The sequence below is a fragment of the Ursus americanus genome, chromosome 11, assembly GCF_024610735.1.
Source record: "Ursus americanus isolate L20-20 chromosome 11, mUrsAme1.1.p, whole genome shotgun sequence".
Lineage (NCBI taxonomy): Eukaryota > Metazoa > Chordata > Mammalia > Carnivora > Ursidae > Ursus > Ursus americanus.
The window spans coordinates 7,228,307-7,372,485 of NC_142137.1; the positions used below are offsets into that span (position 1 = coordinate 7,228,307).

Sequence of the window (144,179 nt, forward strand, 5' to 3'; positions counted from 1 at the left end):
TGCTCATCACATCTCATGCCCTCCTTAATGCCCATCACCTAGTTACCCCTTCCCCCCATCTACCTCCCCTCCAGCAACCCTCAGTTTGTTTCTATAGTTAAGAGTTGGCATAAGGATTATTTTAAACTAGTTATTATTATAAATTGATTAAGAAACAGCAGACACAGGTAAAGTTCTGAAAACTGAGTAGAAGTTACTCTTTTGTAAGAGACATTTATATTTATGAGGGAAACCTCTGTTTCTAAGGGTGTCTCCCTCTCTGTGCCAGGAAGAGGGGAATGACTCAATCTCTAGAAACTTTTATCAATGGAGAAAATAAGACTTAAATTTGCATTACAACCATACCCTGGTTTGGTGTGCTTTTCCTGGTAACCTCCCATCACTGACTCCCCCCCCCCCATCCAACATCTTCTTTTGTCTTTAGTTGAAGATGATATTTAAGGTGATGACTTTGGCCATTTGGGGGAGGTACTCAGTTTTCCAGGGTCTCTCCCATGTATACAGGAAGTATATATGAGGGAGAAAGAATTCTTGTCTGTAGAGGCTACTTTTAGGCAACAAGCTCGAGCAATGAATGGAAACCGGAGGGAGATAAAGGGGCCCACAGCAACCATGGGGCTGAATGCAAACAGGCTCATTTGGCAACCCACCTTGAAATAGCCACAGGCCCTAGCTGACCAATAAGGAACTTACAACCCGGCACAGGTACCAAAAAAGGAAAATTCCATATGTTCCCATACCTCCTCACCTTCCCTCCTTCACTATAGCCCCTCACCACTGCCTCCTGTCAGACAGTCTCTCCTTTGCTGTCCTGCCTGCTGTTCTTTTGCAGTGTATTCAATAAACTTCCATCTCCTGGGGCGCCAGGGTGGCTCAGTTGGTTAAGCGGCTGCCTTCAGCTCAGGTCAAGATCTCAGGGTCCTAGAATCGAACCCTGCAAGCCCTGAGCCCTGTTGGGCTCTCTGCTCAGCGGAGAGCCTGCCTCTCCCTCTCCCTCTGCCTCCCGCTCTGCCTACTCGTGCGTGTTCTCTCTCTATCTCTGTCAAATACATAAAACCTTTTTAAAAATTAAAAAAAAAAAAACCTTCTATCTCCTTTGTTCTGCCTTGGGTATATTCTTTCAGCACCCATGCCACCAGGCTCCACCCAATTGGGTCGCCCAACATTGTCCCCTCAAAGGTCCTTGTAACTGGACTAAGATTCAAATTGACATAAGACAGATTCATGGGAGAAAATAAAATTTAATAGGCATACCCACAGGGAATTCACATAGACAAGGAAATTCCGAAGACAGTCAGGCAAAATGAGGCATATATGTCATTCTGAACTAAGTAGAGGAAGTAGGGGTCTGGGATTTCAGAGGAGAGGAATGCACTTCACAAGGTGATAAAAAGAGCAGATACTTGGTAATTAGATGGTTGCCCTACCACAGATGGGTCACTTAGATAAAATTTACATCTGCTAATAATTCTTAGTCTGAAAGACCCCCCCAATTTAGATTCTTCTGTGTGGTTAAGGGAGGAACAAAAGTTTCTCCTGAGCCCACAAGGTCTCAAGTGCTTTCAGCTCAAAATAATCCACATGCCTGAGTTCAGGGAGGGGCCTGTCCTGAACGCCATCGTATACATGTTATTAAACTTAATTTTTCTCCTGTTAATCTGTTGTCTATCAATAATGATGAGGCCAGCCAAAAAAACTAGATGGTAAGAAGGGCCAACGTTCCACCCCTACAGTTTTGGCAAGCCAAGTGGGACCTTCACCGGCCAGATACTGCTTGCTTTAAGGCTGCTGCCACTGAGAGATTCTGGGACCTCTGACAAAAAGCTGGCAGAAGGTGAGAATTCTTATCAAATCAGTCTCCCAGATCTCTGCCTGCAGGGTTTGGTGGAAGTGAAGGTGATGAGAGTCCTTTTTTATGTTTTTATTTGTTTTGCTTTTCTGAATTTACATTAGCAGAGAAAATATTTGTGGAACTATTTCCTTGGGTATAGTGACCCTGGTAAAGATTTGTTTTGAATACTCATGGTTTTTATTGATCCTTTTCCTCCCAGAGATAGTCAATGTCTTTCTTAGTTTCTGTCCAGTGCTCGTCATAAAGAGGAAAACCGTAAGGTTTCTTAGTTTCTGTCCAGTTGTTTGTCATAAAGAGGAAAACCATAAGGTAGAATGTAGGCCTAGGCATGCTCTGTGCCTGCTGTTCAAGCCTGCCTCGGACTCGCGGTTCATGGTTCTCACCAGACCAGCATCTGTCTAGACAAACTTGACTGTAGGTTAATGCACACAGGAGGTGAAGGTTGTTGCTAAGGGGCATCTTGGAAGCCAAAGCCACTATATTGGTGGGCACAAATAGAGCACTTAAGAGCAGTTAGAGAGCTTGCCACCTAACGCAAAGACCCCCATGTTAGGATAAGTTGGTCACAGAACAGGTTAGATTGACACAAGGTCACTCACCAACCCCAAGACAATTTCTGTGCAATGAAGTCCCTCTACGGTATTAGTTTGACTCCAAGAAACCCAAGGCTTACGGTTGTTCATGTGCGTATCTGAAAAACTGGATGAGGCTTTCCTTTAGTCTTCTATGTCTTGGGAGCATGGCTTTGTGACCAGAGAGAATATTCTCACTGCCAACTGTAGGATGCATGTACATTTGGCTGACAGCCCAATAGGTTGTGGATCCAAAAAGAGAGGGAGGCATGGAAACTTCTGATTTATAGCCAGTAGGTCAGAAGTATGGGTAACAATCAGAACTTGCAACTGGCAACCACATTCTCTTTGTCCAACTGTGCCAGTTCTCAGGGGAGTTTGTTATAAGGGGTCCTGGTTCATAAGGGACCTTTGTTGTCTCAACCTCTGTTGTTTTGTTAGTGCTGGAAAAGTCCTATTCCAGTAGTGCCTGCCCAGTGTCACAGATTAGCAGGTCTGTGACTGGAGGCATCTCACATTCTTGTGGGAAACTGGATACACTGCACTACACCATTCTTACCACCTGTGCCAATGAAGTCCGACTTCTGAGGCTACCTCTGGGAGTGAGCTTTCTGAATCTTGTGAGGGCTGCATCTTTGGCACTCTCCCTTGGGGATGCCTCTTATGTCTGCAGTTAAGCTATAAAAAGGCTTGTTGGTTTGAGTCATTATTAAGATGAAAGTAAGTTCCTACTCATCAATGGTTGGATGATGGATCCTTGGAACTGGACAAATTTCTGTATCTAAATTTTTTTTTCCCCAAAGAGCTTTTATCCTAAACAATTGTCTTAGAACCTATGGAAAGACCAAATTGAAAAGTAGATACAAAGGATGATAGCTAGCCTTAGGGACTGACTCCCCTAATAAGTTGGAAGAACAGAAATTAAACATAGTACAAAAATTAGAGTCCACATCTAATGTAAGTTCCCCTTCTCCACTCTCTCATACACCCCTTTATCCCCACCTCCCTGTCCCTCACTCTTCAGAAGATCTTTTATATCTCTGGGCCCCTGGTTTAACCCCTATTTCAAAATCCAGCCTCATTGCCCCAGCAAATCCCATTACATACCAAAACTCCTCCAACTCCCCCCTACAAAATCCCTTAAATACCCACGTGCTTGGGTTTTTGTTGTTGTTGTTTTTAAGATTTTGTTTATTAATCTGAGAGAGAGAGAGAGAACTTGCCACAGGGAGAGGCAGAAGCAGACTCCCCACCGAGCAGGGAGCCCAACACCACTGCTGCCAATGGGGCTTGATCCCAGGACCCTGAGATCATGACCTGAGCTGAAGGCAGATGCCTAACCAACTGAGCCACCGAGGCACTCCCAACTGCCCTTTTTGACTTACCTTTCTCTACAAGATTTATAGAGAGCACTCTAGTCTGAGTGCTTAATGGTCCTTCACAAGCCCACTCAGAGGGACCTAGATTGGCTGCTAAAGGGTGTTCTTCATTCCCAAGATTATACTATATTTATCAGACAAGCCAGATGGCCCCCTGGGGGGAACTCCCCCCTCCCCCCACCTTACCCCCAAAGGAAACGGATGAGCAGAATCTCTTCCAGGCCCTCCTACAAATGACTGGGAAACAGCTCAGCTGGAGGCTGACAGGGGCTTGATAGGAGCAATATTAGGGAATTGGTCTGAGGTTGAGTTATGCGTTCAGAAAGAGGAGCATCCAAAGGCCTTTGATAAATGCTTTATACAGACTTTTTAAAGACATAAAACATTAAGCCCTGAAGTTCTAGAACAAAGACATCTTTTTAAATTCCCATTTTATTTGTAATGGAAGTCTTCCTGATATAAAGAAACAAATTGAAGATAATTTAATTGGTTGGGTAGATCAGCCCCTTGATACTCAGGCTGCAATCCAGTTCTTTAAGGAAGTGGAAACAACTGTCTATCTTGCAACTCTCTGCAAAACCAGAAATGTGGTTCTAGAAGCAATTCAAAGCTAACTATTCTCACCAATCCCAAAACCCCTACTCATCTCAGAATTCTTGTAGGTATTATAAAAGATCAGGAAATTGGAAACACAAATGTCTTGCACTTAAGGAAAGGAAAAATTTAAATAGTAACTAATGTAGGGGTGCGTGGCTGGCTCAGTCAGTAGAGTGCGTAATTCTTAACCTCGGGGTCATTAGTTCAACCTCCACATTGGGCAGAGAGCCTACTTAAAACGAAACAAAACAAAACAAAACAGTGATTAATGTAAACTTATGTATACCCTCAAAACTCCTACTGTGAGGCCTTGCCAGGTCTGAGGACCCGGGGCGGGGGGCAGGGGAGGGTCCTGAAGGACCAGCCAGAAGGGTCCTTGGCTATATGCAAGATAGAAATCAGACTTGAGCCAGCAGGAAGTGAGACCAGAGTTTACTGATGATACGTGAAGAGAGAGCAGGTATGATGAAGATGCTGAGAGACTCAGAAAGGAAAAGGAGAATGAATCTTGTTTTTGCTTGGGGTCTGGAGTTTTTATTGAGGATAGTCATCTGGTGGTGTACATGTCTTCTTGGGCATTCAGGAACTGGTCGAATAAGGACAAGTGTTCAGGCGTCCTCCATAAGTCACTTATGCCCTAAAGCCAGGGGTCTTGGTGTCAGGGTGTCTGTAGTCAGTGGTCTTGGAAAATGTACTTGACAACCTTGCCTGGTGACTCCTTAGATATTCTCTATTATGCAGGAAATCTAAAAAAAAAACAAAAAACAAAAACAAACCCAACATTAACTCCTTGACCTTTACAAGAAGGACATACATTAAGGCAGGGGTGCAGGTTATAGCAAGAATAGAAGAAGGAAAAGGAGCAAAGAAAAAAACAACAGCTTTTTTTCTTTGGGTCCCTTCAGTTTCCCTCTCACCATCTTGGAGAAAACTTGGATAATTTCTCTGTGCCCTTGTGGTATAGATTTTCTACTCCCCTCTTCTCTGGGAACTAAGAACCATTTTTCAAAATGCAAGCTTCAGGGAGATGTTTCTCATCAGAAGAAATATGAAGGGGGTAGGTATTTAGAAAGCGGGCTAATAAAAAGTCTTAAATGTATTCCTCACAAATATTAGTAGAAAAAGCTTTAGCCTTCGCAAGATTTATTCCATCTGCCAAAAACACAGCTTGGATCCAACTTCTCTTTTATAAACCAATAAGTTTTGCATTATGATGCCCACCTCATAGCTAAAGTTTTATTTTACTTTATTTTTTAAAGATTTTATTTATTTGTTTCTTTCTTTATTTTAGAGCAAGAATGAGAAAGAGAGCATGAGCAGTGGGAGGGGCAGAGGGAGAGGGAGAGAGGGAATCTCAAGAAGACTCCACGGACAGATGCAGGGCTGAATCTCACAATCCTGAGATCACGACGTGAGCTGAAACCAAGAGCCGATGCTTAACCACCTGAGCCACCCAGGCATCTCTCACAGCTGAAATTTTATTTTATTTTTTTTATAATGATTTTTTATTATATTATGTTAGTCACCATACAGTACATCCCCGACAGCTGAAATTTTAAAACAAAGCTTTAAGATTTCTTCGAGTCTGTATATTTATGTTCATCTATGCATGTATACACCTGTTACAGATGTGTGATATTTTTGTTGCTAAAGTTAAGTTTTAGGAGAGCTCTATTTAATTGACTTAAAAACAAATTCTTCTAAACATAATTGCTGGGAACGAATTATTTAGAGAGATGTAAGTGGGATAAGAGTTATAGATAAACTTTTCAGCAACAATTATATTTTAAGGTGTGTGTACTTAAAAACAGTTTCCCAAATCTCTTTGGTAATTTGGAAGTTCAGTTTTGCTAAATTAAAATAAATGATGAGATATTTATTGACTATCTAGATCATTTTCAAATAAGATAAAATAGTGATTATAGAAAGAAAAATTATGCCTCAGTAGAAATTATAATGTGCAGATACCAGATTTTAGTCCTATTAAGTCCAGTCACGTTAATTGTCTTTGAGGTTTTGGTATTTCCTGTAAATTGGATGGATCCTAAATTCTTCTAGTTTCCTCAGCTGGCTACAATCTCCAAACTAACTTTTCCAATTTTCTCCCATCCTTTGATTTGGAATCACTGAGAACTAAAACTGTCCTTCACCTCCAAGCCCTGCAAACTGAAACTAGACACTTGATATGAATTTCAGAAATTGGGCTTGGGTGGCTCAATCCATTAAGCATCTGACTCCTGGGTTTGGCTCAGTTAGTGACCTCAGGGTCATGAGATCGAGCCCCAAGTCAGGTTCCATGTTCAGCTCGGAGTCAGCTTGACTTTCTCCCTCTCCCTCTTGCTCTTCCCCATCCCTGCTCCCATGCTCTCTCTCTCAAATAAATAAATCTTTTTAAAAATTCAGAAAAATTGCCACAATAGCTCATATTTAGACAATCTTCTTCACGCTTCTTGTATGGTCCTCTCAGAAATTTTATTGGTACACAGATGATATAATCAGAGCCATTCAAACTGGAAACCAGGAAAATCTCTCAGATTGTCATTGCATCCCCTCACTCCATCTGAAGGTTCTTCAACCCTGACAACTAGAAATCTTGACTGGCTGTCTCCTGGGCTCAGAAACTGATTTATAATTTGTTCCAATCATTAACCTTTGCTTTTCTTTTGTTTCCACAGAAATGGTTCTTGTTAATTACCTGATTGCTTACACAATATAGGCCTAACTTTGGGATCCCACCTAGACTGCCTTCTGAAATGAGACATGAGTGTGTAACTGAACTGACCAATTGTCAGGACTAAGAGACAGCTTCTGTGAGATGGAGCAACTCAAGCTTCTTGATTGTGAAATTTCTTTTTTTTTTTTTTTTAAAGATTTTATCTATTTATTTGACAGAGATAGAGACAGCCAGCGAGAGAGGGAACACAAGCAGGGGGAGTGGGAGAGGAAGAAGCAGGCTCATAGCGGAGGAGCCTGATGTGGGGCTCGATCCCATAATGCCGGGATCACGCCCTGAGCCGAAGGCAGACGCCAAACCGCTGTGCCACCCAGGCGCCCCGATTGTGAAATTTCTTATTTAAAGTTTCAAAGGTGGGACTAAAGGGCAGCAGAATTTGTTACCCCAAAATGTGTCTCTTAGCCTGAGGATTATATTAAACTGGTTATTTTTAAGAAACAGCAGACACGGGTAAGCTCTGAGAACTGAGTAGAAGTTACTCTTTTGTAAGAGACATTTATATTTACAAGGGAAATCTCCATTTGTAAGGGCGTCTCCCTCCTTCACTGTGTGTGGAAGAAGGGGATGATTCAATCTCTAGAAACTCATGTCCACAGACAAGACCAGAACTTAAATCTGCGTAACCACCATGCCCTGGCTTACAGTTTCCCGTGTCTGTTCCATGTAAACCACCATGCCCTGGCTTACAGTTTCCCATGTCTGTTCCATGTAAACCACCATGCCCTGGCTTACAGTTTCCCGTGTCTGTTCCATGTAAACCACCATGCTCTGGCTTACAGTTTCCCGTGTCTGTTCCATGTATACAGGAGGTACACATGTTATTAAACTTTGCTTTCTCCTGTTAATCTGTTTTATAGCAATTTAATCACTAGAACCTAGAAGGGAAGAAAGGAAAATTATGATCCTTCATGCCACAGAAGTAATACTCTCTGATAGATTTTCAATGAAGTAAATGAGATACAGTGATTAAAACAGAAATATAAGAAAAGAAAGGTACTTTCTACTTTTTTCTCTTTGCTTCTTTGGAGAGGTACTGTGAACTAACTCAAGGATTCTCTACAGAAACGGTGCATACTACTCTCATGCTTCCAAGATTTTATCTTGCTTTATTTAGTGATTATTTTCACCTTGGTTAATTTGTACGTTTGAATAATTGAGGCTGTATTAAAAGCATTTCCTTAAGGGATTGTTCCTCTTTCTCATTCACATGTGGCTTTTCCTCCTGGGGAAAGAAAAAAAGTTATCAAAATAGGCAATAAAAATATCCCTCCTCATTTAATTACCTGTCCATCTTCTTTCTGGGACAACTCAAGGACTAAAATTAATCCTCCTAAATGTGGGTCCTGTGTCCCGGTGCCTTTGGAATAATTTCAGCATGTGGAACAGCACCTGCCTCGTGTTTTCATCTTATTTGACTCCTTTCACTGTTCCTCTCCAGAAAAATGTCTTCCTTGTCAAAGGGTGGTACGTTTTTAACCGATGCCAATAGAGCTTCAAACCCATGCTCCTTCTTTGTGTCTGTGGGCACGGCAGTGGTTCCCAGACTCCGGGGATACTTTCTACCGGACCGAGCCCCAGATAGACTCTAGCCCTCATCTCCGAGTTCCCCGAGGCGGCCTGTCCGGGGCCGGCGGCCCAGCTCTTTGAAAGAGAGCAGGTTGAGCCTACCAGACAGTAAGCAGCAGTGCCCGCGCCGCGGCCTCGGCAGGACAGACTGGAGCATCCCCTCCCGGTCGGTTTCCGGAGGCCCAGCGCCCCGCCGCGCCCTGTCGAGGCTCCAGCATTTCTGGGCCGGGAGGCCCCTGGCGCCCACGGCTCCCGGGCCAGGAGACACAGCCGCCCTATGGACTTGATCTGCAGCGCTAGGTGGGAAAGCCGCCTTGGCCAACGCTACGTTGCTAGCGCGCGGGCGGCGGCGGCGGAGGCGGCCCCAGGACCGAGGACGCAAGCGCTCCCGCGGCTGCCGGGCTAGCGAGCTTGGACCACGGTCTGCGGAGCCAAGTCTGGCCTCCGCCGACTGGAGACCGCATACAGGGTTAGCGGAGCAGAGCGGAGCGAGCTTTAGTCCGGCTCTAGTCCTGTGGACCTTCTCGGCCGCGGGTGCCCAGGGAGAGAGCCGGGGAAGGCAGAAACAGCCGCTCCAGAGAGCGGCACGCTGTCTCTGCCATCTCCCGACCTTGCGCTGTTTCCCCGCCTGTTGGGGTGGGGGCCCGACTGCTGTGGCTCTCTGCGCCCGGGGTCGGAAGGACCTGCCCAGCCTCAACCCTCAGCGAACCGTTTTCCGCAAACACCGCGTTCGCTGCATCCCTGGCACGGCCCTCTGGTTCTGTTAGCAGGCACAACCCAGCTCCCTTCCTTCCCCCTGGGCCCTGCTATTTCAAGAATTCTAGTGAAAAAATGTGCACTGGCGAGGTGCAGGTCGGGGCAGGCTGGGCAACGCGAGAAACAGGCAGGCACAGGTGGCCTGGATGCAAACACATCTGTCCGCTAAAGGTTTCCCCAGCTTTATTGATCGCAGGAGTTGGGTAGGGGTCTATTCCTGTCTCTCAGATTTACTCTGAAATTGAGCCTCTTGGGAATGGAAGTCCATATGATTATATCATGTCCATAGCAGTCACGCTGTGTCCAAAATGGGCGCAGGCATTCACTGTGCAGACATTGAGTTCCCCCAGAGAGGCAGATTCTCTTGGCCCTAGGGTTTATTCTTGTTTCTGGATGGAACAGGCCTCCGAATTCTCCCAGGAACGTCTCAGTAAGTAGGTGTGTGTGTGTGTGTGTGTGTGTGTGTGTGTGTGTGTGTGTAATGATTCCCATGAACTGACAGTTTGGTATTTAAGAACAAATGGACTTAGGTACAAACAAGTCATGAACTTGTTGATACATGTTTTCTATGGATAAGAATGAGATTTCTGAGATCTCCAGACAATGTCAACCTCAACGGAGAGTATTTCCAGTCCTTCTCATTTAATTAAAAACCTGTACTTTGTTGAGATTCTGTAGACATTCTAGTTAGCACCTCAGACTATTGTGTTCTGAGTTGAATCTACACGCATTTTCATAATAGAACACTTGTCATGTTGTAAATAATGCCTTTGCAGGTGACTCTTCATCACAACTGTAAGCTTCTTCAAGGCAGGAATAGTTTTTATTCACCTTTGATTTTCCCAAACCAAGCAGTGCATGTGCATAAATACTTAGTAAATGATGATTAAATATTACACCACTCACTCCTAGTCCTTCCATTTCCTATAGGCTCTAAAACAGAGGAACGGGGAGGTAGAGCTCAAAGATAACAGATAAAAGTTAAGGACTTAGTCGTTCATGCTGAGGGACATTTGCAAGACCTTAATAGTGCTCAGCATCAATTTGCTAATCAGGTCTCCTTGGTTTTAGGGCTCTCCTGGGCAGGAGGTGGGACTGACCTACATTCTCAGGCTATTTTTTAAAATCAGTATTTGGATATATTTCTCTTTTCATATACATTCCTTTCTTTTCTCTGTTTTTCTTTCTGTAGATTAGGTGTGGTATAAGTCATTATACTTGAAATGAAAATATACCTTGCTAACCTTTTGGTATCTATCTTTGGATTTACTGGTACATTTGGCTAATTTCATATTTCTCACTTTTTATATTTGCACCGTCATCCTAAAATCACATAAATTGGAGAAACCTGGTTTTGGATGTCTAAAATACTTCACTTGGGAAAGTGAGCTGCAAATATTAAAATCTATTAGCTGCCTTAATTGTTGCTTTTTCAGCTATCAGTGATACTTTAAAAAATATCCCCACTCCTTAGCCTTTTAATGTACTCCCCAGACTCTTCCATAAGTACATGTATGTTAATATGTAATATCAGTACACATATGTTGTACTAATATTTTAACTGATACTGTTTTTCATAAGGGGTTCAGTTGTGCCCACTCCCCTTATACATTGGCACTTAACAGATGTTGCTACCACTGATGCATTGCAAAACATTAATTCCAGACAACATATTATCTAGAATATTTTCTGTAGCTGCTAGAAATCTCTGGAAGAGGATGCTGCGCACAATAGGAAGTCTTATTTTAAATTCTTGTACTAGAAAAATATACTTCACTTGGAATGATAGTGAAAAGACTAGGTGCCTGATCAGTATCATTATTTCTGAATTTCTGTAGACCATTCAGTTTTAAGAAAGATAAGCATCTTGTCTAATTTTCTACTACTAACAAAATATTCATTTTATTTTTCTGAACATTAGGGTTAAGGACTTGACTTTTTGTTGTACCTCTTCTGTTTTGTTCAAGTGCCACATATTCATTCCTTTCAGGTAACCATATACAATATGGTGAGAATGCCATCTCTATTTGCAGCACCAGGACAAAAAATGCTGTTGAATTTATAATTCTTGGTAACCTTGTTCTTTTATTTTAGCATCAATTTTCTCTCCTCCGTTGTGATTTTAATGGAGTTCTTATTGTTTTTTTTTTTTTCTTGACCTACTTTCTTTTCAAGAGCTTTCATATAGTGTTTTCAGTGATGGTGATTTCTGTAATGTGTAGGAGAAAGTCTTAAATCACAGTGAAACAGATTAGTTGGCTATCACTTAGTCTAGAAATGTTTTCGTGGCTTAAAAATCATCTGGTTACAACGTCCACAATTTCATAGAGCTTAATCTTTCAAGCTATGCTTTTCATGAGCTCACTCGGTTTTCCAGACTGAGGATTTGAACCTCATTCTGCTCTGATCCAATTGTTATTTTTCTTTGTTGCCTCCACCCCCTAGAGATTGTGTTTCCAGGGGAGAGGCGTTCTTGGGGCTGAAGAGGAGAGCCTAGTGGGATGAGATCTGGTACCTCAAAACTAGATCCCTCCTCCCCCGCCTGGTGAGAAGTCAGAGACAATTTTGACAGTTCATAGTCCCGCTTTGGCTTTCACGCTTGCGGTCCATGGGTAGGTTTTACCTTCTCCCTTTTCCCCTGTTCTGGATTGCCTACAGGCCAACCGCATATGCAGCCATTGCCCTAGCCCACCCAGAGCTTTCTCTCGCCCATCCTCTTGGGGAACTGGGGCAAATGTCCGTAGAATACTTCGGGGACTGGGGAAAGCTACACCGGAATCGGGACACTCGAGAGGGCAGCCCCTCCCCAGGCTTTCCCCCACCCCCAGTCGCGGCGCCCACGTGACCGACAGCAGGCTTCCACCGGCCCGCCCCTTTCGGCCGCTGCAGCCCACTTCCCGCTCGGGGTAAGTAAACCGCGGTTTTCCGCACCGCCCCAACCCCGCCCTCTTCCTTTCCCCTTCCCTTCACCTCCCTCGGGCTCCCTCGCGCCACTCTCCCCACTCCCCCATCCTCCCCATCGGGCCCTTTGTACGTGCTCGGCGGCGTGCGAGCGCGCCCGGCACGTGACCCCGCCGAACGTGGCATTGTGTTATCACGTGACCCAGGTGCGTACGCGACGGAGCGGGGTGTGAAGATGGCGGACGAAGAGGCCGAGCAGGAGAGGTTGAGTCGCGGCGGAGGCGGCTGCGTCGCGGAGCTGCAGCGCCTGGGCGAGCGGCTCCAGGAGCTGGAGCGACAGTTGCGGGAGAGCCGCGTGCCGGCCGTGGAAGCGGCCACGGAGTACTGTCAGCAGCTGTGCCAGGTGAGGGCGCCCGGGGGTCCCCTCCCCCTTTTCCCCAGCCAGAGGGGGAAGAGGGCGAGCGAGCGCCTGGGGGCTGAGCGGTGGTCGTCGCTTCTTTGGCATCGTTGGCGCCGCCGCCCAGGCGGGAGCGGGGAGTACGAGGAAGGCGCCTTTGTGTGACTGCCGTTGTGGCGGTTGTTGTCGGCAGCTCCTGACTGGGGGAAGGGAGTTGTGGTCAGGGCGGAAAATCCCCCCTCCCCTTTCCTTCCCCGAACTCGGGACTGCGCGGTCCCCGAGGCCAAGGAGATGTAGACGGCCGAGGACTGGAGTCCTCTCTGCCGCAGGGAGAGGGTAAAGGAGGAATGGAGGCCAGGTCCTCTCTTTCCTCCTCCTCTTATTGTGCACTGGGGATTACCGCGCCCCCCGCCTCTGCGCCTCTGGTTTCCCACTCCGACGGGCCTCCGCCCCCACTGGTTTGATTCCTTTGCTTCCCCCTGCTTTCATCCGTCCCGCCCCCGGCCCGGTCCTCGCTGTCTCCCGGCCTTTGTTGTTCGAGTTTCGCCTTAGGACTGAAGGGGCCTTTGTTGATGTTCCGAGGAACAGTCCTCGCCGACCCCTTCTAGCCGGCCGAGACGTTCGGGGGTGGGGGCGAAGAGGTTGTCCCTTACTGCGTTTGCTTGCTGGTGCACCGCTTCCATGGTAAAGGTTGCTCTCCTCGGTAGAGGATAGGAGCTCTCCCTGTATCCCGTGGGGCGGCTTCCCAGAGTCAGCTTCTGTTTGGCTTTCACCCTTCGAGAAGTACGGTTTCCTCTGCCCTTCCTCCCCCATCTCCCCACCGCCCCTATTACTTGGAGCCTTCTCTATTTGGCCTCCTGGTGAAACGGAGAGGATTGAGGTCCTTGTGGACCTGTGCTCAGGTCAGTTTCAGACCTTTCCTTCCTTTTCTTGAATAAGGACACTGCTTTCCGGTAACTGCGCTCTAACCAGGATTTGGAATGTTAAAAGCACTGTTTGCTTGGTAGAAATCGGAGAGTTTGGGTCTACATTTGGACCTGATTACAAACCCTCCAGTTACGTTTGAAATTTCAAGCAGCTGCTGCTGGCTGTGGTGAAGATTTTGGTTAGATTGTCGTGTCGAGGAAAAAGGCAATTTATACAGGTCGCATTTAGAGTTAACTTGTCATTGTATCATTATAGAGAACTTGTTTTGGAAAGATACCCTAAGGCCGAACAATGGGTGGACTATTTTAGAATCTCGGAATAGATTACATTTTTACTTAATTTTTAGTGTTCAGAAATCTTTCCTTTAGAAGATGAGGGATTCTCGAACCCATACAAAAAATTCTCCATTAATGTATGCACGCTATTGTCACTAGTTATTTGGTAGTACTTCATTATCTTAAAAAAAAAACTTTGTGAGATCAAGTGGTGACTTGTCTAGGAGTCTGTGCAATGTGAATGCTCCCCACTTAAGGTAATAAACTTCTGATGAATACGTATGGCAAAATTGCAGATTCCATCATTCCCTTGAATCCTTGTTTTAAAGAATTGTTGAAATTTGCCATTTTGACCTACCCTGGCAGTGCCAGTTCATGGTTAATTGGTCTTTTAGATATAAAGATTTACTTTAGCTGTAAAAGAATACTTAAAGTACCCATAAAAGGAAGTGTTTCTTTTATAAGTAAAGTCCGCTCTAGCCACTGGAAAATATTAAAGTCTAGCTTTGCTGAAAGATACTTTTCAGATAGCTACATCCACTGATGGGTTTAAAGCTAATTACTGTAAATATTCTTGGCCAGCAATATTTATATGCAGGATTAATAATTCTGGGAAAGTGGAATCTCATGCAGGTTGGACTTTTTGAGTGTATGCAATATCAAAGTTATCACTTTAAAAAGTATTTTTAGTGGATGAAACATCATTGTTTTTTATCAGTATGAAAGGAATTTACTGTGTTTTAAGTGATTAGTTTTATAACAGGTAAATAGTTTTTATTGACCAGTGCTGCAGGAAACAGTAATAAAACAAATGCTGGGTTTCTGGATTTCAAGAATAATGAAATATTTCATGCATTAAAATCCCACAATAATTTAAATACATTTAAAAGTAATCTCCATTACTTGAACAGTTACAGAATGTATCTGATATTTGATCCCCTCTAGAACAAATGCAATGTTTTTTTTTTTTTTCCTCTAATAATCTGTTTTAGTGATTTGGTCAGATGGGCAGTAACTTGAAGCATAATTGTTTCTTTAAAATTGTATCCTAGCCATTATTAACATTCTGATATGAGTTGAGCAAAGCAGTGGTTAACAAAGGATTTATTGGAGCCATTTAAAAATGGTACTTGAAATGCTAGGAGCTAGAAATTAGGTCTTGTTTCGAACCTTGAGATTAGCGTTTTCTTTGTAAGCTTTTTCCGTAAAACTGATACTCACATGCTTCAGAAAGGCAAAGATGAACAAATATTTGTTAGAGTTAGTGGGCTTCAGACTTAATATCTATACCTGTTAACACTTAGTGCTTGTGTAATCCTTATTGTTGCATTTATTTTAAAAAATGAATTAGTTTTAAAAAATGAACTATGTATTTTGAATTTTTACCTCAGCAGATGAGGTTTGGAGAATATAGTGAAACCTACAAAGAAGTTGCTTATGCATATTACTAGTTTATAGATTTTCTTTCTTTTTGAATGAAGAACAATATAACAGATTTCTTGAGTTCTGAGAAGTAAAATAGAAATAAAAGACATTAAGATTTTCTTACTGTTAACAGTATTGTTTTGTTCTTTATATTGTGTTGGAAGTATGCCCCATTTTTACTTGTTTACCTGGACATTTGCTTAAAGCTTAAGTAGGAGGAGGTAAAGGTTGTAGGGGATGAGTGTAAAGGAGTGCCTGTCAAAAATCTCAAATTTCTATAAATCTTTACTAGCTAGCTTTAATCTGGGTAATGTAGTTTACTTCATTGATTTTCTTAAAATCGACTTAGAATAAGATAAGAATATAGGATAACCAGAAAAATTTCTTGCATTTATTTGTGTAAGGATCATTACATAAAAATTGATTATAATTGGAACTTCTTGGACTATTTATTGTATTAGACGGGGTCAGTATTCACTCACTCACTCAGCATTGTTATTGAATATCTACACTGTGGGCCAGACAGTCATGTTCATGGTCCCTGGCTTCAAGGAGCCTACAGTCTCTGAAGGAAGGTAGACAACTAATTGTTGTAAAATGTGATCTATCTTTTATTTAGGAGATCAGTGCAGTAGAGTGGAAGGTTTTTATTTGGGAGTTTAAACCGAAGCATGTCAATAGAAGAATTGTTCTAAAAGGATTTTAAAGTAATTATTCATTTAAAAAGTTAAGCCATTGTAATAGTTGAAGAATGATTTGTTAGGGCATAGTAGTTGTTGACAACATTATATACAAGGCTGGATGAGTGGTTGATTAATACATGAGTTGTGACTGGTTTTGGTTATTTATCTTTTGGTGGCTGATAATTGTTTTAAAAGATTGGATTGCAGTTTTGGAAATATGTTTGTATTTTGCACGAGTGCACACATGCACACAGATACTTCATACTTTAATTCATATAAGCAGTGTTTCTCAACTGCCTAGTACTTTTTCCCTTGAAGTTCTCTGTTCAGGGGCATTTGAAAATATGTGGGGTCAGTTCTGTCATTGCAATGTCTGCAGATGTGATACTGGCATTTAGTGCCCGTGGGCCATGGATACTAAATTTTCTGAGGTGATTAGGACAGTCCCACCTCATTGAAATGTATTCCTCTACCTAAATACCCACAGTGTTCTTTTGAGAAAACACTGAACAGAAAGAAAAATAATATATTAAGATTTTTTTAGTTGTTATGATCTTTTCATGTTAAGATAATATAGATATCATATTAAGAAACGTAGCTGATGTAGAACAGGTCCAGGTAAATGCTGTTCAACCATATTTAAATTCACACAGAGCTTGAGAGGTCAAGAAAATTTCTACTTCCTTAGTAGAAATTACAAGCAATTACTTAAACAATTACTAAAACAATTCAGTTTTACTGGGGTAAGAGGGTAGCAATTTCAGCATACTTAACTGTCCTGATTAAAGCACAGATTTGACCTTTTGATATAATTAAAATTCTGTACTTTTAAGAAAGCATTTAATGCAAAGACTAGATTTAGATGTTAGGGGATGTAAGATACAGAGGACTTTTGTAGTATATAAAATAATAAGAATTAAATAAAACTTCAAGATGACAGTTGAAGAGGTGTCAAAAGGCAGTGTGTCATTAACAAATTTACTTTCTATTCTATTTTTTAAATTGAAAGTGTAGTGTAGGGACTCCTGGGGGGCTCAGTCAGTTAAGCGTCTGCAGTAGGCTCTGGTCATGATCCGAGGGTCCCAGGGTTGAGTCCCATATCTGCCTGCTGCTCCCTCTGCTTGTGCACCATCTCTCTTTCTCTGGCAAATAAATAAAATCTTTAAAAAAAGAAGTTTACTGAATTTTTTTTTTTTTTTACAAATTTAAACAGAGAAAGGGCATATAACAAAAACTTGATCTTCCTATCCAGACCTCCTGTCACCCCCAACAAAGATAGTCCCTCTAATAGTTTTTTATCCCTCTTTCCAGAAATACATGTTAGCTCTTTTTAAAAAATTAAGATGAGGACATACTGTACACTGCATCTTGCTTTTATTCACCAAAAAATATATCTTTGAGATCATTCCATAGCTCCTCCTGTAAATCTGAGGCTTTTTTTTTAAAAGATTGTATTTATTTGACAGAGACAGTGCACAAGCAGGGGGAGCAGCAGGCAGAGGGAGAGGGAGAAGCTGGCTCCCCCCTGTGCAGCAGGAAGTCTGCTGCTCCTCCTACCCGTTCCTACTCTCTCACTCTCTCTCAAATAAATAAATAAAATTAAAAAAAAATAAACACTAATAATTCCAGTCTATGGCTGTCTTTAATCAGTTAATTATTAGTGGGTATTTAGAGAAATAAGTTAATTTTACATATAGTAATTTCAATAAATTGTTCAAAGTAGGAGGTAAGCATTTCTGCCTGGGGTATCAGAGAAAGTTTTACTGAGATAGGATTTGAGATGGACCTTAGTGCTTTTATTAACTGATGCCTTCTTGGAATAAGAAGCAAAAATCAAAGTAAAACTGTTAGGAGAGCTGCTGAGTATTTAAATTATGTAGTTAAAATATTTCAGAGTATATTTTTGTTTCATCTGTTTGATACAAGTTGATTCTTTTATCTCCATGTTCTGTTTAGCTTTGTTATAGTGGCAACGTTCTGAAAATGCTCACTTTCCTCAAAAACTAGACTTTTTTTTCTTTTGATTATTAGAGGATATCTTAAGTTAATTTTTAGGACACTTCAAATCAGAAGAAAGGATGGCTGCCTTGTTAATTAGTGATAATTACTTTAGGTATTGAGGGAGTAATAAGTCATTTAAACTTTAACAGCGTAGGTAATGCTCAAGGGAAGTAATTTTTAAATGTTCATAATTAGTATGATTGCATATTGGAGATATTAAATTCCACTTTCCAGAATATGCTTTATACCAGTTTTAGCAAAGGAAAACTTTACCAAATTTTGCTTGCCTCCTTCTTGACACTTATTTCCTGGTCCTAAATTGAAATGGAGGAAGATAAGATGTATTCTGCAGTTGCCCTTCATAATATTTTATATGACTAACCTGCAAAACCAAGGATTTTTGAAAATAAATGTTAACTATATGAAGCTACTGCCGTATTTATTTTCCTTGAAATTCTGTCGAAGTTGAGAAATTACCTTATTTTTTCCCAACTCCCACACATAAATCCAGTTCATAAAATTAACCAGTCACTATGGGAGGAGCTTCATTTATAAAATGGAAAGTTTGTTTTTTATCAATGGGTTTGTTACATACCCCATATAACTTTTTAACTATGTATTGTTTCCAGGAGAATCTCTTGATTCATTATTTCTTTTTTAGCATTGAGAGTTGCACAGTGCACCTCAGAAGAAAAATGTTACTTTTTCCTCCTTCACTTCACTTTACAAAAACTTAATCTGTGAGTAAGCATATTTAGCCAAGAAGATGTGTTAAAATTCAGTATTACATATATTTTTTCTTATTCATTTTTTAAAAAATGTTATTTATTTGGCAGAGAGAGCACAAGCAGGGAGATTAGCAGGAAGAGGGAGCGGGAGAAGCAGGTTCCCCCAACGAGCAGGGAGCCTGATGTGGGGCTTGATCCCAGGACTCTGGGATCATGAGCTCAGCCCAAGGCAGACGCTTAACTGACTGAGCCATCCAGGCGCCCCTTTCTTAATTTATTTTAATTAGGTAATTAAATTCCTCATGTGGGAGCACTAAGGGAACTATGGAGATCTCTGCCTTCGAAGCTCTTACAAATTTGATGCATATATTAACAGTTAAGCAATAATATTAGATGGTAAAGTGTCTAATGATAAATAATAATAAGTGGAATGTGAATTAAGAGCATTTTGAAATTAATTTAGTAAAAATTGATCAGGAAAGGAAAACTTATTTACATTGAGTCTTGAATGAATTTGGGTAACTAAACAGAAGTGGGAAGGGTGGGAATAAACACTCAGAAAAACGGAACAACCTCAAACTGGCATCGTGGAGGAAAAGGTCAGGGGTTGGGTTGAAAAATAGGATAGAAAAGGTAGATTAGAACCAGAGTAAGGGTTTAGGATCCAAATGAAGGAATTTTAATTAATCTTTTAAGTATAGATAATATATGGTTATATTGCTTAAAGACTCACCCTTCTAAATTTGGGACACTGAAACAGACGAAAAGAAGTTCACAATGCTACAACCTTAGGTGTTTGTTTTTGAAGTAGGCTCCATGTCCAGTGTGTGCTTGAACTCACACCCTGAGATTGAGAATCACACGCTCTACTGACTGAGCCAGCCAGGCACCCCCCGACTTTGGTTTTTCTCGAAGTATCCTGTATCCATTTTATTGCAGTGTAACAAACTACCCCAAAACATAGTGGCTTTAGAAGAACAGCTGGGGTTTTTGTTTGTTTTACATAAGCTCTACCCCTGATGTGGGGCTGGAACTCACTACCCCAAGATCAAGAGTTACATGCTCTACCAATAGAGCCAGCTAGGTGCTCCAGAAGAATAGCTGTTTTTATTACTGTTCTCAAGTCTGTGGGTCCATTGGGTGGTTTGCAGTCACCTGGTAGGTTGTCTGGGGCTGAATGGTCCCAAATGGTCTCACTCATTTGTCTTGTTGTCAGGTGGGTTGGTCAAGGTTCCTTAGTTGGGTTGGCTCATTTGCTGCACTCTTACCATCTAGTAAGGTAACCTGGAATTTCTTTACATGGCAAGAAGAGAACAAGTTCTGTTGCACAACTGCTTTTTAAGCTTCTGCTTGTGTCATGTTTGCCAAGGTCTTTTTGGGTACAAGTGGTCAAACCCATCTTCTTTTGGGTACAAGGAGATGTGATTCTTTTTATAACATAACAGTCTACCACATATCCCCATTCTCTTTAATCCCCACTGCAATGTCAGACACTTTTATAGGTCAGATTTCAATTTTTCCTCTCTGTAGCCCTGCCTCTGCTTTTTTCTTGTCAGTCCATATTCTCTAATCAAAGCACATCTCTTTGTTCCTTTTCTCTTAGATTGGCTAAAGGCATTTCCAGTCCCGTTTTCTAATCTCAGTCTCTAAGCAGAAGAAGGGGGCCCCCACTACATCACTCAGACTTTGGGAAATTTGTAGAACAACCTCTTTATTTACAATAGTTCTTTACCTTAATATTAAATCTGGTCTCAGCTTGGTGTTTTGTGCTGTCTGAACATTGTGCAGTCCAATAATAGCATCCTAGGTCCTAATCTTTAGCCTTCTTCTTTTTTTTTTTTTTTTTTTGTAACTGATGAACTTGCTTTTAATCTTACTTTCAATTTCTGAAAGTCCCCAGTATCCTGCGTTTTATCTTTCTACCTAATTGGCAGTCCAATACTTGTAACAGTGTTTTCTCAAGTTTGAGTTTGCAGAAACCCAAGAGAGTGAGTCTTTAGATCTTAGAGTTACAAGTTTTGACATCAGCTTATAGTAAGATGTAACTTTTTTTTTTTAACTTTACAACTTGTCACACTGAAACAAAAATATCACAAAACAGTACTTATCCTTACTAGGTATGGTGCATTCTATTTTATTATTTATTATTATTTTGCAAAGCTGCTCTTGATTTTATAGTCCATTGATAGTTATAGCCAACAGTTTGAAAACTACCTATGGGGGATCACTGTGCTCAGTTTAGTAGTAAGCATAAAGGTAAGCAGGCAGTCCTGAATTATAAGGTGGCCTTCTAGTCTAGCTGATTCAGAACATTCTTACATTTTATTTAGGAGGAGAATCAAAATTTAAATACAGTTTTAAATTTCTTACAGTGAACGCTGGAAACCCAGCATTATGACCGTGGAACCCAACTTGAGAAATACTGGTGCGTGGGATAACATACACGTTTAAGCCTCAGCCCAGGGCTCTACTTGCTCTGTTTACATTTTTTCCATCCTTTCACTGTTCAGCAGGAACTTTCTGCTCCATCGAAATTGGTCTCTTCATTCCTCACAAGTATACCTGTTTGTTTTACTTCCTTTGTGATTTTGCTTAGAGGAGAAGTGTTATGTAGTGGAAAGCCAAATGGATTTGGATATGAGCTCCTCTCTAATCTGAACAAGATCTTTAGCTCATGCTTTCTTTGAAGAAATAAGGTGGGGCGAGAATGAAGCTTGGAGTTAGAGAGAGGCTGGACTAAGATTGAAGAGGAAGAGAATTAATGTTCAAAAAGGCACTGTTAGATTCTTTACTAACAGTGAATTGTTTATTCTGAAGACCTGTGAGACCATAGGATTGAATACCGTTCCATTTGTTTAAATGTTTCACTTTATCCAAATTGCCTCCTAGGATCTCATCATTACTATGTGATAATTGTTTAGTATGACACTGAATCATCAGAAAATGTTAAATTTTTTAGGCATTTGTTTAAGAAGGCTGAGATATTTGGTTAAATGGCTAAAGTGAAGCAGTTAAAATATCTGGACAGTGTGTTAATGTGGAACATTTGACATCCTTATTAATAACTGACATAGGCAACATTATATATTAACTTCATAGCTCTCAGATATAGGTTTTATATTTAAAAAGAGGTAATCTAAATTTAAAAGTGGTAATTAATAATTGACTGGATTCCCATCCCAAACAATTTTATAGGGATATTAGAAAGTTAGCATATCAAATATTTAAATTAATTCCTGTGGTAATTTTAGCTTACCAAAGTTAATTGAAGCCGATATTTGTGATTTTTGAGAGAAAATTATTTTCGTTAAATAAGAATGATTTTACTACTACTTTTAGATGAGCCATTATCAAAATGAGGGACTTAGAATTTTATTTGTTCTAAATTAATAGCTTACATTTTGTATTTTCTGTGTAAACATTTGTACATATTCTTGATCTTTCCCTAATTTTGCAAATATGATAAATCTCCATCAATAAAAAATGTGAAACATTATGTTTAACTCAAAAGCATTATCATTTTGTCAATTTATATTCTGAAAAATACAAATTTTTATTTTAAATTTTTGAACAAAACTTTCACAAGATTATATTTCAAAAGAATAAAACATGAAGTTTAATAAAATACTAAAATTGATACTTAAGTAGTTTGATCTTTTGACTTACCACAACTTATCCAAACCATATTTGCATAAGTTTTATTTTTTTAAAGATTGATTGATTTCAGAAAAGGGGAGAGAGAGTGCGCACTCCCTTACAGCGGCAAGGGGGGTTGGGGAAGGCACGGGGGAGAGGATGAGAGTGTCTTTAAGCAGACTCTGTGCTCAGTGCAGAGCCCAGCTTGGGGCTCCATCTCATGACCTGAGCTGAAACCTAGAGTCCCACACTTAACCTGCCGCCCACGTGCCCCTGTATAACTTTATTGTAAAGCTCTATTAGGGAAATTAAAAAAAAAATGTTCCCAGCCTAAAATGGGATATTGCATGTAACAACAGATACTATGAATAAAATTATATCCTCAAACAAATTGATCGTGCACTTCATGGTCAGCATGAAGATATTTTATAGGAAGCAGTTCTGAATGCTCATGTCATAACTGCTGTTTCTTTAGTAATTAAGATTCACCCTATTATGTAAAACTGAGTATGTTGTCAAGTCATACTTAGCATATTCAATATTGTGACCTATTTATAAAATATTTCTGAAAAGGTGACCTGGTGTTGCAAACGCTGCCAAAGAGAAATTATTTTTAACACCAGAAAGACCTTTGAGGATTTACTTCTCTTGAATGAAACCATTTGTGGTGTTTGATTCCCCCCTACCCCCGCCCACCCTGAGAATCATCTTCTGTAGATCTTGTTTTACTTAATGGAAAAAACCTACTCTTTACATCCTGTCTTTCATATATACTTTGCTTGACAGTCCATTAGATACTGTGAATTAAAGTCTTGGGATTCTTAGGACACTGGTTTTAATTTTCACAAAATTGTTTATAAAGTCCCTTGGCATGCTACTTAACTTTTCTTTGCTTCTTTATCCTTGAAATAGAAATGTTACAGACCTTCGTTGTCAGAATTGATCAAAGACATAATTATTTTAAATGATTGTTATAATATAAAGCAACATTTTCATTTACACTTAGAGACTACTTTGGAAATACCTTTGATGTTTTATATATGATAATGACCTAGTTTAATTTGAAAACAATAATTCTGTCATATTCAATGCCATCTATTAACCATCACCTTGAAAAATAACAGAGTACCGATCTACCAACTTTTTTGAAGTCTGTATTTTAGAGAAGGTGGAATTTTATTTCATAATAAATTATTAAAAAATTCTTTTGACTTTGGGGGTGTGAGTGGGAGAGAGATAACTTGATGTGTGCAATGTACCAGGAGAAGATTATTAGCTTTACAGTTGAAACGTTTCCTTTCCAAATTTTAAAATTCCATAATTTTATATTGGGGATTTGAGAGGCTGGGGATAAGAGAAGGTAGTATTACATATTAAAGTACAGATTTTGAACTATGATTCAAATTACAACTCCCTTACTTCCTTATGGACTTCAGGCTTGGTTTTGTGTCTGTGTTCTCATCTACAGACTGGAGGTAATATCTGCCTTAAAGTTGTGATTAAGGCATAATGTTTGGTGAGCATTTTGCATGTTACGATGCTGGAAGTACACAGTAAATGCTAGCTGTTAATATACTTAAGAAGACTAGATCTGAAATTTTCCTTCGTAAAAGAACATTAATCTTAGTAAACTACTCCTTAGTTTATTGTCATCTAGATAGTGGTTTTAAAACTTAAAAAAGTTAAGGGAATTCTTTCCCTTGACCCCAAAGTTTTACTTGATATCTTGATGTGTAAAACAGAAAAGTTACCTCTGCAGAAAAGTTTGAGAAGTACTAATCTAGCATATACCAGTACCATTGCCAGAGGTTGTAAAGGGAGTTCAGGCATACTTTTCTGACATTATTTTCTTCTTAAACAGGTATGGGTTTTTTCCCTTATTTTTCTTCATTTTACTGCTTTCTTCTCTGTATTCTGGAGAACATAATGAATGTTCTTGTCTTAGAGACGTAATAAAGCCATCACTGAGAACTTTCATATAGTCTATTTAATTTTAAAAGAGTTTTAATTATGCTGTTTACTTTTGTTTTACCTACTAAGACACGTTAAATAAACACATTTTTTGGTACCTGATATTTAAAATACATTTATTTCTCTGGAAGCATGGCACTGACATGTATATAGTGTGAATAGAGAAATTGTACCTTATCAGAGGAACAATAAAGTTAAATAATAGTGAACCTTAAGCACACTTCCACAAATATACTCCATGCTAACATTTAATTCTTTTTGAGTTCATGGAGAAGACCTACACCATCTTACACATTCCCCCCAGTCTTCATTTCTTTTTCTCTGGATCTTTCATTTTCTTCCGTAGGTTTCCAGAGAAGTGGCTGTTCCCTGTAAAGTGGATCTCTTTATCTGTGCAGTTGATTCCCCACCCTCTCAGAGCACCTTTCCACTTTTATTGTGTCTTCGTCATTTTTCTTTTCCATCACTTCTGTCCTTGAACCTGTAGAGTGTGCATGTCTTTTTCATCTTTTTGCTTTGTTGGTCATTTATGTTCAGATTTCTTTGTTTTCTTTAAGCCCTTCACTCACATATGAGACCTTTCTTACCTTATGGGGGGGGGGTTAAACTGGTTTTCTAATCTTTATTGCCATGCTTCTTAGAAAGGTACCGTATTTATTGTCTTCATTTCTTACCTTCCATTGCAGTTTAGATTCTACCCCTCACCATACTAAAGAAAATGTTGTTTTAAAGGTCACTTGCTCAGCATATCTGTGATACTTAACATTAACTGTAGAGCCAAGTAGCAATCCACCAGCTCAGATTACTTTATGTGACTCTGTTGTTTTTAAGAAAACGTAATTGTCGAGAGTTTAAAAATTACAAACTTTTGTATTGAAATATGGATGTTTGGCTTATCTTGGAAAGTCAGAAGATCTGGCAGTATTGCACTCATTCATGGCTACGGGCTGGAGTGGATGCCTGCTCAGCCCCTATTGGAATTTAAAGTGTTTGTGATCCCATCTTAAGTTCATCTCCCTTCAGCTTATTCACACTGCTCTCCTAATCTCATACCTTTGTGACTGCTCCTTGGTCATCTGTACTGACTCTTCCTTTCACCTGCTGGAATTGCACAGTAATTATTAGCTAAAATTAATGTATTTAGAAGGACTAGATCCAAAATTGCAGGGTGTGTGTGTGACATTTCCTCAAATGTGCTTTTCTTCCTTGCATTTACGTGAATAGCCTCAACCATTTTCTCACCTTATCGTCATGTCTGAGATTGGACTCTTACCAGAAAGTGACTCATGTTGTCCTGGTTGATAATCCATGCTTTACATACTAATCTTCAGCAGTCTTTCACTCTGACAGCATCCCTTGTTACCTGGTCTGGATAGAATTTCCAGGTATCTATCCATTCTTTCAGACCTTATATTCTTCTTAGCTCTTAGGTCTTGGCTCCTGTTTCCAGCTACCTACGGAACTCTTCCTCATGGAGTTCAGTAGGTACTTCTAATTAAACATGCTTGAAATTGAACTCATCCACTCTCCCTTACATTCCTCTACTCCCCACCAAACAGAAGTCCTGTTGGTATTGGTGACGTTGCCCTCACTCACGCTTAAATTTAGGTTTTGAAACCTCGAGTCACTTTTAGTTCTAACTTCTTTCACCTCCACAATCTAGTCACCAAGTTCAGTTGATTTTATTCATGTGCTGCTTCCTGTAGTCTTCTCTGGCTGGATGACCTGGCTTCATGACCTTCATGACCTGGCTCCCAGTGCACCAGCCTCGCTGATGGGGGAGCCATATTCCTTACTTCTCTGTAGCCTTAGAGCTTCATGTTTTGTTCTTATACCACAGTTTTCATATCCTCCCTCATGTCTGTGCTTTGGCTTTAGCTTTTTCCTTTAGTGTTTCCTCCTTTTATAAACCTGATGTCTATACATATTTCTTTCCCTTAATCTGTGATAAAATTATTAGGTATTAATTTCTAAGGAGGCCTTCCTACACTCCTAAATAGATTTAATGACATTTCACATATTTATATTAGACTGTATGTTTTTCTGGCTTTTATCATAGTTTCTCTGTGTTATGATTGCATTTGTCTCCTCACCTTACCCCCAGATTGGAACTTCTTAAAAGCAGGAGACAGGGGGCACCTGGGTGATTCAGTCAGTTAAGCATATGACTCTTGGACTCTTGGTTTCAACTCAGGTCATGATCTCGGGGTCATGAGATCAAGCCCCGCCCTCAGTGTGGAGTCTGCTTGAGGTTCTCCCTCTTCCTCTGCCCTTCCCCCCCTCTTTCTCTTAAATATTTTTATTATTTAAGAGAAAGAGAGCATGAGTGGGGGGGGAAGGGCAGAGGGAGAAGCAGACTCCCCACTGAGTAGGGAGCTCAATGCGGGGCTTGATCCCAGGACCCTGAGATCATGACCTGAGCTGAAAGCAGACACTTAACCAACTGAGCCACCTGGGCACTCCTCAGAGAAAATAATAAATAAAATCTTAAAAAAAAAAAAAAAAAAAAAAAGCAGGGGCCATGCCTTATTTTACTGAATCATAGGTAATTAAATCTTGTTGGATGTTTGTCTCTTCTTTTTCCCTTGAATAGGTGGTTTTAATTATTGGAGGGGAGAGTAAATTCTGTGCTTATAAGAGGCTGTTACTTACTGAAATTAAGTTCGTTCTGACCACTCTTATTTCATCTCAGTTCTGACATTGGGTATCTGTTTTCGGCCAGGTATTGAGTTTGGTCAAATGGAGTTCTTATAAAGCAAACATGAGTACATGATCAGTGGTAGTCAATAGCTTATATTTATTAAATGCTGGCTATGTGCCAGGAACTATTGAAAGTGTGTGTGTGTGTGTGTTAGAAAGAGAGTGAGTATGTATGTTGGGGCAGGAAAGGGAGAGATTGAGAGAGAGGAACTCATTTAATCTTCAACAACCCTCTGAAATAGAGTTGCTATTCCTATTTATATATGAGATTGCTAAGGTGCAAAGCAGTACAGTAACTTGTCTAAGTCAAGTAACTAGGATTTAATGTTTAAAAAACAAGCAAGAGGGGCGCCTGATTGGCTCAGTCAGTTAAGCATCTGACTCTTGGTCTTGGCTCAGGTCTTGATCTCACTTTTGTGAGTTCAGGCCCTGCATTGGGCTCCACACTGGGTGTGGAGCCTTTAAAACAACAACAGCAAAACGAAACAAAAACAGGAAAAGCAAAACCCAAACTAAGTAAAACATTTTTTTTTTCTTTTTGGAAGGACTATGTAGGTTTGTTTGTTTGTTTGTTTGTTTGTTTTTTTAGGGTACAGAAGGAATTTACAATAGTAAACTTTAATAATTTGAAAACTAAATTTATCAGGAAAGCAGAACAATGAATATAAGCATTTTACTATTGTAGTGGAGATTACGTAATAGCCTTATTTAATAATGTGTTAATTAGGGTTCTTTGTTTAGCAGTAGTGGGAATTTTATTAGTTTTGAATTTATTTGAGTAATGTATGAGTCTTTTAAAGGTAATCATACATATTTATGAACTGTAATGGGAGCAACTTGTTGAAGAAATTGGTTTCTAATCTCCACATACAACTTTTTTCCTCCACATATAACTGAGATAATTTCTTTATTTTACTGGATTAAGAAAAAAATACCTGCATTTGTGATGTGTTTTGTTTCTTTATTTGGCAAAAAGAAGTACCTAAAACTCTTGGAGAAAAGTAGGGTCATTGTCACACCAGTGATCTTTAAGCAGCTTTTAATTGGGTATTCTACCAGTAAACATTTGAATATGAAACCTCAATATAGGAATGTCTAATTATAAGTTGTATATGTTTATAGACACAGTAGTCCCCCTCTTATCTATCCTCTGTTTCACTTTTTGTGGTTTCAGTTACCCATGGTCATTTGTGGTCCAGAGTAGATGATCTTCCTTCTAACGTATCCTTCTAACAGTCAGTAGTAGCCTAATGCTACATCATCGTGCCTATGTCATTCACCTCACTTTATCTCATGGGGTAGGCATTATATAATTTCATCCTAAGAAGAAGAAGGGTTAGTATAGCACAATAAGGTAGTTTGAGAGAGTGTGTACACACATACACACCACATATATGTACTATTGCAGCATATATAGTTATTTGAGTCTGTATACTAAATTATAAAATTTACATTTTAGATAAATTCCATAGAACAAGAAGTTTTTCCCCCTTCTATATTTCACTGTATACTCTTTCTTTGGAAACTGCTGGTTTATAGTGCTACGAGTAGCTGAGGTTTCTGAGATAAATTATTAAATAACTGCCTGACCTATTTTTCCCATTTTCAGAGTGTACTGGAGATGTGACTGCAGATTTTAATTACTGTCTTTTGGTCAAATTTAATGTAGCGGGTATTTCTGGTTTATTGTTTCTTTCATGCTTTACCCTTTATGAAGATACCTGAGTATTAAGTGTCCGGGTTATCAGAGTCCCTCTCAGCTCTAAATCAACTCAGTTACTTGCTCTGCGATATTGGAGCTTGACCCTTTAAGCATTTCTTCTTTGATTGATGTTCAGCTTTGTTAGTAGAGCATACTGAAGGGACACTACACAAGGAAGGGACTTTAGTTTCTTGCTCCTGATGCATGACTGTTAGTGGGACAGATATGGGGACATCCAGTGGTCCTCTGCCCCAGGTTGAGTGCCCATAATAAACACACTCTTGGTGAGCTCACAGCCCTAGCCCCAAGTGACCATCTAACCATAGTTCCCCCGACATGTACATTGCAAACTCCGAACATCATAAACATCATGTCTCCTTCCTGGAAAGCCAGCAGCTAATTCCCCAGTTCCCCCTGCACGTCATCTTATACCATAGAGAGTTGTTTTCCTTGGCCCTCCCTGTTTAGGCACTGCTGGGTCAGGTTCTTAACGTTTCATCTCCCTGTGTGTGCTCACTGACCAGCCTATTAGGTCCAGACAGCCCAACCTGGCAAACTTCTTTGACATCCAGTAGGCTGCAACCACATCTTCTCCTTTGTCCATAGCCTAGTTTGGACCTCTTCTATGTTTTTTTCTTGGATACTTGCACTCAGCCCTCTGGTATTCTTTAGACTTCTCTTTACACATTTATGTATGTTACTCCCCTGTTATAATTAATAATTCTTTAAGTGGAACTTTCCCTTTTCAAGTCACCATGTGGTTCCTGTTTCTTGGTTGGACCCTGATACAGTAGGCTAAAATAAAATAAATTACATACTATATCTGTAGATTAGTACCAATACTTTTTCCTTCATATACATGGCATTATTTGGGTCATCACCTAGTCCATGGAAACTTAGTTTAGTATTAAAAAATAAAATAACATGGTTGTAAAATGCAGTTGTTCATTCTAGTGGGATTATAACTGTGTAGGAATCATCCTTAAAAGTCCCTGATCCCTGGGCACCTGGGTGGCTCAGTTGGTTGAGTGTCTGACTGTTGGTTTCAACTCAGGTCATGATCTCAGGGTCCTGGAATTCAGCCCTCAGTGGGGAGTCTGCTTCCACTCTCCCTCTCCCTCTGCACCTCCCACCCCCCGCCGCTTGTGTGCGTGCTTGCATGCATGCTCTCTTTCTCTCTGAAATGAATAAATCTTAAAAAAAAGTCACTGGTCTCAAAATTGTTGAGATGAAGGAATGGAATAATTGTGTAAGTGTGTTTTCATAGTTAAATATGTCTCTAATTTAAACAGTCAAGAAACATCAAGTGAGAACTTTTTAGTCCTATTAAGTTATTAGCATATTTGATAGCTCAAAAAATTTCCACCTGGACATTTCTTTTTTAATAAATTAGCAAATGACAGTCATGTGAATTATCTTTTAAAAATTTACCCAAATAAGAGATTGGATTAAAAGAAAAGCACCCCCACGCTCCCAGAGGATGTAGGACTGGTAAGGCATGGAGACACAGAACTGCTGTTGTGACCAATTTATTAGTAGTACTGACTTGTTAAATGTTTTATTTGTAGGCATGTAAATTTGATTGTTCATCATTTTCATATTTGAATCTTGTGGTTATTTAAAATCAATACCTTTTCCAATTTTAAGATCCCCTGATATCTTTCATAACATTTAACACGTATCTGTAGTTATTTCTGTGCAGTTGATTGAAGTGTTGTGTTAACACTACCTTCATTCCCAGAAATTTTTCTCAATTCAGTGGATACTGAATTTCTGACTTATATGTTGGCGTTTGTGCACCCTAGTGCTAGTGTTTTCTTTGAAGCTGTGATACGTATTTCAAATGGAAAATGACAGTATCTCCAGAAATTGAAGAAGGAAGGAATAAAATTATAGATTATTGATTCTATAGCAAAATTTGTTAAATCTATGTCTAATAGCTTTCATACTGGTGCAGAAGTAATGAATCTGCATATTGTATTAAATTATGTTAAAGTAAAATCAATAAAATAGGATACTAGACTCTTGTTCGAGGGGTTTCCTAACTCCTGGACCTATTGCTTCAATTTCACCATTTGTGACAACTTTGGGTCAAGATACTATTGAAGATAAAACTGATGCCACTGGCTGTGTAGATGATGGTCTTCCCAGTGGAACATTTACCTAGTTAGTATTTTAAGTAAATTTTTAAAAGCAAATGATGTTTTCTGTAGAGGATCCTTTTTTTTTTTTTAAACTTAGGATATAATTACTATGTATAAAGTGAATGTTCTTGAAAAGGAAAAAGTACTTTTTTTTTGGAAAAAGTACTTTTCAGTAAAGTTACAAATAGGCGTTTTCCTCCCTTGAAATGAAAAGAATGGTATTTTATTCTGTTGTTTGACATGTGAAATTCTGTAGGAGTGTGATGTACTAGAGAAGGATAATTACAAGGAATGAATCTAATCATAATGGAAAATAGAATTCTTTGCAACAGTAAGAGTAATAGGGAAGAAAATTTATAATATACATTGTTGTCAAATACATTTTTTTCTTCCATGCTGGCCCCTGCAAGAAAATATAACATGAAATTCATATACTATATATTGTATCTTACTAAGAAGTTACTATTTTTCAAACTTTATTTAAAAAGTTTTTTTTAATTTTATTTATTTATAAAGGCTCCTTCATTTAACACAGTGTGGCAGTTTAATAGAGTTAATAATTTTAATTTTGTTGATGTACTATTTGTATTATTTTAGAACATACTTTTCTGTGTTTATTAATAGAGGTAAAACTCCCAGGCTAATCACAAGTCTTTTTTTATTTACAGTATATGCTTTTTTGCTTTCTTTAAGTTTTATTTTTTATTAGAGAGAGAGAGAGAGAGCAATGCGCACATGCATGCATGCAAGGAAGGAGGGGGCAGAGGGAGAGAGAGAGCGGAAGCAGACGCCCCACTGAGTGCAGAGCAGAGTCTGTGGTGACGTGGTCCCATGACCCCCGAGATCGTGACCTGAGCCAAGATCAAGAGTCGGGCGCTCAACCAGCTGAGCCATCCAGGCTCCCCTACAGTGCATGCTTTAATGTTATTTTGTATTCTAGGAACATTATGTCATGCAGGAAAGAAGGGTTTTCTACTATTTCTCTAAGTATTACACAAGCTTACTATCCAACTTAGAAACAAGAGGCGGGGGTGTGTGTGTGTAATTCTGTTAGGGAACATCTAGAATAATTTATGGGGATGTGTGGATGTGTCTTAAGTAGATAAGATTTCAAGTGGATAATAATGGGGAAATGTGGGTAATTTAGCGAAGGATAATTGGAATAGAAGAGTCTCCAAAGAGACAAGCTGCGTTGTTATGCTGAGTGCAGTCTTTTTTTTTTTAAGTTCCTGTACTCCTGAACCCATATTTACTCTGAAAACTTGAACTCAAAACTTTTTCCTAACTACTTAAGCAGCAAGGCTTCATGGAGTAGATAAATAGGGCAAGACTGTTGTATGTGGTTTTTTTAAGTTCAGGATTCCAATTCTGCCATCATCACTCTGGTCTTTAAGAGTTATTATGTGAGTGGATAAATTACCTTGTGTTGAATTTCTCATCCTAATAAAAATAGTGGTCAAATTTTTAGGTAAAAAGTGGCCTACATATAGCAATTTGTCATTCTTTCTGACTTAAATACATAAAAAGTATTGTGGATTATGGGTACAGGTCAATTGTGATAAGTTATCAGTGAACTTTTTTGTAAAATCATCTTGTCCAGTAACTCATTTGACTAAATATCCAAATTCCAAGGCCTGGCCACTTAGTACTGGAAAATACATATATCCATAGCCAGATCTACAGCTGAAGGGCTGTTGGATGAACTGTTCTGTGGACAAATGTTTGATATTTACTGATGACTAAATATAGTTTGGTGTTTCTGGATTAAAAACTACTGTCATTACTTAACTCTTTGTCTCTGCCAGCAGTGACAGTAAATGTCTACAAACTCCAGGAATGTAAAGTAAATGAATGACTTACGTAGGGAAAGAACAGTGAGGAACCAGCGTTCCCACCCAGATTCACTAACTGCTGGCTGCCTTCTTATTGTTGCTATGTGGGAATTCTGGCCTGGTGTTGCTAGATCTTCTGATTTCTCCAGAAGAACTAGAAATCCAGATTCTTAGTATAACATTACAATTTTGAAATATTGGCAACTAATTAAAAAATGTCTTGGGGGAAACACCCCATACACTGTATGAGCCAAACAAAACATGTCTGGGTAATTTAAATTAATTCCTGGATAATTTGAGCAATCTATTTGCCAGAAACAGGACATGAAAAACAACTCCTCCCTCAGAGTGTATTTTGGTTCTTTTTGATTCCATCACAGTCTTTGTGTTTCCATTTTTCATTTGCATCCTTGGAAATTATAGTTTCCTGAATGCATCTGGAAAGAGAGGTGTACAAATAGACAGTAAGATAAGGGGAGGGAAACAACTCAGGTTGCTTTGGTACCTAATTTGGAATAGAGAGATCACTAAGGTAAAGATTCCCATTGGCAGATAGGTAGAAACATCTTATCATCTTCCTGGTCTTCTTTTCCTACTTTAATTTATCCTGAGGCCTAACAGATTTTTAGTCAGTATTTTAACTTTCCAGAACTATTTAAACATTGCATATATCCAAGGGAGATTTTATGAATATTTCAGTGGGAGGATGGAAGAGAGCCAGTCAGATAACAATTAACATGGTTGCAACTTACATGATTACAATTTTAAATATATATTTATGTTAAAATTAGTTTATAGAATGTCAGTATTGCTTAATTTTTTGCCTTATCTGAGAAAATTCTCAAGTTTAGATTAATAATGGCCAGCTGTATTAGCTTCTGATTATTTTAGCAAGTTTAGTTCACAGTGTTGAAAGAGCCAGTATCAAGTTTGATAACTAAGTAAAAATAGCCAATATCAGGTATGAAAATGAGTATAATAATGAAGAGTTTTTAAAAATACAAATCTGGGGCACCTAAGTGCCTCAGTCGGTTAAGCATCTGCCTTTGGCTTAGGTCATGATCTCAGGGTCCTGGGATTGAGCCCCACACCGGGCTCCCTGCTCAATGGGGGAGTCTGCTTCTCCCTCTCCCCCTCCCCCTGCGCATGCTCTCCCTCTCTCTCTCAAATAAATAAAATCTTTTTAAAAAATTTAAAAAAATAAATAAAATAAAAATACAAATCTTAGGGGCCATGTGGGTGGCTCATTTGGTTAAGCATCTGCCTCTGGCTCAGGTCATGATCCTGGGGTCCTGGGATTGAGCCCCGCATTGGGCTCCCTGCTCAGTGGGGAGTCTGCTTCTCCCTCGCGCTCTCCCTGTTGCATTCTCTCTCTCTCTCTCAAGTAAATAAATAAAACCTTAAAAAAAAGTACAGATCTTAAAAATAATTATAAATACAAATCTTTTTTTTTTTTTCTTTCTCTCTCTTTTTTTTTTTTTTTTTTTTTGAGGTAGGCTCACGTGAAGCTCAATACAGTGCTGAACTCATGACCCTGAGATCAAGACCTGGGCTGAAATCAAGAGTCCGATGCTTAACCGGCTCAGCCACATGGGTGCCCCGACAAATCTTTTATTTTTTTTTTTTAATAAATTTTTTACTAAAATAGTTTTAAATTTACAGAAACATTGTGAAGACAGTACATTGAATTCCCAAATACCCTACAGCTAGTTTCCCACATCAGTCACATCTTGTATTAGTATGGTACATTCATCACAGTTAACCAATATTGATATAGTATCATTAAAATCTATTTTCAGATTTCCTTAGTTTTAAGGTTTTTTTCTGTCAGGATCCCATCCAGGATACCACATTAACTTTTAGCTGTCATATCTCTTTTGGCTCCTTTGAGCTGTGATGATTTCTCAGACTTTTCTTATTTTTGATGACTTTTAAGTTTTGAGGAGTACTGGTCAGATATTTTGTAGAATATTCCTCAATTGGAATTTGTCTAATGTTTTTCCCTTGATTAGGCTGGAGTTATGGTATTTTGGCAGGAAGACCACACAGGTAAAGTGCCATTGTCATCACAGTCATATTAAGGGTGCATATTATCAATATAACCTAACACTGTTGATGTTAACCTTGATCACCTGGCTTAGCAGTGTTTGTCAGGTTTCTCCACTGTAAGGTCGTTCTTTTTTAGCTCTTTCCATGCTGTACTCTTTGGAAACAAGTCACTGTGCACAGCCCACAATTAAGAGGTGGGAAGTTACACTCTACTTCCTTGGGAGTGGAGTGTAGGTAAATTATTGGGAATTTTTTTCTGTGGGAGGTTTGTCTCTTCTCCTGCATTTATTTATTCAGTCACTTATTTACATCAGTGTGGATTCATGGATATTTATTGTATACTTTGGGTTATAATCCAGTACTGTATTTTCTTGCCCAAATTATTCCAGCTTTGGGCATTGGGGGCTCTTTCATTTGACTCATGTATTCCTTTGACATAGCTCTTCACTCCAGTCCCTGTGTGTGTGTGTGTGTGTGTGTGTGTGTGTGTGTAGGTGTGTTTTAGCACAAGTCTTTGGTCTAGAAGAAAAATTTTAAAGTACAGGTTATGTGTTATGTACTAATTATCCCTCCATTTTTACACCCTTGCTAACCCTAAAACCCCATAATTAACAAAATTCAACTACTGTGGTTATGCCCTACTATCAGCATTCTTCATTCAAGTACTTTCAGAGGCATTGATGAACATTGTCAAGATAGAAAATCCTAAAAGATTTTGAAATTCTCAAAGCAGTGAAAAATACTCATGCTTGCTGTGGGGAAATTTACCGGGAAATGGAGTTTTCAGGCAAGTGGATATATATTTTTAAGAAGACTGAAGAAAAAATTCCTTCAAAGGAATGTTTAAATAGCTAAAAACGGGCGCCTGGGTGGCACAGCGGTTAAGCGTCTGCCTTCGGCTCAGGGCGTGATCCCAGCGTTCTGGGATCGAGCCCCACATCAGGCTCCCTGCTGGGAGCCTGCTTCTTCCTCTCTCACTCCCCCTGCTTGTGTTCCCTTTCTCGCTGGCTGGCTCTCTCTCTGTCAAATAATGAAATCTTTAAAAATTAAAAATAAAAATAAATAGCCAAAAACATCTTTGAAGCGTGGTTTACTTTACTTTTGATCAACTTTAATGGTTTTTAGTGATACAATACTCATTTCCAATCATTGGACTTTCATGTATAATCAGCTTATATAGTTTAATTTACTAGGAACCAGTGATCTCATTGGTTGGGGTGGGGGGGTCACTGATGTTAATATATTTATAGAAATGTAATTCAGTCATCAGCATCCTTTGAAAGTCAGTTCTAACAATTTTCTAGATAGTGGAAACATCTTTTGTTTGAGTATTGACAGATACAATACTTGTGATTAGTTATTCTTAACTCTCTAGTACATAGTATTAATGGCCCCTTTCCAGTTCTTTTTTCACTATTTCTTTTTAAGTTATAAAAAAAACGTTCTTGTTTTTTAAAAATCGAAGCAATACAAAAGTTATTATCTTCTCCATCCTGTTCCACCCTTTACTTCTGAAGTAACTAGTTACAAAATTGAGTATCTTTCCAGATGTTTTTCTGTGTATTCACATTAGTATAATTGATTCGTGTTTATACGTTCAAGCTTAAAAAGAGGGATCATGTATTTTGTTCTGTGCATACATTTTTTTTCACCTGATAATGTATCCTGGTCATTACATGTCAATAAATTCAAAACGACTTCATTCTTTTTATTTATTTTTTAAAATATTTTTCAGATTTTATTTATTTATTTATTTATTTATTTATTTATTTATTTTTAAAGATTTCATTTGTTTATTTGACACAGAGAGAACAAGCAGGGGGAGCAGCAGGCAGAGGGAGAGGGAGAAGCATTTCCCCCCGACAAGCAGGGAGTCCAATGTGGGGCTCAATCCCAGGACCCCGGGATCATGACCTGAGCGGAAGGCAAATGCTTAACCAACTGAGCCACCCAGGCGCCCCTTAAGATTTTATTTTTTTAAGTAATCTCTGCATCCGACATGGGGCTCTAACTTGTGACACCAAGATCAAGAGTCACACACTTCCAACTAAACCAGCCAGGCGCCCCTACTTCATTCTTTTTAAATAAAACATCATAGCGTGGACATACCATTAACTTACTAAAGTGTTTTCTATTGGTGACATTTATGTTATTTCCAATATTTTGGATTACAGGAAATGTCAAAATACCCTTATATATCTATTTTTGCATGTACGCGGCAGAATTTGTTCAGGATTATTTTGTGGAACCAGAATTTTTAGTTTTAACGGTTGTGCCCATGTAAAATGTTTGTATTGCCAACTCGACCTCCAGAAGACTGTACTAATAAACATTCTACAGCACTGGTTGTTTTTAAATTATAATTTTTGCCATTTTGCAGGGTGAAATGGTGTCTCCTGTAATCTTTTTATTTCTGACAACTGTGGAGGTTTAATTTCTTTTTCTTATATATATGCTTTGCAATGAAGAAGTCTTTCAAAAGTTTTAATTTTCCATCTCTGAATCTGGGTATTGAGGGTGTTATAGTAAAAGTAGTTTTCAGGTAATTTCTATTTTAGGAGTATTTTTTAAGTCTTTCTATCAGGTACCTCTGAATTACAGTTAATGTTATTAAAAAGGTAATGTGGATTTGAACCATTAATGTTTAAGCAGTGTTTAATATAGGTTGATTGGTATTTTCTTTTTCATTAGTGTCAAATTATTTCTATAAATTTGATTACTTATATCAGAAAATTCAGACAGCCAGGGATCTGTGTCTTAAGTGACACTAATTTGTTTTAAATTTGTCAAGTGTGGTTCCACAGAACAATCCTAAACAAACTTTCTCTATATCCTCACCAAAACTTGGTATTGTCTGTCTTTTTAATTAAAGCCATTCTAGTGGATATGTAGTGGTTTCTTGTGGTTTAATTTACATTTCCCTGATGACTAATGATGAGCATCTTTTCATGTACTTTTTAAGCCATTTGTTTTCTTTGGCAAACTGTCAATTTAAAACCTTTGCCCATTTTGAGGGGTCATTTGTCTTTTTATTATAGAGTTGTAATGATTCTTCATGTATTCTAGAGACATGGCCTTTATCAGATAATATCACTTAAAAAAACATTTTCTTCCAGGGCGCCTGGGTGGCACAGCGGTTAAGCGTCTGCCTTCGGCTCAGGGCGTGATCCTTGCGTTCTGGGATCGAGCCCCACATCAGGCTCTTCCGCTATGAGCCTGCTTCTTCCTCTCCCACTCCCCCTGCTTGTGTTCCCTCTCTCGCTGGCTGTCTCTATCTCTGTCGAATGAATAAATAAATAAAATCTTTAAACAAAACAAAATAAAACAAAACATTTTCTTCCAGCCTGTGGTGCCTCTTCGTTTTTTAATCTTTTTTAAAATGAGAAATGCTTTTACCTCCCGTTTTTTTTGAGGTATAATTGACAGATAAAATTATATATACTTAAGGTGTGCAAGATAATGATTTAATATATACATTATGAAATGATTACAGTCAAGGTAATTAAAACATCACCTCCCAGTTCCCAGTTGTGTGTGTGTGTGCCCGTGCGCGCTTGCGTGCACGTGCATTGAGAACACTTAAGATTTACTCTCTTACCAACATACTAACTCTAGTCGCCGTGCTAACATTAGATCCCCAGGATCTATTCATCTTATAACTGAAAGTTTGTACTCTTTGGTCCGCATTTCTCAATTTCCCTCACTACCACCCCCAGTCGCTGGCAACCACCACTATATATTCTCTGTTTCTGTGAGTTTGACTTTTTTTTTTTTTTTTAAAGATTCCGTGGATGAGTGACATCATACAGTATTTGACTTTCTGTGTTTGGCTTATTTCACTTAGCATAATGTCCTCTAGGTTCATATATATTGTAGCAAATAGCAGGATTTTTTTTCTTTTTTTTCTTTTTTTTTTTTTTTAGTGGCTGAATAATATTCTGTTGTGAATGTATACCACATTTTCTTTATTCATTTGTCAACAGTTAGGTTATTTCCATATATTGGCTATTGTGAGTACAATGTTGCAGTGAATATGGAAGTGCAGATATCTCTGAGATACTAATTTCATTTCCTTCAGGTTTATACCCAGAGGTGGGATTGCTAGACCATATGGTAGCCCCATTTTTAATTTTCTGAGAAACCCCATACTGTTTTCCATAATGGCTGTACCAATTTACATGCCCACCAGTAGTGTACATGGGTTCCCTTTTCTCCACATAATTGCCAAAACTTATCTCTTACTTTTCTGATATCAGGTGTGAGGTGGTATCTCGTTGTGGTTTTGATTTGCATTCCCTGATTAATGATACTGAGCACCTTTTCAGATACCTGTTGGTCATTTGTATGTCTCCTTTGGAAAAATGTTTCCAGGTCCTTTGCCCATTTTTTAACTGGATTTTTTTGTTGTCGTTAGGAAGTTGCATGAGTTCCTTGTATATTTCAGATATATATATTTCAGGTATCAACCCCCTTATCAGATACATGATTTGCAAATATTTTCTCTCATTTCATGTTTCCTTTTAATTTTGTTAATTGTTTTCTTTGCTGTACAGAAGCTTTTTATTTTATTTATTTTTTTAAAGATTTTATTTATTTGACAGAGAGAGAGACAGCCAGTGAGAGAGGGAACAGAAGCAGGGGGAGTGGGAGAGGAAGAAGCAGGCTCCCAGCAGAGGAGCCTGATGTGGGGCTCGATCCCAGAACGCTGGTATCACCCTGAGCCAAAGGCAGACACTTAACGACCGAGCCACCCAGGCGCCCCTGTACAGAAGCTTTTTATTTTGATGTAGTTCCACTTGCCTATTTTTGCTTTTGTTGCCTGTGCTTTTGGTGTCATAGCCAAAAAAAAAAAAAATCATTGCTAAGACCAATGTCATCAGGGAGTTGTTTTTTATGTTTTCTTCTAGGAATTTTATGGTTTCAGGTCTTATTTACATTTATGCCTTCAGTATATTTCAGTTTAGTTTTTGTGAGTGGTTTGAGATAGGAGTCCAGTTTCATTCTTTTTTGTGTGAATATTCAGTTTTCTCAAGACCATTTGTTGAAGAGACCATTTATTGAAGAGTCTTTCCCCCTTGTGTGTTCTTGGCCCCCTTGTCAAAAGATTAGTTGACCTACCTCCTAATACCATCATCTTGGGGGTTAGTATTTCAGCATAGGGATTTTGAGGGACACATGTATTCAGTCCATAGCCGTGGGGGTATCATATATGTGGCAATTGGTCTATGATAGATGCACCCAGTAGACTCTCTGGTACCTTTCCTGGCTAAGCCCCAGCAAGTTCAGATTGAAACTCATGCTGTTATTATTTATGCCATCTTGACTCTGCTTCTTTAAATATGGCTATGTGCAAATGGGTTTGTAGGTTCCTGAACATATTAGGGTTAAATTATGTGTAGAGGGTTGGTTGGTTTTTTTTGTTTTGTTTTTTTTCTGCAGGATTTTGGATCTCTCATGTGGCATTTAGCTATATGTTGGAATAAAGTCATCCCTCTAGACTTGAGCCATGTGCTCCCCTTTACTATGACTGTTTTACTATTGGAATCTTGATATAAAGGTACAGGTCTGCCAGACATATGCTGTCATGGTTCTCGGAATATAAATACAAAGTTAGAAATGTTATGGATATTAAACTCCATGGTCAGAATTGTCCTTTTTAGGGTGCCCTATGTACAGAAATAATTCTATAGCATTATGAGAATTAATTCATTGGATGGGATCTAAAAACATTCCTTCTCTAGGTTATGTAGTAGGCATTTTTTTGTCACTGCTTCCATTACATTGAGTTTCATAGGAATTAGTCACTTGTAAGCATTATGAATAGTTTAGTATCAAACATGTTCATATTGATCCAATATTGATACCCTCTACACTAAGAAACTGATCTGGTTGCGTGTATAAGCCTTGCTCATTGCAAAGGCTATACTGTACAAGAACTGGCCATGTGAGGGCAGGGAGTAAGAAATTGGGGATCATGGTGTTCATGCCGCCAAAGTGTTGCGAAGAAAGTAGGCCTTGGAGACTGAGAGACTCTGGAGAGCGAGGGTTTAAAGCCTCTATATTGAAGAACTTTTTTGGATTGAAAGCTATCAGAAGTTCAGTTTCTTTCTTTTTTTTTTTTTTAAAGATTTTATTTATTTTTATTTATTTGACAGAGATAGAGACAGCCAGCGAGAGAGGGAACACAAGCAGGGGGAGTGGGAGAGGAAGAAGCAGGCTCACAGCAGAGGAGCCTGATGTGGGGCTCGATCCCAGAACGCGGGGATCACGCCCTGAGCCGAAGGCAGACGCTTAACCGCTGTGCCACCCAGGCGCCCCAGAAGTTCAGTTTCTGAATGATTACCTCCTTCCCTAGAATGAGTGTATGAGAGTGTGAATTATTAATGTCATTTATAATTTATTTTCTTGGTCATAGTAAAACATTTATTTGTTAAAGTGATATAGGTTATTCAAGATTCTATAGTCTTAAATCATGGATTGTAGTGTAACATGGACAGAACGCAATGCCAGTGGAGGCTTTTTTCTTTACTTCTTTGAAAAAAATACTTGTAGGCCAGAAGAAGAAAATTTTGATTTTAAAAGGGGATGAACCATGGTCTAATGGAGCCAGTTCTGCTCACATGAGACTTCAGCTTTGGCTCCTGTGGGCAGTTTCTTATGGACACCAGTTCAACAATTAGCCTTTGTAAATTGAAACATTTTTTGAACTTTATCCGATGAAAATATCAGTGACAACTTTTTTGCAAGAGAGAGCAGGAGAGGATTGTGGTGCTCTTCAGATTAATTTCCGCCTTTCTGGAGCCTAAAGAGTTCCTCACTACTATGAAGGAGTCAGCACTATGCCCGGTTGCTGCAGAAGGTGGACACGGTGAAAGTATCTCCAAAGCCGATTCTGAGGATGGTGTTAAGAAGAAAGGGTGCTCAGCTACTGTGTATCTTCCCACCACCTTAATGGTTATAGGGACCTAGATTACTGGTTTATTATAAAAGACTCTAACTCAGGAACAGCCAGATGGAAAAGATGCACAGGGCAAGGTAGGTGGAAAGGGCGGAGAGCTTCTATGACCTCTCCAGGGATGTCACTCTCCCAGCACCTTCTTGTGTTTATCCTGGAAGCTCCCATAATTGATTTTCTTTGAAAATGCTAACGTGCTACTGAGATAGCTATGATAGTGGCCGTTTGCCAAGGATAGTAGACTAAGATGTGGAGCAGCAAGTGTCAGGACCAGAATAATGTAGAAGTAAGATGATAAAATGATCTTGAATTTCGTTTTAAGTAAGAGACTCTCCTGAATTCTCACTGTTTAGGAGAAAGGTATATAAGAGTAGCACCCTTAGAAGAAAATATGCTGATGGAAAGTTCTCAAGCCTGAGATACAGAGGCAGACTTGGGAGTTAGAAGTGATGCAGATGAACATCTGTTCTTAAAGTCAGACTTCTGACAAGCTTGGTCGTTGGAATTCTCTTGGACCTTTTATGTATGCATTGTCTGCCATAATGACATTTTTTTTTTAAAGATTTTATTTATTTATTTATTTGACAGAGAGACAGCCAGCGAGAGAGGGAACACAGGCAGAGGGAGTGGGAGAGGAAGAAGCAGGCTCATAGTGGAGGAGCCTGATGTGGGGCTTGATCCCACAACACCGGGATCAGGCCCTGAGCCGAAGCCAGACGCTTAACGACTGTGCCACCCAGGCGCCCCGCAATAATGACATTTTTATTTTTCCTTTCCAGTCTTTATTACTTTCATTTCTTTTTTGAATTGCACTGATTAGTCCTATGGTGTTGAATGGAAACAGTGGTAGCAGGCATTTTTGTTTTGTTTCTGACTTTAAAGGGAAATGATCTTAACATTTCACTTTCACTGATTCTGGTCAGAGGTACCTTTTACCCCAAAGTCTACCTGAGATTTCAGTTGATCAGAATTTTTTTTACACCGGATTAGCCATTTAGCTAATTGTTTCTATCCTTGGCCCATTTCAGTTGGATTGTGTGTTTGTCTTCCTTTTCTTTCTTTCTTTCTTTCTTTCTTTCTTTCTTTCTTTCTTTCTTTCTTTCTCTCTTTCTCTCTTTCTCTTTCTCTTTCTTTCTTTCTTTCTTTCTTTCTCTTTTTAACTGATTTCTAAGAGTTATTTTTATATTAGGAATATATTAATAAGTATTCTTTGGGAATATGGACTGCAAATATTTCTTCCCAGTTCATGGCTTTTCATTTGTTTTTTTGTGGGGTTTTGATGAACAGAAGTTTTAAATTCTAATGTTGCTGCAGTTGTCGTTATCTTCCTCTATGGTTTTGTATTTTGTGTCTTATTTAAGAAGTCCTTAATTTTCCCTTGAGATATTCTCAAAATCTTGAGATATTCTCCTCTTATGTTTTCTTCTTAAAGTTTTAAAGTATTACTTCTCAACGTTTTTTTATTCAGTCCCATATGGGATATAGTTTTGTTGTATGCTGATAATAGTTGTAACTTTTTCCCCAGGATAGCTAGTTGTTTCATCATTATTTAAGGAATAGTCTGTACTTACTCCCTGATTTCTAATGGCACATCTTTTATATCCCAAGTTCCTATGTATGCCTAGTAGTGCTGTTTTAAAGCTCTGATTCTCTTCCATCATCTATACCAATATCACATTCTCAGTTTTTCTTCAGGATAAGTTTTGCTATCTCATTAGGGCAAATACTGCCACCTGACTTTTCAGAATTGGTTTGTCCTTTTGTATGAATTTTACAATCAACTTACCAAGTTAAATGAAAAATCCTATGGGGAATTTCATTGACATCACTTTGATTTTATAGATTAAATTTGGGTCACATTGCCATCTTTATTAATTTTATCTTACTACATCCGTGAATGAGGTTATTTCCATTTATGCAGGCCTTCTTTTATGTCTTTAAGTGAAGTTTCATATTTTTTTCCTGACAAGATCTTAAAAATATTTTGTTAAATTTATTCCTAGGTATTTCGTGGGTTTAGTTATTATGAGTGGTATTTTTTTAACAATTATATTTTCTACTTATTTAGTTGTGAACAGAATTGATTTTTTGCATTGGCTTGATAACCCTGCAACTATACTGAATTCCCTTCAACTTCTTATGTATGCATTGTCTGGAGTAATGACAATTTAAAATATATATATATAGTTATTTATTAGAGTGTGTGCACGCACACCAGCAGAGGGAGAAGGGGAGAAAGAATCTTAAGCAGGCTCCATGCCCAGTGCAGAGCCCATAGTGGGGCTCAGTCTCAGGACTCTGAGATCATGACCCGAACAGAAACCAAGAGTCAGTCGCTTAACTGACTGAGCCACCCAGGCGCTCCGATAAATGACATTCTTTTTTTTCCTATCCAGCCTTTATTACTTAAACTTTATTTCTACCTACACTGATTAGCTCTACAGTGTTGAATAGAAGCAGTGATAGCAGGCATTTTTTATTTGGTTTCTGACTTTAAAGGGAAACATTTTTAACATTTCACTCATACGTATGAGATTTGCTGTGGGTTTTACTGAATACCCTCAGTTTTGTTGAGGAGCTTTCCTTTTATTCATTGTTGCAAAGAAGGTTTTTTTTTTTCCTGTACTTTGAATGGGTTGCATTTTTATACGTCATTTTTTGAGTAATTATTGAAATAATCATATAGTGTCTCCTTTAAATCTGTTATTGTAAATTAGTAAATAGATTTTTTTTCTAATTTTAAACTGTCCTTGTATTGCTCAGATAAATCCTACTGGGTCAAGAATACATTTAAAAAATACATTGTAGCCATTCTTTCCTTCCTAATAACTCAGTCCTTATCTTTGAATCCATTACGCAGGGTGGAGTAGGTAATCTGGGGATGGGAGCAGGGGTGCTGCATTGACCCAGAGTGAGTGTCAAAGCCCAGATTGGGCAAAGAGGGTATCTGCACAGAGTAGCAGCTCAGTGGGGCAGGAGTCAGAGCCCAGTTAGGATGATGAATGCTTCATAAGGAGGTGGCTCACATGGCTGTGTGTGGAGATTTAGAGTCCAGGTGTGATTGAGTAGAGAGCATCCATGAAGGAGGAAGGGAGCAGCCTGAAGCATTTCTGCAGAGGGGCATTTCTGTCAGAGCCTAAGCAGAGGGAGAAGGGTGGTTGGGGGAGGGTGGAATTACCTAGAGAGATAGCCAGTTGCGGCATGCTAATAAGTGAGAGCCCAAAAGGAGGGCAGACCCTACTTAATCAAGTGATTAAAATGAATGTCATAAAGGGACAGATTGAAATCACGTATCACTTATTACAATGAGGTACAGTGAGAAGAAATCACTATCACTAATGTGATATTCCTGCTAAAATGCATAACATGAATACAATTACAGGAAAATACCAAACCCAAATTAAGGGACATTCTACAAAATAACTGGCCCATAATCTTTGATAGTATAAGGGTCCTGAATGAGTCTTAGAAGACTGAAGGGACGTGAAAACTAAATACATTCCATTAGTCTGAACTGTATCCTTCTCTTTACAAGGAATGATCGGGATAATTGGCACACTTGAATGGTGTCTGAGAATTAAATGGCATTAACTTATCAGTATTTATTTCCTGATTTTCATGGTCATACTCTGTTTATATAAGAGGTCCTTGTTTGTAGGAAATAAAGACAAATATTTAAAGGCAATGGGGCATCAGGTTGGCAACTAACTTCCAAAAGGTTCAGGGAAAATTTTTCTCTGTACTATATTTCCAGCTTTTCTGTAACTTTGTGATTGTTTCAGGATATTTAAAAAATTTTTAAATGTTTATTGAAGATGTGGTTTAGTAATATTTAGGATTTTAAAAAGATTTTTATTTATTTATTAGAAAGAGAGAGTACAAGCAGGGGGAGCAGCAGGCAGAGGGAGAAGCAGGCTCCAATGTGGGGCTCAATCCCAGGACCCTGAGATCATTTCCTGAACCAAAGGCAGAAGCTTAATTGACTGAGCCACCCGGCACCCAATATTTAGGATTTTAAAATCTTTGTTTATAAGTGAGATTGGCCTGTGATTTTCCTTTCACATACTATGTATGCCCAGTTTTCAAGTTTATAGTAGCCTCAAACAATGAATTGGGAGAGTTTTCTTTCCCTCCATTTTCTCCTTCCTTTTTTCCAGAAGTTTCTGTAATAGATGATCCGTTTTCTGACAGATTGTTTGCTGGATTTTTCTGTAAAATCATTTGGTGATTTTTTTTTTTTAATTGGATTCAGGTTCTTTAGTGGGTTCTCTTTCTACTTCTTTTTGAGATAGTTTTAGAAACTTTTTCTAAAATACTTCCCATTCAGATTTTTAAGCTTTTTCATTAAAAATCAATTAAGTTAAATAGTAAAAAAAAAAAAAAAAAAAAAAAAAAAAGATTTTTAAGCATTTCAAATAAGGAATAAGGTTATTTAATGTATTATGTTAACAGTTAAAAAATTGTATTGCTTCTGTAGTGGTGGTCTCTTTCTCATTCCTAATTCTATGTATTTGTGCTTTATCTTTTTTTTTTTTTTGATAAATTTTGTCAAAAGATTTTTTAAGATTTTATTTATTTATTTGACAGAGAGAGACACAGTGAGAGAGGGAACACAAGCAGGGGGAGTGGGAGAGGGAGAAGCAGGTTTCCCGCTGAGCAGGGAGCCCTATGTGGGGCTCGATCCTAGGACCCTGGGATCATGACCTGAGCCGAAGGCAGACGCTTAACGACAGCCACCCAGGCGCCCCTTCTTATTTTTTAATCTTTTCAAATGACCAGTGTTTGGATTTGTTGATCCTTTCTCTTGTATCTTTATTTTCTATTTCATTTATTTCTTATACTTTTTTTACTTTTAAAAAAAATTATTGTACTTTGAGTTTATTCTGTTCGTTGTCTAAGTTAAGTTGGCTTAAGTTGGCTACTTAGTTTTCACAAAATTCTGCATAATAACCACAAAAGTCTTAGCGACATGTAACAGTAAGCATGTATTGCTCGCTCATCCAAGATCAGGAGATGGTTGGCTAGGCATTCTGTGGGTCTTGACTGGAGTCATGCATAGGTTTGAGGTTGGCTGGATGTTGACTGACAGATTGGCCTTAACAAGAGCAACCAGAGGACATCTTCTACTCATCCTCCTGATTGGGTAATCTGGATGTATCGTCTTATGTTGATAGTAGAAGCATAAGACAGGGCAAGAGCCTTAAACTTACAGCTGGCCTGCCCTTACTCCTGCCCCATTCTTTTGGTTAAAACAAGTTGCAAAGGATACGAAAATATTCTCTACCGGTATGGGAAGTATTCCAAAGTCATGTCAAAAAGAGCCTGGATGCAGGGAGTGGAGAATTCAATCCACCACACTTGCCATCGCCAGTATTTTGCTTTTCCAAACTTTATATTACAGAAAATTTACAGAATAGTACAATGGATACCTTTCACAAGATTTGCTAGTTGTTAACATTTTGCTGTATTTGCTTTGTCTCACACTTTCTTTTCTCTTTTTCCTGGATTTTTTAAGTTAGCAGGCATCATGACATTGTCCCCCTTATATTTTTGTATCCTAAGGCCAAAGACAACCATCACACTCAGGAAATTTAATATTGACACATTAATATTATCTAATTACGGTACATGTTTAGACTTCTGTATTTGTCCCAATAATATCCTCTGTGTTTTTCTTTCTTTCTTTTTTTTTTTTTTTTTAAGATTTTATTTATTTGACAGAGAGAGAGACAGCCAGCGAGAGAGGGAACACAAGCAGGGGGGAGTGGGAGAGGAAGAAGCAGGCTCCCAGTGGAGCAGGGAGCCGGATGTGGGGCTTGATCCCATCACCCTGGGATCACGCCCTGAGCCGAAGGCAGACGCTTAACGACTGAGCCACGCAGGTGCCCCATAAGTGTTTTTCATTGTATCTTTTCTAATGCAGTCAGTTTTGCTTTATCACAATGTATGTACTCCTAGCAATCACCTTGTTGTGCAAAATCATGGGGTTTATGGAGAAAATGGGGTTAGAGGCACAACACTCAAAAACTTCATGTCTCTCCCTCCTTCCCTTCCTCCCTCCTTTTCTCTCCCTCCCTCTTTTCCCTTTTTCCCTCCCTCCCTTCCTTTCCCCCTCCCCCCACAGTGAACCTTATAAAAACAGTAATATTGTTTTATATCCATTTAGTAGTTAAGACATACATAAGTACTAACATGAATGTGGTACTTAACCTCAAAAAAAACCTAAGTTTGCTTGTAGGTGTCAGAAGGGATACAGCTTGCAAGTTATTGTGAGGTGGTGGAAGGAGAGTTCTCTGACATTGGAAAGAAAGTGTAATACCATGTGTGTGTAGGTGTGGTTCAACACACCTGGTGAACTGAGATAGATGGTACATGTTTTTAGTTGTGTGTATTTTGCATATTCCTGCACAGCTCAGTTCCGCTGGGTTCAGTTTTCTACTTTCACCTGATGTTTCTCACCAAAAGAATCACACATAAGCAAGTGGGAAATTCGTGTCTTGCTCATACTGTGTTGAAACAAATGTGTGGGTTTGTTTTTTGTTTTTTTGTAAGAAAAAAACTATAGCAGAAGTTGGAGTATAAACATTTGCATGTATAAATTTCCCTTTTTAGATTGCTTTAGCTGCATCCTACAAATTTTGATATTGTGTTTTTGCTGTAGTTCAAGTCTAAGTATTATTCTCTAATTTCTATTAGGATTTCTTCCAGCCGTAATTTAGAAGTACATTTAAAGATTTTCAAGTTTGTAGTTTTCCTTATAGGGGTAGTCTTTTGATAATAGTTTCTAACTTTATTTCACTGTGTGAAGAATGAAATGTATGACATTAATTGTGTTTGGTTTTTTTTTTTTTTGTGACTGTCTAGTTTGCAGTTAATTTTTGTAAATGTTTTATTTGTGTTTGTAAAGAATGTTCATTCTCTAATTGTTTGCCATTTTCTATAGACTTACTGCCTTAGCTGAATTTTCTATGTATGTATTGCTGATTGAATCCAAACTCTTCCCTCAGTTGTGTAAATCTCCTCTCAGCTTATTCAGGCACATTAGGTAGTCTATCAAGTTCCCCTTGAAGAAATTTCTCCTAGAGTCATCTTGTTGGGTTGCAGTTATTCTTCAGGCCTGTTACACAGCTTTCTTCTTGGATCTTCATCGCCTCTCTCTTTGTTAGATTCCCTTTTTCTTGAATATCACTCTCACTTCTTCCCTGCTTTATTCTCATTTTGGCAAAATTCTCCTCCTTTGGTAGCATCTTGGAAAAATGTGCTTAGAAGGTGAAATTTTTGAGAACTTGCATGTCTGAAAATAACTATGCTGTCTTAATACTTACGATAGTTGGATGGAAATTTCCCGTCAGTTTTTAATACAGTGCTTCATTTTCCTTGGCTCCAGTGCTGCTGTTGAGAAGTCTACTATTTTCTCCTTTAAGCCTTTTTTGATCCTCTTAGTCCTTGAGCTCTGAAATTTTATGAAAAGGTACCATGGTGTAGGTCTACTTTCAGCAATTGTGATGGGCACTCTGGGTCTTTCCATTAAAATTCATGTGCTTAGGTTCTTGGAAATTCACTTGAATTAGTTCTTTGATTTCTTTCCTTCCATTTCTCTGTTTTGACTTTTTGGAATTCCTGTTGTTAACTAGAGGACCTCAAGCACTGTTCTCCAAATTTTCTTATCTTTTCTCTCCTATACCTTTTATTTTACTTACTGGAGACATTTCCTCAGCTTATCTTCTAGCTCTTTGAGGATTTAATTTCTACTATTGTTTTTAATTAAATCTTTTTTTCTAAATATGATATGGCATTTGTTCATAAGTCTAATACACTTTCTCACCTCTGAGGACATTAATAATAGTTTTTTGGATTTTGTCTTCTCCCATAATCTCAGAGTCTCTCTGCTTACTCCAGGTTTCTGTCTTGTTTGTTTGTTTGAGTTTCTGTGTGTGTGTGTGTGTGTTGTTTTTGTTTCTTACTGTTTGTTTTGATCTCTCACTATTAGATGCTCTCCTCAAATGTCTAGTTGGTCCTTGGCTGTGTGTATATTTAAAGGTATACTACTGAAAAAGGATTCAGAGCCCCACGCCCCTGAATGAGGTTTGTTGTGGTCTTCACTGTAAGGGAACCTAACTGGGGTTTTTTTTTCCCCCCTGGGAAAAGCCTGGTAGAATCTTTGGGTCTTTTCTCTTGAGTTCCCAGAGAAGGACTCCACTAAAGTTTCTGGAGATTCTGACAATGATTTTGGGAAGAGGATTTGAGAAAGGGAGCTGCCTCTGTGGTCAGTGTGTAAAGTTGACTTAATGCCTTGTTATAAAAGTAAGATACCTCCCCTCAATTGTGTACAGACACCTTTAAAAAAAAAAAGAAAGAAAGAAAACTTCTCTACAGAATAAGCTTCTGCTGGCAATAGAGAGGAATAGTTCCTAGCTTGGGTCATCTAACTGTGGAGAGGGACTAGGAAATCAGAGAGGCTTAACCACTTAAGTAGACTTTCAACCAATCTTCTTCCTAGACCCACCTTCACCCCCATTTCTAGAGGCACGTAGTGCTCCCAATTCCTGAACCCTTTGGTATTCCTGCAGTTAGTGTCTATATAAAGTCTCCTTAAGAGTCACTTTTCTTAGAGTGCCACTCTTCTATATGCTTTTTAGGGTTTAATATTTTGTTTCTCTTTCTTTCATTTGTTTTCTTAGTTTTTTGGGGCTTATGCTACTATTTTATTTTATTTTACACAGAGAGAGAGAGAGCGCACAAGCAGGGGGAGTGGCAGAGGGAGAGGGAGAAGCAGACTCCCTGCTGAGGAGGGAGCCCAACACAGGGCTCCATCGCAGGACCCTGGGATCATGACCTGAGCTGAAGGCAGATGCTTAACCAACTGAGCCACCCAGGCATTCCTGGGTTTATGCTACTTTAAAAAAATTGTTGTTTTAGTGAAATTTGGAGAGAGCAAGGTACAAAACTGTGCGTATCCAGTCCACCATTTTTACACAAAACCTTAAAATAAATTTTAATAACTTTGAAATTTAAAGAGCATTACACACCAAATGCTCAGGGGATCCAAAAGGTCAAAACTGTAAGATGTTATTTGCCTTCTTTCACTTGTGTACAGTGGAGTCTTCCAGAGGTTATATGATGTGTGATATTGCAACAGATTAAATGCAGAAATAGGCAAATCATGCTTTTTTCTAAGTCAAACACTGAAGAAATTTGAAAAATATAAAATAATGGCATTCATATTACTAATTTTTTGAAGTTTTTTTCACTAAAAATATTTTATTTCTAGTAACATGTGGTAGGTTTATTATTGTTATTTAAAATCCATTCAAAAATGTATAGTTTAAAAATCTTCATTTTCATTTCTAATATGGTGAATATCAATGGTTATAACCCACATAAAAAACAATCTTTGGTATCCTCAGTAATTTTTAAGAGAGTAAAGAGTCATGAGGTCAAAACTTTGGAGAGTTTCTACTCTAGACAATCCTAGATATAAATTGGAACTGAACATGAGTATAAGAGTATAAAGATATCCAACGCTCCACTAGTCTCAGCTTTACAAAGGACAGTAATGTGATTTAGTTCTCATGCTCATTAACTTTAACACTCCTGTGTTTTTTTTTTTTTTTCAAAATTCTTTTGTTTTCTCACCTAATAATGCTTAGAGGAACAAAAGGAAGCTGCTGGAAGTTAATCTATACTGTCTTTCTCCCTAGAGTATATATGTTCCAGTCTCTAATGACTTAGATAATGAGAAATAAGTTTAAGAGCCAAAATGTTAAAGTGTGCGTTTTTATTCCCATGGGGGTTAAAATTGGCTCTTCAAGAGAAAAACTTAGATATTATAATAGTTTGTGACCCATAAACAGGTATACATCACATCTGGGTGTTAACATCTCATTGGAGATGGGGGATGGTTAGGAAAAAAAAATCAGAAGTTTCCTTAGGAAGGGATGATAAGGAAAAAGGTTGCAAAACCCTGCATTAGCGATCCTGTTAGATCGTGATCTTTTAACCTTTCTTTTACTTATACTTCTTTCTCTTCTCTAGACTTGTTCTATATGCCACAGGGTAGAGGCTGTGACCACAAATACCTTGTAGGGGTGCAGTAGATCCCTTAAAGAGGGAGACAGCTAGGTGAGGCTTGTAGCAACCAGAGAGTTTATGCTCAAGGATTTTGGCTCATCATTCAGCACCAGCCAGTTGTTGTCACAGTGGAATATGGGCCCAAAGTTACCAAGATTCCTAAATTTTTTAAAAAGAAAAGCCAGAAACCCAAATTTTATGGAAAACTTATTTTTTAGGGGCTCCTGGGTAGCTCTTTCGGTTAAGCTTCCGACTCTTGATTTCAGCTCAGGTCATGATCTCAGGTTGTGAGATTGAGCCCACTTTGGGCTCTGTGCTGGGCATGGAGCCTGCCTGAGATTCTCTCTTTCTCTCTCCCTCTGTCCCTCCCCCTACCTTTAAAAATTTTATTTTTAAATATCAGAAGTTAATTTGAATAATTTAAAAATAATACAGCAGTGAAAACCTCTATGAAGCACTGGTTTAGGACACCCCCCCCCACACCACAGTAAGTGTAGGCTCTTCTACTGTGATAGAATGTGTCTCCAAAATATGACTGTCCTACAGCATCCTGACCTCAGTCATCTTGCTCCTGCTTGAATAACTGTGGTAGATCCTCTTGTCCCAAGAGGACAACCTGTCTTATATTGGTTAACTCTTAATTGTTTGATGGCTCTGCCTCAGAGGAAGCAGAAATATATCTCCTTCAAACTTTAACCTAGTGGTCCTGGTTTGTTTTGTGAGACCACGCAGAATAAAATTTACTCTTCTCTTACATGACAGGTCTTCACATTTGTGAATTTGTGAATAAAAAATTTCTCCAGAAATGTAGAGCATAGAACTTAAACTCTAAAGTCAACTGTTAGGGTTTGAATCTATTCTCTGCCTCTTAACTAGCTCTGTAGTGTTGGGGCTTGTTACTTTAATCCAGTTCGTCCAATTTTAATATAGTACTGTAGTTTATCTAATTGCTAATAGGTATTACATGTAAAGCTCTCAGAACAGTGCCTAACTTATAGTAAATATTCAGTAAATGTTATTATCCAGATTAAGCATCCTTAGTACCATCAATCATTCTTCATTTAACATAGTTTTATATTTTCTTGCCATACTTAATATTTTACTCATTAATGGAGGCAATCTGGTGCCCTACAGGAAAACTTTTAAGTTTCTGTCCCTAATTCTTATCTTCTATACTGTCCCCTCACACCTCTCTCAAAACCAGATCACAATGACTTTTATCTTTGTTTATGTGTATATATAAATATAAATGTGCATACATATATGCACACATACATTCACTTCTTCATTCTTGAGGGTATGTGGACATAAAAACCATTAGACAACCAAACCGTAAGACTGGCTTCTCCCTCACTTTCCTAATAGAACCCTGATTTTATTCACACAGTTTCCTTCCTCCACATGGCTTTATGCTTGAGGGAATCAGGCCCTAGCTGCAGCCTTGGAGAGTGGGTTCTGATTGGTTTAAAAGTCAACCAGGGGGTTCCATGATGGCTGGGTGATTTTTGACGAAGGTGTGTGATGCAGTTCTGGCCATTGAGACCTGAGGAGAAATCTGATGGGAATTGAGTTTGGGGTTTCTGAGAAAGGTTTCCTTGTTCCTAAATGAGATGCACATGAAGAGATAGTCTCATCTTTCTGGTTACTGCTTAGTCTGGATAAGAAACCTGTTTTACTGTTTTAGGCCTGGGGATTCTGTGGGGGCACCACCTGAGGATAGCAAAGTGAAGACATAGGTGGGTTCTTAACATAGGTGGGTTCTTGAAGACATTGTTTTTTTTTGTTTGTACTTTTCTTCTTTCAAGTTTTTGTTTAAATTCCAATTAGTTAATATACTGTGTAATATTAGTTTCAGGTAAAGGCTTTAGTGATTCATTGCTTATATACAACACCCAGTGCTCATCACAATCTTGAAGACACCGTTGACCTACTACACTAACCAATCCTGGAACCTGCCCTTCCTCTTAATTTCCTATTATATGAAAAACCTTTTTTATTGTATGCTGCTTTGAGTCTGACTTCAAACTAAAATAAGCTTTGTCAATAAAGAAGTTATTTAATTCTAGTATGTCTGGCAAATTGGATAAATAGTACCTCATCTCATAGTTATAAGGAATAATTGAAGTAATAGAGGTAAAAGGTACTTCCTAGTTACAAAGTAGCATCACAAATTTTTAGTTCTCTTACAGTACCACAACCAGTATTTGTTTGTAGTGGACAGAATATTTCACAGAGAGTGAGGGCTTTGCCAATTACCAATTCTATTAATAGTATGCAGATCACTAGACCCTTTAATTACTACTCTGTAAAACAGAATTAAATGATCTTTAAGGTCTCTTCTAATTCTGTGAAATGAACAGGGGTCTGATCATTCTGAAATTTCCACTTAAAAACCCTGTATAGATTAAGACAGTAGATATAAGTAAGTAACTCCTTTTTAATTGAAGAAAGCATAATTTATTAACCAGTTATGTTGGAGATACTTCCAGTTTCACAGTGGTTGTGCTGATCTTAGTGTCTTGAGAAACAAGGGAAGTACTACTATTAATAGACTTACTGGCTATAAATATCAACTCTCAAAGCTTTATAAGCATAGATATTTGCTTTTTAACGAGCTTTTTAACTTTCTTATATGTAATCATTATGAGTATGTCGTCACTTTTCTCATATTATCTCAATCCACTGTCATCTTTCTACCCTCTCCCTATTTACATTATTCCCAGACTATTAAATAGCCACCTGAGTGGTCTCGTTTTCACCAGAATCTGCTGCCTCTCCCTCTTTCCTCATTTCTAAAATGAGGTGAAGAGAGATAGTTTTTAAGGTATTTTCTGGTTCTAACATTCTTTGATTTGTCAGTTATTTTTCTCATCAGTTCAGACTCTATTAAACCCAAAAGAGTTAATTTTTGGTTACCTATTAGAGTTAAGTTTAAAAACTTCTTTCATCTGAGGACAGAAAAACTCTGTTCATAAAGGAAAGAAGTAATATTTTTTTTCTAAAGATTTTATTTATTTATTTGACAGAGAGACAGCCAGCGAGAGAGGGAACACAAGCAGGGGGAGTGGGAGAGGAAGAAGCAGGCTCCCAGTGGAGGAGCCTGATGTGGGACTCGATCCCAGAACGCTGGGATCACGCCCTGAGCCGAAGGCAGACGCTTAACAACTGCGCCACCCAGGCGCCCCAGGAAGGAAGTAATATTTGAGTACCCTTTGGAGAGCTAGACATATCAAGAAATGTAGGTCTTGAGGAAAATGTAGGTACAAGCATACCTTGGAGATAATGCAGAATCAATTTCAGACCACTGCAATAAAGCAAATATCACAATAAAGTGAGTTAAATGAATTTTTTGGTTTCCCAGTGCACATAAAATTACACTGTACTGCAGTCTACTAAGTGTGCAATAGCATTAGGTCTAAAAAACATGTACTTAATTAATTTTTTGAAGGATTTTATTTTTAAATAATCTCTACACTGAATGTGGGCCTTAAATTTACAACCCCAGGATCAACAGTTGTATGCTTCACTGACTAAGGCAGCCAGGTACCCCTGTACTTATCTTAATTTAAAAATACTTTATTGCTAAAACATATTAACCATCATCTGAACTTTTGGCGAGTCATAATCTTTTTGCAAGTGGAGGGTCATGCTTCGATGATGGCTGCTGACTGATCAGGTAGTAGTTGCTGAGGGTTGGAGTGGCCTGTGACATTTTCTTAAAGTAAGACAACACTTAAGTTTGTTCTGATTGACTCTTCCTTCCACCAATAATTTCTCTGTAGCATGCGATGTTGTGTGATAGCACTTTGCCCACAGTAGAACTTATTTCAGATTTGAAGTTAGTCCTCTCAGATCGTGCCGCTGCTTTATCAACTAAGTTTATGTAATATTCTGTATCCTTTGTTGTCATTTGAACAGTCTTCATAGCATCTTCACCTGGAGTAGATTCCATCTCAAGAAACCACTTTCTTTGCTCATCCCTAACGTGCAACTCCTCATCTGTTTAAGTTTTATCATGAGGTTGCAGCAATACAGTCACATCTTCAGGCTCCACTTTTAGTTTTTTATTTAATCTCTACACCGCATGTGGAACTCAAACTCACTACCTCATGCCGAGATCAAGAGTCCCATGCTCTTCTGACTGAGACCGCCAGGCACCCCTTCAGGCTCCGCTTCCTAATTCTAGTTCTCTTGCTGTTTCTTTTTCTTTTCTCTTCTCTTCTCTTCAAATTTTTATTTACTTGTCAGAGAGAGAGCACAAGCCAGGGGGAGAGGCAGAGGGAGAAGCAGGCTCCCTGCTGCCCAATGCGGGACTCGATCCCAGGGCCCCAAGATCATGACCTGAGTTGAAGGCAGATGCTTAACCGACTGAGCCACCTAGGTGTCCCTCTCTTGCTGTTTCCACCACATCTGCAGTTACTGCAGTTATTGGAAGCAGCTTCTTCCAATGTCGATATTTTGCCCTCTTCCCTTGAATCGTAAATGTCCTTAATGGCATCTAGAATGGTGAATCCTTTCCAGAATGTTTTAAACTTCCTTTGATCTGAGGACCCATCAGAAGAATCACTGTTTCGGGCAGTTGTAGCCTTATGAAAGTATTTCTTAAATAATAAGATTTGAAAGTTGAAGTCACACTTTGATCCATGGGCTCCAGAACAGAAGTTGTATTAGCAGGTATGAAAACAACATGCATCTTGTACATCTCCATCATAGCTCTTGGGTGACCAGGTGCATTGTCAGTGAGTGGTAATATTTGAAAGGAAGCTTTTCCTCAACAGTGGGCTTAAAATATTCAATAAACCATGTCGTAAACAGATGCGCTATCCCTCAAGTTTTGTCCCATTTATAGAGCTCAAGCAGAGTAGATTTAGCATAATTCTTAATGGCCCTAGTATCTTCAGCATGGGCTCTACTTAAAGTCACCAGCTGCATTAGCCCTTGACAAAAGAGTTGGCCTTTCCTTTGAAGCTTTGAAACCAAGCGTTGACTTCTCCTTTCTAGCTAAGAAAGTCCTAGGTGGCATCTTTTGCGATAGAAGGCTGTTTTGTCTACACTGAAAATCTGTTTACTGTAGCCACTTTCATTAATATCTTAGCTAGACCTTCTGGGTGACTTGCTGCTTCACCTTACACTTTTATGTTACAGAGATGGCTTCTTTTCTTAAACCTTTAACCTTTTCTTGAGCCGGCTTCTGCTAACTTCAACCTTTTCTCCTGCAACTTACTCTCTCAGCCTTCATAGATTGAAGTGAGTTAGCGTCTTGCTCTGGATTAGGCTTTGGTTTAAGGGAATCCTGTGGCTGGTTTTATTCAGACCACTAAAACTTTATATTAACAGTAAGGCTGTTTCACTTTATTAGCATGCGTGTGTTATAGGAGTAGCACTTTTCATTTCCTTCAAGAACTTTAACTTGCATTCATAACTTTGCTGTTTGGCACAGGAGGCCTAGCTTTCAGCTTGTCTGGGCTGTTGACATGCCTTCCTCATTAAGCTTAGTCATTTCTAGCTTTCGATATAAAAGTAAGAGATGTGTGACTCTTTCACTTGAATACTTAGAGGGCCATTGTGGGGTTAATTGCCCTAGTTTCAATACTGTTAGGCCTCTGAGAATAGGGAGGCCCAAGGAGAGGGAGAAGGAGAGGGATGGTCTGAAGTGCATTCAGAATACACGCACCATGCAGCATTTATAGATTAAGTTCAGTCTTAGATGGATGTGGTTTGTGGTGCCCTAAACAGTTACAGTAGTAACATCAAAGGTCACTGATCACAGATCACCATGGCAAATATAATAATAACAAAAAAGTTTGAAATATTTTAAGAATTACCAAAATGTGACGACCACAAAGTAAGCAAATGCTGTTGGAAAAATTGTGCTGATAGACTTGCTCAATGCAGGGTTGCCAAAAACCTTCAGTTTTTAAAAGACGCAAAACCTTTGAAGCACAATGAAGTGAAGTGCAACAAAATGAGGTATGCCTAGATATGTACATATATGTAGAAATGTATGACCTTTTTAAGGGTTTCGTTTGGTTAGGAGATGAAAGGAGGAAGCTTATAATTTCAAATCCATTGGGAAATTGGTATGCTATATTTTCTGTTCTTTTTCAGCAAAAGTTAAAACTCTTATAGAAATTGATTCATTACTGCTAGAGGACTAATAGGGGAAACCTAAGCATTCATTCAGTCTAATCCATGTTAGATTAGAAATATTTGCCAGGCATGAAATTTCCTAGACCTCTAAACACGTTTTTCCAGGAAAAGGAAAATAATATTTAATAACTTTGTGTAGAAAGACAGTTGCTCGCTTAAGTAAGAATTGTATGCACAGTTGGTGTTAATTCGGAAATTCTTGAAGATGTGAGGTCCTCCTCTGCCACATCACCATAAAATGCCCAAGGAACACATTAAAACCAACATTATACTCTATTTCATTCCTAGAAATAGATAGATGATTACAAACAATCCCAAAATGCAGATCTTTGCATTCAGTTGGTAGGTTTGGTTTAGATTTTGTAAGTTCTTTTTTTTTTTTTTTTAAGATTTTATTTATTTTTGAGAGAGAGCACGTGCGCATGAGTGGGGGAGGGGCAGAGGAAGAGGAAGAAGCCTCGGGGCTAGATATTTATAAGTTCTGTTGAGGAATTTTTTCTTTTTTACTGCCAACACGAAATACATGCTCTTTTCCAATGCCATTTCTCGACCTCTCCAACACCAAATAGGGAGTGTCCTGCAATTAAAATTAAATTCTGATCGTTAACTGGCTGAATTCAGACCCCAGGGGTTAAAGGGATCCGCCCCCCAAGACTGCCCTCACTTCAGATGTCAGTGGCAAGTTTGGGTCTCCAGGTTACCTGCACGTCTGTCCAACTTGGAGAGGATCAGGGTCTGTGCATATGTGACTGGTCAGAGAGTGAGTTGTTACTATGTTGCTCTTTAATTTACCAGAGTACCCTTTCTAGTCCATCCTTCCTTATTCTCTCTGATCATTAGCTACTGTTAGAGGTAGTAGAGAGGACAAGGCAGTGTTTTGAGTATTTGATAGTAGAATGTAAGTTCTTCCTTCCTCCCTCCCTAACTTTATAACTTACTTCCTACCTTTCTACCTATCTACGTATTTTTTAAAAGCTACTTCTGTGTGCCAGAGCGTATAAGCCCTCACGGAGTTTTCATTCACGATACCCTGTTTTCTGGGAGAGGGCACCTGAATTTCCACATGTGGTGAGCTGAGTCTTAAATCTTGAAGTGTGAAGAGGACCAACTATGGCAGTTTTCTATATTATAAAAACAATTGGAGTTCTTTATTTAGTATAATTATAGAACCTTTTAGATAATACTTTTTAGTTAACTCAGTATTTTAATAGTGTAGAGCCTTAAGTGTGGATGTCTTTAAATGCTGCTGCCAGTTTCTTCTACCTCTTCTATAGGATAAACAGCAGGGGGGAGTTTTTGTTTTGTGGGTTTTTTTTTACTTTTAGTAATTCTGATAAGGTATATTTGAAATATTTACTTCATTAAGGAATAAACAGTTTTTTATTTTAAAAAAATAAGTTTTTTATTTACAAAAGTTACTTGACCTTTTTCTTTAATATCTTTAATACTGATTTTACGTATGTTGATGTACTTTAGATGATTTTTTAAAGTGATAATGGTTGTTGTAAAAATTGTGATATGTGGTACTATTATTTTTTTTATTAACTGAAAAATCACATGTCTTCTCTTACTATATGCAATTTATTTATTTTAGGTGTTGAATTTTATGCTCCTTATATGAAAAATAGAAACATAAATATTTGAAATTCTTTACTGCATGTCTTCTGGTCAAGCTGGTCTGGGAATCTTCTTTTTAAAATAACTTTTAAATGTTAGAAGTTTTGAGGTGAAAGGTGGCATTTTGACTAGAGAAGGAAGAATATAATGCTTATGACACATATCCTTCATGAAATGATGCTGTTGTTGGATAATTACACTAATCTTTTCTCTGACAGAGAGCTGTTGGAAATAAGACTATGACTTTATTACTTTTAATATTTTAATCAGTGTAAGCTACTTTTTGTTTTTATAAATAAAAAATGTTATTTTTCAAAATTTCTCAGAGAAGAAAGAAAAAGTTAATTAGCCAATATGTATTTTGATTTACATTGAATACTTTTTATTATTCCTTCCAAAACAGACACTCCTTGAATATGCAGAGAAATGGAAAACTTCAGAAGATCCTTTACCTTTATTGGAGGTATACACAGTGGCTATCCAAAGTTATGTTAAAGCCCGACCTTATCTTACCTCTGAATGTGAAAATGTAGCATTGGTTCTGGAACGCTTGGCATTGTGAGTAGACCTTTGAGTAAATAAAAAATTAGATTTAGCTTTTTGTTTTAATTCTGTATCTCAGTCTTAACGGTAGTTTAATTTTAAATAGAATAGTTACGGGTGTCTACTGATAGTAGCTTTATTTGTTTTATTTTACTTTGAATTTTAATAAATATTTGTATCCTTACCAATTTTTTGTTTTTTAGAAGCTGTGTTGAACTTTTACTGTGTCTGCCTGTTGAGTTATCAGATAAACAGTGGGAACAATTTCAGACACTGGTGCAGGTGAGAATATTTATCTATTAAATTTCATATAGGTATATCTTATATCCTTTTTCTTTATTCTTAATAATTATTTGGTTACACTTTAAAACATCTATGTAATAACAAGCATTAATTGCAGCTCTTGTTTACACTAATGTCACGCATATACTAGGTGTTCAATAAATATGTGTTAAATGAAGATACATATTTAGATAGATTGGTTGAATATTGCACTGTTCTGTAGGATCAGTTAATTAGGACTTTCACAGACCAGTAAGGGAAAAAAAAAGAAAATGTCCTAATTTGTATTTAGAAACAGCTTAATTGCTGAACATCTGCAATATGCCTTATACGAATTTAACATTTAATCCCTATGAAAACTTTGTGGGGGTAGGTATATTTTTCCCATTTTAAAGGTGAGGAAACTGAGGCTCATACTTTAAAATATTTATCTACCCAGATTTATACAGCCAATATTACAGAGTAGTTACTTGAATCAAGGTTCTTTATTCCAAAGTCCATGCTTTTCTCCTATAACTGAAAACACATGCTTTGTCTCTTTTATTTAGTGCTGTTATTCTACCTTATAGAAGTACTACACAATTTAGTACTTAGTTGTCTTGGAGTGTTTTCAAGAATGTTAAATTTTGTTTCAAGCACTAGATTGTGCTGGTTATACTATAGCTTCAAGTAAGTTTTGATTAATTGATTAAAAAGAATGTTTTTGCTAGCTAGTTTCGGAAAGTATTTCTCTTTCTCTAGCCAGAGTTCATAAAGTATATTTTGGCGTGATGTTTTTTTTCTGTAGGAGATATAGTAAAGAGAATTAGTTTCAAATTTTAGAAGCATGTGAAATAAACTGTACTTAGGTAGAGAAGGCAGCTTTCGTATTTTAATATTAACCATTAAAGTCTTCATCAATTGCAAAATTCTTTAAGGTAGGATTCATATCTTAATATCATAAGATTTCACATAGTGTCTTACACATAATACTTAACTGTTGAAATGAAGGTGTCTTGTCTTGTTTGTCATGTTGCAACTAACTTTTTGATGACACAGTTTCTACTTCAGCATATCAGTAACTCATGTCTTAGATTGTTTTGCCAGCAAGTATTTATTTTTAGGCAAATAATTATTTTAGGAACTTTTCATTGTTTGGCACTCTACCCCAGAATTAAGTTGTTTATATACACATATAATACTGAATTCCTCATGCTATTTTGTCAGCATATGATAAACTTCTAAACTTTCCTTTTTGAAACCATAGCACTAGTTGATACTTTTTCATATGGGTTAATGAGAAGGAAATAACTCTTTAAATCCTTATATGGTAGCTTTCAGCAGTTGCTCGAAGAAACTTTCTTAAAGCACTGGAACTTGTTGCAGTGGGGAGACTTTATGGTTTTGAGGAATAGACTTTTTGTATAAACATAGCATGTAGCTTTAAGAATTTCCATGACAGTTTGCTCTCATATCAGAGCTTCCTTGGGGTTATTTTATACCTGCTTAACAGCATTTGTTTCATTTTGCCTTTGTTTTACTGTTTTAACCTTTCTTTACCCCACTAGAGGATAAGCTCCATAGTTGCAGGGACCAGTTGCTCTCTTCCCTAGTCCTTTGCCCATAGAAATTCCCAATAAACATTTTCTGAATTGAATAAAAACCATTGGTCTTTTGTGTCTTGAACAATATGCTAATTGCATGAACACTTGGAAACAACTAGTAAGCAAATTTTAGTGTCAGTTTTAAATAGAATATTTCCAAGGCTATGTAATGAATAAATGAAAAATCATGCATCTAGTTGTTTTCATAAGTCCCTTTTATTGGAATATGTGCATGTTGTCACTTAGGCCTTGATGCAAATCTGTCCTTTATTAATGGTAGAAGTCTTTCTGGAAAAAGTTTTTTTTTACTAACACAAAGGATATAAAATGTGTAAGGTCTTTTATGCTGTGGATATTCTGATAGTTTCCTTCAGAAGTAACTTTGCTCTTGGTTTAGATTTTGGGGGAAAATAATTTTAACTTATTTCTAGAAATACATTGTATTTAAAATTTACAATTGATACAATTCTTGAGATTCATCTTTAAGAATCAGAAGTAAAGGAATTCAGCACTTTGTAATGTGATGTGAAATTTTTAAGATAAAAGTCTTATTTTTCAAAAGTTTAGTATTATATTTAGAGCCTGATAAGCTTGCTTTTAAAAATCTGTTGTAATTCTTTGGATGTTTATTTAATATTTATAGGTAGCTCATGAAAAGCTGATGGAGAATGGCAGCTGTGAATTGCATTTTTTAGCTACTCTAGCTCAAGAGACTGGGGTGTGGAAAAACCCGGTACTGTGCACTATTCTTTCCCAGGAACCATTGGATAAGGATAAAGGTAAATTTTCTAGAGAGAGAGAAAAAAAAAGAATCATTAGACTAGAAAAAAATAAGTACTTAAAATTGTTTTGATAAATATAATTCATCTCAAGATTTCCCAAAGAAGGACCATTTAGTTAAATTTTAGCTGAGGTGCTTGAGGCCCTTCACCTTCATTTTATTTGGGGGAAGATATACTTATAGGCTATTACACAGTCTTAGAGTAACAGAAAAAGTAAAATTTTTTCCCAACATCTTTTCAAATAGAGGAATTCCCTCTGCAATATCCTGACAGGTGGCAATCTAGCTTATATTTGATAACATACTTGACAGATGGGAAACAGAAATAGGGCAGTTAAATGATTTTCCTCAAAATAGAGAAAGAAATTAAACCTAGAACTCTCAAGTCTTCTGCCTCTAAGATTAGTACTCTTTCTCAAACAGCTTATCGCTCCATCTTATTTTATTCTGTTTTGTTGTTACTGTATGAGCTTGGACAATAAAGATCCCAGTTAAACTGAAACTGGCAGATACCCTGTTGGAAGTAGATGGCCAAATCACTAATAATATGTAAACACTTAATGTTCAGAGCTCAAAAAATTATATATACCACGAAGAATAGAGCAGTTATTGTCTTTGGTATTTTCCTTGAAATTATTTAGGAAGGTGCACAGATTTCACCCGAACTTTTCCCATGGTACTTAACTGAAGAAGTAAACAAACTTCTTCTTTTGTTGATTGCTGCTTTGCTTGTTGATTGATGGCAAACTTTAGGCATTTTGCTATGTTATAGCAAATTGTGAAGGCTCTGAGAAAGGAATATTCGGTCCATTGGTTGTGAACTCTTCTGGTACATTGGTATTTACCGAAAGGCTTTCCAGCCAATCTCCAAACTTCTCTTCAAGCTGTTTTTTCCTACCTGGCTCCCCTCTTAACCATTTCTCCATGCTTTGCTTGATAGTTCTAGCGATGTTATCCATTCCTTAATTTTCACAAGCAGATTGTTTTTAGTACCCCCTTCCATTGTGGATATCCACAGATTAACTGCAGTATTCTCAAGACCTTGGAGAAATGCGGAGTGGATTCTGATTATTTAAATTAATAATAACAACATTTAAAAGTTGAGAATCTTAGATTTTTTTGCCTTTGGCCTATTAGTTATATTCCCAGTATACTAATACCACTAAGATTTTGTTCTTACAATCAAATTATCCTTTCTAATTTATTCAGCTTTTGGAAATACTGGATGTAATAGATTAATAATATCAGATTACATTGTATAGTTCCTAACAGTTTGAAATGTGCTTTTATATTCATGGTTTCAAATTTAACCTTGATGATCCTGTGAAAAAGGTAGGATCTTTATTATCCCTATTTTACAGATGAGGAAACGGAGGCTCAGGAAGATTGGTTGTCTTTTCTATATTACATTGCCAGTGTTTTGAGGCAGAGCCAGGAATTGAAGTCAGGACCTCTCTCCTTTTTTATATCATGCCCTGTTGCACCTAGCTTAATAAATTGCACCTAGCTTAAATAAAGAATTAACTCCATTTTTCTGTTGTCAATTTCTGAAGAGCTTTTTTTTTTTTTTTTTTTGCTAAACTCAACACATTACACTAAAGCAAGAAAATGGTACCTTCACCTTAGCAGAGATTTAAAATTTATTTTAAAAAAATATGTGCTCAGTTTCCTTACTTGCTTGGATGTGCCTAACATCATTTCTGTTAACAAAGTCTCTGCCCATCTCTGCTGCTTTATTTCTTGTTCTTTGCCTGACATAGCTACTGGAGTAATTTGGACTATTGAGCCAAGAGGAGTTTCTTACGATAGCAGTAGTTGTAGGTAGCCAGACTTTAATACAACTCAGTGAAGCAATCAGATGTTAAACGACAGAGTTTTTGCAGCCATAATCTTTACTTGGTCCTCACTTACTTAGAATGTCTCTTTGATGGGAGTCATTTTACAGATAATCACATAAACTTAGAAGTGTATGTTTCATAATTACGTCTTTTGAAAAAGTTGAAGGAGTTAACATTTTACACAAAAATATTAATTTATTTACATGTTCAAACTTGATGACTCAAAAGGATGGGGAACTTTAAATTTTAAATATCCAGCCTCTTAGTTTAACTTAACTACAGCAAGTTTGTAGAGAACCAGAGCTTAGAGAATAATGAATACACCTTAGGAGGCTATGCTCATTAGTTTGTTTATAGTGAAGCCTTTGGAGGTTTGATGTAATATTTGAACAGTAATCTACTTAATCCTGAACTTTTTTTTTAATTGAGTAAATTTGGATTCACTAAAACCCAGCTAACCCAAGAAATGCTCTTTGATTTGGGGAATTGAGGGTGGCTGAAAATGCTGGTTTCACTTTAAGGTTTTAGCATCTTAGAATGAAGTAACTCTAATAACTAAATCAACATAGTTCAAGTAGATGGCCTTTGAATATCACAGGAACTTTAAGCTTATATATTACTTGTACCTTTCTTTAGTCATAGTCTCAGAATTAGAAAGACAGTAACGCTTATTTTTTTACCCAATTTCAGCTCCCTTCTAAATATCACTGATAAATAAATTGGCTTTCTCTTAAACACCAATTTCTTCCCTAGAGAGGTGATTTGCTGTGTAGTTCAGTCTGTTCTTAACCTGTGATTAGAAAATCTTCACTACGAAAACTGTGAAAACAGTATTCTTAGAATTTCATCTTTTGAATCTAGTGCTACCCCTAGAGCCATGCCAAACAAAGTATAAATCCCTCTTCTCGTGCCATAGCAATTGAGATTTTTAAAGATTTTAAATCTAAATCGTGATTCCTGGTTTTTTTAGTGCATTTTGTTGTTCTCTTTAATATGTAATTCTCAGAATCTTATGTGTACCCTAAATATAATCTGGCTGACTTTGAGGCCATTGGTACTCTCATTTTTCATCCTAACAATTTATACTTTTAGTGTGACTTAAGGTGACATTAAACTTTGTGGGTAGCTATATCATTCTCACAACTCAGTGAGATTACTAAAATCACACAAAAATTTTAAAAAATAAATGCTACCCTTAAATTATCAACTGCATTTTTATACTTTGTCTTTTGGCACACAAGGCATTGCTTTTTTTTTTTTTCTTTCTGCTTAATTTCACTGTTAGATTCATTCTGTGTTTGCAACTTTTCAGTATTCTTTTCAGTCTTGATTTTGTTATCCAAGGTTTTTGTCCTTACCAGTTTCCTCTTACTAACATATATTCTGTTGGCATCCAGGTCCTTGAAAATAACCATAAAATGGTCATGTCCAGAAACCTAGCCCCTCGGATACTTACGAAATCTTCCTTCTTACCTTCAGTCCTTTAATCAATACTCTTTGATTATGGTTGTTTGATAAAATATGCCTGTTTTTCCTTTGTCTGCTCTATGGTTCTCCTTTTGTGTAAATAAGTATTTGATGAAAGACCATAACACCATAACAAGTATTTGGCTAGAGTTCTTTTAAGTAATAATGTTTAATATTGAGGTTAGTATGACCTAATTTATTATTTTTTAAAATGAACTTTTTATTTTAGAATAGTTTTAGATTTACAGAAAAATTGTGAGTTCCCCATATACCCCACTACCAGTTTTCCTTATTCTTCATATCTTACATTAGTATGATACATTTGTCACAGTTAATAAACCAGCATTTATACTTTGTTATTAATTAACTTCCATACTTTATTCAGATTTCCTTAGTTTTTACCTAATGTCCTTTTTCTGTTCCAGGATCCCATCCAGGATACCACATTACATTTAGTCGTCATGTCTTCTTAGGCTCCTCTTGGCTGTGACAGTTTTTCAGACTTTCCTTGTTTTTGATGACCTTGACAGTTTTGAGGAATACTGGTCAGGTATTTTGTAGAATATCCCTTAATTGGGAGTTGTCTGATGTTGCTCTCTTGATTAGAACTGGGCTTGTGGATTTGGGGAGGAAGATCACAGAGGTAAAGTGCCATTGTTATCACATCATATCAGGGGTACATACTATCCACATGACTTCTCATTGTTGATATTAACCTTGCTTACCTGGCTGTGGTGCTGTGTTTTGTCAGGTTTCTCCACTCTAAAGTTACTCTTTTTCTCCCTTTCCATATAGTACTCTTTGGAAGGAAGTTATCATGCAACCCACACTTAAGAGGTGGAAATTTAAGCTCCACCTCCTGGAGGGGGGAAGTATCTACACAGATTATTTGGAATTTACACAGATTTCCCCCATTTTCAGTCATTTATTTATATCAGTATAGACTAAGGGATATTCATTTTATACTTTGGTATAATCCAATACTATTATTTATTTTGTTACTCAAATTGTCCCAGCCTTGGCCATTGCGAACCCTCTCATTTAATTTCTGTGTCCCTTTGACATACCCTTGTCATTATAGATTATGTTTTTTATTTGAGTACTTTCTTGCTTTCTAGCTCTATAAGGTACTTCAGCTTATTTTCCTTATTTCCCGCCCCAGTTGTAGAATTGGCTATTTTTCCAAAGAATCCTAGTTCTTTTTTCTTGGAGAACAGTAATAGACCTGATAACTGGGTGTGTTTATTGCTACTGAAGTGACATTGCTTCTAGGGTATCATTGCTTCTAGGACCTCTCAACAGACAAAGCAAGAAAATATATGTAGGTATACTAATCTGTGTGTAGACACATCTGTAAATATTTCCATATGTAACCAGCTGTATTTATATCAAACTAAATAGAAAGGTTCATCCTAATGTCTTCCACTCTAATCCATACCACAGGGATCGTTCTTTTCTCCTCTTTTTGCTTATCTGTAACTTCTCACTTCAACAGAATGTCCTATAATTGGAATCATGCAATATTATAGTCTTTTCAGACTGACCTCCTACCATTGGCCATCTATATACTTAATCAGTGTTAGTGTACATGTATAGTGGTTTCAGAATTGATAACTTATACCTCTGTGGAAAACAACTTTACTGATTAGAATACAATGCTTATGTACGATTTCTCTTGCCATTTTTCTTATAGACTCTGTTCATCCAGAGTTAGTTAGGTGAGCACTTTATTTCCCTTCCTCTTTCAGTGAAGTTCTTTCATAACATTTATAATACACATTTTTTTTTTGCCATATTAATTTCATCCTGGGCTTCCCCAACCTCCTAAATTTTTAAAAATTTGCATACCTTAAGATTTCTTGTTTGTGCTGTAAAGTTCTATAGGCTTTGGCAAATGCATAGTACGATGTATCCACCATGGCGGTATCATACAGAATAGTTTCACTGCCATAAAAAATCAACTGTCTTCACCCACTGAAGCCTCTCGTGAACACCTGATAACTACTGATTTCTTTACCATCTCTATAGTTTTGCGTTTTCAAGATTGTCTTACAATTATAGCCTTTTGGCCTAGCTTCTTTTACTTGGCAATATGTATTTAACATTCATCTATGTCTTGTGTATCTCAACAACTCATTCCTTTTTATTGCTGAATAGTATTCCATGATAGTATGTGTTATATGAATGTACCAGTTTCTTCATTCACCTATTAAAAGACATCTTGTTTACTACCATTGCTGTTTATGAATAAAGCTACTGTAAACATTTGCATGTAAGTTTTTGGGTGGATGTAAGTTTCACACGAGTTGGGTAAATACTGGGGTAAGATTGCTAGATCATATGGTAAGACTGTGTTTTGCTTTGTAAGAAACTGCCAAACTGTTTTCTAAAGTGCCTGTACCATTCTGTATTCTCACCAGCAGTGAATGACGATTCATGTTACTCTAGACCCTCGTTGGTAATTGGGATTACCTATTTTGGTAATTGCAGCCATTCTGATAGGTGTGTCGTAATATCACATTTTTGTTTCAGTTAGCATCTCTGTGATGACATAAGACACTGAACATGTTTTCATATGCATATTTGCCATCTGTATATCTTCTTCGGTGAGGCATCCCTTTAGATTTTTTTTCTATTTTTTAATCAGGTTGTTTGTTCTCTTATTGTTAATTTTTAACAGTGCTTTGTATATTCTGGATACGAGTTCTTTATCAGACATGAGTGTTGCAAATACGTTCTTTCAGTCTGTGGCTCATCCTTTTTCTTAACAGTGTCTTTCACAGAGCAGAAATTTAAAATTTTAATGAAGTCCAACTTATGAATTTTTTCTTTTGTGGATCGTGCTTTTGGTGTTTTATCTAAAAACTCATTACCACTATGTTAACTATACTGGAATTAAAATGAAATAATATAAAATAAAAATAGCAATGCATACATACATACTCATTACCAAACCTAGAGTTCTATAGATTTCTCTCATAGAAGTTTTATAGTGTCACATTTTACATTTGGGTCTCTGATACATACTGAGATAATTTTTGTGACAGGCATAACCTAATTTATGATTAATGAATCTGTCTTGGCTCTTAATGCTCATGTATCTTCTGAACAATCACACACCATGCTTTTAATATAATTAATTTTGAGACTCTTATTCAGGATTATATCTGTTGCTCATCCCTATCTTGAAAATTACTTTTTCCCATTTATTTCCATTTGCTGCATTGTTCTGCCCTTTTAAATACAAAGCTTATTAACAGAACCACCATTAGAGGAATTCTCCTTTTTCTCCGTTATCATAAATAATGCATAGTCAAACCCAAGTGGCAATCTTTTCTCCAGAAGTTACCCACCTCTGCTAGTTTGATTGTTCTCAACATTTTTGGTGTGCTATGGGTCATCTTGGGTTCTGGCTTTAATAACATCTTGCATAGGTTCGTAACACTTGTGTGTGCATCGTTGGTCCTGAGCCTGCTTTCCATTTTGTACAGATCATTTTACAGTCTAAACTCTGAGAGAGCTCCCTATTACAGTCACACTGAGTTCCCTCAAACCTGTCCCTTATACTTCTATATTGGGATAATTTGCAGTTGCACAAATTACATTTTTGTTAGCTTGCCAGTCCTTTCTTGAATCTTAGGCCCTGCAGTCTTCTCCCCCCCACCCCGGAACCCCTTCTTTTTCAAAGGAAATTTCTTAAGCTTACCACAGTACTTATAAATCCTTAAGAATTTTGTGAGAAAATAAGTCTTTATTTCAGTAATAAACTTTGCATTTAAAAGTGAAGGTGGAAAAACTGTTCCCTGGTTTATCAGCTATTAGCATACATAAGATGTAATATTTGAAGGGAGGGGAGATGGGAGGAGAGAGCAGGTGATAACTCATACTTTCCAGGTAAATAGGATGAGGTCAGATCTGATTGCAGGCAGCTGCATTTAGTTTTGGATAGTCTCCAGTTCTTTCACCCTGATACTTCTGTTGTATTTTTCGTGTGTAGTATATATAGCTTTACATGTCTGTACAGAGAATGCCAGAAGAGGTGACTTCGAAAACTAGATTCAAATCTATTGACAGTTACTTTGTGTTAGGACATTTCTTACAGAGAGTCACTAAAAAGAGTACCTTAAAGACTATATTAAGTACTTTTAGAAATAACAGTTGGCCTAACTTGTTTCTCTTTGGTTTTGTTTCGTTTTTGTTTCCTTTTCCTTTTTCCTTTCCCTCCCTTCTTTTCTTTCCCTCCCTCCCTTCTTTTCTTTTTTCTTTTCTTTCTTTTTTCTCTTTTCTTTTCTTTTCTTTTCTTTCTTGTTGTTTGATTTCTCTTTTTTTGCCTTATGGCCTTCTCCCTTCTGTGCCCTTAATTGATCTTGTCCTGATATAAAAAGTAAGTGAATGGAACATTTTAGATTTTATTTTTAAAAATCACTTCTAAATTAGACTACCTTTTACTTATGTATAACCCTTAGATCATTGAGGACCGGTGACTGGATAGAATTAAGCTGATAGAATTTAACTGTAGTAAGCCTATAAAAGTGTTCAGTCCCATTTTAGGCTGATGACATATTTATATTTAATGTTAATTATACTCCTATATAATTAAATATAAATGTAGTGACCCCCAAATCGTCATTTTTACTAGAAATGGTTTTAAAATACACTCATTGGTTTCTTGAAGCATTCTGTTTTAGTAAGTGTATTGTATAATAAAGTTACATGGATAAATACGTCAACTTAATTACATTCAAATCTCATAGTGAAATCTTATTTCACACGAAAATTTTAGTGTTGCTTACTAACTAGGTTCATCTATGGCATGGATATTTTTTTTAGTCCTCAAAAATTCTTTTTTTTTTTTTTTTTAGATTTTATTTGAGAGAGTGTGAGTAAGAGAACAGGAGTGGGGCGTGGGGGGTGGGGAGGGGAGGCAGAAGCAGACTCCTCACTGAGCAGGGACCTGATGTGGGTAGATCAGGGACTCCAGGATCATGACCTGGGCTGAAGGCAGACACTTAAACCAACTGAGTCACCCAAGCGCCTCTAGTCTTTAAAAATTCTGTTTTATAGCAACCAAGTCAAAAAATCAGTTATGATCAAAAGGTTTTACCGTAGTCAAGTAATGACCATGAAGTTTCAGATTTAATGAAAAAGCAAGCAACATGATTTAAGAAATTCTTAAATCTTTTAAGTAAAAAATTCTATTTCTTATAAATGTAACATATTCCCTCAGGAAAGGGTGAAGGGTAGAGTGAAGATTAAGACTATCCCTAATTGGTAATTTGGACACCGAAATACAGATACCTAGAGAAGTGTTTCTCAAACCTGTCTGTGATTAAATTACCTAGAGAGTTTTTAGACATTTCAGTGCTGGAGGCCTGCCTCAGACCAGAGGCTCTGGGTCTGAGCCCCAGGCATCAGTACTTTTTAGAAGATCAACATACTTATGCAGCCATGGTTAAGAACCACTTGCCTACAGCTTGAAGTATTGTGTTTTTATTAAATTTCTAAATGTGGGGGCCCCTGGGTTGCTCAGTCGGTTAGAGTTTTAGAGTCTGCCTTCTGCTGAGATCATGATCCCAGGGTTCTGGGATCGAGCCCCACACCGGGCTCCCTGCTCAGTGGGAATTCTGCTGCTCACTCTTCCTCTGCCCCTCCGTCTGCTTGTGCTCTCTCAAATAAAAAAATAAAATCTAAAAAACAAAAATTCTGAATTTGGATATTTGTGACTAACAGTACTGCCTTGATTTTTTAAATTTATTTTTTTATTGTGGTAAAAAACAGATAACAGTGTACCATTTAATCATTTTTAATTGTATAGTTCAGTAGTGTTAGGTATATTCATATTGTTGTAAAAAACATCTCCAGGGGCGCCTGGATGGCACAGCGGTTAAGCGTCTGCCTTCGGCTCAGGGCGTGATCCTGGCGTTATGGGATCGAGCCCCACATCAGGCTCCTCTGCTATGAGCCTGCTTCTTCCTCTCCCACTCCCCCTGCTTGTGTTCCCTCTCTCGCTGGCTGTCTCTATCTCTGTCGAATAAATAAATAAAATCTTTAAAAAAAAAAAAAATCTCCAGAACTTTTCATCTTGCAAAACTAAGATTCTGTAACTTTCTTTTCTTTTTTTAAGATTTTATTTATTTAAGAGAGCGTACACGAGTGGTGGGAGGGGTGGGGGGGCCAACAGATGCCCCGTTGAGCATGGAGCCTGACTCAGGGCTCAATCTCAGGACCCCAAGATCATGAGCTGAGCTGATGTCAGATGATTAACTGACTGAGCCACCCAGGCTCCCCAACAATTTTTTTTTTTTTAATTCGGTAACAATTTAATATCAACTCCCTCTACCACACCTCTCCCAGCCCCTGGCTAACCACCATTTTATTTTTGGTTTCTATAACTTAGATTACTTTTGTTACCTTAATAAGTAGAATCATATCATATTTGCCTTTTTGTGACTGCCTTATTTCACTTAGCATAATGTTCTCAAGGGTCATCCATGTTGTAGCACATCCCAGGATTTCTTCCTTTTTAAGAGTGAATAATACTCCACTGCATGGATGTATACCACATTTTGTTTATTCATTTGTTGGTGGACATTGGGGTTGCTTCCACTTCTTAGCTTTTATGAGTAGTACTGCTGTGAACATGGGGGTGCATGTGCATATCACTTGAAGACCCTCCTTTCAGTTCTTTTGTGTACAAACCCAGAAGTGGAATAGCTGGATCATATGGTAGATAGTTCTGTTTTTAACTTCGAGGAGCTTCCAGATTGTTTTCCATAGAAGTTCCACCATTTTACAGTCCCATCAACAGTACACAAAGGTTCCAATTTCTCCACATCCTCACCAACACTTACTTTCTGAGTTTGTTGGGTTTTTTTTTTTTATAGTAATTTTTCTAATGGATTATGAGGTGATACCTCATTGTAGTTTGATTTGCATTTCTCTGATGGTTAGTTGGGTACCTTTTCATGTGTTCGTTGGACGTTTGTATGTCATCTTTGGATAAATGTCTGTTAAAGTCCTTTGCCCACTTTGTAATAGGTTTATTTGATCTTTTATTGTTGAGTTGTAAGAATTCTTTATATATTCTGGATATTAACCCCTTATCAGATATATGACTTGCAGATATTTTCTTCCATTACGTAGGTTGCCTTTTCACTTTGTTGATTCTGTCTTTTGATGCATAAAAAAAATTAGGTTTGATGTAGTTGCAGTTGGCTGTTTTTGTTTTTATTGTCTGTATCTTGGTGTCATATCCAGTAAATCCTTGCCAAGTCCAATGTCTTCAGGTGTATCTCCTTTGTTTTCTTTTAGGAGTTTTGTAGTTTTGGGTCTTACATTTAGATCTTTAATCCATTTTGAGTTAAATTTCTGTATGGTATATGGTAAGTGTCCAGCTTCATTCTTTTGCATGTAAACATGAGTTTTCCCAGCACCATTTGTTGAAGAGACTGTCCATTTCTCATTGAGTGATCTTGGCACTCTTGTTGAAGATCATTTGACCATATATATGAAGGTTTGTTTCTGGCCTTTTTGCTCTGTTGCATTGCCTATATGTCTGTCTTTATGCTAGTACCACACTGTTCCGATTACTGTAGCTTTATAAATAATTTTGAAGTAAGGAAGTGTGACACTTCAGACTTTGTTCTTTTTCAAAATTGTTTTGGCTATTGGGAGTCCCTTGAGATTTCATTTGAATTTTAGGGTAAATTTTTCTCTCTCTGCAAGAAACATTGTGATTTGACAGGAATTGTATTAAATTCTTAGATAGCTTTGATAGCTGGACATCTTAACAGTATTAAGTCTTTGAATCCACAAACACGGGGATCTCTCCATCTACTTGTGTCTTTAATTTCTTTCAGCCATGTTTTGTAGATTTCAGAGTACAAGTCTTTCACCTTAGTTAGATTTGTTCCTAAGTATTTGTTGATACTGTAAATGGAATTGTTTTCTTAATTTCCTTTTCAGGTTGTTCATTGTTAGTATATAAAAATGCAACTTATTTTTGTATTTTAATTTTTGTATCCTATAACTTGGCTAAAGTCACTTATTCTAATAGTTTTTTTGTGGCATCCTTAGGGTTTCCTACATAAAAAATCATGTCATCTGTAGTCGGATTGTTTTACTTCTTCCTTTCCAATTTGGTTGCCCTTCCTCCCTCCCTCCCTCCCTCCCTCCTTTCCTTCCTTCCTTCCTTCCTTTTCTTTCCCTCTTCCTTTCTTCCTCTTCTTTCTTTCTCTCTCTCTCTCTTTCTTTCCAAATGGTAAATTGTTTTTAAGAGAAAATACAAATTATATTTTTTAAAAAGGAATAATTGATGCAGATTCAGGTAGGCCATGGTGAAAAGTTTAGAATTTACTCATGGAAGGCAAAGGGAAAGCTTTTGAGTGTTTTAAGCTGGAGAAGATGTGATGGTGTAAGGGTGGATGCAGAAGACTAGCAGAGTGCTACAGAGTGGTCTGATGGATTAATGACGGGCTGGGAGGAGTGGGTAAATGGTAGGAGTAGAGGTGGAGAAAAGTGAATGGGATGGAGTATTTAGGCATTAGAAGTGACAGAATTAGGAGGTGAATTGGATGTGTGGGTGAAAAGAAAGCACAAGAGAGCATTTTTTAAGGCCACTGTTAGATTCCTGGCTTGAGCATGACTAAGTGAATTGAGATAATACGTACTGTGGTATAGAGATTGGTTTGCAGAGTTTGAGATGCTTGCTAAATAGCTAGTTCAGAGATGCTGCAGAGGAGATTGTGGGCAAATCTGGCCATGGAAATACATGCCCAGTAGATTAAGTTGAGGGAAATCCAGGACCTAGTTAGTCTAAGCTTTGGTGCATAGGACATGCTCATTTAATATTTGTGTAATGATTTATCACAAAATCAACTTATATATTGTAATATAGTTAAAGTTACTTATCTTTAATGTAGAAACTAGTATTTTTTAATACCGCGTAAGTGGCATTCTATGCGAAGAAGCCATTCTTTCTTACTGAGCTAGCTAAATATTATTGATTTACATTATCGTTTTACGTCGTCCAGCTCTCTTGATAGGCTCAAATGTAGTAAAATCTGCTTTTCTGTTCAAGTCCATAAATACAGAGAAAAGAGATTAAAAGGCTGCACACAGTAAAATTCAAGATATTTTTAGTTTTATGGGATGGAAGTGGAAAAAGCAGGGTAGAGAATGAGATGTGATGTGACTAGCTACTCAAGGATAAATATAAAACTTTTTTCATAAGTCTGGCAAGCCCTAAAACAGGTAGTCTTTGATGTGATATTATAATGCTGTAAGAAGAAGCATGCTCTGGATTGGAGAGAAGTAGAGAAAGATACAAAGGAATGAGAAATGGAAAAAGGCCAGGAAGAGTAAGCATTCTGCAGGTTCTGAATTGAGTATTGAGATATAATGTACTTTTGATCCATTTGAATCCTGAGCTTCGGAATACATGATTATTTTCCTTTAAAAGTTAATGCTACTTTACAGCTCTTTACTGCTATAAAGTGCCATTCTAAATAGAAGTAGACACACTTAATGTGAATTTGGTTTTCTTATCCCACCACTGTATTAAGCTGGAAGTCAGAAGACACATTATTCTGGTCCTGGTTCTGTCATTAACTGGCTTTATGACCCTAGGAAGTTACTTACTTTCTGTGAGCCTCAGTTTACTCATCTGCCAAATGATGGAGCTGGACGAAATGATCTATAAAGTCCCTTCTGCTCTAATATTCTATATTTTCTTTGGAAACAGTTTTGCCCTAAGTGTGGCAGTGGTTTCCCATCATTTTAAAAAAAAAAAATCTATGTTTTTGAAATTTTACAATATTAACATATATTCTCCTATATATTGAATTAGCACAGAAAATTATTTTGCACAATTTGTCATTCTAATTTATATGTTGCTATTTGAGATTTTTAGGGACTATTTGAGATTCTATTCAGTGTCATCAGTTTTGTTAAATACTTGCCACTTTTAAATAATTTCTTTGCCACAGTCCTCAGAATTTGTTAATTATGAGTTTTAGTGGGAGTGTTTTAAGTAATTCCCAGACTTTTTATTGTTAGATTTTCCCTTTTGAGAGAATTATTGTATTAGGAAACTAAGCTTTAGTTTTTTAAGTCTATGACTTATTTATAGCCAGAAAACTTTTAACTTTTTTTTTTTTTAAGTTTTCATTTAGAATCTTTCCTGATTTTGGTTTGGCAGTGAAATAAACGGTGAAAACATACTTGCGATATAATTGTCTGAGTGGGATCATGTGATACTAAAAAAAGTAATGCCCTGTATATGTGAGACATACAGTCAGAGGCACCACAGAGTTAGGCATTTAGTTTTATTTATCTGTGTTCAATCTTTATACTTTTTGATTTAATGTGTCAGAAGAATAGAGTTTCAGGTACAAAGGTCTAGACTTCAAGAAAAGGATGGAATTTGGGATCCTGTGTTAAAATGCTTATATGTTCATGGTTTTAATACTGAGGAGCCATGATTATACTGTTTCATAGAAGAATCTTTACACAGTGGAATACAGTGCAGTTAGATCTAAAAAATAAAAGTACTAGAGGGTAGCAAAGGATATTTAAAGAAGGAAGAACATCTCTCATTCTCCATCTTTTAACCCACAAATTACTTACTAGACATATCTTCCAGTCTGTTCATAAGTAAAAAAATTGTATGTTTTATTTAGAGTATTTAAAATTGTATTACTAAAAGCCTTCCAAAGGTTTCAGGCTAACTATCACCAAGTAAAATTTTAAACATGATTTTCTCATTCTGGTAAGGAAAAGAGGGAAGAGTTTAAATTTGTACTTGTTAAAATTTGAAGTCTCCTTCACAAATTCGAAAAATAAAAAATTTTATTTGTAGCTGAGAAGACAAGCAGTAGGAAATTTGAAGATTTGAACAGAATAGAAATGTATTATGTGTAAGTGGGTCTTAAGCAAATGTTGAGGTTTATCAGTTGATGTTTAAAAATTATAAACCTACAGAAGTTTCAGTAGACTCCCCCTACCCCTTATTTATTTTTCTGTAGATAATTCATTTGTCCTAAAACATCTATTAAAGCAAAATAGACTTCACCTTTGTAAAATAAAAAATACATCATCAGTATTGAATGCAATATTGGTTGAATCTTATCTTCTAGAATATCCAGTGGTTACCAGTATAAGTGTGTCATTCCCCAGCACTGCAGATTTCCAGGGATGCTAACTTCTGATATTCAAGAATAAATGCTGTGGGGAAAAGAATTTAGTGTAATTTTAATAGCATGGACTGTTAGAATTCAGTGCAAAATTATTATCATAAAGAAGTTAATTCACCTCATTCTAAATGGTACTCCCAGGGGTAAAAATATTTAATGCAACTTTCAGAAGTTAGCAGTGGAATTTTCTTTTGCTTATAAAGTCAAGTATTTTATAGTATCATGACAGTAATAGAAAATTGCAAAGCAAAAAAAAGAGTATTAGTTCCTGTGCTTTAAAAAAGATATTCCTTCTAAGTATTTGTATTGCAAATGAATTATTACCAAATGTTAATAATCTATTATGTCTTGTTTTTTAAAGTGAATGAATTTTTAGCTTTTGAGGGTCCCATCTTGTTGGATATGAGAATTAAACATCTAATCAAAACCAATCAGTTAAGTCAAGCAACTGCTCTAGCAAAGCTGTGTTCTGACCATCCAGAGATTGGTACAAAAGGTAGTTTTAAGCAAACTTACCTTGTTTGTCTTTGTACATCATCACCAAATGAAAAGTTAATCGAAGAGGTGAGTATGGTTTTTTTTTGTTAGTAATTATTTTTAAAAGTGAAGAAGTTAATTTTTAGTTAGAATGTCTTTGACTTCTTTTAGATAGTGAGGGACTGTTGTCAGTCTTAAATTTTAGTATGCTCTGGGGTAGTGATTCTAAGCAGCTTTCAGGGTTATATGTAAACTGATTTCATCTAACTTCTTTTTAAATTGAATCTTTTTACTGCTTTGGTTAAATTATGGAAATATGGAGGTGGCTTAAAAATTTAGTAGGATGTTTTTATTTGTTAGCGATTGGGCCTAAACTTTACTGACTTCAGGATACCTGTAGATCTAACTGGCTAATTTAAGTACCTATAGAATTTATATGACTTCCTCCTAAAAATATGTTCTCTGTTTTATACACACACACACACGCATAATGTATTCAAAAACAGAATGTATTCCTAGGGAGAAGTCATATAGATAGATAGGTATTTATATATATTAAGGTCAAATTTTTATCTGCATATTTAATGTAAAACTTTATTCTCTGTGAGACATATGATTTTTTTACTTCTAGTTTGGCATAAAGCATAGTATTCATGTATTTGTTTTATACTACAGAATTCTGAGATAGAATCATGGTCCAAATGGGAATTTGCATTTTGGAGGACTCATAATTCTAAAATGAAGTTGGAGACAGGGTAGGAAAATTAAAAGTTGTTGATCAAGAAACAGGGAATGTGTATTTAAAAATTTAGATAAAGAAAACTATAATGTGTTGAACAGTGTTGATTGAGCATTTAATGCACACAGGTGTCTTGTCTCTCTAATGTAAGTATCCTTCAACCCCAGAGCAATAGAGAGAGGAGAAGAAAATGACAGAGGACACACTTAAAGATGTAACAGGAAGAGTTGAGATACAAATCAAGACAATTAAGACAGCTTGCATGATCAGCTGATTAGACAGATACTATAATCAGTCTGGAAGAAGGATAGCTTCAGACAAAAAGCTGAATGCCCATATGAGGTTAGAAGTTGTAATTATAGTGGTAATTGTGTGATTGATTGATTGGTTTGAGAAAATAAAGAGGAAGATGGTAGGCTTGAACCAAGATTAGAAATAAGGTTGTTGTGGATGGTGAGGATAATCAGGGTACTGGGAAGAGTGATGTTTGGCAATTCCTAGGCTGGATAGACTAGAGTTCAGGGCTGTAGCTTAGGAAATTATATTATTAGTTTGGACATATAGAAGATTGAAGTTTTCTTACTAGTTCAGAATAGCTATGTAGACAGTTAACTGGCAGACATACAAAGTTTCTTGAGATAGCTTTTGAAATGTGTTTAACAGTTTTTCTAAAATTCTTAAATTATTGTGTTGCTGCTACATCTTAGATATTTTTCAGCTTCTTAGTAAAGCTTTCATTATCAGTTCATTCCTTGCCCTTATGTCAGTCTTCCATTCATCTCTCCTCCCTTCATCAAATTTTTATTAAGGGAATGATGGGTGCTAAGTAGTGGGGGGTTAAATGTGAGTTAAGGCATAAGTCTTAGCCTAAAGAAGCTTAACTTCTAATAGGAAACTAAACATAGGGTCATTAGGTTAGCTCTGAAGTCCCTGTTTGAAGTTGAAGACTATGAATTTGTAATCTGCAGGAAAAATCTGTATTTCTGACTCTCTTGAATAATCAAAAGATCTTGCAGTACTGAACTTAAGTTCCCTTTGATTTAATTTTTCAGAGTTGAGTAGCAGCAGCCTAGCTTGCTCTGGGAGATCCTCAGGAAAATTCCCTGTGAGGTCCCCAGGTATCTGTGATGTCATATAAAATGATTTTTTTTCCTTCTTACATTAAGCAGTAGAATTAAGGCTTTTCATGTTTTTAAACAGAGTTCACCAAAGTCTCACCCAGAAACAACTCTAGATCATAAAGTGCAGAACAGGACAGGATATGTGTAAGTCTACACATTCCTTGTTAAAACAAGTCCTCTTTTGCTTAGAGGTTGTTTGGTTACTCTTTTATGTTCCCATTACCAACATACAGAAATTTTTTCTTCATTGTTCCGTGTGAAGTGGGTTAAGATTGGCTGTCACCAAGGCCTGTATTATTTCTGCCCCAAGGGAAGGTAGTCACTTTGGAACAATTGCCCGGGTATTGCCCCCTTCAGATGAGGTATGCTCTCTCTCACACATTGATTTGCTTTTACCTGTCTGGTTCTTTTTTTTTTTTTTTTTTTTAAAGATTTTATTTATTTATTCGACAGAGATAGAGACAGCCAGCGAGAGAGGGAACACAAGCAGGGAGAGTGGAAGAGGAAGAAGCAGGCTCATAGCAGAGGAGCCTGATGTGGGGCTCGATCCCGTAACGCCGGGATCACGCCCTGAGCTGAAGGCAGACGCTTAACCGCTGTGCCACCCAGGCGCCCCTACCTGTCTGGTTCTTATAAGCATTTGAGTTTTTTACCCATTCCTTAGTGTATGGTAAGAATAGATATTGGAAAGACTCAACTCTGACCTGAATTCTGTGGTCCTTTTGAGGAAATCCTTGTCCAGGAAAGCCAGTAGGCAAGGAATTGAGTAGGATTTTCCCAGGATCCTTTCATTGTAATCTACCAGCTAGCCCTGGTAGATGGCTGAGGAATGGGGCTGAGAGAGATGAGTATTTATCTGGCTTCTCTGGAAGGAATAGCTTGGCCTGTATTCTTGGTATACGTATAAAACAAAGTGAACAGTGTTTTAGTATTTTAGATCTATTTAGAGCCAGTATTTCTATTGGTTTTGTCATTAAACATAAAATTTAAAAAGTAAAATCCTCTTTTTCTCTAACCATCCCTTCCCCATTTAATACTCCCCCAAGTTTAAAATTTGATACATAACCTTTCTGATATTTTTCTATGCACATACATATATTTTTATATGCTTCAAACTTATATATACACACCCTGACCTGCTCGTCACTTTTCCCCATTTATTATGGGCATCCTTCCATATCGTTCCATATAAATCGACCTCATTCTTTCTCATGGCTGCATAATTCCATAGTATGGATTTGTAATATCTTTAGTCAGATTGCGGACATTTAAATGGTTTCCTTATATATACATCCTTTCATTCTTGTCAGGGGTACACTGGTAGGGCAAATTTCTGGAAGCAGAATTGCTGGATTAAGGAGTTTACACATTTTAAATTAATAGATAGAGCCATACTACCATCCAAAAAAGATTATACCAATTGTACTCCCATAAACAGTATATCAAATTTCCTCTTCCCTAACACTGGAGATTGTCTTTTAAATGTTGGCTAACCTGAGAGTTAAAAAATAGTAGGTCATGATTTGATTTTATGTTTTCTTAGTACGGTAAATTTACCATTTAAGTTCTTCTTTATTTTTAAGGTTTATTTTAGAGGGAAAGCTAGTGGGAGGAGGGGCAGAAGGAGAGAATCTTTCAAGCAGAAGGATGGAGTGGGGGGGGGGGTAGATGGGGGAGGGGGGGGCAGAGGCTCCATCCCACGACCCAGGAGATCATTACTTGAGTCAAAACCAAGAGTTGAAACCAAGAGTCCAACACTCAACCAGCTGAGCCACACAGGCGCCTCTAAGTTCTTTTTTAGTTGGAAAGCAATTTTATGTTGATAAGCAAGACCTTTTAAAGGTACACTTGGCAATGTATGTAGAATACTGGTGAAGTGTTCTGTATTTTTTGAATACCTGGCATAAGGAGCCATATTAAAACATAAAAATCATTATTCACGTTCTTGAAATGATTTTTCTGTTTTAGAGGGAGTTAGCATAATATGTCTTTAACAAATAGATCATTCTGACTTTAAAAATTTGTTCACAGTTCTAAATTTTCTGGTGTTTAAATTTTTGCTCATTTTTCAAAGCAATAGAGAAAAGATGTCTCTAATATATTGTCATTGTTTAGGTATATACTGGTAATTCCTACTTTTGATGCCTTGGATTTAAAAAAAATAATTCTTGTTCATTAATAGCTATATTTGACTTGTATTTCACTTTCATGGTTTGAATTCAGCCATCCATTAGTTTAACTATGGTTTCATTTCCCTGCCATTCTCTTTAGTGTCCTGTTTTTCCGGGAGGACCATCTAGTGGCAAACCAGGGAAATGAAAGCTATGAAGTACACAATAAAAATTGTTTTCCTAGTATACCTATAAAAAGTGAGGTTTTCTGTATTACCAAATATGGCAAATGTTTCAGTTGATATGTTGTATATATGTGAAATAAATATATTGAGGCTATTTTACATACAAATACATATATATTTATAATTATTAAGTGTAAGCTAATAATATAGGTAATGTCATTGGGAAAATAAATTTCCTTATATATAATGTACACATTTTGTATCATTTGAGCATTCAAGAAGAGTGGCTTTGGTTTTAGAAGAACAACAGCAGAAGATCAGATTCAAAACAAATCACACTTTCAGGATATAAGATTTTTTATTAAACCTAAACATGTAAAAATCAGTATTTAGCAATAAAGGGCCTCAATTTGCTTGTGCATGGGGAATTCTGAAAGAGCACAGACTTTGAAGCTGCACCTGGGTTAAAATCTTGACTGCCGCTAATTAAGTAAGCATGTGACTTCGAGCAAATAACTTAACCTCTTTGAACCTTATCTCTAAAACGTTGGCAGTAGTATCTACCAGACAAGCTATTGTGCTGGTTAGCAGTGCTATTTCTGGAGAAGCTAGCACTAATACATAGTAGCTGCTATTATTATTACTATTATTAACATGAAAAAATATAACTTATGGGTTGACTTCTAAAATTTGTCTGCATGTGTGTACCAGGGTAATTGTTTAAAGTTAACACAGCTTACAATAAAAGATAATGTGATGGAAAAAGCGTGTTTAATGTCAGTTAGATAAAATTTGATTTGTAGCTCTACCACTTAATTAACTGTTGCAACCTGGGCAAATTACATAATTTCTTTGAACCCCACATTCATTATGTATAAAATGTTAATGATAATACCTACCTAGTAGGAAATTTATGATTAAATAATAAAATATGTCTGATAATGCACTTAACAATGTAGATATTTGAAAATATTTATTGTATGATTATATGTTGTTCAGCCCTTTTTTTATTTGTCTAAGTGGGGTCACTTAAAGGTAAAGATTTGTTAGAAAGAGTCAGACGGAGGAGTAGTGAAAAGAGCACTGCACCAGGGAATTCCAAGACTTAGGTTTCAGTCTTAACTCTGCCACTAACTTCATCATTACTGTAAGAAATCATTGTTAAATACACAGACTCAGAGTTGGGTCTTTTCTTGTTTTAGAGTTTTCTAGCCCAACTTTATAAAATGGAATGTCTCAATCTGTCCTCATGCAGCCTTTATCCTCCTCAAAGATCAACCTCCAGATAATCCTCATTTAGACACTTGTTCAGTCCTAAACACATTACATTTTACAGATACGCACGCGCACGCACACACACACACTTTTCCTGTACTCAAAAGTTGATCAGGAGAGAGAGAAGATATACAGGGAGGGGCATGGTTATCTCTGTGGTACATGGGTGCCAGTGGTCTGTATTGGTCTCTGTTTTTTTTTTGGTTTTTTGTTTTTGTTTTTTTTCCCATTTGTCAGTTATACCATGTTGGAATTAATCTTTTTATTTTGTGGAACACCAGTGATTTGTGATTCGCTATATTCTTGTCTTACAGCAAATGCTTATAGAGATCTATTTATGTATTAAATTATTGTAATGTGGTAGTAAATTTAATTTTTCAAAAAATAAGCAATAGATATACATGTGTAATTAAATGAAGAAGTTGCCTTCATCTAGGTTATACTTATGCATGCATGACTGTTGACAGGCTTTGAGATGGAATGAATTTATATGAAAAGAAAAATAATGGAGATTTATAGAACACTGAGGTGAGCTTAATTTAAAGGTGGTATAACTACATAAAATGTTTCATAGTATACTTTCTTCCCCTCAGATGAATACACACTTTATTAGTCTATATCCAGTAGAACTTTCTGTGTCTTTCTGCTGATTCTAATGCTTTTTAAATTACCAGATAAAAGGGGGAAAAAACACAGCTTTTCTTTTTCAGTATCATAGACCTGATTAATGGGTAGAGGGTAATTATAATTAGCATTAGTTATTTCAAATAAATAAATATTTGTAAAGTTCATGAAAATAGTTGGTTCTCTGACTTGAAGAACGATTATTTCTTTACTGCAGCCCAGTAATGACAAACTATGAATTGACAGTATATGAGTTAATGAGGTTTTACTTATAAAAATGATCTATAAACACTAGTGAAGATTCTAAAGTATATTACTGTATATCCTAATAATAAAACCATTTTATGGCATATTTTCTATATCCTTTTTCCCTGTAGATTTCAGAAGTTGATTGCAAAGATGCACTAGAAATGATTTGTAACTTAGAATCTGAGGGTGATGAAAAAAGTGCTCTTGTCTTATGTACTGCATTTTTATCACGTCAGCTCCAACAAGGAGATATGTACTGTGCTTGGTGAGTTGGTTTTATTTTGTAAAGAAAAGTTAAATAAGAATACAAGATAGGTTGTGAGAATTCAGAGAGCTTAAGAACATATTTTTTAATCTTTTAAAATCTTATCAAAGCAAAAAGCTTATTTTCAGTTATTACAATGTTGTGCAAACTGATTATCAAGTAATTCATATTATGACTTTAAATTTTTTCTATATTAAGGACCACACAACTCCTTAGGATACCAGTAATGATTGTATAATGATTAATAATGATCAGGAAGTTTTTAGATGTTAGAAGGTGAAAGAAAGGTTTATTTTTTCTAATGCCACAGTTTTTTCAGATATGTAAGCAATCTCTGTGATTGCTGTGAATATTTTTTTCTCTGTGCATAATACACACTTCAACTACATAACTAGCTTAGTCATTCTTGTATGGAAATCCAGTTCATTTTCCATCTGTGAGATAACATTCTACTTCACTAACTTCTTGAGTGCACATTTCTTTATATGGTACATTTTCAAGTGTGCAGAGCCTGTTATATATAATCTTTGGGAAACGTACAACTAATAGAGATGTTGACTTCAATTGACTCAAAAAATCTTAAGATCTGCTGTCTTAAATTAATGTGTTAGCTAAAACTGACAATTTATTGGCCAGTGAATAGCATTATTGGTCTTCATTGTTGTGTTGGTAGTACTGGAAACACAAAATTTAGCTTACAACATTCTGAATTTTAAGAATTTTTACCAAATGACATATGACATACAAATCCCATGAATATGGGACAGACAAGCTAAATAAATGTGTAATTAAAGAAGAATAAAGTTCACAATTATAGAGGTTTTCTGAGCAGTTGTGAGTTTGTTGTGAAGGGAAAATCATATATGCAGTACACAGAGGATTGATATGAAAGGTGGGTAGAAAGATTCTGAAGGGAGAATAAAAAAGCATGCATTTACTGAGGAGAAATAGATTTTCCATGTAACATAAATATTAGTAGTGACTAAAAAATTAACTCTTACACTGCTTTAAAAAAGTCATCAAAGTCTGGATTTTGTATCAACAAGGCAGTCTATTATAAGCTCTTAAGTAGGAGGGCAAAGTAGAAATTTATGTTTAAGAAATGCTGTTTAATACAAGTACTTGAGAATGGATTGGCGTCTGAACAGTGAGGACAGAGTTGGGGGGAAGAAGTGGCAGGACAGAGTTGAGCTAGAAAAGTGAACTAGAAAACCAGTTAACAGTACAGCTGGGAAGTTATGGAGGCTTCTTTATGGATGTAGGATGGGTTGAAAAAAATCTTGAAGGTAACAGTCTTTAGGATAATAGAAAGCAGAGGCTTATAGGGTCAGTGATAATGGTGCATTAAATTACAAAGATGAACTGGAAAGAATGTTAATCATCTTTTTCATATATTAAGTTTCAGGTTTCAGAAAAGATCAAAGTGGAGAAGTCTTACGAAGAACTAGAGAGATGAAATGAAAGTGGTCAAGACTGGAGAGACAGATTTTGAAGTCCTTAATATATAGGTTAAAATCCAGTAAATGAGCAAGTTACTCAAGTGGGTGGTGAAAGGGCAGAGCTAGGAGTGCAAACTGAGGAAATAATAATAGGAAAGGCCTGTATTGAGAATACTTTGTGGAAAAAGTTGAAGCAAGGAAGAAGATGTTTGTGAAAATTAACCATGGAGGACAAAGAGAAATAGGACGATAGGTAAAAGGGAGGAAAATTCATCATTTCAGTAGGATTATTTTCTGTGAAAAATACATCCTAATTGCATTTGAAATAAATTTCAAAGTTCATTTTTCAAAATTTCTTTTATCATTTCACCAGTTTGACAGAAATTACTTTCTTTTGAGTTCTGTGTCATCATTGATTGTTAACATTTATCTAGTAATAAATTTTAAATTTAATTGATCAATTAAATTGGTCAATTTTCAGTTTCAGGTAGAAGATAAAATTAAATGCTTTTTAAAAATACACCATTGATCTATATATGCATTTATATACACACACAGACATTTTGTACTTTATTACATAAAGTTCAAATGTGGCTCGGTTGCCATTTGTATAACTTGTTTAAATGGGACGTGCTTTACTAGTAACAGGTAGTGCTTCTCTCTGACATTAAAAAATATTTAAAAAACGATAAATCATATCCTGATTTCATTTAGTCTCTAAAAAGTTGAGATAAATTTATATTTTTATCTTGTTTAAACTTAATTTCCACATGTAGAATTGGAATCTGAAACCAGTTTTAATTTCAAATGTAATGACTGGACCAACATAGTCCCTGGTTATTATATTATTGCTCCCAACTTATTTTTTATGCTTTTTTTTTAGGGAACTCACTCTCTTTTGGAGTAAATTACAGCAAAGAGTAGAACCATCTATACAAGTGTACCTAGAGAGATGTCGGCAGCTGTCTCTGTTAACCAAGACGGTATATCACATTTTCTTCCTGATTAAAGTTATTAATTCAGAGGTAAGAATAATCAAGCTATTTTTTCTTAATTTAAAATATATTAATTATCTTCAATAAAAAATTATTTTGGCACCTCTTCCACTGACTTTTGTTATTTCGTTTAGAGTTTTGAACCTTGCTTTTCTTATTAGTCTTATAATAGACATTTGATACAGAAAAACTTAAAAATACAAATGAGAGCCAGGGAGTTGCTCTTGACCTAAAGAAAAGTAATACACATATGCTAGTATTTTATCATTCTACAATTTTTACTCCTGGGTGTTATGCTATTTTGAGAATTTGGCTTTGTAGAAATTTAGAAAGTATGAAGAAACATAGAGATAGCTTCCTATGCTGGCAGTCTGGCGATTACATTATCTAAAGATCCTCCTTCTATAAAATGCCCCAAAATACTTGACGAAATAAACATTTCTTTTGATGTATAGCATCTAAGATTGCAAGAATGTTAGGGGAAATCCATAGGCTCAAAATGAAGAGGAACTTAAAACTGGAGCAGAAAGCTTAAGCTGCTGCTTGGTTTCTCCTGGCCTGATAGGTATTGGGATATGTTACTACCTGTTTGCACATTGGGTGGGATATAGCTTTATGGGGATAAGAGATGAGATCTTGGGCCCTCTCAAGTTGGGGAGTTGGAGCTGAGCTCTCTGTCCCCCTGCCCCACCTGTGAAGTCCTATAATGTCATTGAAAAAGTAGACTAGAAAAATACTACTTTTTAATAGAGATAGGTGATAGGGAAGCTTGTGCATATGCTACTGGGCTGTGGGTCAGAGAAGGAAAAATGTTTCCCTTAAGAAGTTGTAACCATAGGTCTACCTTCACACAAATTTGGGGTCTAAATTTACCCTATTTAGATAGTCCAGAAATCCCCATGCCGAGTAAGTAACGTTTAAGAAGGTAAGAGGGGGGGCGCCTGGGTGGCACAGCGGTTAAGCGTCTGCCTTCGGCTCAGGGCGTGATCCCGTCGTTATGGGATCGAGCCCCACGTCAGGCTCCTCCGCTATGAGCCTGCTTCTTCTCCCACTCCCCCTGCTTGTGTTCCCTCTCTTGCTGGCTGTCTCTATCTCTGTCTAATAAATAAATAAAATCTTAAAAAAAAAAAAAAAAGAAAAAGAAGGTAAGAGGGAAGTACTGGGCTGGTAATACCTGGCAGAATGCAGAACTTCTTTAGAGGGACATATACTCAGTGCAGGATTCTCAGGTAAAGCCCCTCATCTTAAGATGAGTTCATGATCAAGAATTATGGAACATGAAACAGTTTGTCATGAGGGAGTTTTGGCAGAGAAAAATAACAATAGGATTAAATATACAAGGATAGACACTGTATATTTAAAGACGTAAGTAAATTTAACCATCAAGATTTATACAGCAGGGGCGCCTGAGTGCCTCAGTCTGTTAAGCAGCTGCCTTCAGCTCCAGTCATGATCCCAGAATCCTGGGATCAAGCCCCATGTCAGGTTCCCTGCTCCGCAGGGAGAGAGCCTGCTTCTCCCTCTCCCTCTGCCCTCCATCTGCTTGTGCTCTCTCTCTTGTTCTCTCTCTCAAATAAATAAATGAAATCTTAAAAAAAAAAAAAAAAAAAGATTTGTAAAGCATATGAAACAGAGAGGCATGAATGAATTTCAGTAGAGAAAAGGAATAGAATTACTTGAGTAACACTTTAAGTAACACAATTATGGAAATTCTATAAAACAGATACATTTAAAGACATAAAATAAGGAATTAAAGCATGAGAAAGAAAGATACTATCAAAATGACCAAGCAGATTTTAAAGTCAAAAAACCTTTGGAAATAAACAACATAGTCATTGAAATGAAAACACTTAATAAGTAGATTAAACAGATTAGATACAACTGAAGAGGAAAGTGATAAGCAGAGGTTGCATGTGCATTTCTAATTATCTAAATTGGAATCCACGTTTTACAGAATTAATTTTTTAAAGATTTTTTTATTCATTTGAGACGGAGACAGAGTGAGCGAGCACGAGCAGTGGGGAGAGGGAGAGGGAGAAGCAGACGACTCACTGAGCCAGGAACCCCACAGGGGGCTCGATCCTAGGACCCTGGGATCATGACCAAGCTGAAGGCAGATGCTTAACCAACTGAGGCACCCCAGAATTTATTTCCTTACAGTAACCCTTACAGTAATGCAGTTGGTTTCCATTTTAAATGTACACAGAGGACATTCTCCAGAGTTGCTACCATTGCATAGAATGGGGTGCCAAACAGTGCTTAGAAATCCTTAAGAATGGGGATGCAGCATGAAAGAAGTATTTTTTTTTAAGATTCATTTATTTATTTATTTGTGAGAGAGAGAGCACACGAGTAGGGGAGAAGGGCAGACAGAGAGGGAGAGAGAAAATCTCCATCACAGGACCTTGAGATCATGACCTGAGCCAAAATTGAGAGTTGGACTCCTAACTGACAGAGCCACCCAGAAGTCCCAAGAAGGTTTTCTTAATTCATCTGTAATTTTTTTTTTTGAAAGGAGAGACTGAAAGATACTCTCCTGTCCCCCTTTAAAGGTAACTTTTAAAATCTGTAGTTGATCAATAAATATCTCCACTTTTTCTCTTGAAATGATTTCTTTTCAGGAGAATAAAATTTCTCTTTCAGGAGTAAAGAACAGGAGGAGTGAATTCATCTGCTTTCCAGTTTTTGTCTGTCGACCTTGTTAATGCATTCTGATTTTTCATTTTATATATTACAGTACTGTAGTTAAAAATGAACTTAATAGTAAGTTTCTTAAAAAATTACTGTGCAATTTTAAAATATAGGTTGTGCCACTGCTTTGTCTAACTTGACGTGCAGTACAGCAAAGTGGAAGGAGCTTGAAACTAGAAGCCAGACAGATTGGGTATAAATCTTGACTTTCTCTTGAGCACCTGGTAACTCTAACCAGTTTGTATTTTGTTTCTTACTTAATCAAGAAGGTTAGGTAAAAGTGGCTCTCTTCCCTCAACCTTACACCCCACTCATAAGGAGATTGTGTTGGAGAGGGAAGAACTTGGACAAGAGCCACACTGTCCATTATGGTAGCCAGTAGCCACATTTTAGGTGCTCAGTAGCTGCATGTGGCTAGTGACATATTGAATAGCATAAAGAACACTTCTGTCATCACAGACAGTTCTGTTGAATAGTACCTTTCTGGAGACACTTTGGGTTCAGAAGTAAAGCCCATAAAAAAGCATAACTGATAAATCATCAGCCACCATTGGGGATTGATTCAGACCCCAGCTTTTCTCCCTTCCTTGGGGGTGGGGGTGTGGGCAAGAGCTGAAAGTTCCAATCCTCTAATCACAGGTTTGTTCCCCTATCAGCCCCCATCCGGTGGTTATCTTGGGGCTTTCCAAAAATCGCCTCATTAACACAAACTCCTTTGTGGTTAAAAGGGCCTTATAACAGCACCTGTTTCACAGTTTAAGGCTCTAGAGCTATTTCAGGAGCTGGGAATAAAAGATGCCCTTAAAGCTCTTATCACTTAGGAAATTACAAAGGTTTTAGGAGCTATTTGCTGGGAGCCCTGGATTAAAACCAAAATATATATATGTATTTCTTAAATCAGAATATCTCAAGTGGTATCAAGACAAAATGAGAGAATGGCATATTTGAGGAATTACAGTTATTTCAGTTTACTTGGAATATAGGCTGTTTGAGTAGGGCAAAAGATAAAAGATGAGTCTAGACGAGATGAGGCATAGGTAAAGATTGTAAAGGCCCTTTTGTATTCCCCCATTAAGAATATATTTAATTCTGGGTGCCTGGGTGGCTCAGTTGGTTAAGCAACTGCCTTTGGCTCAGGTCACGATCCTGGAGTCCAAGGACTGAATCCTGGGCTCCCTGCTTGGTGGGGAGTGTGCTTCTCCCTCCTTACCCTCCCCCCTCTCGTGCTCTCTCTCTTTCATTCTCTCTCAAATAAGTAAATAAATAAAATTTAAAAAAAGAATATATTTAATTCTGAGATACAGAGGTAACCATTTAAAAATTTTAAAGCAGGGTAAGACATGATGCTGTGTGTGGATGGAGAAGGGCTGAATAGGGTGTACATGGGGGAACTAATCAGTCTGTAGGCCTCTGGTAGCTTTGGGCCAAGAATACTAGGCAATTAGTGGAAAGGAACAGAAAAGTGGGGGGTACCAAAGATAAAACCTTGTATCTTTCAGAAGGTTGCTTCATGATGGATCATTGTCAGTGGAGGTGAGTCTCTATTCCTCCTCTGAATTTTTAGCACTTAACTTTCTTCTGTTCCTGTCACTCTCAGACTTAAGTTGGTGTTATCAGTAACTTTTATTAACTAATGATATGAATTAAGTAGATTTTTATAGGCTAATTGTTTAATCACATATTTTATGGGAAATTATTAATTCAAACTCATCTTTAAAAACACTTGTTACTGCCTATAAACAATTTTTAATCACACACAAAGATGAAAAACTCACAAGAATAAAAACTTTGTTGTTCATTGGCATTAAGATTTCACATTTAATTACAACATTAAGATATTTTTAAAGTAAATTTATTCAAAGCCATTTGCCCTTAATGAGTCGAAATGCACCCTTGAATCCGATAGCAGACTGTATTAGAATAGAACTGTTGAGTTTCTCTCTGAAATAATTTAAGTTGCATTTTCTAAGCAGTAAGTAGAATTTTTGAATCTGCTTTTGTTGTTTATAAAGGGATCTACAGTCACGTGACGGAATAGTTACAGTCATCTTCCTCAACACAGATGGCATCCACAAAACCTGCTTCCTGAATCCTTTCTTAAAGTCATTTCTTTCTCCATCATTTCCTGAATTTTCTAAATAAATACATCCTTTTCTAGAATTCTCGTCCTGTACATATTTACTAGTCCTTCTGGTATATGTCTTCATTATCACTTCAGATGATTTTTATGGTCGACTTGACCTTTGATTTCTCCAAGATGTCTTCTGATATGCACCTTTCCTCACCATATGCCTTTTTTTTCCTATTATGACAGAGGAGTGGCCTAATTATCCATTATTAGTAGTAGCCCCTAAGGCATGTAACAGAGGTGCAGATGTTTTACTGTAAACGTTTTCTGGCTCAGATTTATCTCAGAATAGTAGAAAATAACCATACAGGTTTGATGTAAGAGCTAGAGAAGTATGGTCCCACTTCTTTCCCTGTTGTCCTTTCCTCACTGTCACTTTTAAAAATAGGTCTCATACCTATTCTTGTCCATTTTCTTCTTGGTCTTTGTGCCCTTGCTTTTCCTAAAGTCAAGCCAATTTAGTATCCTCCCCTCACTTTCCTATTGGCCTACAAATCTAAGCTTCTGTTGTAGTAAAATATTTTATTTCCTTCTTAGCTTGTAACAATACAGACCCTATCAGGTTTTTTTTACTTACTTCTTTTCTGCCTGTGATCCTGTATAACACATACTCCATTCCCTTGAATGTGGCCACATCTTATAGCTGGCTTATTTCTTGTATTTATGTTCTCTCAGTCCTTTTAAAACCCATTTTTATCTCTTCACTACATACATCTTCAAATGACTCGTACCTTCATTACTGCTATCTTATAATGATAGTTCAAGATGCTAATTCAAAAGGAAAAATATTTATTGTGTCTTCTTGTACTTCTAATTTTTAAGGTGGTTCAACAATAAGGTATGTGATTTGGCATTCAGAGTCCCCCTATGAAGGATCAAATTACTTTATTCTGTTAAATGTGAAAATCTCCTTTCATTACTAGTAAGTTAGGAAATACGGGGACTTTCTCATGAGAGTTATGTAATTGGGTTAAGAGAGTTTTTATTTCAGAAGGATTGTAAATACAAACTTAGGAAATAAGATTTGTGATAAAGTTGACATTTATTGATCACTTCCTATGTAACCAGACATACTAAACTATATCAGATACATTAGATACATAATACTCGTTAATGCTCACAGCAGTTTTATCAAGTTTAAATGCTGTTTTGATCTGTATTTTGTAAGTGGGCTGTGAACAGTTAGAGAAGGTAATAACTTCCAAGTTTGCCTAGCTGTATTTGATGATTTTATACCCAGGTCTTCTCTTTGTTCCCAGTGTTTATCCTTTCTCTGCAGTTCTTTACAGTTCATTTCGCGTGCGCGCGCATGCACACACAGCTAAGCTACAGTGCTTTAGAAAAGGCAGCATTTCATATGCTGCTGCAAAATTTGAGAATAGTAAACGCCAGTTTTAAAATTACTAAATTCACAAATCTGTGTTGGTTAGTATAGATTAAATTAACATTTCCTATTTGCTTTTTCACAGACTGAAGGGGCTGGACTTGCCACCTGTATAGAATTATGTGTAAAAGCCCTTCGTTTGGAATCTACAGAAAATACTGAAGTGAAAATATCTATTTGCAAGACCATTTCATGCTTGTTGCCTGATGATCTGGAAGTTAAACGTGCTTGTCAACTGAGTGAATTTCTTATTGAGCCTACAGTGGATGCATACTATGCTGTGGAAATGCTGTATAACCAGCCAGACCAGAAATATGATGAAGAGAATCTTCCAATACCAAATTCTCTACGCTGTGAGCTCTTACTTGTATTGAAAACTCAGTGGCCCTTTGATCCAGAATTCTGGGATTGGAAAACGTTAAAACGGCAATGTCTTGCATTAATGGGGGAGGAAGCATCTATTGTGTCTTCAATAGATGAACTAAATGACAGTGAAGTTTATGAGAAAGTAGTGGACTACCAGGAAGAGATTAAAGAAACTTCTATGAATGGACTTTCTGGTGGAATTGGTGCTAATTCTGGCCTTCTTAAAGACATCTGTGATGAAAAGCAGAAGAAGAGAGAGATAAAACAATTAAGAGAGAGGGGATTTATTTCTGCTAGGTTTAGGAATTGGCAAGCCTACATGCAGTATTGTGTGCTATGTGACAAAGAATTCCTTGGTCACAGAATAGTACGACATGCTCAAAAACATTACAAAGATGGGATTTACAGTTGCCCTATATGTGCAAAGAACTTCAATTCTAAAGAAACTTTTGTCCCTCATGTCACATTGCATGTTAAACAGTCTAGTAAAGAGAGACTAGCAGCTATGAAACCATTAAGAAGATTGGGGAGGCCACCTAAGATCACAACTACCAATGAGAATCAGAAGACTAATGCTGTGACCAAGCAGGAACAGCGGCCTATAAAAAAGAATAGTCTTTATTCAACAGACTTCATAGTGTTTAATGACAATGATGGTTCAGATGATGAGAATGATGACAAAGATAAATCTTATGAACCAGAAGTGATCCCAGTCCAGAAACCAGTACCTGTTAATGAATTTAATTGCCCTGTAACTTTTTGTAAAAAGGGCTTTAAGTACTTTAAAAATTTAATTGCTCATGTAAAGGGGCATAAGGATAATGAAGATGCCAAGCGCTTTCTTGAAATGCAAAGCAAAAAAGTCATTTGCCAGTACTGTAGACGGCATTTTGTAAGTGTTACTCATCTTAATGATCACCTACAAATGCACTGTGGCAGTAAACCATATATCTGTATACAGATGAAATGTAAGGCTGGTTTTAATAGTTACGCAGAGCTCTTAACACACCGAAAGGAACATCAAGTCTTTAGAGCAAAGTGTATGTTTCCTAAATGCGGCAGAATTTTTTCAGAAGCTTATTTACTGTATGATCATGAAGCACAGCATTATAATACCTATACTTGTAAGTTCACAGGTTGTGGTAAAGTTTATCGTTCTCAGAGTGAGCTGGAAAAGCACCTGGACGATCACAGTACTCCTGAGAAAGTGCTGCCTCCTGAAGACCAACGTACTTCATCTGGAGATTGTGTTCAGCCTTCTAAAGTGAATCCGAACACAGAAGTGAGCATCGAGAAAGAGAGGTCTGTGCTTCCTTCAGAAAATAACATTGAAAACACCTTACCTGCAGATAGAAGTGATGCTTGGGATAAAAGCAAAACAGAATCAGCTGTGGCCAAACAAGACCAGATTTCTGCATCAGAGCTCGGGCCAGCTGATGGACCATTGTCACATGGTTTGGAGAACCCTGTGACTACTCCTCTGCTTCAGGCCAGTGAAGTAGCTGTGTCCATTAAAGTGTCCCTCAATCAGGGGATCGAGGATAACTTTGGAAAGCAAGAAAACTCAACTGTGGAAGGCACTGGTGAATCACTGGTCACAAACTTACATACACCAGTTGAAAATACTTGTAACGATTTGTGTCGTCCAGGCTTTCAAGAAAGAAAAGAACAGGATTGCTTTAATGAAGCCCAGATTACTCAGAATTCTTTAGTAAATTCAGAAACCCTCAAAATAGGTGACCTTACCCCACAAAACTTAGAAAGACAAGTGAATAACCTGATGACCTTTTCTGTGCAAAATCAGGCAGGATTTCAAAACAGTTTACCAGCTTCCAAGTTTGAATGTGGAGGTAATGTTAAAACATCATCCAGTCTTTATAATTTACCTCTTAAGACATTGGAAAGTATCACATTTGTTCCACCACAGCCCAACCCAAGTAGTTCTTTAGGAACTCCATCAGTGCCTCCAAAAGCGCCAGTTCAGAAATTCAGTTGCCAGGTTGAGGGATGTACTCGAACCTATAATTCTTCACAGAGTATTGGGAAACACATGAAGACAGCACACCCTGACCAGTATGCTGCATTTAAAATGCAACGCAAAAGTAAAAAAGGTCAGAAGTCTAACAACTTAAATACACCAAATAATGGAAAGTTTGTTTATTTTTTGCCATCACAGGTGAGCAGCTCTAACAATGCATTTTTTACACCACAGACCAAAGCCAACGGGAATCCTACTTGTTCAAATCAGTTGCAGCATGTCTCGCCTTCCGTTTTTCCAGCTCATTTAACAAGTGTGTCAACTCCACTGTTGCCCTCAGTGGAAAGTGTCATAAATCCAAATATACCTTCTCAGGATAAAAATGAACAAGGTGGTGGTATTATATGTTCCCAAATGGAAAATTTATCTGCTACTACCTTGCCAGCACAAATGGAAGATCTAACCAAAACAGTTTTGCCTTTGAATATTGACAGTGGCTCAGATCCTTTCCTTCCTCTCCCTGCAGAAAGTAGTTCAATGTCTCTCTTCCCTTCACCAGCAGATAGTGGGGCTAATTCTGTTTTTTCCCAACTGGAAAATAATACAAATCATTTTTCCTCACAGATTGAAGGAAACACTAATTCCTCCTTTCTAAAGGGAGGTAATGGTGAAAATGCAGTTTTTCCTTCACAAGTCAATGTTGCAAATGACTTTAATAGCACCAGTGCCCAACAGTCTGGACCTGAAAAAGTTAAAAAAGACCGTGGGCGGGGCCCAAATGGGAAGGAAAGAAAACCCAAGCACAACAAAAGGGCTAAATGGCCCGCAATTATCAGAGATGGGAAATTTATCTGTAGCAGGTGTTACAGGGCTTTTACTAATCCCAGATCTCTGGGTGGACACTTGTCTAAGCGATCTTACTGTAAACCACTGGATGGAGCAGAAATTGCTCAAGAACTTCTACAGAATAATGGACAGCCTTCTCTTCTTGCCAGCATGATTCTCTCCACAAATGCAGTAAATTTGCAGCAGCCTCAACAATCTGCCTTCAATCCAGAAGCATGTTTTAAAGATCCATCGTTCCTGCAACTTCTTGCTGCTGAAAATCGCTCATCAGCATTTTTACCAAATACATTTCCTCGGACTGGTGTGACTGGCTTTAGTACCAGTGTTAGTCAAGAAGGAAGTGAAATTATTAAACAGGCTTTGGAAACTGCTGGCATTCCCAGTACATTTGAGGGTGCCGAAATGCTTTCTCATGTTCCAACAGGTTGTGTTTCAGATGCAGCACAAGTAAATGCAACAGTGATGCCAAATCCACCTGTGCCTCCCCTGTTGCAAACTGTATGCCACCCAAACCCCCTGCTGACAAACCAGAATAGGACACCAAGCTCCAAAACTTCCTCCATTGAGGAATGCAGCAGTTTGCCTGTTTTCCCAACAAATGACTTACTACTGAAGACCGTTGAAAATGGTTTGTGTTCTAGTTCATTCCCTAATTCTAATGGGCCATCACAAAATTTTGCCAGTAACAGTTCACGTGTTTCAGTTATAAGTGGTCCTCAGAACACGAGGTCTAGTCATTTAAATAAAAAGGGAAACAGTGCTTCAAAGAGAAGAAAGAAAGTTGCTCCTCCCCTAATTGCACCTAATGCTTCCCAAAACTTGGTAACAAGTGACTTAACGGCAATGGGACTTATAGCAAAGAGTATTGAGATACCAACTAGTAACCTCCATTCAAATGTAATTCCAAATTGTGAGCCTCAGGGTTTGGTGGAAAACCTAACACAGAAATTAAATAATGTTGACAATCAGTTATTTATTACTGATGTGAAAGAAAACTTTAAAACCAATCTAGAGTCCCATACAGTGTTAGCTCCTTTAACATTAAAAACTGAAAATGGTGATTCCCAAATGATGGCTTTGAATTCATGCACAACTTCAATAAATTCTGATTTGCAGATTTCTGAAGACAATGTCATACAAAACTTTGAAAAGACTCTTGAAATTATTAAAAGTGCTATGAATTCTCAGATACTTGAGGTAAAAAGTGGATCTCACGGTGTTGGTGAAACATCACAGAATGCTCAAATAAATTACAACATTCAGCTTCCTTCAGTAAACACTGTACAAAATAACAAGTTACCTGATTCTTCTCAGTTTTCTTCCTTCATAGGTGTCATACCAGCAAAAAGTAACATTCCTCCATCCGAAGTATTACACAAGGAGGATCAAATACAGGAAATTTTAGAAGGCTTGCAGAAATTAAAATTAGAAAATGACCTGTCCACTCCAGCATCTCAATGTGTACTAATAAATACATCAGTGACACTGACTCCCACTCCTGTTAAACCAATTCCAAATGTCACAGTTGTTCAGCCAGTTTCTGAAATGATTAGCAACATTCAGTTTAGTGACAAAGTTAATAAACCTTTTGTGTGTCAAAACCAGGGCTGTAATTACAGTGCTATGACAAAGGATGCTTTATTTAAACACTATGGTAAGATTCATCAGTACACTCCAGAGATGATTCTTGAAATTAAGAAGAATCAGTTGAAGTTTGCTCCATTTAAATGTGTAGTACCTACCTGTACAAAAACATTTACAAGAAATTCTAATCTCCGGGCACACTGCCAATTGGTCCATCATTTTACAACAGAAGAAATGGTAAAGTTAAAAATAAAAAGGCCTTATGGAAGAAAATCTCAGAGTGAAAATTTGTCAGCCCCACGAATTACACAAGTAAAAAGACAGCTAACTATGACAGAGGAAAATAAAAGGGAATTCCAGCCTGCTTTAGACTTGGGAGCAATGAAGGAAAATGCCCTCATTAATGTAGCAGTGATCCCAGAAAAACAACTTGTAGAAAAAAAAAGTCCTGAAAAAATAGAAAGTTCCTTGCAAGGGATCACACTTACTTCAGAACAATGTAATACAAATTCTCTCACAAACATACAAACCAAAGGACGGAAAATTAGGAGACTTAAAAAAGAAAAGGAAGAGAAAAAACGCAAGAAGCCAGTTTCTCCCTCCCTTGAGTTTCCAACAAGGTACAGTCCCTACAGACCTTATCGATGTGTTCACCAGGGTTGTTTTGCTGCTTTTACTATACAGCAAAACTTAATTCTGCATTACCAGGCTGTACACAAGTCAGATCTACCTGCATTTTCTGCAGAAGTTGAAGAAGAAGGTGAAGCTGGTAAGGAAAGTGAAGAAATTGAAACTAAACAGACTGTGAAAGAATTTCGGTGTCAGGTGAGTGACTGTTCTCGAATTTTCCAAGCAATTACTGGCCTGATACAGCACTACATGAAACTTCATGAAATGACTCCTGAGGAAATTGAAAGTATGACTGCTTCTGTGGATGTTGGAAAATTTCCATGTGACCAGTTAGAGTGTAAGTCTTCATTTACCACATATTTGAACTATGTTGTTCATCTTGAGGCAGATCATGGAATTGGGATAAGGGGAAGTAAAACTGAAGAAGATGGCATATACAAGTGTGACTGTGAAGGCTGTGACCGTATATATGCAACTCGGTCAAATCTCCTCCGACACATTTTTAATAAGCATAATGACAAACATAAAGCTCATTTGATTCGGCCAAGAAGATTAACACCTGGTCAGGAAAATATATCAAGCAAAGCAAACCAAGAAAAGACAAAGTCTAAGCATCGGGGGACAAAACACAGATCTGGAAAGGAAGGAATCAAAATGCCTAAGACGAAACGAAAGAAAAAAAATAATTTAGAAAACAAGACTGCAAAAATTGTGCAGATTGAAGAAAATAAGCCTTATTCTCTGAAACGTGGAAAGCACGTATATTCTATAAAGGCTAGAAATGATGCCTTATCTGAGTGTACAAGCAGATTTGTGACCCAGTATCCATGTATGATAAAAGGGTGTACATCAGTTGTTACAAGTGAAAGCAATATAATTAGACATTATAAATGCCATAAATTATCAAAGGCATTTACATCACAACACCGTAATCTTCTCATTGTCTTCAAACGGTGTTGCAACTCACAATTAAAGGACACTTCTGAACAAGAAGGTGGTAAGAGTGATGTGAAAAATTCTGATTCATGTGTATCAGAGAGCAACGATAACTCCAGAACAGCTACAGTTCTACAGAGGGAAAGTGAAAAAAACGAAAAAGACGAAATGGATGAGCTAACAGAATTATTTATTACAAAATTAATAAATGAAGACAATGCAAGTGTGGAGACCCAAGCTCATACCTCTTCAAATGTAAGTAATGATTTTCAGGAAAATAATCCCTGCCAGTCAGAAAAACAAAAAACAAGTAATTTGAAGAGAGTTAATAAAGAAAAAAATGTCTCCCAAAATAAAAAGAGAAAAGTTGAAAAAGCAGAACCAGCATCGGCAGTTGAGTTAAGTAGTACGCATAAAGAAGAAGAGACTGCTGTTGCAATTCAAACTACAGAGGAGCATCCTGCCTCTTTTGACTGGAGCTCATTTAAACCAATGGGATTCGAAGTATCATTTCTGAAGTTTCTTGAGGAGTCTGCAGTGAAGCAGAAGAAAAATTCTGACAAAGACCATCCAAATAGTGGAAATAAGAAAGGATCCCATTCAAATTCAAGAAAAAATATTGATAAGACTGCTGTGACTAGTGGAAATCATGTATGTTCTTGTAAAGAAAGTGAAACCTTTGTACAGTTTGCCAATCCATCACAGCTTCAGTGCAGTGATAATGTAAAAATTGTTTTAGACAAGACTCTTAAAGATTGCACTGAACTTGTGTTAAAACAACTTCAGGAAATGAAACCTACCGTCAGTCTGACAAAACTTGAAGTACATTCAAATGATGCAGATGTGTCTGTTATGAAAGAAATTAGTATGGGTAAAGCCACAGGTAGAGGGCAGTACTGATCACTAATGTACTTTAAATACATTATTTACGGTTTTATTTTAAATAGGAAGCCATCAAGCATGCTAGAATTGTGAAACTTTTTCATTAATTTTTGTTGACATGAATTAACCTGGCCAAAAAAAAAAAGGAAAAAGAAAAAAAAAACATGACATTTGTCATGTAAAACTTTTTTTTTTTATCCCTATGGGACTTGAGGAACAGAATCAAAACTTCAGTTATTGTAAATAGTTGAGCTACACCTCAAATTTCTATTAGCCAGTTGCCCTTTCCATGAACTAAATTGAATTATCTGTGTGATTGATATGTTTCACCAGGTCACTGCTCATGTAGAACAGTAATCTTTGTAGATACCTTTTTTGTATATATTTATTATTGTAAATCATTTGCTGCCACCAGCAGTGTGTAAGTCTAAACTATTAAATGACACATTTATATTTGGAATTTTAATTTTTAACTAAGTGATCAAGTTTTTAAAACTGTTCTTTTATTGTTTTAAATTAAGAATTTTTTGAACTAAAAGTAGAAAGTCTGCCATAGTTCATTGATTTTTACATAAAACATTTATTTACAAGATCTCAAAATTACTTTTCACAAAGTAGGCACATTATATCAACACCTTGCTCTGCTTTGTAAATTTATCCTCCAGGATTTGGGGATGGTATTCATGTGAAATTATAGCAGATTCTTTAGCAGTTTCCTATAGCTACAGGTTTTTTCCAATGCTTCTAATTGGATATAGTTACTATGATTCCATGAAATATAATGGAAATGTGAATAAAGAATTTACTACATCAAAGATTTTAAACATTTGGTATTAAAAAAATCCTTTGTGAATGTGATAGAAACTAGTAGTGTGGAGCAGTGTAAATATTTGAGGTGGTGATTTGTGAAGTAGCCCAGTATTGCCTTAAATAAAATCACATTTCATTTCTTGTTTTATACATGTGATCTTACAAAGTTTTTTTTTTTCCATTTTCTGAGATTTATAGATTGGTGTATAGCTTTAAACTGTATAAACTTTTGTGGAAAGATTTTTTTAAACATTTTTATAAATCTTAAAATTGGTATCATCAAAGTGAGCCCATCTTGTGTTTATAAAATGCAAGAGTCTTAACATTTATAATTACATAGATGAAACACTTTCTATAAGGAAGTTGGATGTTTTGATTTTACTGTTTATAGATGTTAGATTGTACAGATTTGTATTTTCCCACCACATCTAATGATACTTTTTCATTAGATTGGTCTTCCAGAGCAGTATTAGTTGTTATAATTGATTATTTTGGTTATTCAGTATATAGTTAGCTCTTATAGTTTAGCTTTATTCACCATATTTATACTGTGGATTCATGGCAGAGACAGAGGTTATTTCAGGAGAGTTTATTACCTTCATTTGAAGTCCAACTAAAGTCAGTATGGGAAACAAAAGAAATCATCTTTTGAATTTACTTTTGTTTCTGTTTGCCATATATAGTAGCATTGATTTTTGACTTTGTGTTTGTTATAAACCAGTTGCATTCACAATATTAGCCTGAGATATTGATGATGTTGTAATAATATGAAAATGTGTATATTCCCTGTGCAACATCAGATTTGCAGGAAAAATGAAGCACTTAACTGAAATTGCTGGTACTCTGAATAAATAAGCATGGTCAAGGAGTGAATTATTTTCTTTTGGAAAGTATTTTTTTAAGTTTTATTAAAGCATTATAGTTTTATTTTTAGGACCTAATGGGTTATATTGAATAGTTGGTTTCACCTCCTTAAGGTTTATTACCAATATGCATAAAACTTGACACATTAAAATCCCTTCCCTTTGGTAAGCCCACTGTTATTTATTAAAATAAAAGTTGTTCTTATGGGTAATTAATACATGTTTTTTTCCTAAATTAACAATAACTTAACTCTGAATAATTTTAATATTAAATTTTTGTTAACAACTGAATGTTTCTGTACAGTTTTCTTGGAAGTTGACCTAGCTCTTAAAGATAGACATTTGGCAAAACTGCCCTAAATAGTGCAGTAGCAAGTAGATTTATTTCTGGTGAGTGTAGTGATGAGGCACTGTTAAGTGAAAATACCATTGTATTGGGGCTTTTCTTTTGCTCATTAGCTCAAGAAAATTGACTCCTAGACATTTCTGTAATTGTTCTCCTACATGTCAGGAGAAAGTTTGCCAACATTGAGTTAATTTTTTTATATTCCAGGTACTGTTTGCTAAAAGTAATTATGGCAGAGTGGGCTTCTTAGCATGGAACAGAAAAATCAAGTTATGGTATAAAATATGAATTTATAGAACAGCATGTTGGTAAAATTTAATATGGAATGTGATGCCTAAGTATTAAAAAAGGAATCTTAAAGTATATATTTTTCATGTATACTTTTCCTCAGTCTATTGTCTTGAGATATTTTCTTCCTACAGCCTCCGTTTGCCTAGGTTTTATCATTTAAAAATGGATTTTTTTTCCCCAAAGAATTTGAATCTACAGATCAGAACACGTTTTTTCAAAATGTATCTATCACATGAAGTGAAACGGTAACAGTTTGGGAAATTTTCAGCAATGTTAAATTTAGCATAAATTATTTTGAAGGGCTAGGCAGAGGTCAAGTTTTGGCAAGGCAATTTTTTGATCATCAGGTAAGCAAACAGTTGGCTATAGCTATTAAGACTACATAAATACTATAGCTAGAGATATCAAAGGGAATGCTCTTTTGCTGGGGGGGTGGGGGTGTTCATGAAGGTCTGTAGAAAAGGTGAGTCTTGAAAGATAAATGACTAGTCCTTAGATGGTCATAGGGGAAATGGAAATTCCAGGTATGGAGGTAGGATAAAGCAGCGTAGCACATTTGCAGTATTGCAGGTGGTCTATGTGGAAAGATACGGGGTTGGAGAAGCTGAAGAGGAAATGGGCCAGATCATGAAGGTTCTTGTATGCCATATAGTGTTCAGTTTTGATTTACTAAGTGGTGACTGAATGCATTTAAGTTCAACAGTTTGAGCAGGTGCCAATTTTAAATAATTGGTATTATATAGAGGATTGGATAAGTTGGAAGTTAAAAGCAGGGAGACTTGAGGCAAAAAATGGTGTCGGCCAGAAGAAAAGATGTTAACAGAGTTGAGAAAGAGTAGAACTGTAAGGCACCCTTTTTCAAAGCGTTTATTGTAGTGAGATACTACCAGGTTGGAACGTCTGTCACCAAAGGTTTCTAAACTGCACGTTCTAGCTTGCTCTTAAAGAATCCAGTGCATAGTAGTGTATTAGAGACTGGAAGTTCTGTGCAGAGAACACGTTAACTGTTAAATGATGGGAATTTTTCAGACTTAATTGACAATGAAAATATTTTTCTTTTTTGATGTTAATACTTAGATATATCCTACTAACTTAGTGTTCTAGGGAGCACATTTTAGGTAACACTCCTCTAAAATGACATTCATTAAACGAGGGCTGAGAATCAGCAGGTGTGTGCCCCAGTGCAGATTGTATCAGCTATTTACAAATGGCGATTTTTCTGATTGGCCAATTTGTCCATTCCAACTGATAAGTTTCACATGTCCATTTATAACAGTTTTTAATTTTATATTGTTTGTTATCTGTGCCTCCCAACACTACCTACCTCTCAGTGAACAAAATGATAGTATCTGCTTTATTTCTCTATGGGTTTGCTCATTTGAGGTGCTTCATTTCAGTGATCTGCTCTCCATAAATGGGAGCCCTACATGATCACTTCCATACTTGGAATTCAGATTCCCTTTGTCCAGCCACAAACTGCTATCCTACCTGCTTGGGATATCTCCACTAAAAAAATAATTCTACCTCATCGCAACTAGTCAGTTAATCCTACCACCTTCTCATTGTTCATCTGCTCACCATGTCTTCAACTTGTCCTACTTAAGAGACTAGTTCCCTCTGTTACATCCACTTCTTTGCAGGTATCCTCAGACCATGCCCCCTCTCTGTGTTATGATCTAGAACAATTTCAAAACCTTCTGTCTGCTCTTGAGCAGTTGAATGGGAGGAAATTGTTACAACAGGCAAGTTTATAATCTCAAAGAGACTCAAAACTGGCAGTTTTTCTGCAGTGTTATTGTAATAACTTGCTTCCACAAACTTAAATGACTTTTTTTTTTCTCCAGTTTTTCTACTCCCCTCATTAATGCCCTTTTAATCACATTTTGCTGAGAAAATAGAAAAAATGTGACAGGAATTTTCTCCACTTTTCACCACCAGATTTATGAGCCCATCTATAGATCTGCATGCTTATCAAAAAATCAGTCCTTCCTAACCTCAAAAACTTTGAATTAGGTACTCTGTCTTCATCAAACTTTCTCCTACTAGATCCTTTTCAACAGTCTATATATGTGTCCTAGTAGCTCCTGTTCTTAATAAAAGGAGGTGGGAAGGGCGATTCCATCTAACTGTAATCCCTTGTATTTGGTTCCCATCAGAGCTAATCTGAGTTGTCAAACATTCCATTTATTTTCATTTAGTCCCACTTTATATATCCCCACAACTGTTCTGAAATTGCTTTCATCAGGATCATTCTCTTCCATGCTGCCATATTTGTTCTTTTTTCTGCTCATTCACTGCTTTAGGAGCATTCCGCAGGGTTGATGACTTACTCTTGGAAATACTCTCTTGGTTATCTTCCCTTTTCTGGCTGCTGCTTCATTGAGTCCAACCCTACTTCCTCTCCCAATACCTCACCTTGGCTTATCGCGTGTGTATGTTTCCACTCTCTCTCTGGATGATTTAGTCTGTTCTCTGGCATTCAGTATGAATCTTCTGTCACACCCAAATTTATACCTCTAAGAACAAACTTTTCATAGTTCCAGGCTTGTAATTTCAACTGCCTACCTCAGTTAAACTAACACCTCCAAATCATTTCTTTCCCTACCCCATCTTCAATCTGTTCATCTTCCAGTATTCCTTGTCTGGATAAGTGAAATCACTACCTAGGTTTCTCAATCTCTGTTCTCTAACATATGGTAACCAATTCACACCCTTTCTCTATGTTTGGTCACAATTACAGGGATTTTTGTCTCAAGCAAAAAAGGAACCCACTTCTCATCCAAATCATTTCTTGCCTAGACCACTGTAACATTCTCCTTATGAGCTTTCTTCCAGAATATTCCCCACCAAACAGCTAGGTTAATTTTTTTTTTTTAATGTAATTTTAGTGGGTCTGAGGGGAGTGGGTGGAGAAAGGAAATTTTTTCTTCACATTGCCCTTTGAATAAGGTGTTTGTTTTACTATGATGCCTGCCTATCTAAATACATCTTGTTGCTCTCCTTTGCCCATTGTGTTCTAGCCACATTGCTTTCGTTTGAGTTTGTCAAACCAACCAGCCTCTTTCACATCTCAAGGCCCTTGCACTAGTTGTTCCTTCTGCTTGGAATGCTATATTTTACTGTGTACTAACTCACTCATTCTTTAGGCCTTAGACCTCAGCCTCATTAACCATTACTCCATTGCAGCACTCAACTTTCCTTGATAGCGTTTATCAGGTTATAATTGCTTTTTTATTCTGTGCCAAAGAACAATCCGCAACCTTGGACATAGTACATATTTAGTGGTAGTAAAAACAACTTGAATGCTTAAATGGGGGATAAAGAGAATTGATTCTGACTTTCCTAGAGCTCCGAGTCTACACAATTGCTATAATTATTAGTGCTAAGGGCATTGTAAGAATATATAATAGGGTAAGAATTTGATGCTATGTAGTCTGGTGAAGGAAAGCAGTTAATAAAGACTTCTCTAAAGCAGGAGATAAGGAGAGGGAAGTTAGAGAAAACTCCAGGCTGTTTTTTGAAGTTCATTTTCTGGTGAGGAAGTGGAGTGTTCCTGTGGAAAATTCAAGGAGACCAGTTAAGGAGGCTGTCCCAAGTTGTCCAGGGAAAAGCGAATACTGTCTTGAAGAGTGGTGATGGCTGAAGGAGAGAAGTGAATGGACTTGAGAGATCTAGAATAGTTGACAGGACATGATCATTATGGGTTTTGGGAAAAGAGGATAGAAATGGAGAAAATTTGCAGGTTTTTGGTTTTAGTGGGTCTGAGGGGAGTGGATGGAGAAAGGAAATTTTTTTATTTAGGTAGGGAAGGATAAAAGAGCAGTTTTGTGAATTGATGATTGCCTAAGGGAAGAATATATAGAAAAGGATCCAGGACCTAACTGAGAAACTCAGAATTTCAAAGTACATTAAAAGAGAAATAGGAAAAAATCATGAGACTTGCAGGATGGGACAATTTCAAGGTGTCATATTCTGCTGAGATAAGGGAATTGTAAAGTATCCTTTGGATTTAGCGGTGGGAAAGTAATCCATGATCTTTGCAATTACTTAGTTTGAGTGGAAGTCAGTTCGAGAAGTGTAGAGAGCAAGTGTAAACACCTATTTTGGTGTTTTATTGAAATAAAAAAAAAAAAAGAGGAATGATACAGTGGTAGCTAGAGTGTCATGGAGTCCAACCAGTTTTTTACAGTATAGGCAAATCAAGCATATTCAAGTTCCATTGAGGATTTGGTAGAGAGGGGTTAAGTTCCAATGAGAAGGATTTGGTAGGGGGGGGGTTAAGATGTGAAAAGTAGCATATGTTGTAAAATTCTTAAGTTTTGGCTTGAGTAATTGTGAATGGTGACTCTGTATGTCAAAGTAATACAGAAGGAATAGGGTTGGAAGAACGGTTAATATTGAGTTTGAGGTTCTTATAGGTCATTAAGGCAGAGAGGAATAGTGATAAGTTCTTTATAGGGGTCTGAAACTACAGTTGTGGACTTTGATCCCTTGAATACAAGTATCTTGGATTCTGTCTCACGGGCATTTTGCTTAGAAATCTGAGATAGAGTGAGCACTTACTACATTTTGCTGGAATTGGAAGAAAGAGCAAGCATGTAGGGAATGATAAATCACCAAGGAGAGAACCGTGAGGAACACCAACACTTTGCGGGCAGAGAAAAAGAAACTAGCAAAGACGACTTGGAAAGGAAGGTTTAAGTTAGGTGAGGACCAGGAATGGAGGTAAGGGTATGGGGCATTATGGAAGCTGGAGGAGAATAATGAAGGGTAGTTGGTCCTGTATTGTGCCACTGGGAGATCATTAATAAAGAGGCTACTAAAATTAATCTTTGATCTTTAAGAAGTTTTAGTGGATGTCAAGTGATGGATGTTTGTCTAGTTATATTCAATTGGTGAATGAGCTAAGGAAGTCAAGGCAATGAATTATTTAAGTGTCTTGCACAAAGGAAAAGGAAATGGGTCAGTGCTTTCCCACATTTAAAGGATTTTGAGATGAATCTTGAATATTTGTGGATTCTGGGGAGGTAGCTGTTAAAGAGATAGAAGTTTAAGTAGAGTAGTAGATGGAACCTGCTCCTAAGAACGCAGGTTAGAAATACTAGCTGTACACAATTAAAAGGACATCTCTTAGACTATTGTTTTGGGTTTTTTAAAAAAGATTTTATTTATTTATTTGACAGAGCTCAAGCGGAGGGAGAGGGAGAAGCAGGCTCCCCACTGAGCAGGGATCCCGATGTTGGTCTTGATCCCAGAACCCTGGGATCATGATCTGAGCCGAAGGCAGATGCTCAACCGATGGAGCCACCCAGGCGCCCTACTCTTAGACTGTTGTTAAATAGAAATGTTGAGCTCCTTGTCATCAAGAAAGGAAACAGAAATGTACAGAATAGCAAGCCTTGGAAGAGTAGGAAACCAAGGTTTAAATTAAAGGTTTGAGTTGAAGAGTAAGAGAAGGAGCTAAGTAGCAGATATAAAAGGATTACTGATAGCATTCAGCACAGCTGAGTTGAGAACATGATCTTGTAGTGGCACCATCTGTATGATTATGTAATATTTCCAGTACTCTTCCTCAACTTGAATGGAGGAGAAAGAGAAGAGTTTGAATAGTCCTGGCAGGAGTAAATACATCAATGAATTAGGCCCAATTAGAGAAGGAAACAAAGCCAAAAGGACTGAAGAGAAGAGAGTGGTCAAGGGACTGGAGGTCTTTGTGGCACCAAAGAGAGAGTATAATGGGAATAAAGCCAAGATTTAGGTATGAAACACCAGGGCATTGAAATTTGTGAAATTGAAATTAAGTGTTTGGAAATGGCTATAGTAGATTGCTGAATTAGAATGTAGATGAGAGTTGTTGGAGTTGAAAATTTTAAAGAATTTTTGTCTAATTTATTGAATGGACTGTGTACAGAAGATATCCCTAGTAGGAACTGGGTGTAAGGAGACAGAGTCAAGTGCTGACGTCCTTAATTAAGGTTTGTCAGGGAGAATGCTTCCAGGCTAAGTGGAACACGTAAGGAGTTTGGGAAAGTAGTTTCTTGTATCCTCTTGGCCCAGAAGTCTTACGAAATCCAGATTCAGTTAAGGTTACAGAATACAAATTTGTGAAGTGGCAAACAGTCCTAGAGATAACTCTTTAAAGAACATAATTAATAGAATTGAAAGGCTTAAGCGGAAGTCAGGGGGAAAGGAATTCGAATAGTAAGAATGGAGGTAGTAGGGAGAGGGCATTTTTAGTGACCAAGAGGAGAGAAACTTTGAATACTTCTTCAAGACCAAGGCTACAAGTCTAACAAGAACCTGCTCTTTCTAGCTCTCCAGGCCTAGGTCCCATGTATCAGATCTGCTAATGATAGTAACAGTTAATATTTCTTGGCTGCTAGTATGTGCTAGACTGTGCTTAAGAAAGTTCCTTGTATTTCCATTTATTCTAACATTAATTCTTAGGTGCTAATATTCTCATTTTAAGATGAAATTGCGTAAGATGAGGAAAGGCTAAGTATCTTGCCTAAGAGTTACACAGCTAGTATGTGGCATAGCCAAGAGTTGAAACCATGTTCCTTGACTCCGGGGCTTGTATATGCCTTTATTTGGAAAGCATAGGCAGCCAAATGAAATAACAAGTTGCTCAATGTCTTTATTTGGAATGATGTAAAAATTGTCGTGGTTGCTGAAAAGAATTCCCCCCCCAGGTGATTAGTAGATAATTTGTAAATGATATTTTTAATGTTATATACGTACATACATACATATGTATATTTGTTGTTGTTTACGGTTAATCAATATTGACTCCAAAGGGGGAAAAAAGATGAACTTCTGGAATCACATCTGCACTGTGAAGAAGGTAGCTGTGTTGTTGAAGGTAGGGAGCACAGAACAACAAAGGGCTCACTACTAGAGATCTTTGCTACAGCCGTGTACTCTTAAACCAAAGAAGCTAAGAGAAAGGGAAGTAAGCAGTTGTGGAGGGGTAGAATGGATTCTGACCAGCTCTCTTCTCACTCTATAGTCAGTGTATTGGGAGCCCTGTAATTGAAACAAGTAGTCCAATGTTTTGTTTGCTGCCATTTCAGCTTCTAGGTTCTTGTGTTCCCTCAAAGAACTATGGGCATGTCAAAAGGATATTCACTATGCAGGCTGCCCTTAAAACTGCCTTTGGTACTACCATCTCTAGATTCCCTAATAAAAATCCCTGTTACCCAGGACAGGTTGGAGAAGAGGAATGGGACGTCAGGGTGATAGTGATACCCCTCATGTGCTGTGGTCCCTCCGTAGCAGTGAAGTGTTTAAGTCCCTGGGGTTTTGAGGACAGAGTAGCTTTCAAACTATTAAGGAGCAGATCACACCAGGAAATTCTTCATTGGGAACAGGCACCTAGGAGTCACCCCTACAAGGAGAGTGACCCCTTCTCACCAAGCTAAAGTAAATCCTTTTATGTGGAGGCTTCAAGATGTTAACCAACACCTAAACACTTAAGGTTGGGAAAGGGGATGGGGTATACAAAGAATCTCTTACATATTTGAAAAAACATTTCTGTAATCAATACAGTCCAAACATTCAAGTCATTTTGGCAATTCCTGTTACCTCCAACCCTAAAACACAGCTGTAAACAAATTATTATTACATTTACTTATTTGAAAATTTCAAAACAATCCTTAAAAGTATTTACTAAACCTACTTAACAGCTTCTTAAAGCTGGAGCATTACAAGGTTTTTCTCAAGTATATGTGCTCTCAAAAGGAATTTGCTCATCCTGTGACGGCATTTGGGTGGTGGTCTCACCTTATTTAGGCAGTTTAAAATGGAATTCTCAAGCCCTGCCCCATAAGAGGAATAGAAAAAGTAGCAACCATTTTATAGATGAGGGCAGTGACATGGAGAAATGTAATGACTTGTAATAACAAACCTACAAAACAGGTCTGACCCCTCGCTTAGAATGCTTTCTTTACTGTCCGGCTGGCTGAAAAGCAGAAGGATGAATGTGGAGAGTGTCAGGATTATAGAGTGAAAATTATCATTGCAATTATGGGAGGCAGTGCAATATACTTATGAGTAAATAAGGCAAAATTTTAAGTTCTGTCACATGTCGTGGTATATGTTGATGGTCTTACACTTCAAAAATAAGGTTTCTTAACGTAATCTACATGTTACCAGTATAAAATGAGAAACTAAAGCAATTCTAGTTTCTTCCAGTAAAATCTTGATCCTACACGAGCTCCCCAGCCAAAGTTGATGAGCCAGAAGTATGAAAGGCAACAGCTGTTCTGCTAGAAGTGAAATGACCAGAATCATCCAGAATGTTCTGTATAATGGTGTGAGCCTTTCTACCACAAAATGGTAGGTTGTGTGTAATCACTGAGATTTTAACTGTGTTATTCTTTTTCTCTAAGCCAATATTCCCAACAATGAGAGAAAAATTGAATTTTGATTTTAAAATTGTTGGCAGAAACCCAGTCCTACAGGTTGGATACATTTTTTTTTTCTTTCCCTTTTCATTGACCAAGCTGTAGAATCGGTGTAGGCAGCTTTTCTCAGAAGTACAGCTCTGAAGCAAAGGGCAGACGTGCTCCATTCATCAGAGCCTTCCGGTCTTCGGCAACACTGAGTTGGGCAGGCAGGGGAGCAACAGTTAAGGAGCTGAGCTCAGAGATCCTGGAAGGGAGGTTTGGGAAGCCAAAGACTGAAATCTGGCGTTCCCTGTCTCATAAGGGCAATAGATGATATTTAATAAACAGTTGTGTCAGACCTCTGAGTTCATTATATGTCAACTCATTTAATCACAGCCATAGAAAGGAAGTAGCTGGTATTGGAGGTAATTGTCACAGTTTTTATTCATATGTCACCACCTGACTCATCTATTCTTAGAGACCCATATGTTCTTACTGAGGTTAAACCTAGACTACTGCTTGAAGGAAAATTTAAATTGTAGTCACAATGGTATATATGTGCGTGTACACACACACGTATGTATACCTTCAGCAGAGAAAGCAAACATTGTAGTCGATTTTATAATTCTGTCAGAATGGGAAGAAAGACCATGTCACTATTTTGATTTGGTAAAATCTACATCTCAATCCTGTTAAAACCTTGCTTTCCCATCTTTATCAGAGGCCATGTTCATATTGACTTCACCAAAAAAAAATTACGTACACTCCTTCTCAGCAAACGTATGCATGTTCTATTCAATAAATATTCAGATGTTTTTTAAGTACTTGTCTCTCAGAGCATATTTTTTTTTAATTAGGTGATTCACTTGTAGCTGCCAGCATTTGTGTTTCTGACTACAGGTTTGTCAACCTTTGCTGGCGTGAAGTTGGACTGGGAGTGAAATTGGATGTGCACCCAACGTACATGCTGCATAGTATAAAACAAATGAAAAAGTGGATGTGTGGAGTGTGTGGTGGTCAGATACTGAGTTGCACAGGAATAAGAGGCCACAAGATGGCAAGCTAACATAGGAAATGTGGTGTAGAGCGAAGCTCTAGAAATTGAAACAAATTACTTTTCCATTTTTTATTTATACGTTATAAAGGACATGGGCTAAGATGTGGTCATTTATATTTTTGAGTACTTAACGATAAAATGAACAGTTATTGAAGTACAGTTTTGAAAATTGGGAAATGAGTATGATGTATGTTTTTTAATAGACCACCATTTATAATGAAACAGGCTAGAGTGACCTTGCATGTATTATATGTATTTTTAACTATCGAAAACAGCAAAAAATCTTGTTTTGACAAGAAGGTGGTCACACTGCTACCTCTACATGCAAAGGAGACTTGGAAATGTACATTTTTTTTTTTAAGCTGGGCACATTGTCATTCCCAACAAAATCGGAATTTAGTTGACCACTAAGGTAAAAAACAACAACAAAAAACAACGGAGTGCAATGCAGTTGGTTATTTTATGCGATACCAATGTTCCAAAGATCTTTGAAACAACTTTGTACAGAAAACTTCTGAAAGACTAGATTTGGAGTTAAAAAAAAAAATCCGGTATTCTTACTCCATCACTTTATGTAATGATTAGGCAAGTCACTTCCATCATTCTGAGTTGTACTCTTCTCATTATAAGCATTTCAAAAGATTTCTTCCATTCCAGAATACCATGATTTTTTTAGTTCATGCAACATAGCTGGCTGTAAGATTCATGAATATGTTAATGGTTGCTGAGCTACTACTGTGGGTTAAGCCTTGAGGGTACAATGGCAAAGGATATGGCTCTTGCCCACATTCAGTATGCTCATAATTTAGAGGGGGATACAAATGCACAAGCAAATTATATAGGGATAAGTGATATAATAAAGCCATGTATTGTTAATTACAATATCTAACATGAAAAAAATAATCTCCATTTACCAACGCTTTGCATGGATCATCTTTAATCTGGTTAACAAGCTATGACATATGTATGATTTATCCCCATTTTACATTTTTAAAAAATGCTCTCTGGTAGAAATATTTGATCCAAGCCTTGAAATGAAATATTTTTCAAGGTGGAGAAAAGAATGAAATTATAGAAAATATTAAGTACCTTACATGTTACTACGATGCCATGATTATAAAGAAGATAAATCTTGGGATGCCTGGGTGGCTTAGTCGGTTAAGTGTCTGCCTTTGGCTCAGGTCATGGTCCCAGGGTCCTGGGATCGAGTCCTGGGATCAAGTCCCAGGTCAGACTCCTCGCTCAATTGGGAGTCTGCTTCTCTCTCTGTCCCTCCACCTGCTTGTGTTCTCTCTCTCTCTCTGTCTTTCTCTCACTCTGATAAATAAAATCTTTAAAAAAAAAGATAAATCTTGTTATAATCAGTTCTATGAAACTGCCTAAATTGTTTAAAGAGGTGTCTTATTGTACATTAAATTTGTTTTTTAAAGGTGATTCTCTATGAGAGATCTTTCTATGGTGTCAGGTTTATATAATGAGATAACCAATACAAAGTCTTATTTTGCCATTACCCAGTATACTCTAGGTATGAGAGCCATAGAATCTTCGAGAGGCAAAAGGAAATTTGGAGATCGTTTAGCTATATACCTGCCGTACAATTCAGGAATATTCTTGATCATCTCTCTCAGTGTTAGGGTTCTCACTACTTTACCGGGCAGTCATTTTATTTTGAGGTCGTTCGAATTAATAGAATATTTCTATAGTAGATAAAAATGTTTGTCTCTTTGATATTCACCAATTAGTCCTGGTTCTGAAACATTGGAACATGCAATAAGCTATTTCTCTTTCAAGATTGGGAAAATCATTCCCTATAGTCCGGACACAAACTTCCAACAAGAAGTTTTCAATTCAATTTCAAAACAAGTTTAACTTGTTTTCAATAGTCTTATACTACACTTTGCTCATTTCTAAGGCATAAGCTTAAACTCCAAGGACTTTATGTCATGAACTAATATCAATCCTTGTCTCATATTAAAGTTTTAAATCTTGATGCAGAATGACTATGTGTTCCATTTCATCTGACTTGTTCTGAACAAAATTCCACTGAGATTTTTAATCATGTTTTATGTCTGACATTCAACATACTGGTCATTTCTTTTGTGTTCGGTAGATATAAGCATATCTTCTGTGTCTTCAACCCAATCACTAACATGAATGTAGTCAGGAGCTATTTTTGGCGATAAGTAAAGGAGCCTAACAAGGCAATGGCTTACATCAGGTAGGAGTTCTCTCTCACATAACAACAAAAACAAAAGCATGGAAATAGTGACTTCAGAGCTAATATGGCGATTCCATGACAGATGGCAGCAAATGTCCCAGGAGCTGTCTTTCTGCTGCTTCATGCATAAGGTCATGCTTCCATCCTCAAAGTCCCCTCATGGTAGAAAGATGTTTACTGCAGCTCTAGCTGTGGTGTCTCAGGCAGGAAGGGGATGGGGAGTGAAAAGAAGCTTCAAGCTATGTCAGCCCTACTTTTTAACTTTCCCCAAAGCATTGGTCAAAAAATCTTGTTTTGACCAGAAGATTTCACATTGCTACTTTTACAGGGAAAGGAGACCTGGAAACATGACTTTTTAGTTGGGGACATTGCCACCTCCAACAAAATCAGATTCTTTTAGGTGAAGAGGAGTAAATGGTTGGGTCCACAAAAGAAGGAAGAAGCAAGAGGAACAGATTTTTTCCCCAAGAAACCTTGAACTTCTAAGTACCAGGGACCTATACTGTGGGGATACAGGATATGAAAAGATGAATAAGACAACCTTCACCTTAGCCACAGTGAGTGGTTTTTAATGTCATCATCAAATTAATGTAATTAGAAGTCATTTTGTCCGAGAAGATTGGTTTATCGCATTTGCTAGTCTTCTGTAGAAAGTCAAATCTCAAGTTACTGCACTGACTCGCCTTTGAAATAAATGCTTTATAAATGAAAGCACTTGTTTAACCTAATGACTGATACTTCTTTTAGTTACAAGGGATTGGTGATCATCAATTTAGTTAATGAAATTTTTATAGCAAGAAAGTGAAATGGGATTGCTTAATATTTGTCTTCTCTGGACCCAGTATATTGCACAGAGTTCAACAGTGACCTTTTCCTAAAGGATAGAAAACTGGAGTCCACTTCTTCAATTTCCTTTTATTCTGTACAGACAGCTCTATACCACAGCCATCTGTCCATCTCTACTCTGACAGCATTAATGTCTGAAAAAAATTTTTCAAGACAAAAAAAATTAACAAGTTATGTATATTACTTTTCTCTGAACAATATTCTTTAATAGAAAATTAAATCTCCATAGTAGGGGAAGAATCAGATACTTCACCTTTAAGTAGATGGGGATGTTGACCTATTTGGGTAACATCAGAATTCATTTTACTCTGTTTTCAAACAGAATATATGGATACATCACAGCCTTTTAAATAATAATCTTTATCTTCTTAGAATAGGAAAATTTCCCTGACTCAGTAGGAACAAGATAGGTCTGTGGAAAATTCTCAGAACTCCCCACAATTACCATTGTCCTCTACAGCTGAAGGAAGATTCGCTCTGTGAGAAAAGACCCAATTTTATACTAAAGAAAGAGCTTCTGGTAGGTTTCTCTCAGAACACCGCCCTTGGGATTTTGTCATAAAATCCAAAGGAATGCTGACACTTTTTGCCTTTACATGGTCCACCACTGGTTCTTTCCTCGCCAATTTTTTTTTTTTTTACAGAAGTGGGATGCACCCTCTCTTTTATGCTCTCTGCAATATTAAATATACAAACAAAATAAAATACGAACTAGGAATAAGTTGGCATTGATATTTGAGAAAGGTGTGCTACGCATGGGATGGGATGGGGCACTTTGGGCTTTTAATTGCTTTGTTTTCTTTATTAAAATTTTAAGAACAAAAATTAGTGAAACAAAAGATTTATAAAGAAAAAATTCACCTCTTCTTTATCGTAAATAATGTGGAGATCCTTTCACATTTCTCCCCCTATTCACACAAACGTTCTGTACGTACACACATGTAAGTTAGGATGCTCAATACCTAAAAAGGGAAGAGTAAGAGCAAGAGAAGTGTCCTACCTCCTCTTTTTCTTAATTGTACAGGAAAGAAATGTATGAAGACATGGTTTTATTAGGATTCTTCCATTTTCAAGATACAGAAAGCCTGTTTAAACCAGTTTAAGCAAAAATGGGGAATTTATCTTTCATATTACTAAACTGCAGAAAGCAGGGTTGGAGGGGAGCCTGTGTCGGGGACAGCAGGATTGAAAAGTTCAGACATCCCCAGGTCTTTGCCGTTTTCTCCTCTCCTCTTAACTTTGCAGTCTTTCTGTCTTAAGGAAGTTGGTTTGATTTCCTTGGGAAGACTGGAACCATAGGCACTTGCACCCGTAGACATTCTTTCATATAAGCACTGAAAAAAAAAATTCCCTCCAGCTCCAATGAGAAGAAACCCTGTGACCACAGACAAAATCTGCAACCAGAAAGATTTTGGGGATGAGTGCTAGAGAGCCAAAATAGCTCAGGAATGGCTTGAATGAAATTAAGAAGACACCTGTTTAGTGATCCGGGAGGCCTGATGAGGTGAGAAAGTGGTTTAAGGCAGAGCCGTGGTTGATTGTTAATTCTGCTTTTACTAGATGTATATCCCTGGAAAAAAAATGACTGAATTTTGGGGTCTCGCTTTCTTCATCTCTAAGGTTTTTGTCTGCTTTCTGAGCACCACTCTTGTAGGGGGGTCAAGTCAAGTGAGGTGACCATGTCAATGCAGGACACAGGTGTGAGCTACTCCCCCATCTTCACCTCCAAGCTCCTCCATGAAAGTGGAGATTTTCTTGAGGCAGGAATTATTTATCTCTGAAGGTACATAGCACAGTGTCTTGTTCTTATTGATTATAGCTCAATAAATATTAATTTATTGATAAGAGAATAAAGATGCCAAAATTTAAATGCCAGTTTCTCTCAGTCAAATGCTTTGGGGCTTCACTGGCACCAAGACAATTTTGAGTATTCTTACAGGAAACTCATTTTGTAAACTAATTAAGCTTAAAGGAGAAAAAAAAAATCACTCCCCTTCCTGTCTAAACAACTTCGTTCACAGTCCTTGCCTCCTGTTACCTTTCCATCTCCTCTCCACGCGAAGTGGGAAAGCAAGGCATGCATATGTCTCACCAATCGTTTTCCCTTGTTGTCATAACTGATGTTAAGAGGCCGAGCTCCTCAAAAACATTTTTGGCAGCAAACTTATCCTCAGACTGAAAAATCGTCTCCATTCCAGTTCTGTGCACTAAAACTCTATTTTCTAGATTCTGTGCCATGATCTGGGCCCCAAAAACCTTAAACTTCTTTAACTCCCTATTACTGTCAAAAATTTATGTATTTCTTTAAGTCTTTCAGTGGTTACCTGCATTTGTGAAGGTGAGGTAAGCTCATGAGTGCGACAGTGAGCGACCTGAGGCATAAATTGAAAGATGGGGAAAACCACAAAGTACAGCTTTCTCTGTGTTGTCCAAGGCACAGTCGTTAAGACAGATTATGGCCACTGTTGGTGACACAGTTTGTAGATAATGACAGAAATAACCTTCATTATGCATGAATCGCAGTGGCTTTCTGCTGAAGAGGGCAGGGCCATGGAAGACATCAGTTTTAGTGAAAATTACATTTTTAATGCACTGACCTCATTAAAAAATTCCCAGTGGAGAAGAATGATTTCTGAGCTATCCCTACCAAGCAGGGTTGCAAGTCGTGTTCTAAAACTGTCAGAAAAGGTTTATTTCACTGAGTATTATCAAATACTCAGTGCAGTCAAGTAACAAAATGACAGACAACACAACAAAACCACTTCATTTTCATCCTGGAGAAATGCACATCCATCAGAGTATTAAATCCAAAGATGATGTATCTGTGATTTTTTTTTTTTTTTTTAAATAAGAAAGTAAGGGGTGCCTGGGTGGGTCAGTCAGTTGAGCCTCTGATTCTTGATTTCTGTTCAGGTCATAATCTCAGGGTCATGAGATCAAGCCCCATGTCAGGCTCCATGCTGGACGTGGAGCCTGCTTAAGATTCTCTTCCTCACCTCTACCTCCCACCCACCACCCTCATGTTCACGTGCTTGCTCTCTCTCTTAAAAACAAAAACAAAACCTAGAAGCTAGGCTCCAAATCAAGTAATAATAAACATTTTAATTTTTTTTACATTTTTCACACCAATGTAAAAGCATAGTACACATTTTATTATCTATTCTATTAAAAGAGAGGTACTAGTAAATTGCCGGCCAACCATGATATATTGTATAATACATTCTGAATTCCTGATTATAGAAAGGTTCAACAAATACAGAAATTTACAAAATATTTCAGTGTTCAGTGGTAGAAGTGTCAAGTAATTATCAAGTTGGGTATGTTCTCTTTTTGAGTCCTACCCTGCCCCCGGTCAATGTATTCGGTAGGACCTGCCTTCCCATGTGACTCTAGAGTGACCCTTTCAGGTGTCAGGCTTAAGCAGAATATCTCTTGGTAATATGTGTATCCCTCTCCCCCAGTCCACTTATACCCAGGAAGCGCTAACTTGCGGAGTCCTGGGCTCTGCAGTCATTTCCCCAGGCCGGGCCTTCTCACTAGTGTCAGTGCTTCTGTGTGCCCTCGGTTAGCTGCTGCCCCACCTTCAACATACTCTTTCTCTGGAAAGATTAAGTAGGGCTGAGTGAGGGGAGCCTCGGCTGCCACTCTGGAAAGATCCTCAGTGCTTCAACCTCAGACTGGAGGCCGTCATATTTTTCAGAAATGTCACTTTTTATATTTTCCAGTTGACGGATCTAAGCGCTTAAAAGAATGCTGCTTGTTGAATTTCTGCAGACTAATTTGCAATTAACTATCAAACACAGCTCACATACCCACTTGAACCCGACAACAATGAGATCTCTGTCTGGTGTATACAGCTGAGCACATATTGAAAATTAAGAAAAAAAAAATTTCCCTAATGACGTAGAGGCTGACACCCTTTGTTTTCCAATGCAGCTCGGGTCTTGCTGAGAAAGGGTGCAGGTTCTCCTTGTTTAACCCTCTTGTGTGTCAAAAAGCAGTTTCGTTTCACCTCGCTGGGGTGAGCTTATGGCCGAATCTGAATGGCGATTCTGGAGTAGGGGAGGAGCCCCTATCTCACCACATTCAACATATCTGAGGTTGTGGCACTCCTGTGCTGAGGACTTGAGTCTTTTAGAGTATTTTTGGAGACAGCACTTAATAAGGCTTTTGAGAACCAAAACACTCAGTTCAATGAAATTCAACACAATGCACAGGCATGAGGTAATAACCAAGAAGAGTATGAAGATTGTTTTCTCGGTGGGTTTGGAGATGAAGCAGTCCACAGTGTTGGGACAAGGCTTCAAATCACACTTCATAAGGTAGGGAACACTAAAGCCATCATACAGTTTGTAAAATAAAACCAGGAAGCCAATTTCAAAACCAGTTTTAACAACGAGGCTGATAATGTAAGTGTACCACAGGCCCCCATCCATCATACCTGGGCTGACATAGAGTTTCTTTCTGTGCCTTTTCTCTCTACCCTCACGATAGGCTACATGTAGAACCACCAGAAGTGAAGGTGTGGAGACCATGATCAGTTGTAAGGCCCAAAGTCTGATCTGGGAGATGGGAAAGAAGTGATCAAAACACACATTTTCACAACCAGGCTGTTTAACGTTGCACTCAAACTCTTTCTGCTCGTCTTTCCACACATGTTCTGCTGCCACCATGTAGACCAGCAAACGGAAGATGAACACAACAGCCAACCAAATCCGCCCAATCCCAGTTGAGTATTTGTTTACTCCAGTTAGGAGGTCTCTGAGGAACATCCAACTCATGACTTGGGTTCAAAAGAAGGTAAGCTTCTGCAAAAGAAAACAATTTTATCATGATTCATTTATTTTTATTTCATTGATCATTTCCACTGTCTTGATTATGGGATTGTGGAATATAAACTCAAATTTCAACTTTGGATGTTGAGGACTCACTTTCAAACAAGTAGATGACGCAAATTGGTCCACAAATGTAATTGATCTCATGCCCAGTTTAATTTGGAATTTGGTTGGTGATCCCACACACACTATCCCATTTTCAAAAACTTCTTCAGTTTGTTGCTTCTCTCTAAGGGTGGATGGGTTCTGTTACTGATCTAGAAAAAATTAGATATGAATCCCAAGGTGACCTTGGTACATTGAGATAGCCCTCAATACCCACTTCTCAAAGTTGTAATCTCTACTCACTTTTTCTACTTTGTCAATACCCCTCCCTAATCCCTAAATTTCACTCACTGCACCTACCTTCCTTTGTGTCCTGTATCCCATACCAACAGCAGAGCTTGCCCACAGTCTGATAGTGAAAAGTGAGGCTCTCCAATATGAACATCTTCAAACTCATGTTTCCTACTCTTCCAGACCCACTTACATCCATGCCCAGCTTAACCTGCTCCACCCAGTTTAGAATGAGGGGTCAGTCTCATATTGCCTCAAAATGATCATTCCAGCTCTACAGCCCATTCTTGATCTATCCATTTTCCCTGGTTCTATATTCTGTCTCCAACCATCACCGTTTTATTCATCTCAGCATATAAGTGTACTTAAATGTTATCCATTTTTAATGGGAGAAATCTGCATAGCTTATCTCTCTGACAAGCCTCCAATCTTTCTTTATCCCTTATTTCTACCTCCTCAGCTATTATTTACTCTTCAACTCACTGAGTCAGGTTTTTGTGCTCACCATTGCACACTGAAATTAGCACTCCTATTCAACTACCAAATCTTCTGGATGCTCTGGATCTCATTTAATTTTTCTATGACACTATTGCCTACTCTTGTGTTCTTGAAACTGTTTCAGCCTTGACATCCGTATTACTACTCTATCTTCTCTTTCTATTGTTCTGATCCTCTTGATTGTGCCATCTTAGGTTTCTTTGTCTAGTTCTTAAAAGCTCTGTCCTCTGTTCTTTTCTCTCCATATTCTCTCCCTAGAAAATCTCATTCATTCCCATGGATTCAGCTACTGCTTTCAGATTCCTGACTCTCAAATCTTCAGCTCCTCCCCAGATTTCCATATCTTACTGCCTCTTGGTTATCATTTAAATATGTCACAGGCATCTCAAACTTGGTATATCTACAGCTGAATTTATTATCTGTCCTGCCCCTTGATTTTCTTGCTTAATGGCATCACCAATACCCAAGCACCCAAGTTGAATATCATATTCATCCTGGACTCCACTCTCATGACCCTTTTTAATTGCTCACCAAATTCTTCTGATTCCTCCTAAATATCTCTCAAATTCCCCTCCAGGTCACTGCTGAAATCTCTCTTACCTATACATCCTTCCCACGGCTTTCTATTTCCTGTCTTATCATCTCCCCCCCTCCTTTTCCTCCTAATATGTCCTTGATGCTACTTAATTATCTTGCACCTCTCTCCATCTCTTTTGTTCTTTTCCATATAAAAACTGATAGGACAAAAAATCCAGTCAAGAAATGGGCAGAAAACATAAACAGAGATTTCTCCAAAGAAGACATACAGATGGCCAACAGACACATGAAAAAATGCTCAACATCATTTGGCATCACATTGAAACCACAATGAGATACCACTCACATAGGTCAGAATGGCTAAAATTAATAAGTCAAGAAACAACGGATGTTGGCAAGGACACAGAGGAAGGGGAACCCTCTTACACTGTAGGTGGGAATGCAAATTGGTGCAGCCACTGTGGAAAACAGTTTGGAGGTTCCTCAAGAAGTTAAAAATAAAACTACCCTATGACCTAGCAATTGCATTACTAGGTATTTATCCAATGGATACAAAAATAGTGATTCGAAAGGGCACATGCACCCCAATGTTTATAGAAGCAATGTCCATAATAGCCAAACTATGAAAAGAACCCAGATGTCCACAGAGAGATGACTGGATAAAGAAGATGTGGTATATATAAAAAATGGAATATTACTCAGCCATCAAAAAGGGTAAACGCTGGACATTTGCAACAATGTGGATGGAAATAGAGGGTGTTATGCTAAGCAAAATTAGTCAGCGAAGGACAAATACCATATGATTTCACTCATGTGGAATTTAAGAAACAAAACAGATGAACATGGGGAAGGGAAGGAAAAATAAGATAAAAACAGAGAGGGAGGCAAACTGTGAGAAACTCTTAACTATAGGAAACAAACTGAGGGTTGCTGGGGGGTAGTCGTTGGGGGTTGGGATAACTGGGTGATGGGCATTTAGGAGGCACTTGCTGTAATAAGCACTGGGTGCTCTGTTGCAACTGATGAATCACTAAATTCTACCCCTGAAACTAATAATACACTATATGTTAACTAAATTGAATTTAAATTAAAAAATAGTTTTAAAAAAAGTTTATAGGATGCTAGGGAGCTTTCTTTCTCATTTCAGTGATGTTGTCTTTCTGGCTTCTATCTTGTCTTATAATTGAATTCTGTGGTGTGGCTCCCAGGTTTTGTTTGTTGGGCCCATTATATACTCAGCACTCTCTGTTCAGTGCTTTTGAGTTGGTCTCTCAACTACCCTGGAAAGTGGGAGTTCTGTTTTTTGGTTTGGTTTGTTTATGGTGGTGGATGTTTTGTTCTTTCAGATGAGAAAGCAGATTTCTAAAAAATGAAGCCACTTCCCCGCATTTACAAAGTAAGATGCAGAATAGGATTCAAATCCAATTTCCATCACTCTAAAACAGAGCTTCTCAACAGTGGCACCATTAAATTTTGGGCTGGATAATTCTTTGTCGGAGCAGCTGCCCTATGCATTGTAGGTTGTATAGCAGGATCCCTGGCCTCTACCAGCTAGATGCCAGTAATACTATCTCCTGTTCCGTTTCAGACAACCAAAAATGTAGCACAGACATTTCCAAATGTACCCTGTGGAGATGAGGCAAAATCTCTCCAAGTAAAAATCACTTATCTTAACTTTCTGCTATCATCAGAAGATGTGGGCCAGAGCTCCAGGTCTGCCACTAATATACTTTGTGATTTCTCAGGTGAAATCCTTGCCATTTCAGGTTTTTGTTTTCTATTACAAAAATTAATTATGTTTTGCTTTCTCTATAATTCAGCTGAAAGAGTATCATGGAAATGATGGTGTGAGAGGAATGAGGAGGTTAAGAAAATTGGGATATTGTTATAGCAGCACACCTGTTGGAGCATGTCACATTACCTCTTACAGAGAGAACAATACGGTAAGCCCACAAGCTTGAGCCCTGAGGAAATGTACGAAGGTTAAGAGATGTTTTCAGAGAAAACAAAGATACATGTACACAGTGCTCTATTCAGCAGAGAATAAATACTTCAGTGTCCTTGGGTTTTCAGAACACAAACAAAATTGTATTAAATAAAAAGAATTCTCAAATCCACCTGAAAGGTTAATGTCTCCATGAATTATTAAAACAAAGTCCCAAAGATTAAAAAGGGAAAACAAAAAGTATTATGTTTTCCTGTAACACGTGTCATTGGGCATTTGTCCATATTATTCAAAAGGATATTTATGTAATGTTACAAAACATTTGAAAGTACTCTGTTGAGCGTTTTAGAGAAGGGAGGAAGGCAAGAGTAGATTCAGGCTTTTTTTTTGCTAAAAGGAAAGCAGTAAAAAAGAAGTTGAGTAGAATTGGAAGACTGATACCATCAAATGTGACAAGACTATGAATTTATTTGACTGATAAATGTCTATCCTATTTTGAAGCTCTCGACTGATAGAAAGGCAATGGTTTTTCTCAGGAGAGAGAGGTGTTCTAATGTTAGCTCAATTTTAACAAAGGTGGGTTAGCATAGTGAATAAGAGCCTGGACACAGTGTTGGACCTCTTGGGTTCAAGTCCAAGTTCAGCTCTGATGATAATAGTACCAGCCATGTGGGGCTCAAAACAGTGTCTGACACTTGGTAGGTGATCCATAAACATCATCATCATCATCATCATCATCATCATCATCATCATCATCATCTTGGCATTAAAGCCTTTTCTTGATGTCAAATTGAAAGTCTTTCCAATTGCAGGTTAAGTATATTTTTTCTCTAGCTTTTTTCATATGCAGGTGGATGTTAGGAACCTCCATCTAATAGCCCTTTAAGAATATGAAAGCAGTCATTATTATTTTGAAGTCATTAACTCATCATTCTTATCTCTTAATAATAATTTGGTTTGTCTCTTTATTTTTAATAAAGGTTTTTAATTTATCCCTTTTCTTAAACCACTAAGGATAACTGCCAATTTTTGAAGCGTTTCTACTTGCCAGTTTTAATGTACTAGTTCTCCTATGATTTTCTCTTTTTTCTTAAGAACTAGCAGTTAACTGCACAGGAATTTAAAAACTCAATCAAATATTTTCAGAAAGTAAAATGTTCAGTATTGCCAATATCAGGAATAATTTGGGGGAGTTGCAAATTTTCCCCAAACATTTGATCTGAATTAAAAATGGGCGTGAGAAGAAGGTGCTGCATCAATCAGATCCATACGGAAAAAAATGAAGTTGGATCCCTATTTTACACCATTTAAAAACTTCACTCAAAATGGATCAAAGATCTAAATATAAGAGCCAAAACCATGAAATTCTTAGAAGAGCACAAAAGGGTAAATCTTTATGACCTTGAGTTTGGTAATCGATTCTTTGATATGACACTGAAAGCATGAGCAACAAAAAAGAAAAAAGTAAATTGGACTTCATCAAAATTAAAAACCATTGTTCGTCAAAGGACATTATTAGGAAAGCAAAAAGACACCCCGCAAAGTGAGAAAAAAGTATTTGTAAGTAATGTACCCGGTAAGGTTTTAATATCCAGAATACATAAGGAACTACTAAAACTCAACAACAAAAGATAATTCAAAAATGGGCAAAATGTTTGAATAGACATATCTCCAAAGAAGACATACAAATGGCCAGTCCATACATGAAAAGATGCTTAACATCATCAGTCATTAGGAAAATGGAAATCAAAGCTACAATGAGATATTGCTTTACATTTACTAGGATGAGTACAGTTTTTAAAATATAAAATAAAGAGGTGCCTGGGTGGCTCAGCTGGTTAAGCATCCAACTCAATTTTTGCTCAGGTCACGATCTCAGGGTCGTAAGATCGAGCCCCACATCGGGCTCTGCTCTGGGCATGGAGCCTGCTAAAGATTCTCCCTCTCCCTCTGCCCCTCCCTGCCCGTACTTTCTCTCTCTCTTTCTCTCTCTCCCTTAGAAAAAGAATTGTGATAAGTATATGCTCTGGGTGCTGGGATACAAGAGTGAGCTAGATAGAGAAGGGCCTTGCTCTCACAGAGCTTATATTCTAGGGAAGGAAAGAAACAATAAAAATAAATAAATAAATACATAGTTTCAGATAATGATGAAGACTGTGAAGAAGCACAAGCAGAATGATGTAATTTTGATGGGGCCAGGAGAACCTCTTCGGACTGGGTGGTCATGGGAGAACTCTCTGATGAGGTGGCCTTTGAATGGAGCCCCAAGAGACAAGAAGTCAACTACAGGAAGCCATGAGGAAGAACATCCTTGGAAAATGGAATGGCTGGACAGAATGAATTTATGTATTTGAGGAACAGAAGGAAGGTCCACATGACTGGACCTCAGTGAGGGAGGGTTGGGTGGTCTGAGATGAGGCTAGAAAAGGAGGTCCAGCCAGGTCACATAGAGCCTTAGAGGTCCCAGTGGGCTGTTCTGTGCTATGTCACTATAGACAAGAAGTTCACTCTTTTGAGGGTTCAGTTCATGAAGTTTGTTGTGAACATAAGTCAAGGTTGAATATTAAGAATTTCATAAAGCATGCAGACTCACATGGACAGGGAAGGAAAGGGGAGGGGAGAGAAGGGAAGGAAAAAAGAAACATCAAAGTTGACGCTGAATCTCAGGTAAAATATTCAGTCTCAAATTTCTTTGCTCTTTGCCGTGGAATAAATCACTCATACAGTCTTCAAGGGCCTTAATTCTTCCCCCTGACCACACTAAGAAAATTGAGCTAAAAAATGAAAAATTAAAGTAATTTTCATATCACTTTACTGTCATATCTAATATCAATATTAATAAGAAATTCCCATTCATTCCTATTTACTCAAATAATTAAAATGTTAAACCTATAGCAAGGGTTTTTTTCATTATTGGCATCAATATTGATTCAAGTATTTCATAATTCTATTAAAAGTCCCAAATGAAATCTATCTGGGAAGTGGAGACGGAGGGTACGTGGGTGCACATGTGCGCACGTGCTCTGTGGGGATGAAGAGTTGGAATGCTCTAAGAGTAATGACTGACAAAGTGTTTTAAACCTTCTTTTCACCGCAGAGATCTAAACCTCAAAATGGAGACTTTGAATAAGAATTGTGTAAATGTAAAATTTAAAATAACTATCCCCTGTGTGCCGCATATCCAGGAGTCGCAACCAAACGAATACATAGAAGACATAAATTTGAACATGTCAGAGTCTATTGTCTTAGGAGGAGCTTGCGCTAGTATAGCTATGAGTAAATAGATATAGATGAATACGTTCATTTGAAGCAGTTAGGATATCACCTGATGCATAACAAATATCAATTTAAATGTATCATCATTATCAAACCGGTGAAAGTTGAAGTCAACTAAAAATCCTCCACCAGCTATACTAAGGTTCTACTCACTGATTTTTTAAAAACGAAGACTACAATCACAGGCCTCCGTAAAATATGACATCCTGGAGGGAAAGCATAATCAGACCAAATTAAATCACTCAGAATTTGGAGACAAATACCTCCTTTGAGTGTGAACTGACTAAAAACCATCATGGCAAAGGATTAATAATTTGTAGAAGAAAACTATCCCAAAGAGATCATCTGTCCTATATTCCTGGAATAACCTGAGATATACTAGAATGTTAGTAGATAATAAGGGTGTTAAATTATGTAAGACTTTAAACATCAAAGTGAGAATTGGAAACTTATTTTCCCATCAGCAACCAGAGGGTACATAAGTAAAGTGGATAATAAATGATGAAAGAAGCTAATCAACCATGTGGGCCTGTGATTGGCATAATGACATGGCAGCAAAGGTTAACAGAAGAGTAGAGCTCGGCATGAATGCTAGGTGAACAGAAACTCCGTAGACCTTCACAATGTCTACATACCTCTATATACGGGGAAAAGATTATAATGTACGGATATAAAATACTCCATCACTCTGTTCTGCAACCAAGGATTCTAGATTTTCTGGGACAACCCTATTGCAAACATGCTGGTGTCAGAGCCAACGAGAACATGTACAAGTTTTAGGTTGAGAAAGAGTTACAATAACCATATAGTAGGAGCAAGCACAGTTAATACATCTGACTTTTCTACATCCTGGATTAAATGTTCATTACAGTCGTTTGATTCTCATTTTTCCAATTTACCAAGCAACTTCTGAGTAATAATTTTCTTGCTGAGGAGATTCCTAAACCGTGCGAGAATATTCTCCTGATATTACATACAAGAGTTCCAGTCCCTGGAGAGGCCCCTTATAAATCAGTCTCCTCTGGGTTTGGTTAATGAGTGTCTTAGAGCTGACTCACCTGGGGGTGAGTCATACACCCGAGTTTCTAAGCCTTTGGGACTGAGCACCTGCCCACCTGTTCACTTACTGCAAGAGGAGCCTTTGCTATGCCATCAGCTTCCCCCACACCAAACTACACTTCCAGTGTGGTTCAGCCGTCTGCACGCAAGTGCCTTCTCTGTGCTCTGAATGGATCGTTAACACTGCCAGGAGCCCGGGTCCTGCTCTGAAATGATCCAAAAGTGCTATTTTGAAACTTATGTTTGAGGGGCACTGGATTTCCAATTTCCTTACAGACCACCAGTGACAAGTCCTAAAAAAATGTGTCAGCTTCCATACCCAGCTCCTTTCACGTCTCAGTAATAACTGCCTGCCCCTGGGTAGTGCTTGAGCATTTCTGCCTCACAGCATCTCATGCAACCCCTACCTCCATCCTCTGAAGTAGGTAAGATCTGTGGTATGACCTCCAATGTAGCGATGAAAAAGGGGAAACTCAGAGAAGGAAGGGGCTTGTGCAAGACTCCCCCAAATCAGTAGAAAACCCAGCAGCAGAACCCAGATCCTTAATGAGTGGTCTCCAGCTCCCCACAGTGTGCTGGGTTTTCTGGTTCATTAATAACTCTGTGCTACCTGTACACAAATTATTTAACCTCTAAAGAATAGAGTTTCCTCTCAAGGGTTTCTTTCCATCACCTGCTGACACTTGCAAATTCCATAAAACCCCGTTTGAATACAAAGCATTTTCATTTTTAGCAATAGCCTATTTGGAAAATCCCTAAAGCAAGGTATTTCTCAACCCAGGATCTAGGACCCATGAGGGTCTGTCATTAGATTCTCAAGGATTTATGAGAAGTTTATATGTGTGTATTTTGTTTTGATGATCTTAAACAAAAGCAAAAACAAAAACAAAACAAAAACAACAATGCTGGATGACTAGTTCATAACCAAGGGCTGCCTCAGGATTTCAGTACTCATATTTACCAGCATTTGGCAAACTACACAGCCTTCAGGTCAAATCCAGTCGACCACCTGTTTTGTAAATGAAGTTTTGTTGGGACACAGCCATGCCCATTCATTTACTATTGTCTATAGCTGTTTTCATGCTAAAATAGCAGAGCTGACTGGTTGCGACAGAGATAGTACAGCCCTCAAAGCCGAAACTATTTACTATCTGGCCTTTGCAAAGCCATTTGCAGACCTCTGATATTAATATTCTATTTAAAATCATATTGGAATCAAGTTGCAGAACTTTAATTATCTGGGTTTCCAAGAAACAAGACATGATGGGTCCTGCTCAAGAAAGCTACTTAAAGGGGACACCTGGGTGGCTCAGTCCATTAAGCATCTGCCTTGGGCTCAGGTCATGATCCCAGGGGCCCGGAATCAAGTCCTGCATTGGGTTCCTTGCTCAGCGGCGAGCCTGCTTCTCCCTCTGCCTGCAGCTCCCCCTGCTTGTGCTCTCTCTTTCTCAGGCAAATAAATAAATAAAATATTAAAAAAAAAAGAACGCTATATGAAGGCATATGGACAGCACAGCATGAATGAAGCCCGCTGGCAGTTCGAATGGAGACAAGTGGTGGAAGAACAAGCTGTAACCTGACACACAGTGGGACAGGTAGGACCAACTTTAAAGAATTTGGGATTCTGCAGTCAGTACCTTATTCTCTCTCTCTCTTTTTTTTTTTTAAAGATTTTTTATTTATTTGACAGAGAGAGAGAGAGCACAAGCAGGGAGAGTGGCAGAGGGAGAGGGAGAGGGAGAAGCAGGCTCCCGGCAGAGCAGGGGGAGCCCAACTCGGGGCTCGGTCCCGGGACCCTGCGACCATGACCTGAGCCCAAGGCAGACGCTTAACCAACTGAGCCATCCAGGTGCCCCAGTACCTTATTCTCTTAATGAGTAGTAATTTAATTTCAGCCAAACCATATCTTTTGTCCACTAAACTTTAATTAATCTTAATTTTATTGGTTTTGTGATGTTTGATTTTCTTTTGTAAATATAGATGCATAAGAGCTGTAAGTCTAAGGGTTAGCCTGTGGATTTAAAATTATCTCACATCTAATTGTAGGTTTCATACATACAAATAACAGTGTACTAAAAAATAGTCAGCACGGAGGGTCCATGAACAATACTGAGTAAAACAGTGCCTAGGTGAGCCAACACACCTACGTATATACACCTCTTGCCTGGTATTTTAATTTCCTGTATGAATTAAGGCATTGCCATTTTTATTTTTATTTTTTTTATTTTTAAAATACCTTCTAAAGATTTATTTATTTATTTATTTATTTATTTATTTATTTGAGAGAGTGTGCATGAGCACTGGTGGGGTAGAAGGAGAGAGAGAGAGAGAATCCCAAGCAGACTTCCCGCTGAACACAGAGCCCAATGCAGAGCTTGATCCCAAGACTCTGAGATCATGACCTGAGCCAAAATCAAGATTCAGACCCTTTACTGACTGAGCCACCCAGGTGCCCCAAGGCATTGTCATTTTTTAGAGGTTCCACTCTTAGGAATAGTGCGAAGTTTGTCCTCAAGCCACACAGAAGGACCGAGGGGTCCTGGGCTGTTCCTCTAGGCCCTCAAGTCCCACTCATTCACATTCTGTGCTCAGGCCAGGCTTTCCGACTTGGCCACAGCCACCAAAGCCCTCAGGTCCATCACACATTCCAAATGGGCAAGTTTACCTAGAGGCAGCTTATCCAGAAAGGGCATCTGTGATGTGGCACAAGACTGGAAAGCAGGACATCTACCTTGTAATAATTAGGATTACTTCCCTCACCAAAACTTTTTGGAAAGAGGTAACGACTACCCAATTACAAGAAATGCCATCTTCCCATTAAATAAACAAATCCTATCGTAAGAGAAATAAGCTTAACTTACCTCTAGACACAGATGTGGAGATTAAGAAGAGAGCCAGTCAGTTGCTCATTTGATTAAAAAAAATCATGAGCTGATTATATTATTTCCATAAGAGGAAACCAGTGCTTTAAGCTCAGGCAAATGGAGTCTAGTGGTTTCCAAGGTAGCATGAGCCAAACAGGTGTAACCCGATCATTTGTTTTGGCTCATAACTTAGATGAGAACTCTTGGGTCTCTGCTGTTTATAATATATGTTAGAAGAGAATTGAAACTGGAAAAACCAATTCAAAGCTATTCACATACCCACAGTTCATTGAATATCTCTTTTTATAAAACTGTCATCATCTACACAAAGAAGCTGGAACAATAAGACAGAGTGTTTCATCTCTTTAAAGGATTTCCCAAGATTATTTATCAGAACCTATCTACCGAAAATAGGCAAAAGAACAATTTAAGTCCATGTATCTTTAATGAACTTACTTTAACTTCATATCATATATGCTATTAGAAATTCAGAAAGTAAGAAAACATGGTAAAAATCACTCTCACAAAGCCAGGAAGCATCAATAACAGACATTTTTTATGTACATAACAACAGATGTGAAAGGGAGGGAGAGAGGGAGAAGGGGAGTGGAGAGAGAGAAAGAGAGAGGGGCGCCTGGGTGGCTCAGTCGTTAAGCGTCTGCCTTCGGCTCAGGGCGTGATCCCAGCGTTCTGGGATTGAGTCCCACATCAGGCTCCTCCACTGGGAGCCTGCTTCTTCCTCTCCCACTCCCCCTGCTTGTGTTCCCTCTCTCGCTGGCTGTCTCTCTCTGTCAAATAAATAAATAAATAAAATCTTTAAAAAAGAGAGAGAGAGAAAGTACTTTATCTTTTTATTCCTAGGTATGAATTCAGCTTAAATTAAAGATATGTGGAAATAAAAATGAAATCATTTTTCTCTTAGAATAATAGCTTACAAATAGAATTTCATAGTTGGAAAAGAATTATATGTCATGAAATTTAATGCCTGCATTTTAAAGATGAGAAAACAGAACCACAGAGAGCAGCCTGCCTCAGGTCCCAGAGCCAGGATAGAAAGTCTCTGTACTGAGACACCTTCTGCCAGGAGCAGCTGGATTGAGGGAGTTGGTTTTTAGGGCAACCTTCAGGGAGGCCATACTGAAGCCTTGAGCATTAATGATTCAGAGGATCCCAGGCTTCCAATGTTAGCACTAACCCAAACAAAGGTAGGATTTGAGAGTTTTCTAGACAAAGGTCCCTGTCAAGGATCTTGCAGCACCTTACACAGAAGCCAGGGGAGGGAGAAATTGCCAGGGGCAGGGGGCAATCAGGAAATGCTCTATAGGAGAGGTGGGACGTGGGTTGAATCTTTATGGAATGAGAGACAGGAACATGGGTGTGTTCTGGACAAAGTGTCTCTGCTGACCCCTACACCACCTCAGTTACACTCATGACTCTTGCTATGCTTTTGACAAAGAGATTTAATTCTTCCACCACCATTTTTCATTTGGAAGAAACAGACAATAAAAACTGCAAAAAGAGTGCTGCACTGTGGTAGAAATAACAGCATCTGCAAGTCAGAAAGCTCAGGGTGGGGAGAAATAAGAGAAGGCAGAACTAGAAAAAGAATGGAATGAATTCTGTAAACCTTGTTCTCCTCGCCTTCTTCTTTCAGGTTTGGATTTCGATAGCTTTCTCTTCAGTGTGAGACTCTGGCCCCTGTGAAACGTCAGCAAGAGCAGAGCCCAGAGCAAATGCTGTATATACCAGAGTCTTCAAATGTCCAGTGTGTCCCCTTGGATGAACTGCATAAGGATGGGGGCTCAGAAAGACCTGTCTTTTTTTTTTCTTTTTTTAAGATTTTATTTATTTATTTGACAGAGCGAGAGAGACAGCCAGCGAGAGAGGGAACACAAGCAGGGGGAGTGGGAGAGGAAGAAGCAGGCTCCCAGCAGAGAAGCCTGATGTGGGGCTCGATCCCAGAATGCCGGGATCACACCCTGAGCCAAAGGCAGACACTTAATGACTAAGGTACCCAGGCGCCCCTCAGAAAGACCTATCTGGTGACCACTCTGTTAAGAAAGACCACAAAGGTGTGTTGAGTGCAGACATCATATGAGAAGAATATGGCCAAGATTCTGAGAGTTACCATCACAGCAGGCTTCAGTGATGGCAAAATAAATGCTACTATACACGGGGGACCATCACATACAGATTGCTGTGCTCTGAACTTTATTGTGTCTCAGCGTGTCTCTTCCAAGGGAGGTTGGGAGTCTTTTCCGCTCGGTTTAGACACAGTTGGAGCACTGTGTTTTGTTCTGGTCTCAGTAGGACCTTTGACAAACTCAAGTAGGTCTAAAAGACTGGTCAGGGTGCAGAGGGTATCTCTAAACATACATAAAAGGATTGGAGCAACTGGAGGAGTTTAGTCTGGAAAGGCAAGGTCCAAGGGAGTTACTTATCAGAATTCAATGCTAATTCTGTCAGTTTCAAGATTTTTTTTTTTTTTTGCAATAGTAGAGATCCTATGGACTCTGAGTTCAGACAAACCAGGGTTGGAATCTTGAACCTATTTCCTATTTAACTTTGTGGCTTTGCCCAAGAGGCTTGAGTTCTCTGAGCTTCCGCTTCCTCATCTGCAAAATAGAAAGGCATTCCCTACTTCAGCATTCTTATGATGGTTAAATGAAATACTAACTATTCACTATTATCCTTGTCTACTGAAAGCAGCATTGACCTTGGATTGTGAAATTTCCTGTCAAAAAAACAAAAAATGGCACTAGAAATGAGAGATACATGCATAGACTTGACAAACCACAAAAGTTACCTTTTGGAACTTGCTTGCACATCTCAGAGCAATTGCTTTTCATACCATTTGTGAACAGAAGACACCTACATGAAGGAAGAAGTAATTCTCAGTTACACGAGGAACTTGTAGGAGATTTGTAGCATTTGGGACAACTCCAAGGACACACTAAATATTACTTAATAATGATTGATGTTTGTGATATCAAGTGCTCTGAGGTTTCATGTTTCTGGTAAGGGTGGTTTGAGGGGCTCTCTGCCTTCCACTGCGGTGTCTTCTGGTGCCGTAAGTGATTCATTCCTCTTATGACGGATCGAGGAAAGGATCAAGGGAAAATGCTTCATGGGTACAGAATACCTGAGGGATGTAGGAACGGTCACATTTTAGTACCATTTCTATATCCAAAATAAGTTAACATTTTTAGAATGAAAACATGAGCATTGTCTCCTTGATTTTAACCTCTCTTTAATTAGCTCTTTCTGGACCCAGTGCATGATGAGCTTGCCCCATATCTGGGCTGGCTGCCAGCAGAACCATGGTCCCCGGCCCCATCCAGACACCATGTCTCTTCCCAGGTCATTGAAAGGGCTCACATTTTCAATACTTGCACTTAAAGCATCAAATACTTTCTACCCATTTTCCACATCCAAGAAATGTTTGCAATATTGTTTTGTTAAGAAAAAGATTTCATGTGCTACCTATCATGAGTGTAACCACCACTCTTTCAAAACTCAGAGCTAGAAGTTGATAGATGCATGTGCCTCTGGCTCTAGTTATTTTTTCTTGTTGTTAAGTCAAGAGGTAAAAGGCCATATTTTACTTATGAGCATTTTGTGCACCTTTACTTAAGAAAACAAGTGCACAGGGGAGGAGTTAAGATGGTGAAGGAGTAGGGGACCCCTTTTTCAGCCGGTCCCCTGAGTCGAGCTGGATAGGTACCAGACCAGCCTGAACATCCACGGAATCAGCCTGAGATGCAGGAAGATACATCTGGATCTCTACAAATGAACATCTCCAGCGCTGAGTATTAAGGTACAAGCAGGGAGCCGTGAAACCGCGCACAGATATCAGAAGATAAACGGAAGGGGGAGGGAGCTGCCATGTTCGGGCGCCGGAAAGCAGTAGCCACCTACACAGGGAGCAGGTGGACTCACAGACCGGCACCCGCGAGAGAGCAGACTGAGACCGTGAGCCGGGGAACGCGCGCCACCAGACTGAAACGGAGCTCCGGTGTGCTCACTGGAACCAGACTGGGACCGGAAGCTCCAGGAGCGCGCGGGGGCAGCTGGCGGCTGGCGGTGTTAGAAACACAAAGGACAGAGATGCACCAGCCCTGGAAGTGAGGGCTGGGACACTGGGTGTGGGGCGCACATCCCGGGACACTGCAGGGTTGAGCAGCACCAACAGAAACAGAGTTAAAGTGGCCAGAACATCAGTGGAGAACGGTCCACGATCCCTCTGTTCTGAGACAGAGGCTGAGATTCGGCCGCTGCTGCTCTGACTCTCAGAAGAGGCACAGCAAACCTCCAGAGAAAGCCGCCAGAGAACAAAAGCCTGGAAATACCGGCTCACAGTGTGCCCATCCCCACCCCCCCTCGCAGGGAATGTGGAGACTCTACCCAAACAGGGTTGCCTGAGTTTCAGCGCGGCAGGCCCCTCCCCCAGAAGGCAGGCTGAAAAATCAAGAAGCCCACATTCCTAAGATCCCTATAAAACTAGGGCGCATGGCCTCGGTCCCGGTCAATAATTTGGGCTCTGGACAACCCCGCAACCTCTCCTCATCAGAATGACGAGAAGGAGAAATCCCCCCCAGCAAAGAAAAGACAATGAGGGGCACCTGGATAGCAGTCATTAAGTGTCCGCCTTCAGCTCAGGGCGTGATCCCGGCGTTCAGGGATTGAGTCCCACATCGGGCTCCTTGACTGGGAGGCTGTTTCTTTCTCTCCCTCTCCCCTGCTGTGTTCCCTCTCTCGCTGGCTGTCTCTCTGTCACATAAATAAATTAAATCTTAAAAAAAAAAAAAGAAAAGACAGTGAGTCTGTGGCCTCTGCCACAGAACTAATGGATATGGATATAACCAAATTATCAGAAATGGAATTCAGAGTAACAATGGTCAAGATGATGTGTAGACTTGAAAAAAGTATTAACGAAAATGTTAATGAGAATATAGAATCTCTAAGGGTGGAATGAGAGTGAATCTGGCAGAAATTAAAAATTCTATGAGCCAAATGCAGGCAAAACCAGAGGCTCTGATGGCCAGGGTGAATGAGGCAGAAGAACATATCAGCGAATTGTAGGATGGGTTAGTAGAGGAAGAAGCTAAAATAGAATCTGAGCTCAAAAAAAAACCACGCTCAGGAACGTAGGTTACAGGAGATTACGGACTCAATGAAACATTCCAATGTTAGAATCATCGGCATCCCCGAGGGGGTGGAGAAAAACAGAGGCCTAGAAGAGATATGTGAACAAATTGTAGCTGAAAACTTCCCTAATCTAGCAAGGGAAACAAACATTCATGTCCAAGAGGCAGAGAGGACCCCTCCCAAGCTCAACCACGACAAACCTACACCACGTCACGTCATAATGCAATTCACAAATATTAGATCCAAGGATACAGTATTGAAAGCAGCCAGGGCAAAGAAATTTCTCACGTACCAAGGCAAAGGTATCAGAATTACGTCAGACCTGTCTACACAGACCTAGAATGAGAGAAAGGATGGGGGTGGGACATTTTTAAAGCTCTGTCAGAGAAAAACATGCAGCCAAGGATCCTTTATCCAGCAAGGCTGTCATTCAGAATTGATGGAGAAATAAAGACCTTCCAGAATCGCCAGTCACTGACCAATTTCATAACCATGAAACCAGCCCTACAAGAGATATTAAGGGGGGTTCTATAAAGGTAAAAAGGCCCCAAGAGTGATACAGAACAGAAAGTCACAATCTATAGAAACAAAGACTTTACTGGCAACATGGCATCATTAAAATCATATCTCTCAATAATCAGTCTCAATGTAAATGGCCTAAATGCTTCCATAAAGCACCACAGGGTTGCAGATTGGATAAAAAGACATGACCCATCCATTTGCTGTCTACAAGAGACTCATTTTGAACCTAAAGATACATTCAGACTGAAAGTAAAAGGATGGAATACCATCTTTCATGCCAATGTACCTCAAAAGAAAGCTGGGGTAGCAATTCTCATATCAGATAGATTGGATTTTAAACTACAGACTATAGCTAGAGACACAGAAGGGCACCATATTATTCTTAACAGATGTATCCAACAAGTGAATATGACAATTATAAATATATATGCCCCCAACAGGGGAACAGCAAGATACACAAGCCAACTCTTAACCAGAATAAAGAGACATATAGATAAAAATACACTAATAGTAGGATACCTCAACACTCCACCATAAGCAATAGACAGATCACCTAAGCAAGAAATCAGCAAAGAAACAAAAGCTTTGAATGCCATACTCAACGAGTTGGACCTCATAGATATATATAGAACACTACACCCCAGAACCAAAGAATACTCATTCTATTCTAATGCCCATGGAACATTCTCAAGAATAGACCATGTTCTGGGACACAAAACAGGTCTCAAACGATTCCAAAAGACTGAAATTATCCCCTGCATATTCTCAGACCACAACGCTTTGAAAGTGGAACTCAACCACAAGGAAAAATTTGGAAGAAACTCAAACACCTGGAGACTAAGAACCATCCTGCTCAGGAATGATTCGATAAACCAGGAAATCAAAAATCAATTGAAACAATTTATGGAGACCAACGAGAATGAAAACACAATGGTCCAAAACCTATGGGATACTGCAAAGGCAGTCCTAAGGGGGAAATACATAGCCATCCAAGCCTCACTCAAAAGAATAGAAAAATCTAAAATGCAGTTTTTATATTCTCACCTCAAGAAGCTGGAACAGCAACAGAGGGACAGGCCTAATCCACTCACGAGGAAGCAGTTGACCAAGATTAGAGCAGAAATCAATGAATTAGAAACCAGGAGTACAGTACAGCAGATCAACAGAACTGGAAGCTGGTTCTTTGAGAGAATCAATAAAATTGACAGACCACTGGCAAGACTTATCCAAAAGAATAGAGAAAGGACCCAAATTAATAAAATTATAAGTGAAAAAGGAGAGGTCACAACCAACACCAATGAAATTGGAAGGATTATTAGAAACTTTTATCAACAGCTTTATGCCAATAAATTAAGCAATCTGGAAGAGATGGCGGCCTTCCTGAAAACCTATAAACTACCAAGACTGAAACAGGAAGAAATTGATTTTTTAAACAGGCCAATTAATTATGAAGAGATTGAGTCAGTGATAAACAAAACTCCAGGCCCAGACAGTTTTCCTGGGGAATTCTACCAAACATTCAAAGAAGAAATAATACCTATTCTCCTAAAGCTATTTCAAAAAATAGAAACAGAAGGAAAGCTACCAAACTCATTTTATGAGGCCAATATTACCTTGATCCCCAAACCAGGCAAAGACCCCCTCAAACAGGAGAATTACAGACCGATCTCCCTAATGAATATGGACGCCAAAATCCTCAACAGGATACTTGCTAATAGAATCCAACAGTTCATTAAAAGGATTATCCATCACGATCAAGTGGGATTCATACCTGGGATGCAAGTGTGGTTCAATATTCGCAAATCAATCAGCGTGATACATCATATCAACAAGAAAAGACTCAGGAACCATATGATCCTCTCAATCGATGCCGAAAAAGCATTTGACAAAATACAGCATCCTTTCCTGATTAAAACCCTTCAGAGTGTAGGAATAGAAGGTACATTTCTCAATCTCATAAAAGCCATCTATGAAAAGCCTACTGCAAATATTATTCTCAATGGGGAAAAGCTGGAAGCCTTTCCCTTAAGATCAGGAACTCGACAAGGATGCCCACTCTCGCCACTATTATTCAACATAGTACTAGAAGTCCTTGCAACAGCAATCAGACGACAAAAAGGGATCAAAGGTATTCAAATCAGCAAAGAAGAAGTCAAATTGTCTCTCTTCGCAGATGACATGATACTCTATATGGAAAACCCAAAAGAAGCCACTCCCAAACTATTAGAAGTTATAGAGCAATTCAGTAACGTGGCGGGATACAAAATCAATGCTCAGAAATCAGTTGCATTTCTATACACGAATAACGAGACTGAAGAAAGAGAAATTAGGGAATCCATCCCATTTACAATAGCACCAAAAACCATACGTTACCTTGGAATTAACTTAACCAGAGATGTAAAGGACCTATATTCTAGAAACTATAAATCACTCTTGAAAGACATTGAGGAAGACATAAAAAGATGGAAAGATATTCCATGCTCATGGATCGGAAGAATTAACATAGTTAAAATGTCCATGCTACCCAGAGCAATCTACACTTTCAATGCTATCCCGATCAAAATACCGAGGACATTTTTCAAAGAACTGGAATAAATAGTCCTTAAATTTGTATGGAACCAGAAAAGGCCCCGAATCTCCAAGGAAATGTTGAAAAGGAAAAACAAAGCTGGGGGCATCACAATGTCGGATTTCGAGCTGTACTACAAAGCTGTGATCACAAAGACAACATGGTACTGGCACAAAAACAGACACATAGACCAATGGAACAGAATAGAGAGCCCAGAAATGGACCCTCGGCTCTTTGGGCAACTAATATTTGATAAAGCAGGAAAAAACATCCGGTGGGAAAAAGACAGTCTCTTCAATAAATGGTGCTGGGAAAATTGGACAGCTACATGCAAAAGAATGAAACTTGACCACTCTCTCACACCATACACAAAAATAAACTCCAAATGGATGAAAGACCTCAATGTGAGACAGGAATCCATCAAAATTCTAGGGGAGAACATAGGCAGCAACCTCTATGACATTGGCCAAAGCAACCTTTTTCATGACACATCCCCAAAGGCAAGAGAAAAAAAAATAAAATGAACTTGTGGGACTTCATCAAGATTAAAAGTTTCTGCACAGCCAAGGAGACAGTCAGAAAAACTAAGAGGCAGCCCACGGAATGGGAGAAGATATTTGCAAATGACACTACAGATAAAGGACTGGTATCCAAGATCTACAAAGAACTTCTCAAACTCAATACACGAGAAACAAACAAATCAAAAAATGGGCAGAAGAAATGAACAGACACTTTTCCAATGAAGACATACAAATGGCTAACAGACACATGAAAAAATGTTCAAAATCATTAGCCATCAAGGAAATTCAAATCAAAACCACACTGAGATACCACCTTACGCCAGTTAGAATGGCAAAAATAGACAAGGCAAGAAACAAGAATTGTTGGAGAGGATGTGGAGAAAGGGGATCCCTCCTACATTGTTGGTGGGAATGCAAGTTGGTACAGCCACTCTGGAAAACAGTGTGGAGGTCCCTTAAAAAGTTAAAAATTGAGCTACCCTATGATCCAGTCATTGCACTACTGGGTATTTACCCCAAAGATACAGACGTAGTGAAGAGAAGGGCCAGATGCACCCCAATGTTCATAGCAGCAATGTCCACAATAGCTAAATCGTGGAAGGAGCCGAGATGCCCTTCAACAGATGACTGGATTAAGAAGTTGTGGTCCATATATACAATGGAATACTACTCAGCTATCAGAAAGAACGAGTTCTCAACATTTGCTACAACATGGACGGCACTGGAGGAGATAATGCTAAGTGAAATAAGTCAAGCAGAGAAAGACAACTATCATATGATTTCTCTCATCTATGGAACATAAGAACTAGGATGATCGGTAGGGGAAGAAAGGGAAAAAGAAAGGGGGGGGTAATCAGAAGGGGGAATGAAACATGAGAGACTATGGACTATGAGAAACAAACTGAGGGCCTCAGAGGGGAGGGGGGTGGGGGAATGGGATAGGCTGTTGATGGGTAGTAAGGAGGGCATGTATTGCATGGTGCACTGGGTGTTATACACAACTAATGAATCATCGATCCTTATATCGGAAACCGGGGATGTACTGTATGGTGACTAACATAATATAATAAAAAATCATTAAAAAAAAAAAGGAGAATTACAGACCGATTTCCCTAATGAATATGGACGCCAAAATCCTCAACAAGATCCTGGCTAATAGAATCCAACTGTACATTAAAAGCATTATCCATCATGACCAAGTGGGATTCATCCCTGGGATGCAAGGGTGGTTCAACATTCGCAAATCTATCAGTGTCTTAGATTTTATCCAAAAAGAAAAATTCAAAAATCATATGATTCTCTCAATAGATACAGAAAAAGCATTTGACAAAATACAGCATCCTTTCCTGATTAAAACCCTTCAGAGTGTAGGGATAGAGGGTACATTCCTCAATCTCATAAAAACCATCTATGAAAAGCCTACAGCAAATATCATTCTCAATGGGGCAAACCTGGAAGCCTTTCCCTTAAGATCAGGAACATGACAAGGATGCCCACTCTCGCCACTATTATTCAACGTAGTACTAGAAGTCCTTGCAACAGCAATCAGACAACAAAATGGAATAAAAAGTATCCAAACCAGCAAAGAAGAAGTCAAAATGTCTCTCTTCGCAGATGACATGATACTCTATATGGAAAACCCAAAAGAATCCACTCCCAAACTATTAGAAGTTATAGAGCAATTCAGTAATGTGGCAGGATACAAAATCAATGCTCAGAAATCAGTTGCATTTGTATACACGAGTAATGAGATTGAAGAAAGAGATATTAGGGAATCCATTGCATTTACAATAGCATCAAAACCCATACATTACCTTGGAATTAACTTAACCAGAGACGTAAAGGACCTATATTCTAGAAAGTATAAATCACTCTTGAAAGACATTGAGGAAGAAACAAAAAGATGGAAAAATATTCCATGCTCATGGATCGGAAGAATTAACATAGTTAAAATGTCCATGCTACCCAGAGCAATCTACACTTTCAATGCTATCCTGATCAAAATACCGAGGACATTTTTAAAAGAGCTGGAACAAATAGTCCTTAAATTTGTATGGAACCAGAAAAGGCCACGAATCGCCAAGGAATTGTTGAAAAGGAAAAACAAAGCTGGGGGCATCACAATGTCGGATTTCGAGCTGTACTACAAAGCTGTGATCACAAAGACAGCATAGTACTGGCACAAAAACAGACACATAGACCAATGGAACAGAACAGAGAACCCAGAAATGGACCCTCGGCTCTTTGAGCAACTAATCTTTGATAAAGCAGGAATAAACATACAGTGGAAAAAAGACAGTCTCTTCAATAAATGGTGCTGGTAAAATTGGACAGCTACATGCAAAAGAACGAAACTTGACCACTATCTCACACCATACACAAAAATAAACTCCAAATGGATGAAAGACCTCAATGTGAGACAGGAATCCATCAAAATCCTAGAGGAGAACATAGGCAGCAATCTCTACGACATCTGCCAAAGCAACCTTTTTCATGACACATCTCCAAAGGCAAGAGAAACCAAAGATAAAATGAACTTGTGGGACTTCATCAAGATAAAAATCTTCTGCACAGCCAAGGAAACAGTCAAAAAAACTAAGAGGCAGCCCACGGAATGGGAGAAGATATTTGCAAATGATGCTACATATAAAAGACTGGTATCCAAGATCTACAAAGAACTTCTCAAACTCAATACGCGAGAAACAAATAAACAAATCATAAAATGGGCAGAAGTTATGAACAGACACTTTTCCAATGATGACATACAAATGGCCAACAGACACATGAAAAAATGTTCAAAATCATTAGCCATCAGGGAAATTCAAATCAAAACCACACTATGATACCACCTTACGCCAGTTAGAACGGCAAAAATAGACAAAGCAAGAAACAACAATTGCTGGAGAGGATGTGGAGAAAGGGTATCCCTCCTACATTGTTGGTGGGAATGCAAGTTGGTACAGCCACTCTGGAAAACAGTGTGGAGGTCCCTTAAAAAGTTAAAAATTGAGCTACCCTATGACCCAGCCATTGCACTACTGGGTATTTACCCCAAAGATACAGACGTAGTGAAGAAAAGGGCCATACGCACCCCAATGTTCATAGCAGCATTGTCCACAATAGCTAAATCGTGGAAGGAGCCGAGATGCCCTTCAACAGATGACTGGATTAAGAAGTTGTGGTCCATATATACAATGAAATATTACTCAGCTATCAGAAAGAACGAATTCTCAACATTTGCTGCAACATGGACAGCACTGGAGGAGATAATGCTAAGTGAAATAAGTCAAGCAGAGAAAGACAACTATCATATGATTTCTCTCATCTATGGAACATAAGAACTAGGATGATCAGTAGGGGAAGAAAGGGATAAAGAAAGGGGGGGTAATCAGAAGGGGGAATGAAACATGAGAGACTATGGACTCTGAGAAACAAACTGAGGGCCTCAGAGGGGAGGGGGGTGGGGGAATGGGATAGACCGGTGATGGGTAGTAAGGAGGGCACGTATTGCATGGTGCACTGGGTGTTATACGCAACTAATGAATCATCGAACTTTACATCAGAAACCAGGGATGTACTGTATGGTGACTAACATAATATAATAAAAAAACATTAAAATAAAAAAAATAAGAGCTATGAAAAAAAAGAAAGAAAGAAAAAGAAAACAAGTGCACAGTATTGGAAAACACTTAGATCCAACTGATATGTTCACAGTATATACAATAAAACCGTTACTACACCTGTGTGACAGATAAGCCTAAATTTTTATCTCTCATCCCTTATTATTTAAATTTGCTTTAAAAGAAACAATATGAATGGTTTTGTGTGCATACAGATGTTATTACAAATATTGGAGATTAAACAACAAATTTTATCTCTTCTCCACCAACTTTTGCCAAATAAACAGTTCTTAATTTAATCACTGGCATGCCTTCCCCAAGAATATTATTTTAAAAGGTAAATTAAATTTTATTTATTTATGTATTTGACAGAGAGAGAGGTGGAGCAGCAGGCAGAAGGAGAGGGAGAAGCAGGCTCCCCGCTGAGCAGAGAGCCCAACATGGGGCTCCATCCCAGGACCTGAGCCAAAGGCAGCTGCTTCACTGACTGAGCCACCCAGGTGCCCCTTTAATAGTTAAATTTTAGATGAAGACATAAATATAGGCAATAAAATCCCATTTCGTATAGGAAATACATATAAATCTGTAAATGTAGCCCGGAGATTAATAATGTGAAACATACATACGTACTTGAGTAAGGATCTCCTATTCCAGGATGGTTGGAATAGATTGGACTCATTGCAACTAAAACTTCATTATATGCTTGGGAATTGACAGCTCTGATTATCTGGGAATAATGTGAAATTATTGGGTAACAGTGCCTAATATATAATAGGCATTCAATAAATGTTACTGCAATTTAAGATTCAAAGGACAAAGTACTGAATGATAGTTGATAAAGTAATTTGAGATTCATGTTTGAAAAAGGATCACACTATGTTAAAAGTAGTAGCATTATTTCTTCAGGCCATTGGTTAGTCCAATGGGGTAGAAGGGCAAAAGTATTAATACTTACACCCATAATTAGAAGATGAAATAATTAGGTCAAATTCTTCCTCCAGTGCTTGACCAAACTAAAAAAAAAAAAGTAAAAAGAAAAAACATAAAAAAGTACCTTAGACATCTCTTTTTGTAATTCAGATGAAAAGCACCCACTTCTAATCCCATTCAGGGCTTAAGGTCTATGGATTGCGCCACTCTGCATGTTGCCATAACAGCTCAGCAGATGGTGTTCTGTAAACACGGACATAACATAGCCATCCGTTCTTCTAGTTTTAATGCCCAAGTATGCTTCTATTTTGCTTCTCGTGTGTAATAAACACAGCTAACTTTGCACACAGCCTTCATATGGTCGTATATAAAATTAAGACAATGGCACCCAGAGCCAACACTTTGTAGCCACACCCTGAATCCCAGAGATTTCAACGTCTTTAGCTTATGGAAAAAAGTGGAGAAGTAAATCCAGTGTATATAATAGTCT

General features: G+C 37.8%; 2 protein-coding genes across 6 annotated transcripts; one reads left to right on the forward strand and one right to left on the reverse strand.

The window, feature by feature from the left end:
* The first annotated feature begins 11,543 nt into the window (after window positions 1–11,543).
* On the forward strand, window positions 11,544–102,175 carry ZNF292 (zinc finger protein 292). 5 transcript variants are annotated; one of them, XM_045771976.2, is made up of 9 exons: window positions 11,544–12,362; window positions 12,564–12,760; window positions 60,024–60,178; window positions 60,367–60,445; window positions 62,672–62,807; window positions 77,668–77,870; window positions 84,216–84,352; window positions 86,675–86,816; window positions 93,075–102,175. In XM_045771976.2, exons 2-9 carry the CDS (start codon window positions 12,593–12,595, stop codon window positions 100,227–100,229), a joined length of 8,175 nt encoding a protein of 2,724 aa, XP_045627932.2. In that variant the 5' UTR covers window positions 11,544–12,362; window positions 12,564–12,592; the 3' UTR covers window positions 100,230–102,175. The 5 variants fall into 5 exon arrangements, with proteins under 5 accessions (XP_045627932.2, XP_087721430.1, XP_087721431.1 ...); XM_087865304.1 differs by lacking the exon at window positions 11,544–12,362 and having other exon boundaries at window positions 12,477–12,760; XM_087865305.1 differs by lacking the exons at window positions 11,544–12,362; window positions 12,564–12,760; window positions 60,024–60,178; window positions 62,672–62,807.
* Window positions 102,176–118,881: 16,706 nt separating this feature from the next.
* GJB7 (gap junction protein beta 7) lies at window positions 118,882–119,833 on the reverse strand. Its single transcript, XM_045771969.2, has one exon. The coding sequence runs from the start codon at window positions 119,808–119,810 to the stop codon at window positions 119,004–119,006; it is 807 nt and encodes a 268-aa protein (XP_045627925.2). The 5' UTR covers window positions 119,811–119,833; the 3' UTR covers window positions 118,882–119,003.
* Window positions 119,834–144,179: the final 24,346 nt, after the last annotated feature.

Bases quoted from the DNA above. Each gene is read 5' to 3' on its own strand.
- GJB7 (XM_045771969.2), bottom strand. From the start codon at position 119,810: ATGAGTTGGATGTTCCTCAGAGACCTCCTAACTGGAGTAAACAAATAC.
- ZNF292 (XM_045771976.2), top strand. From the start codon at position 12,593: ATGGCGGACGAAGAGGCCGAGCAGGAGAGGTTGAGTCGCGGCGGAGGC. The intron at 12,761-60,023 runs GTGAGGGCGCCC...CTTCCAAAACAG, and splicing joins ACTGTCAGCAGCTGTGCCAG to ACACTCCTTGAATATGCAGA. The intron at 60,179-60,366 runs GTGAGTAGACCT...TTTGTTTTTTAG, and splicing joins GTTCTGGAACGCTTGGCATT to AAGCTGTGTTGAACTTTTAC.